We start from the raw sequence: 144,179 nt of genomic DNA on the forward strand, positions 1-144,179 counted from the left end.
GTAAGCTTCTGAGATTAAGCAGTTAGAGCATGCCCAAGCTATCCTGGTCAGGTTCAAAACAGAGCTTACAAACTTGTTAGAAAAGAGCTTGTAAGCACTGCACGTGTTCTGTGCTCTAGCAGAGGTGGTCTGTCTCCTAAGCAACAAATTGTAATCAAAAGAAAAGTGTTCATATCTCAAGAACGGCTGAAAATTTTAACAAGCAGTAAATTGCACATGTGCTTGTATTTAAAAGTACTATCCAACAATACCCATTTATGAAAATGGGAAAAACCCTTTAAGGGATTTATAACCCCCAGAGCTAAAAGTGAATTGCCACCAACATCATGTCATAACTGTGCTAATTATTCCCTTTGCAGTGCTTTATGCACTTAGTAAGTTCCTGGCACATGCGCTAAATTAAACCTTTAAAAATGAGAGGAGAACCCCTTAAAGAGGACCTTTCACTGTTTTTTTGCAATATAAACTGAGTTAATTCTCCAATTGCTGCTGCTCCACCGATTGTGGGACAGTTTTTCTTTTTTTTCTGTGACATTCTGTTCCAAAGTTATGCCACCGGGAACTAATGGTGCAAATCGTTGCTTCAAGCAACTAGGCGTATATGAAAGAACTTCCTGTGGGCGTGGCTATGTTTTGATTGGTTGGAATCAGAGAAGAACGAGCCAATGCCCACAGAGAAGTTCTGTGGTGTACAACTATTTGTTGAAAGGAAAATTTGCACCTTTATAACTTTGGGATGGTGGGGCACAGAAGAAAAAGAAAAACTGTTCCAAAATCTGCGTAACGACTGCAATTAAATGAGGTAATCAGTTTAAATAAAAAAAAAATCTAATGAAAGTTCCCCTTTAAATCTTTCCCAGAATTCTCCTCTCAATATTACTACACCAGACCACGGATACTGCCTCCCCGTATTTTGTGTGTTTTGTGCTCATGCCGCCCCCGAGTTTCTTGGAGTTTTTAATTTAGTGCTTGCTTTTTTTCCTCCCTCCTTTTTTCCCCTGCATTTTCTTTTCTCTTTTAACCCCTCAATCACCCCTTCCCCTGACTTCCCTTCCCCCCCAACTTTTTACCGCCCCTCTCGTCTTTTCTGTGCCCCTCCCCTTCCTTTGTCTCATACAGCAGTCTGAACAGCGTTAACAGTAGTGACTCCAGATCCAGTGGTTCCCACTCACACTCACCCACTTCACACTATCGCTATCGCAGCTCCAATCTGCCCCAGCAGGCCCCGATGAGGCTGTCCAGCGTCTCCTCCCACGATTCGGGATTCATCTCCCAGGATGCTTTTCAGTCAAAGTCTCCATCACCCATGCCGCCTGAGGCTGTCAACCAGGTGAGATGCATAACGTAATGGCGATTTAAGGGTTGTTGTTTTAATTACAGCTTTTAGATAATACAGCTTAATCACCATATACAAATGTTTCCAACTTTCACAAACTGAGCCCGTTCCGTGAAAAGGCGAGTGCCGGTTGTGTTATACAGCCAGCAGCCATCAATAAGAGCAGCAGTAGCATCTGCACCCAACTGGCTCCTTGACAGCAGCGTTCAGATGAAAGAGGAGATTTTTCTTGCCTACAGATGGAATAGCCAGTAAAATTAAGGGGACAAAAGTAAAAAAAAAAAAATTGTACCATTATCGACATTTACAAATCAAGAAATAAAAAAAACAAAAACAAAACATATTTGTGTTGTCACATCTGCATCTATTGGAATCGCCAGTAAAATTAAGGATGGAAAAAGTTTAAAAAAAAAAAAAAAAAAAAAAGTAAAAATGAATTAAAAATAATTTATCATTATCCCTTTTCCGCATTTGCAAATAAAGACATTAAAAATAGAAAAAAACAAACATATTTGTGTTGTCACATCTGCATCTATTGGAATCGCCAGTAAAATTAAGGGAGAAAAAGTTAAAAAAAAAAAAAAGTATAAATGAATTAAAAATAATTTATCATTATCCCTTTTCCGCATTTGCAAATAAAGAAATGAAAAAGAAAAAAAAAACATATTTGAATCGCCAGTAAAATTAAGAAAGGAAAAAAGTAAAAAAAGAAAAAAAAAAAAAGCGTGAATTAAAAAAAATAATTGTATCATTATCCCTATTCCGCATTTACAAATAAAGAAATAAAAAAAAACCAACAATAATATTTGTTTTGTCACATCTGCATCTATTGGAATAGCCAATAAAATTAAGGGGGGGGGAGTTAAAAACAAAAAAAGTAAAAACAAAATAAGAAAAAATTGTATCATTATCCCTATTCCGCATTTACAAATAAAGAAATAAAGAAAAAAAACAACCACCATATTTGTGTTGTGACATTGCATCTATTACCGTATTTTTCGGACTATAAGACGCACCCTGGTTTTAGAGGAGGAAAATAATTTTTTTAAGCAAAAAATGTGGTCATTACACACTATTATGGGGCGAGGATCTGCTGCTGACACTGTTTGGGGGTAATTTAAAAAAACCAAAAAAAAAAGCCGTGCGGTTCCCCCAATTTTGATAATCAGCCAAGATAAAGTCTCACAACTGGGGGCTGGTATTCTCAGGCTGGGGAAACTCACAATATTGGAAGCCCCCCAAGCCTAAAAATATCAGCCAGCAGCCACCCAGAATTGCCGCATCCATTAGATGCGACAGTCCTGGGACTTTTCCCAGTTCATCCCGATTGCCCTGATGCGGTGGCAATCTGGGTAATAAGGAGTTAATGGCAGCAGCCCATAACTGCCACTAAGTCCTAGCTTAGTGATGTCAGCCGTCTATGAGACACCCACTCACCACTAAGTTTTAAGTGAAAGTAATAAACACAAACACATAAAAATCCTTTATTTGAAATAAGACAAAAAAACTCCCTCTTTCACCATTTTATTAACCCCTAACACACCCAGGTCCGATGTTATCCACACAATGTCCCACGACGCATCCAGGTCTGCTACACCTGACAATCACAGAGAGCAGCCATAGAACACGACCGCTCTCTGTGAGGGTCAGGCCGCAAGTGAAGTGAGCCGCCGGGATCAGCGGTGACTTCAGCTGTCACCGCACATCACCTGACTGAAGTCATCGCGGATCTCGCGGTCACTTCAGCCGCGGCCCGACTTGCGGTAACAGCTGGAGGACTCACCTCTCCTCACTCCACGCACCATCGCTCGCTTCCTGTCTGTGTGGCAGCTGACCTGTGTGGAGCCGTGTGTACAGCGATGACGTCATTGATGTCGTCGATGGCTGTGCGCACCGTTCTCTACACAGATCAGATGGCACAGACAGGAGGACAGTATACCGTACTTATTCACTGCCCACCGCGCTGATGATGGTGCACAGGGGGCAGTGAATACAGTCGCACATGATCACTCCAGGCCGTAGTTGCCAGGGGTGATCACGCGGGTCGGCTCTTTAGTATGCGCGCATCCCCCGCCCATCATCCCGCCCACCTGTCAGCGCCGTGGGCGGGATAATGAGCGTGCATATCAAATGAGCAGCCCATGTGGTCAGGGTAGCGATGCTACAGCCTGCTCCTGCCTCTGATGACCCGCTCCACCACCACCGCACCGCAGCCATCGGACTATAAGACGCACCCCCTACTTGACCCCAAAATTTGGGGGGAAAAAGTGCGTCTTATAGTCCGAAAAATATGGGAAAATATGAAATTAACCCTTATAGTGAATGCTGTAAATTCAAAAAAAGTCAATGTAATTTTTCCATAACTTTTCCTCCTTCTAAAAAAAAAAATAAATAAAAAATACAATAGAAAGCAAACAAAATTGTGTATATACCTAAAAACTGTACAGTATAAAAATATCATGCATTTTTTTTTTTTACATATACAAGTTTCATAAAAAAAATTTTAGCCACTAAAATAAAAGAAAAACCAAAAAAAAACTTTACAAGTTTGATATTGCCAGAATCGTAACGACTTGGATTTAGTTATTAAAATATATATATATTTATATTGTGTTGTGTATGTGTGTGTATGTATGTATGTGTGTATATATATATATATATATATATATATATATATATATATATATATATATAATATATCTCTCTAATTATGTTTTGTTTTTGTATCGGCCTCAGATTTTTTTTTTTTTATCTGCCCTTCTTTCCGGTACATTACACCGTTAAATAAATGGTGCCTTTCTAAACTACAATAAACAAACCCTCATATGGCAATGTAGATGGAAAAATAAAAAAAAATAACTCTTGAAAGAAGGGTAGGAAAAAAAAAACAAAAGCCAAAAAAATGAAATATGGCCTTACCAGGAAGGCTTTAAAGGAATTGTTCAGCCACCTAAAAAAAATAAATAAATTAAAAAAATGTTCTAAATTAATAAAATAAGGATTTTACAAATCTTTCAATACTTGACGATATCTATCCTTTTTGTGTGGACAGTGATTGGCTGCAGGGGTCACACCAAACAGGAAGTAAAGGAGCTAATCATGCACTTCCTTCTCATTGGCCATATGACTGCTGTAGCCAATCACCTGCACTGGTCATCCCTGCAGCCATTGATTGGATGCAGCAGTCACATGACCATCTGGGCAGAGAAGGTTGTGCAGAGACCGGCGGGGGTCCTGAGAAGCCTCCAATTGGAACGGCACGGGGTCAATAAAGTCATATTTCCTTAATTTATTTTTTTTTTTTACTTTCATATATTACAAGATCCAGACACCTTGGATATCCTCACTAAACTACTGCAACTTTAGTGGAAATTAGCCGTCCTGCTTGCTGACTGTTTCCACAGATTTGGAGCTTGTTTTTCATCCCTGTGTTTCTTGTATTACTGTCATCTCATCCACCTTTTCCTCTTCTTTCCTTCTTTGCTCTGCAGAATTCGTCCAGTTCCGCTTCATCCGAAGCGTCTGAGACCTGCCAGTCCGTGAGCGAATGCAGCTCCCCCACATCTGTGAGCTCTGGATCCACCATGGGCGCGTGGGCCTCCACTGATAAGGTGATTATTCCGGTGGTATCGCTTTGTATTTCTTGTTTGTTTGTTTTTTTTTCATTAAAACATATACGTAGCAGAGCGGAGTTTGGGTTTTTTAATATGCATTAGGAAAAATTGAACCGCCAGACCGCTGTCGGCTGTGATTGTCTGCAGCGGTCAGGTGACTTGAGTAGTTTCTCATTCAATATTTGTTTGCTTTGTTATGACTGGCTGCTTAAAGTTACCTGACCGCTGCAGCCAATCATAGGCCACACCGGTCTGTTAACCAGTTTAATAGTGACGTTTCCACGTCCTGCACTGGGTCTGGATGAGTGTCGGTAGGTGAGTATTCAAGAGTTTTATACTTTTTACACATCCAGTCCCAGAGGCAAACTTTTACTTTGGTCTTTCCCTTAAAGGGAATCTACCATCACGTTTTTGCTTTTTAAGCTGAAGACAGCATGCTGCAAGGGATAAGACATAGAACTCAGGAATGCCTGTCTTGTCACAGTCCAATCCGTTGTTTATTTGCTATGTTTATTAAAGCAGCAGGACCCATATCATTGCTGGGCTACAGTGTTAAGCACAGGGCAGTCCGACACGCCCCCTGTTCTGATATCTAACTGTCAATATACAATATCTATAGAGAGCTGATGTGGGTGGAGTTTGCGTTTTCAGCTCTGCTGCATGGCTAAATCTAAAAATTCTGATTGTATCAAAACTGAAGCACCTAGTAATCTAAGTGATACATCGTTGGATTCAGTGCCTACATCATACTGCTTTCATATGTGTAGCAAAAACCTGCAGACATATTCCCTTTAAATATGCATAAAAAGTTCCACACTATTCTAATATAATTTAGGCACAATTCAATATTGCCTTTTTTTTGTCTCCTTTTTATTGTTTTTCCCTGTTTTTTTTATTTGCTCCTTATTCTTTTCTTAAAGTCCCTTTTTGTTGTGTTTTTTTTTTTATTTTTTTTTTAGTGTACATCATTAGTGATGGAGTTTTGTGAGTTTCCAGATATTTTCTGCTGATTCATTAATTGCACATTTTTTATTTTTAATCGCCAACTTTTTGCTCAAATGTATTCGAGTGTCCTGAAGTGATTATATATCCTCCTCTATAATATATAGAGAGAGAGAGCTATATATATATATATATATATATATATATATATATATATATATATATATATATATATATATATATAGAGATATATATATATATATATATATATATATAATATAGAGAGAGAGAGAGAGCTATATATATATATATATATATATATATATATATATATACATACATACATACATACATACATACATACATACATATCTATCTATAGCTCTCTCTCTCTCTATATATATATATATATATATATATATATATATATATATATATATAGCTCTCTCTCTATATATATATATATATATATATAATAATATGACTGATCCGCACATCCCACAGGTGTGAACAGGTTCTAGCTGAAAACACATAACTGCAAAACGTATACAGCTGCACTCTACAATGCTAACAATGAATAAGTGAACTCTGGCATTGCATTACTGCTATAGGAAAATTTGAAAAAAACAAAATATTTAGCTTATGTATTGGCCAATGCATGTGAGCCCAGTCACCATGGCAAGGTGATCTCTGTATACCAAGAACCTAACCTGAAATGCCGCTTTCTGGATTAAAAACCTCTATGTCTGGGCAGCTAGACTCCGGCTATAAAGGATATAGCCTGGTTATAGGGCGGAGTGCACTATAAATATATGTTTATTGTTAGCATTTTAGTGTGCAGCTGTATATGATTGTGAGCGGTATTACAGGGCAGCTCCTTTTAAGTAAGACTTGACTTCAATACCGCACACAGCCTGTAAACAAGTGTGGCGCTGATATTGATAGAAACCAGGAAGGTTTATTTAAATCCTGTAGAACCATATTGGAACATGTGAATGTACAGTATGTATGGTTGTATTTTTGCACAGATTTTCCTTGACAAGTCTGCACAGGATTCCACACAGTAGTATGAAAACTGTAATAACAAAAACTGTATTAAGTCCTTTTTCTTATTGTACGTTACTGTTGTCACATTGTACCTTCAAGTTAATAAGTTGAGTCTTGTAAAATTAAAGTACCTAAATTTATTGTTTTAACGATCTACAATGTTTGTATACTGTACATCACTTATCCTGTATTACGCTCCAGAGCTGCACTCACTATTCTGCTGGTTAAGTCACTGTGTACATACATTACTGATCCTGTACTGATCCTGAGCTGAATCCTGTATTATATCCCAGAGCTGCACTCACTATTCTGCTGGTGCAGTCTATGTACATACATTACATTACTGATCCTGAGTTACCTCCTGTATTCTACTCCAGAGCTGCACTCACTATTCTGCTGGTGCAGTCACTGTGTACATACATTACATTACTGATCCTGAGTTACCTCCTGTATTCTACTCCAGAGCTGCACTCACTATTCTGCTGGTGCAGTCTGTGTACATGCATTACATTACTGATCCTGTACTACCTCCTGTATTATACTCCAGAGCTGCGCTCACTATTCTGCTGGTGCAGTCTGTGTACATACATTACATTACTGATCCTGTACTACCTCCTGTATTATACTCCAGAGCTGCGCTCACTATTCTGCTGGTGCAGTCTGTGTACATACATTACATTACTGATCCTGTACTACCTCCTGTATTATACTCCAGAGCTGCGCTCACTATTCTGCTGGTGCAGTCACTGTGTACATACATTACATTACTGATCCTGAGTTACTTCCTGTATTATACTCCAGAGCTGCACTCACTATTCCGCTGGTGCAGTCACTGTATACATATATTACATTACTGATCCTGAGTTACATTTTGTTATTGTTTGATCATTTCATCCATTTCCATGTTGCCTTTGTTGTATTATTTATCTGTGTTAAGTGGATCTGATCACTGTGGAGGCCAGTATGGGCATGAACCGGTATAAATAAGATTATTGGACCTCATGTATGAAAACTTAATAACCATAAAGCTTGGTCATTATCACATCAATGTTCTTGACTTGCCACAATTCATCTGGAATCAGTAACTTTTTAAATGGTGAATAGTCCATTTTGTGCTTGCAGCGGCCGTGTGTCCCCATATTACCAGAACACAGTCCCTGCTGTCCGATTCCCAAGGATCTGCCCCCGTTAGGCGGCATGAACGTTTTTTTTTTAACGCAAAAACGGATCCAGTGCAAATGTGTTTTCATTTCAATGCATTTGCAATGGACTCGCATTAACATGCGTTCACATGCGTTTGCCTGCATTATAGTGAGGATCCAGCGAGTTGCAGTTTTTTACCATTTTTCAAAAACGCTACTTGTAGCGTTTTTGAGCTGCGTCCAAATACTGCAAATTGCTGGATCCTGACTAAACAGCACACAAACGCATGTGAACGCTGGCGTGCTGATAGACAGGATCCTGCTTGCTCTACTGAGCATGCCCAGAAACCAGCCTCGCGTGATCAGTCTCTGTCTCCCTCCCTCTCTCCCCCCCCCCTCCCTCTCTCCCCCCCCCCTCCCTCTCTCCACCCCCCTCCCTCTCTCCCCCCCTCCCTCTCCCCCCTCCCTCTCCCCCCCCCCTAGCTCCCCCCCTCCCTCTCTCCCCCCCCTCCCTCTCTCCCCCCCTCCCTCTCCCCCCCCCTCTCTCCCCCCCTCCCTCTCTCCCCCCCCTCCCTCTCTCCCCCCCCTCCCTCTCTCCCCCCCCTCCCTCTCTCCCCCTCCCTCCCTCTCTCCCCCTCCCTCCCTCTCTCCCCCTCCCTCCCTCTCCCTCCCTCTCTCCCCCTCCCTCCCCCTCCCTCCCTCTCTCCCCCTCCCTCCCTCTCTCCCCCTCCCTCCCTCTCTCCCCCTCCCTCCCTCTCTCCCCCTCCCTCCCTCTCTCCCCCTCCCTCCCTCTCTCCCCCTCCCTCCCTCTCTCCCCCTCCCTCCCTCTCTCCCCCTCCCTCCCTCTCTCCCCCTCCCTCCCTCTCTCCCCCTCCCTCCCTCTCTCCCCCTCCCTCCCTCTCTCCCCCTCCCTCCCTCTCCCCCCCTCCCTCCCTCTCCCCCCCTCCCTCCCTCTCCCCCCCTCCCTCCCTCTCCCCCCTCCCTCCCTCTCCCCCCTCCCTCCCTCTCCCCCCTCCCTCTCTCCCCCCCTCCCTCTCTCCCCCCCTCCCTCCCTCTCCCCCTCCCTCCCTCTCCCCCTCCCTCCCTCTCCCCCCCTCCTTCTCTCCCCCCCTCCCTCTCTCTCCCCCCTCCCTCTCTCTCCCCCCTCCCTCTCTCCCCCCCTCCCTCCCTCTCTCCCCTCCCTCCCTCTCTCCCCTCCCTCCCTCTCTCCCCCCTCTCCCTCTCTCCCCCCCTCTCCCTCTCTCCCACCCTCCCTCTCTCCTCCCTCTCCCTCTCTTCCCCCCCCTCCCTCTCTTCCCCCCCCTCCCTCTCTCCCCCCCCTCCCTCTCTTCCCCCCCTCCCTCTCTTCCCCCCCTCCCTCTCTTCCCCCCCTCCCTCTCTTCCCCCCCTCCCTCTCTTCCCCCCCTCCCTCTCTTCCCCCCCCTCCCTCTCTTCCCCCCCCTCCCTCTCTTCCCCCCCCTCCCTCTCTTCCCCCCCCTCCCTCTCTTCCCCCCCCTCCCTCTCTTCCCCCCCCTCCCTCTCTTCCTCCCCCCCCTGCCTCCCTCCCTCTCCTGCCTGAGAGCTGCGGACACTCACAGCCAAGGTAAATATCGGGTAACCAAGCAAAGCGCTTCTCATAGTTACCTGATGTTTACTTTGGTTACGTGTGCAGGGAGCAGGCAGCCCGCCTCCCAGCGGCTGCAGACGCTCGTAACCAAGGTAAATATCGGGTATCCAAGCAAGTTACCCGATGTTTACCTTGGTTACGAGCCTCCGCAGCTGTCAGAAGCCGGCTCAAAGTCTGTCAAGTTCAGTTCCCCTCACTCCCGATCACATGACTCCAATGCCCGCCCATAAACTTAAAGTGACAGGATCCTGCAAAATAACACATGCGTTTGCATGCGTTTTTTTGCTGTAAAAGCAGGATCCGCTTTTACAGCAAAAAAACGTTCATGACGCATGCTAAAAAAACGTAGTGTGAAAGCCGCCTTACTGATGGAGTACGGCTGCAGGATCAGACTGCGGAGTGTGTGGATAATCCACATATTTACATCGCAGCTTTGCTCACATCACCATTAGATCACAAAATTTGCTTCATTTATCTAATTTTTTTCACTCCAAATTTGACAAAATGAGCTTTTTGTTTTTTTTTGTTTTGTTTTTTTTTTTTTTTACCGGATCCACTAAAATCAAAACTCTGTGCACCCATCTCCCTGACGCCTGCCTGTTCCCCTCCGGTCTCTGTGTCCTGGCCTCCAGCAATGGCGCGGTGACAGACCGCCGCAGCAGCCGCGTGTTGCATTTGGCACAATGTTATTGGTGGAGGTGAGGATACAGCGACCTAAGAGGAGAGAGACCAGGGTCACCGAGAGAACATCAGAGGATGAGGAATTGTTGCAGATTTTGAATTGTCCCCATTGATCCTTTCCCATCAGGAGTTGACGTCTTGCAGATTTAAAAGAATTGGGTCAATGTCCTTACCAAAAACTTCTGCTGAGTTCAGATGAGATTTGGTAAAATATTATCCACATGCTTTTGCCTCTGTGGTTTTTGCTAAAATCCAAACAGAAAATGTGCAGTGTTTCCATCCTCGGGGGTGTAAGCCAATTCTGTACAACCCCATTGGTCAAATCAATAGTACCCGGTCAATTACAACTGGAAAATGGTCTCTGTGTAAGCATTGTCTGTCTCCAGGTCAAAAGTGACCAGCTCTTACTCTTTACTTTATTTCTACTCCTTCCCCGAGTATGCATTTTTATTTTTTTAATTTTTTTTTTTAAGATTCCGCCATACGGTTCCAGAAATATAGGCCTTTTTATTTGGAGCTAGTTTTTATGGCTTTCACTTAAAGGGAAGCGGCTTATGAGCTGCGGCCACCACCAGTGATCCTTTATATACTGCATTCCAGTATCTAATATATAAAGCTGTGTGTGTGTGTGTGTGTGTGTGTGTGTGTGTGTGTGTGTGTGTGTGTGTGTGTATGTATGTCCGGGATTGGCATCTGCACCGTCGCAGCTACAGCCACAAAATTTTACACACTCACACTGCTGGACCCCGAGAGCGTTATAGGCTATGTTTTGAGGGCAAATTTTAACCCCGCGCTTTAGTTATTCACCAAAAAACCGTCCTCCATTAAAGCGAATGCAGTGCAGCCAGAACTTCAGAAGAATGCGCAGCCACGCCCTTATATGGAATGTTGGCGTGTCACAATGTAGCCAGGGAAAGAGACACAGACAGGGAAAGAGGCAGACACAGACAGGGTAAGAAACAGACATAGGGTAAGAGACAGACACAGAAAAAGAGACAGAGACAGACACTGAAACAGACAGACCGGGGAAGAGAGGGGAAGAGACAGACAAATACAGGTAAAGAGACAAAGAGACAGATACAGGGAAAGAGACAGAGGGAAAGAGACAGACAGGGAAATAGGGAAAGAGACAGACACAGGGAAAGAGACAGACACAGGGAAAGAGACAGACACAGGGAAAGAGACAGACACAGGGAAAGAGACAGACACAGGGAAAGAGACAGACACAGGGAAAGAGACAGACACAGGGAAAGAGACAGACACAGGGAAAGAGACAGACACAGGGAAAGAGACAGACACAGGGAAAGAGACAGACACAGGGAAAGAGACAGACACAGGGAAAGAGACAGACACAGGGAAAGAGACAGACACAGGGAAAGAGACAGACACAGGGAAAGAGACAGACACAGGGAAAGAGACAGACACAGGGAAAGAGACAGACACAGGGAAAGAGACAGACACAGGGAAAGAGACAGACACAGGGAAAGAGACAGACACAGGGAAAGAGACAGACACAGGGAAAGAGACAGACACAGGGAAAGAGACAGACACAGGGAAAGAGACAGACACAGGGAAAGAGACAGACTCAGGGAAAGAGACAGACTCAGGGAAAGAGACAAAGAGACAGGGAAAGAGACAAAGAGACAGGGAAAGAGACAAAGAGACAGGGAAAGAGACAAAGAGACAGGGAAAGAGACAAAGAGACAGGGAAAGAGACAAAGAGACAGGGAAAGAGACAAAGAGACAGGGAAAGAGACAAAGAGACAGGGAAAGAGACAAAGAGACAGGGAAAGAGACAAAGAGACAGGGAAAGAGACAAAGAGACAGGGAAAGAGACAAAGAGACAGGGAAAGAGACAAAGAGACAGGGAAAGAGACAAAGAGACAGGGAAAGAGACAAAGAGACAGGGAAAGAGACAAAGAGACAGGGAAAGAGACAAAGAGACAGGGAAAGAGACAAAGAGACAGGGAAAGAGACAAAGAGACAGGGAAAGAGACAAAGAGACAAAGGGAAAGAGACAAAGAGACAAAGGGAAAGAGACAAAGAGACAAAGGGAAAGAGACAAAGAGACAGGGAAAGAGACAACGAGACAGGGAAAGAGACAACGAGACAGGGAAAGAGACAACGAGACAGGGAAAGAGACAACGAGACAGGGAAAGAGACAACGAGACAGGGAAAGAGACAACGAGACAGGGAAAGAGACAACGAGACAGGGAAAGAGACAACGAGACAGGGAAAGAGACAACGAGACAGGGAAAGAGACAACGAGACAGGGAAAGAGACAACGAGACAGGGAAAGAGACAACGAGACAGGGAAAGAGACAGAAACAGGGAAAGAGACAGAGACAGGGAAAGAGACAGAGACAGGGAAAGAGACAGAGACAGGGAAAGAGACAAAGAGACAGGGAAAGAGACAAAGAGACAAAGGGAAAGAGACAAAGAGACAAAGGGAAAGAGACAAAGGGAAAGAGACAACGGGAAAGAGACAAAGGGAAAGAGACAACGAGACAGGGAAAGAGACAAAGGGAAAGAGACAACGAGACAGGGAAAGAGACAACGAGACAGGGAAAGAGACAACGAGACAGGGAAAGAGACAACGAGACAGGGAAAGAGACAACGAGACAGGGAAAGAGACAACGAGACAGGGAAAGAGACAACGAGACAGGGAAAGAGACAACGAGACAGGGAAAGAGACAACGAGACAGGGAAAGAGACAACGAGACAGGGAAAGAGACAGAAACAGGGAAAGAGACAGAGACAGGGAAAGAGACAGAGACAGGGAAAGAGACAGAGACAGGGAAAGAGACAGAGACAGGGAAAGAGACAGAGACAGGGAAAGAGACAACGAGACAGGGAAAGAGACAGAAACAGGGAAAGAGACAGAGACAGGGAAAGAGACAGAGACAGGGAAAGAGACAGAGACAGGGAAAGAGACAAAGAGACAGGGAAAGAGACAAAGAGACAAAGGGAAAGAGACAAAGAGACAAAGGGAAAGAGACAAAGGGAAAGAGACAACGGGAAAGAGACAAAGGGAAAGAGACAACGAGACAGGGAAAGAGACAAAGGGAAAGAGACAACGAGACAGGGAAAGAGACAACGAGACAGGGAAAGAGACAACGAGACAGGGAAAGAGACAACGAGACAGGGAAAGAGACAACGAGACAGGGAAAGAGACAACGAGACAGGGAAAGAGACAACGAGACAGGGAAAGAGACAACGAGACAGGGAAAGAGACAACGAGACAGGGAAAGAGACAACGAGACAGGGAAAGAGACAGAAACAGGGAAAGAGACAGAGACAGGGAAAGAGACAGAGACAGGGAAAGAGACAGAGACAGGGAAAGAGACAGAGACAGGGAAAGAGACAGAGACAGGGAAAGAGACAGAGACAGGGAAAGAGACAGAGACAGGGAAAGAGACAGAGACAGGGAAAGAGACAGAGACAGGGAAAGAGACAAAGAGACAGGGAAAGAGACAAAGAGACAGGGAAAGAGACAAAGAGACAGGGAAAGAGACAAAGAGACAGGGAAAGAGACAACGAGACAGGGAAAGAGACAACGAGACAGGGAAAGAGACAAAGGGAAAGAGACAACGAGACAGGGAAAGAGACAAAGGGAAAGAGACAACGAGACAGGGAAAGAGACAACGAGACAGGGAAAGAGACAACGAGACAGGGAAAGAGACAACGAGACAGGGAAAGAGACAACGAGACAGGGAAAGAGACAACGAGACAGGGAAAGAGACAACGAGACAGGGAAAGAGACAACGAGACAGGGAAAGAGACAACGAGACAGGGAAAGAGACAACGAGACAGGGAAAGAGACAACGAGACAGGGAAAGAGACAGAAACAGGGAAAGAGACAGAAACAGGGAAAGAGACAGAGACAGGGAAAGAGACAGAGACAGGGAAAGAGACAAAGAGACAGGGAAAGAGACAAAGAGACAAAGGGAAAGAGACAAAGGGAAAGAGACAACGAGACAGGGAAAGAGACAAAGGGAAAGAGACAACGAGACAGGGAAAGAGACAACGAGACAGGGAAAGAGACAACGAGACAGGGAAAGAGACAACGAGACAGGGAAAGAGACAACGAGACAGGGAAAGAGACAACGAGACAGGGAAAGAGACAACGAGACAGGGAAAGAGACAACGAGACAGGGAAAGAGACAGAAACAGGGAAAGAGACAGAGACAGGGAAAGAGACAGAGACAGGGAAAGAGACAGAGACAGGGAAAGAGACAAAGAGACAGGGAAAGAGACAAAGAGACAGGGAAAGAGACAAAGAGACAGGGAAAGAGACAAAGAGACAGGGAAAGAGACAAAGAGACAGGGAAAGAGACAAAGAGACAGGGAAAGAGACAAAGAGACAGGGAAAGAGACAAAGAGACAGGGAAAGAGACAAAGAGACAGGGAAAGAGACAGGGAAAGAGACAGGGAAAGAGACAGGGAAAGAGACAGGGAAAGAGACAGGGAAAGAGACAAAGAGACAGGGAAAGAGACAGGGAAAGAGACAGGGAAAGAGACAAAGAGACAGGGAAAGAGACAGGGAAAGAGACAAAGAGACAGGGAAAGAGACAGACAGGGAAAGAGACAGACAGGGAAAGAGACAGACAGGGAAAGAGACAGACAGGGAAAGAGACAGACAGGGAAAGAGACAGACAGGGAAAGAGACAGACAGGGAAAGAGACAGACAGGGAAAGAGACAGACAGGGAAAGAGACAAAGAGACAGGGAAAGAGACAAAGAGACAGGGAAAGAGACAAAGAGACAGGGAAAGAGACAAAGAGACAGGGAGATATATACAGAGGGGGAGACAGACAGAAAATGGGAGAGAAACAGTGATAGTTACTATTCCGGGCGTTAATACATTCTATTTATACATTCTATCCCGGGAATGTAATACATTCTATTTTGTTAACAACAGTTATTAACCTGGGCGAAGCCAGGAAGTACAGTTAGTACTGTATATAAGAGCTCAGGCCACTCTGTAGAATGTAAAAATCACTTTTATTATACTCACCTAGGGGGTGGTCCGGTACGATGGGTGTCGCTGCTCTATGGTCCGGCGCTTTGTCTCTCCGGTCCGGCGCCTCCTCCCTGCGGCAATCTACATCCTCCTTCTGAGGCCCATGTGCGTGACGCGTTCTATGTCATCCACACAAGCCGGCATTGAAGTCCTGCACAGGCGCACTTTAAGATGACCTGCTCAGGGCAGATCAAAGTATTGTAGTGCGCATGTGCGGGTGGCCTTTGACCTTTCCTTGCGCCTGCGCATTACAGTACTTTGATCTGCCCTCAGGCCGGATCAAAGTGCGCCTGCGCAGGACCACAATGCCTGCATGGGCTGGATAGAAGGAGGATGGAGATAGCAGCAGAGAGGAGGCGCCGGACAGGAGAGTAGCGACATACATCAGACCGAAACGCCCCCATAGGTGAGTATAATAAGTGGTTTTTTACGTTCTACACAGCGGCCTGGGCGCTTATATACAGCATTCTAGAATACTGTATATAAGAGCTCATCTGTGTTGGCCGCAGCTTATAGACACCAAATCTTGTAACAAGTTCTCTTTAAAGGGCGTGGCTGACATGTTAACCGTGCAGAGGATCCTGAGACACGCCCCAGAGGATCCTGAGACACGCCCCAGAGGATCCTGAGACACGCCCCAGAGGATCCTGAGACACGCCCCAGAGGATCCCCATCATAAAAAAAACCATAAAAATGATCACTGACTAAAAATGCCCATATGTCTGGAACCGTATGATGGATTTAAAATACAACAAGGGAATACTCGGGAGCAGCAGGTATAAGATAAGATACAAAACTGGATTTTTTTGACCTGGTGACAAGTGTTCTTTAAAGCACTTTGGTGAGCACCAATACGGCCATTATGACTTTCACATGAAGCCATTACTAGATTACTCACTGCCTAGTTTTATGCCAGGAAAATTGACCGTAAAGCCACTTGATAACTCTTGTGTTAATGGCCGACCTATGAGTTGTCGCCCTTCCTGGGTCGAGCGGAGCAGCTGATGGGTGGTACACGCGCTTTATGTTCTGAATTGCTGTTTTTCACATTCCCCTCGTTGGGCCCATATTGATTTTTTTTTTCCCATTTTGTCTTCTTTCCTCTGTGTTGTTTGTCCTCAGTTGTCTAATGGGTATTATCACTATAGTTTGTCCAGTGACCTGTCCACGGCAGGTCATTACACCCATTTCCCACTCCCAGCCTCCCGTCCGTGGAGCCGGTCTAGTTCAGATTGTCACTATTACACCATTGGGCCAGGCATGTTACCATCGTCTAAGATCCCCAGCTGGAAGGTTTGTGTATATGTGATACAGCCTGACTAATTCACATGTTTCGCTCTTCTTCTGTCACAAACTAATATTTTTGGGTGTCTTCTGTTTTGGGATCTTTTGAAAACTTTTTTTCCTCTATTGTTAACCTTAATTTTGCACAACCTCCTCCTCGCCCCTCGCCAAACATTCATCCATTCTTTAAGGAACCCTTTTATTTTGGATTCTCAGGATAAATAACAATCATTACATAATCAGACCAATTTTGCAGGATTAGGTCGTAAACTTATTTATGGACACCAACAAATAACCTGGACTGACTAATCTCCCAGGAAATTATGCTTCTGGTCATTGGTGGTTGTTTCTACTTGACTTTTACATGAGCAACACCAAGGAAGTGAAAGCCAGTGGCTCCCTGGCGGAATGAAGTTTATTTTCTCCCAGTAGCCGCACTCTCCATATGGCCAAAAGCATTTGTAACACCATTAACCTGCTGATTAACCCTATATCTGCAGGTTAATAGTGTTTAGGCTTCCTTTATGGTATGTACACACTCTTAAAAACTTATGGTTTTTTAACTCTTCTTGTTTTTGAAGAGTTTTTGTTCCAAAAAACCTCACCCTTGTGAGGAGGATTTTTTTTGTGTGCTAAATTCTCTTCTACCTATGACTGCCCATTGTCCCGCTCCTCTACAGGTCTCCACTGACCAATTCTAGGGATCTAATCCCATAATATAGGGATGGGGTTGTGCACTGAGGTACTATTCTGCACTTCTTGTAACTCCACGCTGTTCCTTTCTTTCTTTTTTAATTTTTGTGTTTCCATGAAAAAAAGATGAATCTGAGATTAATGCACTGTTAAATATGGGGGATAAAGAATTGGTAATTTTCTATTCAAGAATACTATACAGTGGGTGAAGGCTGAATTTAGGGGTTTATTACACATAGCTGTATATGTACATAGGTAGAGAGCTCCCTCTAGTGGTGGCTGCCATTAACAACGATTTTCTGGAGGGTAAAAATGTGTCGTGTGTCCTAAAATATTTTTTAAAAAATAGCAAACTTCTGCCATTTGGATCCACAATAACATTTCTTAATAAGTTTTTAGCGTGGTAGTCTCCATGCCCCTTAAGAGCCATTAAGAGACATGGACTGCGTAAGTTGGGAGGATAGTGAGAAGTTAAAATTTCTTGAACCAGTAAGTGGGGGATATTAAGTAGTTACTCAATTTGGATCAGTGACACCATTTGTCACTTGTTGTCCACAAAAAGAATATTTCAATATTTAGTTGCAGGGGGTTTTGGAGTATCGTACCTGTAACTTTACGCCCTGACTGGATAAAAGCACAAAAATGTGGACCTAAAAATTAACTGAGGATCAAAATTTGAGCTCTATTCCTATAGTTATTAATCCAGTAGGACCCAATGTAGACTTCAGGGCCAGACATATCATTGGTGCAACTAAGAGGGGCAAGGGGGTCCAACACCACCTCCAAATCTGGTGGAATTGTGCATTATTGGACTGCAAAGGGGCCCCTATACTGTTTTTGCACAGTGGCCCTTTTCTTTTTGTTTCCGCCATTGGTAGACTTTCTTTGGGTTTTACTGCTGAATGATGATTATGGTCTTCAGAACACCCATGCAAATCCTATAGAGGGTCGGTGAATCTGTAGGAGGAATCAGTCATGGCCAGCCACCGGTAGTCTAGTTACATACAGGGGTTAAACCATATTTCGACGAGCGAACAAATCACTTTGAATGTGTGTACATACAGCATATATAACCTTTTATCCAGGACTGGGCTAAGCCAGGTCCATACGACCAACCTACGGTGAACACTCTTCAGAGACGTAAGCGCGAAGCCGATCCTTGCGGAGGAACCTATATCTCGGCTTTTGGACTCAACAGTGAAGCCCGATTGCACAGGAATCCCAGTGTACCTGCAACGACAAGGGTAAAGAGTGATGGTTTGGTCGTCTCCGCTCTTAACCATGCTTTCCTCAAATGTCTTCTTCTGCTTCTAACATGTGGTTGAATTGCTTTTTGCTCTCCTGACCATTGTACAGATCTCTTTTAGAAACCTTCTGCATGTGTAGATCTGGAAAACCAGTGTTTGTTGCACTTTTCTTATGAGATTACTGTGGACTTGAATGAAACTACTTCTGCTGGTGGTGGGTCGTAGAGATATTAGTTACCTTGTGTTAATTTTACTCCTCTCTTCCAATCATCAGCAAGGCGAAGAAGGGGAGAACTGTGATGACCTGGCACTGGCATTGAGCCGGGGACTGCAGCTCGATACGCAGAGGAGTAGCAGAGATTCCTTACAATGCTCCAGTGGATACAGCACACAGACAACAACTCCATGCTGTTCAGAAGATACAATCCCATCACAAGGTACGTGCACCTAGACCTCACCCTACTTAATGCTCCTGGTCACAGCCATAATTTGTAGACCTTTATTACCTAATTCTGATGATCCACCTTGTTAAAAAAATGAGTAGTAAGACCTTAAAATGGGTTTCGATCACGAGGATCTCAAAGGAACTTGACAGTCAAATGTGTCTAACTCTGTAGGGTGTAGGACTCGCAAAATATATTTCTTAAAACCAACCATTTTCAACTTTGCTCTTGTCTTCAGTTTCAGATTATGATTACTTTTCGGTGAGTGGAGACCAAGAACCTGATCAGCAGGATTTTGATAAATCTTCCACCATCCCTCGAAACAGTGATATCAGCCAGTCCTACAGGAGGATGTTCCAAGCTAAGCGCCCGGCCTCCACCGCTGGGCTGCCTGCCGCTTTCGGACCTGTCATAGTCACTCCTGGCGTGGCCACCATTCGCAGGACACCATCTACCAAGCCGTCGGTCAGGCGTGGCACTATTGGCGGAGGTCCCATTCCAATAAAGACACCAGTTATACCCGTTAAGACCCCCACTGTGCCAGACATGCCAGGTGGGCTCCCCATCAGCATGAGCGAAGAAGGCTCCGAGCCAAGTCCTGACTCCCCTTCCCTTATGGACGGATCGGTGCTTACAGGCGAAATGCCACCCTCACTGTGGAGTGGTCAGGCTTCTGTAAACCCCCCAGTTCCGGGACCACAAGGCATGATCATGGAAGAGCAAAGGCAAGGAAGGTCAGAAAATGCAGAAAATGACGATGAAGACGACGATGATGATCAGGATGGTTCCTCCATCCCTGATGCCCCGGTTCAGGTCAATCCTGGAGCTACAGAGTCTGCTCCGACAGAGGCGCTTCATGGAGAAGATATGCTAATTGCAATCCGGCGTGGGGTCAAACTTAAAAGAACCACCACGAATGATCGCTCGGCCCCTCGGCTCTGCTAGAAGAAATGAGATTGAAGCCGGGACTCCGGGACTTCACCCGGGCAGGGGACAACAGGACTTCACCCGGGCAGGAGACTACGGGACTTAACCCACCCGGGCAGCCCTCTTTAACCCATTCCAGTCTGCAATCGGCGGATTGTTTCCGCGCGTACACCGGGTTGACTCTTAAACAAAAAAGATATATAAATATATATTCTCACAGTAAAGCAGAGTTAGAAGAGCAAGAGTACGATCTGTCCGTGTCCTCACACTGTAAATAACGACTGGACTTCTGCACATAGTTATCCCCTTTTGTTTTACTTTTTTTTTTTTTTTTTTTTTTTTTTTTTTCGGGGGGCCCCTTCCCGTTTAGTTTTTTTTATTTTGTTCCCGTTTTATTCCATAAAGTGCCAAACTCTTCTTTTAATTTTTTATCTATTATGTCTTTGTAAATTTTAAAAACCGCCTCAAAACGGGATAGGAGGAAAAAGTGTGCATCGTAACAGATCAAGGACTGTTTTTGTGAACCCCCCTGGACCCTGCACTCCACCCCTTTCCAAAAAAAACAAAAAACTTTGTATAGATCGAGCATGAGCATACTTTTGTGGCATGATGGGAGATGTAGTTCAACAACTGTTGCACAGCCGGAGGATGACGGGGTGTAGAACACCTCAGCTTAGGTTTTCCTATACATTACAAGCTTGGGTGTTTTTGTTTTTTTTGGATTTTTTATTTTAATTATTATTTTTAAATATTTTTTTTTTTTTAACAATGAAGAGCAATAGAAAATAAAAATAAAAAAAAAATAGCATGTAGGGGGAATTAAAGGGTTAAGACCGCCATGATAAAACACACACGCCACCTGTAATTTAGTCATTACTTGTAGCTTCCGACCCCCCCCCCCCCGTCTTATATACACCTCATTTTCAATATACTATATCGGACTCATTGTGTCACTTTTGGTACTTTATTTTATTTTTTATTTTGGTTTCAATTTTAGGACTGGGTAAGGCAAAAATTTTTTTTTTTTTTTTTTAGCTTAACTTACAGTTAAAGGCAATGTTTAGGTTTAGAAAAAACATGGCCTTTTTTTTTTATAAAAAAAAAAATAAATAAATAGCGCCCCCACTTGTCTCCATGGTTGTCCCTGGTATTGCAGCTTGGCTCCATTGAAAAAAAAAAAATGTGATTGAGTTATAATTTTAAACACAACCTCAAGTCTGAGGGGGGGCGCTGTTTAAGAAACTATTATCGAAGAGATGTATATGTACATATGGAATTAGCACATGAATCGGCCGTCTTCTCCATACACTTCTTTTTTCCCCATATATCGTGAACCCCTTCCTTTTTTTTCCGATAAATATGTGCGCTCACATTATTTCACTGAATACTAACATAATAGGGGAGCAAGTGTAACTCTAATTATAATAATTCTTTAAAAAAATAGTAATAAAAAATAAGGCTAAGGCAATTATAAAGATAGATAAACGATACACCGGTAGCTGGTTGTTCACCAATGTAAAATAGGAAAAATAAAGTGTTAAAAAATAATAATTTCCAAAAATTCTCATTTGAGACCCCGCTGGCTGGGGACTAGTCTGTAATGTTCCATCACATCGTCTTAGTGACACTTTACACCCAACACATCGCTGTTAAGTATCGTGGAGGCAAATGGTTTTACACAAAAAAAAAAAAAGTTTGTTTTGTAAAAAAAAATTTAACAAATTTTTGCACAGGATTTACATGGAAAGAAGAGGAAATTCTCTGTGAATGGCTCTCTGGGTTTTATGTTTTATGTACTTTTTGACTGTTTTACGGTGGGAAATAGCAATGTAGCACGTTTTTTTATTTTTATTTTAAGAAACCAAAAAGATTCCAAAACGTATGTATATATTAAAACTGATTTACGTTAGGGTTAGCTGTAATTTCCCCCACTTTTAAGAGGTCAAAAGAAATCTACAGAAGTGTTAGAAAAAAGAATTGGAAGAATTGGAATTTCTCTTATTTTTTTTTTTTTTGGGGGGCGGGTGCCCATCAAAACAAACATTGACTCCCATTTTATCATAAAATGGGAGAAAAAAATACGTGTGACAAAAATGTAATAATTGGGCATGTTGAATTTCAATATGTCTGATCCTTTTATTTATATATATATATATATATATATATATATATATATATATATATATATATATATATATATATATATATATATATATATATATGTATGTGTGTATATATATATATATATAATGTGTGTATATGTATGTATGTATATATATATATGTATATGTGTATGTGTATATATATATATATATATATATATATATATATATATACATATATAATATAGTGGGGGACAAAAACTGTAAAACTGTTTAGTCAGCCCCCAATTGTGCAAGTTCTCCCCCTTAGAAGGATGAGATTTGACTGTAATTGCCATCACAGGTGACCACAACTATGAGAGACAAAATGAGAAAACAAATTCCAAATTCAGAAAATCACCGCGTCTGATTTGGAAGACATTTTTTTTTTTTTGCAAATTATGGTGGGAAATAAGTATTTAGTCAATAACAAAAGTTCATATAATATTTTGTTATATATCCTTTGTTGGCAATGACAGAGGTGAAACGTTTTTTGTAAGTCTTCACAAGGTTGGCACACACTGTTGGTGGTATGTTGGCCCATACCTCCATGCAGATCTCCTCTAGAGCAGTGATGTTTTGGGCCTGTTGCTGGGGAACATGGACTTTCAACTCCTTCCAAAGGTTTTCTATGGGGTTAAGATCTAGAGACTGGCTAGGCCACTCTAGGACCTTCATATGCTTCTTATGAAGCCACTCCTTCGTTGCCCTGGCGGTGTGCTTGGGATCATTATCATGCTGAAAGACCCAGCCACATTTCATCTTAAATGCCCTTGCTGATTGAAGGAGGTCTGCACTCAAAATCTCACAATACATGGCCCCATTCATTCTATCATATAAATGGATCAGTCGTCCTGGTCCCGTTACAGAGAAATAGCCCCAAAGCATGATGTTGCCACCCCCATGCTTCATAGTAGGTATGGTGTTCTTTGGATGTAACTCAGTATTCTGTCTCCTCCATATATGACAAGTTGTGTTTCTACCAAATAGTTCTACTTTGGTTTCATCAGACCATATGACATTCTCCCAATACTCTTCTGCAAAATCCAAATGCTCTCTAGCAAACTTCAGTCAATCCCGGACATGTACTGGCGTAAGCAGGGGAACACGTCTGGCACTGCAAGATCGGAGTTCCTGGCGGCATAGTGTGTTACTGATGGTAGCCTTTGCTACGGTGGTCCCAGCTCTATGCAGGTCATTCACTAGGTCCCCCCGTGTGGTTCTGGGATTTTTGCTCACCGTTGTTATGATCATTTTGACCCCACGGGGTGAGATCTTGCGTGGAGCCCCAGATCGAGGGAGATTATCAGTGGTCTTGTATGTTTTCCATTTTCTTATTATTGCTCCCACAGTTGATTTCATCACACCAAACTGCTTGCCTATTGCAGATTCAGTCTTCCCAGCCTGGTGCAGGGCTACAATTTTGTGTCTGCTGTCCTTCGACAGTTCTTTGGTCTTCACCATAGTGGAGTTTGGAGTGTGACTGTTTGAGGTTGTGAACAGGTGTCTTTTATACTGATAACTAGTTCAAACAGGAACTATTACTACAGGTAATGAGTGGAGGACAGAGGAGCCTCTTAAAGAAGACGTTACAGGTCTGTGAGAGCCAGAAATCTTGCATGTTTTTGGATTACTTATTTTCCACCATAATTTAAATAAAAAATTCTTGCCAAATCAGACGCGGTGATTTTCTGGATTTGTTTTCTCATTTTGTCTCTCGTAGTTTTGGTCTACCTATGATGTCAATTACAGGCAAATCTCCTCTTTTTAAGTTTTAAGTGGGAGAAATTGCACAATTGGTGGCTGACTAAATTCCTTTTTCTTTTTCGCTCCTAATTGGGAGACCCAGACAGTGGGGTGTATAGCTACTGCCTCTGGAGGCCGCACAAAGAACTACACTTAAAAGTGTAAGGCCCCTCCCCTTCTGGCTATACACCCTCCCGTAGGAGTACGGATTCCTCAGTTTTAGCTTTGTGCGAAGGAGGTCAGACACGCACGCATAGCTCCATTGTTTTTAGTCAGCAGCAGCTGCTGACTATGTCGGATGGAAGAAAAGAGGGCCCATACAGGGCTCCCAGCATGCTCCCTTCTCACCCCACTGTATGTCGGAGGTGTTTGTAAGGTTGAGGTACCCATTGCGGGTACGGCGGCTGGAGCCCACATGCTGATTCCTTCCCCATCCCTTTTTACAGGGCTCTGGGTGAAGTGGGATTTACTGGTCTCCAGGCACTGAGACCGTGCTCCATCTACAGCCCCTGGAGAAGATGCTGGATGGAGCGGAGTACATCAGGGACATGGCCCTGCTTCCTCAAGGTACTCTGTGTCCCCGTGCATTTGGCGCTCACACCGCAGCATGCTGGGTGTTGTAGTGCGCCGGGGACATTAGCGCTGCGGCGCTTGTGCCATAGCCTCATTCAGCTTCGCTGAAGCAGGCACACTTTTGGGAAAAGGTCGCGCCGGCCGCTGGGACTGCGGCGCGGCTGGCACTTGTGGTGCGCCGGGGACTTCAGCGCGGGCCGCGCTTGTACGGCGGCCGCGCTGATAACTCGAGTCCCCGGCTTTTGCGGCCTATTTCCGTTCGTTCCCGCCCCCGGACCTGCCAGTCAGGAGAGGGGCGGGACGCTGGTCAGTGCATCAGCGCTGAGGGCTGGAGTCGTTTTTACATACTCCAGCCCTCACAATAGGCACAGAGGGGACACTGTTTCCCGCACTTTTGTTTGGGAACTCCCACGGACCGCCCCTCTCCACAGACGCCGGCAGCCATTCCTGCTGACACGCTGAGCTGCAGAGGGGAGCCGGGGAGACCCAGACAAGGAATTCTGCGCCTCTTACCCGCTATTCAGCGGGCGGTAAGCAGCCCTTTGGGCTCACCCCCTCTTGTGCCAGTAGTAATCTTAGTATTTTGTTCCTGCAAATACTTTGTACTGCATAGTGCTAGTCGCCCTTTGGCTATAGACTCTCTCACATTGCAGAGAGCCAACAGCATGTCGTCCGCAAAACGCAAGGGTGCCAAGGCACAGACATTATATGCTTCCTGTACCGCATGTGGGACTTTTCTACCGGCAGGCGCCACTGACCCCCATTGTGTGCAGTGCTCGGCCCCTGCGGCGCTTGCACAGTCGGGACCTCTGCTGGACGTGACCCAGGGTGTACCACCTGTGAATGCTGTCCAGGTGACAGGAACTGAGTTTACAGCTTTTGCTGACAGAATGTCTCTCACTATGTCACAAATTCTTGACGCATTGCGAGCTAGGCCTGTACTTCAGGCCACGGACACTGTGCAATCATTGCCCCCTGGTCCCCCTCAGCTGAATTACCTCCAAGCTCCGGGACGGGCACATACACCTCAGGGTGAAGACTCTGACTCGGACGATGGCCCCAGGCAACCTAAGCGGGCTCGCTATGAGGGGCCTTCACATTCATCTCAATGGTCAGGATCCCAGCGAGATGAATCTATGGGTGATGAAGCGGACGTCACTGATCAGGATTCTGATCCTGGGACCGCTCTCAATCTAGATACACCAGATGGTGACGCCATAGTTAATGATCTTATAGCGTCCATCAATAAGATGTTAAATATTTCCCCACCAGCTCCTCCGGTAGAGGAGTCAGCTTCGCAGCACGAGAAAATCCATTTCAGATATCCTAAGCGTACATTAAGCACTTTTCTGGACCACGCTGACTTTAGAGACGCAATCCAGAAACCCCACGCTTATCCGGAAAGGCGTTTTTCTAAACGGCTTAAAGATACACGCTATCCTTTTCCCCCTGAGGTGGTCAAGGGTTGGACCCAGTGTCCAAAAGTGGATCCTCCAATTTCCAGGCTTGCAGCTAGATCCTTGGTTGCAGTTGAAGATGGAGCGGCACTTAAAGATGCCACTGACAGGCAGATGGAGCTCTGGCTGAAATCCATCTATGAAGCGATTGGAGCGTCGTTAGCGCCATCTTTTGCTGCCGTATGGGCACTCCAAGCTATCTCAGCCGGGCTTGTGCAAGTCGACTCAGTCACACGTGCATTTGCCCCGCAGGTAGCACCATTGACCTCGCAAATGTCGGCATTCGCGTCGTACGCGATTAATGCTGTTCTTGACGCTACAAGCCGCACGGCAGTGGCGTCAGCCAACTCCGTTGTTTTGCGTAGGGCCCTGTGGTTGAGACATTGGAAAGCAGATTCTCATTCCAAGAAGTGCTTAACCAATTTGCCTTTTTCTCGTGACCGATTGTTTGGAGAGCGTTTGGATGAAATCATCAAACACTCCAAGGGTAAGGACTCATCCTTACCGCAACACAGACAAAACAAACCCCAACAGAGGAAGGGTCAGTCTGGTTATCGGTCCTTTCGAGGACCGGGCAGGTCCCAATTCGCCTCGTCAAAAAAGACTCAAAAAGACCAGAGACGCTCAGATTCTTGGAGGTCTCAGTCACGCCCAAAAAGGACAGCCGGAGGAACCGTTGCCAAGACGGCGTCCTCCTGACTTGCAGTCTCCGATTCCCACACCCTCGGTCGGTGGGAGGCTTTCCCACTTTGGCGACATTTGGCTGTCACGCGTCAAAGACCGTTGGGTGAGGGATATTCTGTCTCACGGGTACAGGATAGAGTTCAGTTCTCGTCCGCCAACTCGTTTCTTCACAACTTCTCCACCACCAGACCGAGCCGATGCTCTGTTGCAGGCGGTGGCCGCTCTAAAGGCGGAAGGAGTGGTGACCTCCGTCCCTCTTCAGGAACAAGGTCACGGTTTTTACTCCAATCTGTTTGTAGTCCCAAAAAAGGACGGATCGTATCGACCCGTCCTGGATCTAAAGTTGCTCAACAGACACGTAAAAGTCAGGAGGTTCCGGATGGAATCCCTACGCTCCGTCATAGCCTCAATGTCTCAAGGAGATTTTCTAGCATCAATAGATATCAAAGATGCGTATCTCCACGTGCCGATTGCGCCAGAGCATCAGCGTTTCCTACGCTTCGTCATACACGACGAACACCTGCAGTTCGTAGCGTTACCTTTCGGTCTGGCAACAGCCCCCCGGGTCTTCACCAAGGTCATGGCAGCAGTAGTAGCTGTTCTGCACTCGCAGGGTCACTCGGTCATCCCGTATCTAGACGACCTGCTTATAAAGGCACCCTCTCAAGAGGCATGCCAACACAGTCTGAAGGTGGCACTAGACACTCTCCAGAGTTTCGGGTGGATTATCAACTTTCCAAAGTCGCATCTCATCCCGACCCAATCTCTGACTTATCTTGGCATGGAGTTTCATACTCTCTCAGCGATAGTGAAGCTTCCACTGGACAAGCAGTGTTCGCTAAGGACAGGAGTGCAATCTCTCCTTCAGAGCCAGTCGCACTCACTGAGGCGCCTCATGCATTTCCTAGGAAAGATGGTAGCAGCAATGGAGGCGGTCCCGTTCGCGCAGTTTCATCTGCGCCCTCTACAATGGGACATTCTCCGCCAATGGGACGGGAAGTCGACGTCCCTCGACAGGACTGTCTCCCTCTCTCAGACTGCCAAGGACTCTCTGCGTTGGTGGCTTCTCCCCACCTCATTGTCACAGGGAAAGTCGTTCCTTCCTCCGTCCTGGGCAGTGGTCACGACGGATGCGAGCCTATCAGGGTGGGGAGCAGTGTTTCTCCACCACAGGGCTCAGGGGACGTGGACTCAGGAAGAGTCCACCCTGCAGATCAATGTTCTGGAAATCAGAGCAATCTACCTTGCTCTGCGAGCCTTCCAACAATGGCTGGAAGGCAAGCAGATTCGGATTCAGTCGGACAATTCCACGGCGGTGGCGTACATCAACCACCAAGGGGGAACACGCAGTCGCCAAGCCTTTCAGGAAGTCCGGCGGATTTTGACGTGGGTGGAAAGCAAAGCGTCCACCATATCCGCAGTTCACATCCCAGGCGTGGAAAACTGGGAAGCAGACTTTCTCAGTCGCCAGGGCATGGACGCAGGAGAATGGTCCCTTCACCCGGACGTGTTTCAGCAGATCTGTTGCCGCTGGGGGACGCCGGACGTCGATCTGATGGCGTCACGGCACAACAACAAGGTCCCAGTTTTCATGGCACGGTCTCACGATCACCGAGCGCTGGCGGCAGACGCCTTGGTTCAGGATTGGTCGCAATTCCGACTCCCCTATGTGTTCCCACCTCTAGCATTGTTACCCCGAGTTCTCCGGAAAATCAGGTCCGACTGCCATCGAGCCATTCTCGTCGCTCCAGACTGGCCAAGAAGGTCGTGGTACCCGGATCTGTGGCATCTCACGGTAGGCCAACCGTGGGCACTACCAGACCGTCCAGATTTGCTGTCTCAAGGGCCGTTTTTCCATCTGAATTCTGCGGCCCTGAACCTGACTGTGTGGCCATTGAGTCCTGGATCCTAGCGGCCTCCGGTTTATCTCATGAAGTTGTTGCCACAATGAGACAGGCTAGAAAACCATCCTCAGCTAAGATCTATCACAGGACGTGGAAGATATTCTTAGCTTGGTGCTTGGCTCAAGGGTTTTCTCCCTGGCCATTTGCATTGCCAATTTTTCTTTCCTTCCTGCAGTCTGGGTTGGAAAAAGGTTTGTCACTTAGCTCTCTTAAGGGTCAAGTCTCCGCGCTATCCGTATTCTTTCAGAAGCGCTTGGCACGACTTTCTAAAGTACGCACGTTTCTCCAAGGAGTTTGTCATATCGTTCCTCCTTACAGACGGCCATTGGAACCCTGGGATCTGAACAAGGTTCTCATTGCTCTCCAGAAGCCGCCTTTCGAGCCTTTGAAAGAGGTTTCCCTTTCTCGGCTTTCACAAAAAGTAGTTTTTCTTGTGGCGGTCACGTCTCTTCGAAGAGTGTCCGAGCTAGCGGCGTTATCTTGCAAATCTCCCTTCCTGGTGTTTCACCAAGACAAGGTAGTACTGCGTCCAATTCCAGAGTTTTCTCCCAAGGTGGTTTCTTCCTTTCATCTCAATCAGGATATCACTTTGCCATCTTTGTGTCCGCATCCAGTTCACCAATTTGAAAAAGGTTTACATCTGTTGGACCTGGTGAGAGCACTCAGGATTTACATTTCTCGCACGGCGTCTCTACGCCGTTCTGATGCGCTCTTTGTCCTAGTCGCTGGTCAGCATAAGGGATCGCAAGCTTCCAAATCCACCCTGGCGCGGTGGATCAAGGAACCAATTCTTCACACATACCGTTCTGCTGGGCTTCCGATTCCATCTGGACTGAAGGCCCATTCTACCAGAGCCGTTGGTGCGTCCTGGGCATTGCGGCATCAGGCTACGGCTCAGCAGGTGTGCCAGGCGGCTACCTGGTCGAGTCTGCACACGTTTACCAAACACTATCAAGTGCATACCTACGCTTCGGCAGATGCCAGCCTAGGTAGACAGGTCCTTCAGGCGGCGGTGGCCCACCTGTAGGAAAGGGCTGTCTGACAGCCCGTTCATGTGGTATCTTTTTACCCACCCAGGGACTGCTTTTGGACGTCCCACTGTCTGGGTCTCCCAATTAGGAGCGAAAAAGAAGAAGGGAATTTTGTTTACTTACCGTAAATTCCTTTTCTTCTAGCTCCAATTGGGAGACCCAGCACCCGCCCTATTTGTTCTTAGGGTTTCGTTTTTCGGGTGCACATGTTGTTCATGTTGTTTCTTAAGTTCTCCGATCTTGTTATCGGATTGAATTTGTTTTTGAAACTGTTATTGGCTTTCCTCCTCCTTGCTTTGGTACTAAAACTGAGGAATCCGTACTCCTACGGGAGGGTGTATAGCCAGAAGGGGAGGGGCCTTACACTTTTAAGTGTAGTTCTTTGTGCGGCCTCCAGAGGCAGTAGCTATACACCCCACTGTCTGGGTCTCCCAATTGGAGCTAGAAGAAAAGGAATTTACGGTAAGTAAACAAAATTCCCTTCTTTTCCCCACTGTAGATAGTTGAATTTGAATATGCGCTATCTTTTGTTTTCTAAATATAAATATAAATATATATATATATATATATATATATATATATATATATATATATATATATATATAGTAAAATAAGTAATTGGGCATGTTGAATTTTAATATGTCCGATCCTTTATTCTCTAAGGAGATGAAAACCTTTTTTTCAGTATTTGAGACTCCGTTGTAGTTTTTCTTCGAATGCTAGAAAACGAATTCTAGAACCCACAATTCAGAATTATTGTAGAGTGATTAAAATTTGTATACGGCGGAACAAAAAGTAGAAAATAAAGAGTGGCCAACCAGAATTTTTCCTTTTCTCAAGTTGGACTCTCCATAGGAGTTGAGCAAAAACATTTGTAGGATTCTTACCCAATGGCCAAGTGGGTAGTCCGTAGCCGATGAACCAAAGCCCTCCCCACATTTTTGGCACCCTCTCTGATTAGTAGGCCCTGTAGTTTAACTTCAAATTAAGACCTACTAATCAGAAGAGGCACCGGGAGGATTCCGGCAAGGGAGGAGGTTTTCTGGGCTACCAGACTACTGACGAGGCCGGCCAACCAAGCCAAATCGTTTTACTTAATTCTACTCTTAACAATATGGTTGCCAAATTTTGCCTTGGCTTTCGAAGTTAGGAGCACAAGGTAGTCGAATATTTACAAAAACCTTTGGTACTAGGTTGAGGGATCAATATTTTGACAATAGGTCCTGATTATGTAAGAAATGATAGCTAAAGGGAAGATTAAAATTCAAATAGTTGATGCTTCAGAATGAGAAACTTACCCGGCTTCGTGTCGTTAGAGCCTCAAGGGTGGGAAAAAAATCCTTGTTCTATGTTTTTGTAATTACAAAAAACTTTTTGTTTTTTCACTTTTATTTTCAGCATTATTTTTCTTTTCCCCCATTTTTAAAAAATACAGAATACCTAAAACCACATCTTCTTATAAAACAGGAATGTTGTAGATTGCGAGCTCCCACGTACATTGCTTAGAGATGACCACCCCCCCCACCCAAGATAGTTTTTACAAAATCCCCCAAAGTCATCTTTTAAATATATATAAATGGCAGAGAAATTTATTTCTAGAGCAAAATCACTTGTAGAAAATGGATTTCAGGAAAAAGGATCGGAAAACAGGATTTTAGTTCTTTCCATTTGAGGGGAAATATACCGTGGGTTACCGGAGCCCATGCCGTCCCCCCCCCCCCCCTTTCCCTCCCTCCCCACCGGCGCACTGGATAATCATTGAATAATGATATTGATGCCAAAATGCAATATTGACAAAGGTGCTAGACCAAAAAAAAACAAAAAAACTCTGCAAATTCCTTGTTGGCTATCACTCAAGATGTAAAGTAACTTGTGAAGTTGTCGTGTTTCGTGTATGAAGACGTACGCTACTGTGTTTCCTTTCAAGATGTTATGTTGCAGTGCGGCGTTATTAAAGGGCATGGTAAAAAAAAATTCTGTTGATTTTTTTTTTTTTTTTTTTTTATATATATATAAAGACCATGAGGTTGACCATGAGACAAATTAAGTTCATAATGAGTACCAAAAAAGCAGCCATTTTGAAGTTTGCTTACAGCTAAAATCATAAAGGACACCCATTTTGTCTCCGCCTAAGACTGTTTACACAGGTCTTGGGTGTATATTAATGTTGGTATCACGGCCACAGTACCCAGGGCCTCCATAGGTTTACCCCTTAATCACAGTTCAGTCACAACAGGCTTCTTAAGGTGAACTAAGTCCACTAAGTCCGTGTAATACTCAAAATTGCTTTCAAAATGGCTGTCCCAAAGCACTAATATAAGAAAGTCACTTATTGTTTGCATCTAGATAAAAGCAACCCTTTAAGTATATAAAGAGCCAATTTAAAATAGAATAGCTGCCATTTTGAACTAGCTTGTAGAAGGCTTCCATTTTGAGCAAGAGGAAGAAGGCTGCCATTTTGAGCTAGATGGAAGAAGGCTGCCATTTTGAGCTAGATGGAAGAAGGCTGCCATTTTGAGCTAGATGGAAGAAGGCTGCCATTTTGAGTTAGATGGAAGAAGGCTGCCATTTTGAGTTAGATGGAAGAAGGCTGTCATTTTGAGTTAGATTGAAGAAGGCTGCCATTTTGAACTAGATGGAAGAAGGCTGCCATTTTGAACTAGATGGAAGAAGGCTGCCATTTTGAACTAGATGGAAGAAGGCTGCCATTTTGAACTAGATGGAAGAAGGCTGCCATTTTGAACTTGATGGAAGAAGGCTGCCATTTTGAACTAGATGGAAGAAGGCTGCCATTTTGAACTAGATGGAAGAAGGCTGAAATTTTGAACTAGATGGAAGAAGGCTGCCATTTTGAACTAGATGGAAGAAGGCTGAAATTTTGAACTAGATGGAAGAAGGCTGCCATTTTGAACTAGATGGAAGAAGGCTGAAATTTTGAACTAGTTGGAAGCAAAGGCTGAAATTTTGAACTAGTTGGAAGTAGAGGCTGCCATTTTGAACTTGATGGAAGAAGGCTGCCATTTTGAACTAGATGGAAGAAGGCTGCCATTTTGAACTAGATGGAAGAAGGCTGAAATTTTGAACTAGATGGAAGAAGGCTGCCATTTTGAACTAGATGGAAGAAGGCTGAAATTTTGAACTAGATAGAAGAAGGCTGCCATTTTGAACTAGATGGAAGAAGGCTGAAATTTTGAACTAGTTGGAAGCAAAGGCTGAAATTTTGAACTAGTTGGAAGTAGAGGCTGACATTTTGAACTAGTTGGAAGTAGAGGCTGACAACTAGTTGGTAGAAGGGTGCCATTTTTAACTAGTTTGAAGTAAAGGCTGACCGTTGGTAGAAGGGTGCCATTTTTAACTAGTTTGAAGTAAAGGCTGACCGTTGGAAGAAGGCTGCCATTTTTAACTAAATGGAAGAAGGCTGCCATTTTGAACTAAATGGAAGAAGGCTGCCATTTTTGACCAGTTTGAAGTAAAGGCTGAAATTTGTTACTAGTTGGAAGTAGAGGCTAACAACTAGTTGGGAGAAGGGTGCCATTTTTAACTAGTTTGAAGTAAAGGCTGACCGTTGGAAGAAGGCTGCCATTTTTAACTAAATGGAAGAAGGCTGCCATTTTGGACTAAATGGAAGAAGGCTGCCATTTTTGACCAGTTTGAAGTAAAGGCTGAAATTTGTTACTAGTTGGAAGTAGAGGCTAACAACTAGTTGGGAGAAGGCTGCCATTTTGAACTAGATGGAAGAAGGCTGTCATCTTTAGTCAGAAGTCAAAGCTGACATTTTGAACTAGTTGGAAGAAGGCGGCCATTTTGAACAAGTTGAAATTATACTACACAGCCAATTTGTCGGAATTATTGTCCCTATCTAAGAATTTCCAATAATGGTTAAAGGGGTTTTCTATTGAAGGCTACTCTGTCAATACGCATGATTTCGCTATATGAACACCTTAAAGTGGGTGCAACTTCTAACTAAAATTAGGGGACTCTAGATGTCCATCTAATCGTGTTAATCGCTACCGTGTGATAATAATTACCCCGTTTTTAGCTTTAACACTGGAAATTCCCGCCCACACCAACTTTCTGTTGGTAACCGAATCCACAGTGGACAGATGATCACTGCAGTGAGTCTGAACAGAAAGGGGTTGTCTATAATGAGTGTATGATCCCACCTTGTGGCTTTTGGCACAACCCACAAAATGGCTGCCTGGAAATGCACGTATCCTACGGGGTCCATCTTTTTTTTTTTTTGTTCAATGTTTTTTCTTACTATAAGGACACAGTTCCACCTATGTCTGAAATGAACTTGGTGGCTAGTATGAAGTACGTGGTTGTTATTCCCCTCTGACCAGTTTAGTGATTAGTACGAGAATACCGCGCCCGCGTTCACTGTTGGATTTCACCCTCTTTTTACCGTTCCGTTTTGTGTTCTTTTTTGCATATTATATGGCCGTGTCCCGGCAGAAGATGATGCGGGTCATTAACGACAATACATTTACGTGACTCTTCTGCTCTTGTGTTTTAGTTGCTAGTTTGTACTGAGAGTTGACCTCTCCCTGTGCAGGTTGTTTTACATTGTTTCAATGACTTTTTGCTGTAACTGTGCCTCCCTGTAAATTGTAAGGATTGCTTCAGCCTACATAAAAAAATATATATGAATAAAGAAAACCAGAAAAAGGCATGTGCACGTGTCCCGTACAAAGTCATTCATTATTCATTGCCCCACACCACATTCACACCTTCAGGATTTTCTGTTTTGGTAAAATATAGTCAAAATACTATTATTCATGTGATTTTTTTATTTTATATTTTTTTTTAATTAACTTCCATGTAGTCTCTTTCTTGCTGCTGCTCTGCTTGTTTACATCCACGGACGGGTCGTGTTTAGGAGGCTGCGCTGGGCTCCGCCCCCTGGACTACTCGTTACTTCCTGGTTCTTTCTGTGGCCTCTTTCACTCTTTTGCCAGCAATGTAGATATAGAGCTATGCCAATCAGACTGTATGTACTGAAGGGTCCGCTACTGCTTGGTCTGAGCATGCGCTTTAGGACGTTTTAATCATAGCTGATTCACAACAGGAGGAGCGCGGATCATGTAACTACAGTCTAGAAGACGAAAAAAAGAGGCACTTAAACGTACAAAGTTAAAGTGGGGGATGGAGCACATTTATTTAATGTTATTTTTAGTGATGAGCGGGCACTACCATGCTCAGGTGCTCAGTACTCGTAACTAGTGATGAGTGAGCACTACCATGCTCGGGTGCTCAGTACTCGTAACTAGTGATGAGCGGGCACTACCATGCTCGGGTGCTCAGTACTCGTAACTAGTGATGAGCGGGCACTACCATGCTCGGGTGCTCAGTACTCGTAACTAGTGAAACGATACGATACACTTTATTGATCCCGTGGGAAATTATGGTATCACAGCAGCACAACTTAAATAATAAAATGAATTACTTAATTGACATGACAGTAGAGTTGACAGAAGAACATTAAACATTAGATTAGGTCCTACACAGCGGGTAAACTGAAAAGTAAAGAAGAAATAAAGAAGGGAACATTCACCTTGATGATTTAACACTAGTGATGAGCGGGCACTACCATGCTCGGGTGCCCAGTACTCGTAACTAGTGATGAGCGGGCACTACCATGCTCGGGTGCTCAGTACTTGTAACTAGTGATGAGCGGGCACTACCATGCTCGGGTGCTCAGTACTTGTAACTAGTGATGAGTGAGCACTACCATGCTTCGGGTGCTCAGTACTCGTAACTAGTAGTTGGATGTTTGTATAGGCGCAACTCAAGCACCCGAGTATAATGGAGGTCAATGAAGAACTCAAGCATTTTTCCCGGAAATATTATGGAAAAATGCTAAAGTTCCCAATTGATTTCCATTATACTCGGGTACTCGAGATTAGCCCTTTCGAGCGTTCAACTGGTTGTTACGAGCACCCGAGCATGGTAGTGCTCTCTCATCACTAGTTACGAGTACCGAGCACCTGAACATGGTAGTGCCCACTCATAACTAGTTACGAATATTGAGCACCCGAGCATGGTAGTGCTCACTCATCAGTAGTTACGAGCACCCATGCATGGTAGCGCCCACTCCTCACTAGATAAGAGTACAGAGCACCTGAGCATGGTAGTGCCTGCTTATCACTAGTTACAAGTATAGAATACCCGAGCATGGTAGTGCCCGCTCATCACTAGTTACAAGCACCCGAGCATGGTAGTGCCCGCTCATCACTAGTTACAAGTATAGAATACCCGAGCATGGTAGTGCCCACTCATCACTAGTTACAAGTATAGAATACCCGAGCATGGTAGTGCCCGCTCATCACTAGTTATTTTTCCATTTCTTTTTTGTTTTTATCCACTGCTGAAAAAAAAAATGTTACAAACTGGAAACCATCAGCTAGCTTTTACTTGCCAACTGGTAGGTTTTTTGTTTTTTTTATTTAAGCTTAGTGACCTTCCACCCTGTCTCTAACTTTTTGCCTTTAGAGTCACTTTCCTTGCTGACCTGTTCAATTCAACAGGCCTGGTGCAGTCACATGGGGGGTGCAGTGGTAGTCTAAACCATTCCCTCCCCTGCATTGTGTGTGCTGAGGAATGAACACAGCGCCGTTGTCATCCTTAAGCACATGAATGGCAGAGGAGGGAATGGTTTAGATTACCACTGTGCCCCCCCTTCCCCATGCAACTGCGCCAGCCATTGACGAAAGCCAGCAGCAGAAAAGAAAGTAGCGGGGGATTAAGGCTGTGTCCACACAATACATTTGTTGATTATTTTTGTCCCGATTTTTGAAAAATGTAAAAAAAGAACGATGTTACTGCATTTTTTACAAATCGTGGGTAAAAAAATAATGCAGTGCAAAGCTAGCTATATGAAGCTCAGAACGGAAAGTGACTGCACCCGAAATGTATTGTCACTTTTCAAGAACAGGGTGGAGGGTTGTTTTTAAAATTATGATTTTACTTGGGTGTAATTGCAGATGCTGCGCTTTTAATGTCTTTGGCTATATAATAATTACAATTGGTGCATAATTGCACATGCATATATGTACACAGCTAGGTTGGGACAGTAACACAGGTTGCACGATCAAAGATTACTCTCTGCCATTGCTACATTGCAGGAGAATGGGGTCACCTTATGACTTGCAAATCGCCAAAAATCCAATTGGTTCCAACTTTTTCTGACTTGCTTGTTGTGGTACCGTAATGGGTGTCAATACCACCCCATGTACCTGTAATGTAGCAGCAGTCATTGGTGACCTATGGCTAGGAGACCCATGTCACCACTAAAGTTGCCTTGTAGCCCTAGACTTACCACTTGTGCAGCTAAAGACACTTAAAATCATTTAATGCAGCAATACCAAACACCAGCATTGGTTACTTGTGTGTCCATCAGAATAACAGATGCAATTTTTTTTGAAATGCTGTGAGAACCTTCGGCTTTACCTGCAGAAGTCATGACGCTTGTCTGCACTGGAGAGGAAGAATCTGTTGTACCTCCTTCTTCAGCTCCTCTCACTTCTGCATTTGGAGGTTAATGGCACAGATGACTGATACCTGCATGATTATTATTAGTTAGGACATGTGCACCATACCTGCCACTGGTGGAAATCCTGGCAGTACCTATTGTTGGGGTAGTGATCAGAAGCAGACTAATCCTTTTAAATTTTGGAAATCCTCCAGACCTAATCTAAGAATTCAGTCTCCATGAGATGGCCCAAGAGGATCATAGTATCATCATAGTATCATGGTTTTTAAGGTTGAAGGGAGACTCTAAGTCCATCTAGTTCAACCCGTAGCCTAACATGTTGATCCAGAGGAAGGCAAAAAAAACCCCAATGTGTCAAACAAGCTCCAATAGGGAAAAAACTTCCTTCCTGACTCCACATCCGGCAATCAGACTAATTCCCTGGATCAACACCCTGTCATAAAATCTAATATACATAACTAGTAATATTAGGGCGTCCAGGCTCTGCTTAAATGTGAGTAGTGAATCACTCATTACAACATCATGCGGCAGAGAGTTCCACAGTCTCACTGCTCGTACAGTAAAGAATCCTCGTCTGTGATTATGATTAAACCTTCTTTACTCAAGACGTAGCGGATGCCCCCGTGTTCCAGTCGCAGGCCTAGGTGTAAAAAGATCTTTGGAAAGGTCTCTGTACTGTCCCCTCATATAGTTATACATTGTGATTAGATCCCCCCTAAGCCTTCGTTTTTCCAAACTAAATAACCCCAAGTTTAATAACCTGTCTTGGTATTGCAGCCCCCCATTCCTCTAATAATCTTGGTGGCTCTTCTCTGCACCCTCTCCAGTTCAGCTATGTCCTTCTTATATATCGGGGACCAGAATTGTACACAGTATTCTAAGTACGGTCGCACTAGTAACTTGTACAGAGGTAGAACTATATTTTTTTCATGAGCTCTTATACCTCTTTTAAAACATCCCATTATTTTATTAGCCCTGGCAGCAGCTGCCTGACACTGTCCACTAAAGTGAAGTTTACCATCCACCCATACACCCAAGTCTTGAGGATGTGCTCAAATACGTTGGATAACATAATATAGTACCAGGACCAATGTATGGACAACCACAATGTGGGCCTTGTGCTCCCCCTGAAAAGAAAACACCAAAGGCCCATTTCCGAGCTGGTGAGTAACATCAGGAAATCAGCACAGACCACTTGTAATGCAAACCTATGCAGGTGAGACATTAGTGTTCTCTCATTGTCTTTGAAACTGATCCACAGTGCCCCTCCAGACCTTGACCACTTGAGTTTTTCATTTTTGACAATCCCTACTTATTAGAAGCTTCCCATGAGAAAAAAAAAATACATAATAAACTGACCTCCCAATAAGGTCACCCCCAATAAGATAGGATTTGTGGAGAAATCTGATAAGATGGCCATGTTCCCATGATCAGCAATACTCGTGTTTTTGTCACTGTGTCCAAACCACAGGGTTCATTTTTTTTCTCATAGTACAAGCGAACTGGATAGGATTAATAGAAATCTCATCAAATTCTGCAGCGTCAAACACTCGACTGATGCTTCTCATGGGAACGTAGCCTAAGTCTCCTATTTCCCAGATGTGTATTACAAGGGGTGGGGGGGGGGGAGAACATTCATATCAATGGGTTGTCTTTGTAATGTCAGGTCTTCCAGAGCTAAAGATGTCGTCTACGCTCTTCCCACAGACTTGGGATCCCAGAATAGGGTGTATGAAAATGGTTTGTTGAAACTGGACAATCCCTCTTAGGCAAGTTCCCGCTAGTCCAGGTACCAGTAGCACGCCAGTGTTCTGTGTATTCCTACGGCTGTACAATCACCAGACGCCTCGTCACAAATGCATGTCTTAGATTTGGTGGTGATTTACTGACTGTACATGGAGCCAATAAGTATATAGAAAACTTTTGAGAAATGTACGTTCTTCTTGAAGAATTTAATTCCTGGTTGAGCCGAAGTCCAATGGAATTTAAAAAGGAAAGATACCTGTTGTATACAGTGGGTACGGAAAGTATTTACATTTTTCACTGTTTCATTGCAGCCATTTGGTAAATTCAAGAGTTCATATTTTTTTTCTCACTAATGTACACTCTGCACTCCTTCCACCATCTTGACAGAAAAAAAAACAAATGTAGAAATTTTTGCAAATTTTTTAAACAAGAAAACCTGAAATCACATGGTCATAAGTATTCAGACCCTTTGCTCAGTATTGAGTAGAAGCACTATGAGCTAGTACAGCCATGAGTCTTCTTGGGAATGATGCAACACAAGTTTTCACCCCTGGATTTGGGGATCCTCTGCCATTCTTTCTTGAAGATCATCTCCAGTTCTGTCAGGTTGGATGGTGAACATTGGTGGACGCCATTTTCAGGTCTCTCCAGAGATGCTCAATTGGGTTTAGGTCAGGGCTCTGGCTGGGCCGGTCAAGAATGATTACAGAGTTGTTCTGAAGCCACTCCTTTGTTATTTTAGCTGTGTGCATTGTCATTGCAAGGGTCATTGTCTTGTTGGAAGATGAACCTTCGGCCAAAATCACTCTTTGAGAGGTTTTCTTCCAGGATAGCTCTGCATTGGGCCACATTCATCTTTCCTTCAATTGCAACCGTTTGTCCTGTCCCAGCAGCTGAAAACCACTCCCATAGCATGCTGCCACCACCATGTTTCACTGCTGGGATTGTATTGGTCAGGTGATGAGCAGAGCCTGGTTTTCTCCACACATACCGCTGAGAATTATCACCAAAAAGTTCTATCTTCGTCTCATCAGACCAGAGAATCTTATTTCTCATAGTCTGGAAGACCTTCGTGTGGTTTTTTTTTTTGTGCAAACTCTATGTGGGCTTCCATCTGGCCACTCTTCCATACAGGCCCAACTGGTGGAGGGCTGCAGTGATAGTTGACTTTGTGCAACCTTCTCCCATCTCCCTACTGCATCTCTGAAGCTCAGGCACAGTGATCTCGGGGTGGTTCTTCACCTCTCTCACCAAGGCTCTTCTCCCACGATTGCTCAGTTTGGCCGTCCAGGTCTAGGAAGACATCTGGTGGTCCCAAACTTCTTCCATTTAAGGATTATGGAGGCCACTGTGCTCTTAGGAACCTTGAGTATTACAGAAATTCTTTTGTAACCTTGGCCAGATCTGTGCCTTGCCACAATTCTGTCTCTGAGCTCCTTGGGCAGTTCCTTTGACCTCATGATTCTCATTTGGTGTGACATGCAGTGTGAGCTGTGAGGTCTTATATAGACAGGTGTGTGCCTTTCCAAATAAAGTCCTATCAGTTTAATTACACACAGCTGGACTCCAATGAAGGAGTAGAACCATCTCAAGGAGGATCACAAGGAAATGGACAGCAAGTGACTTAAATATGAGTGTCCGAGCAAAGGGTCTGAATACTTATGACCATGTGATATTTCAGTTTTTCTTGTTTAATAAATTTGCAAAATTTTCTAGTTTTTTTTTTTTCTGTCAAGATGGGGGATGGGGTGCAGAGTACATTAATGAGGAAAAAAAAATGAACTTCCTTGAATTTACCAAATGGCTGCAATGAAACAGTCAAAAATGTAAAGGGGTCTGAATACTTTCCGTAGCCACTGTAAATCAGGTTTTTAATGGTAAATGTTTTTTTTCCCATTTTAATATTTACTCACACTCCTCAACCGACCAATGATGTTCCAGATGTGCTCGATGGGAGACAAGTCTGGAGATGCTGCAGCCATAGTAGCACATTGAGGCCATGCAGGCTCCTCACAGTACTACAAGCAACAGGCGACCTGGTGTTTATTGAAAAATGGCTCCTGGGACCCTCTGGGGAAATGTCCTAACCACTGGTTCCACCACCAAATCTGTGTAAAGCAGAGCTGTTAGTGCTCCTGGAAAGAAGACTAGGGGTCCGGCTACCATACATTGTGCCACCACACATGTTCTCCTGTGAAGGCCTCTTTATGGCAACGTCCACATGGTTTTTGGACCACTCTCACTGCATCAAAGACAAATGCGAGACTCATCACATAAGAGAAACCTCCATTCCAGCCTCCTGTCCTGTTCTGTACCATAATAGTGTATCAAAGCGGTGGTGTGAGGTCAATGGACGCCTGTAGACTGACGTCTGTGTTGTAGCTCAATGTCTTGCAATGGCCTATTCTGTGTGTCTGGTTTCACTGGCCATCCATAATGGATCAGTACGTGCTGTTCTTGTAATCTGATGATCTGTCCGTGCGACGGTTCACCTCTGTGCTCGTCTGGTGATTACAGTTTGTCGTCGTTCTCCAAACCACTGGGACTTGCAATGTTGAACAAATACACAAACGAAATGCAGAGGCTACAAACGTACACCGGATCCACCAGTCACAATAGATGTCACAGCTCACCTCCTCCTGTACAATGACTCATAACACCTGTATATACAGTAGATAATACAGGATCCACTATAAACCCCTTCATGACCTATGATGTACATTATGGAAAATATGTACTTGATCCTCTGCCGATTTTGCACATCTTCCCACCTACACACAATGGAGATGGCTGTAATTTTTCTCGTAAGTAACTTCAACTGTGACAGACGGATTAAAAAAAATCTAGAAAATCCCATTCTATGATTGTTAAATAATTAATTTGCATTTTATTACATGAAATAAGTATTTGATACAATAGAAAAACGGAACTTAATATTTGGTAGAAACCTTTGTTTGCAGTTACAGAGGTCGGACGTTTCCAGTAGATCTTGACCAGGTTTGCACACACTGCAGCAGGGGTTTTAGCGACTCCTCTATACAAATCTTCTCCAGATCCTTCAGGTTCCAGGGCTGTCACTGGGCAATATTGAGTTTCAGCTCCTCCAAAGATTTTCTATTGGGGTCAGGTCTGGAGACTCTAGACCACTCCAGGACCTTGAGATGCTTCTTATGGAGCAACTCCTTAGTTGCCCGGGCTGTTTTCGGTCACTGTCATGTTGGAAGACCCAACCACGACCCCATATTCAATGCTCTTCCTGAGGGAAGGAGGTTGTTGGCCAAAATCTCGCAATACATAATCCCATCCATCCTTGCTTCAGTTGTCCTGTCCCCTTTGCAGAAAAGTACCCCCAAAGTATGATGTTTCCACCCCCCATGCTTCACTTTTGGGACAGTATCCTTGGGGTTGTACTCTTCATTCTTCCTCCAAACACGGCAAATGGAGTTGATACCAAAAAGTTCTATTTTGGTCTCATCCGACCACATGACCTTCTCCCATGCCTCCTCTGGATCATCCAGATGGTCATTGACTAATTTTAAATGGGCATGGGCATGTGATGGCGTGAGAACGGGAACCTTGTGTGCCTTGCAGGATTTTAATCTATGACGGCATAGTCATCTTATGTTTCTTCCATTTTCTAATAATTGTGCAAACAATTGTTGTTTTCTCACCAAGCTGCTTGCCTATTTTCCTGTAGCCCCTCCCAGCTTTGTGCAGGTCTACAATTTTATCTCTGGTGTCCTTAGACTGCTCTTTGGTCTTGGCCATGGTGGAGAAGTTGGAGAGTGATTGTGTGGACAGGTGTCTTTTATACAGGTAATGAGGTCAAACAGGTGCAGTTAATACAGGTAATGAGTGCAGAGTAGGAGGGCAGGTGTGTGAGGCAGAATTCTCGCTGATTGGTCGGTAATCAAATACTTATTTCATGTATAAAAATGCAAATTGGACAGTTTGGGCTTATTTTGATAATGTCTTAACTTTGGTTATTATCTTAGACATACATATTGTATTTTGAAACCTAATAAGTTTAAAAAAAACCCCTAAATTCTTCAATTAAAAATCATATGTTTTTTTGGGGATTTTTTTTCTGTATGTCACCGTTGAAGTGTATAGTACCTACTATAAAACTTACACACCTCTCCCTATTGGCAGACAGACAGAAAAGGGCCCCTGCCATAACAATATAAAGGCCCTTTGCAGCCCAAATGCACAACTCCTGATGCTTTGGTGGAAATGGGACCCCTCACCTCTCTAGCTCCTGTTCGGGGGCACAGGTTCCTCCAATGATATGTCCACCTCTGCCTCTCCTTTCTTTGTGAGAGAACTTGCAAAATCGGCAGTACATCAAATATTTATTTTCCCCACTGTATATTTACGTCATTAATCATTTCCCTGCCTTTGAGGCGGGTTCCATTGAACCCTCATCTTTCCCCACATGACAGGTGACCTGCCTCGTGCCTCTAACAGCAGTGAGCAGATTGTAGTTCCACCTGTGGCGGTTAACCAGTTAATTTCCACTGTCACTCATTGAACATGGGATTTATTACGTGATGGTGAGAAATGCGTTGTTCCCCCGCTCCTGGTGGTGGCCCCGTGACATGATCACAGGACACCGATGGGTTGTGATGATAGCCGGGAATCAACTGAATGACCCCTGTGTCTGTCCTGACAATGCTCCTGTAAATTCGGCTGCAAGGCACCATTCATAGATCTTGATTTCGGCAGTACAGAGCGGGGCTGATACTCCTTGTGCCTGTCCTGACGAGTTTTCTTCAATGCCAGCTGAGTGCCGCCCTTCATAGGAGATCAGCGTTTCTGCTGTACAGAGCGGTGCGGATTTTGATGTCGCTCTGTACACCATAAGCAATCGGATGATCACAGTTTCAAGTCCTTAAGGGGACCGGTGAATATAACAAGAAAAAAAAAAAAAAATTTAATATGAAAGAAATGAAAAAAACAGTTAACATCACTCCTTTGTTGCCCCATTGAAAATAAAACAATTTAGGCTAGGCTCACACTTCCGTTAAATTGTATCAGTCACAATCCGCGGCTCTGGTACACAACGGAATCCGTTTAGCGGATTCAGTTGTCCCCATAGACTTGTATGAGCGGCGGATTGTGACTGATGACGCTGCGTTGCATCCTCCGCCCGACTGATCAGTCGTGGAACGACTGACCGCCGGGCGGAAGGAACACAGCCTGTAACGTTTCTTGAGCAGCGCAATCCGTGGGATTTCGCTGCGCATGCTTTCTCTGGCTCCCTGCACACGTACCCAGGATACACATCGGGTTACTAAGCAATGCGCTTTGCCTAGTTACCCGATATTTACTCTGGTTACATGTGCAGGGAGCCAGCGCTAAGCGGTGTACGCTGGTAATCAAGGTAAATATCGGGTAAACAAGCAAAAAGTGCTTTGCTTACCTGATATTTACCCTGGCTACGTGTGCGTACACACACACACACACACACACACACACACACACACACACACACACACACACACACACACACACATCCCCAGCCATGCAGACCGCGGCACTGACGTCCTCAGCGCCACGGCCCTGCTCGGCTCCACCCACCTCGCACTCCGCCCCCCGCACAAAACGGAGTCCGACAATGAATTCTGTTCTACGCATCAGTCACATGTGTCAAGCAACGCATGTGACTGATGCAAAACAACGGAAATGTGAACCTAGCCTAAAAAAAGCAAATGGTTTTGGTATGCCCGATCTGTCACAATAGAAAATAGATTAATCAGTTCAGAAAATGGTGCAAAAAAAAATTAAAGTCAGAATTAAGGATTGTTGGCTGCTGCAACATTGCAATAAAATACAGAGATGCAATAAAAACCATTGTATCTACTCCAAAAATGGTACCAGTAAAAACGCCAGCTCAGGGGGAGTAAAAAAAAGCCATCACTGAGCGCCAAATCTCAAAAAATAAAAGTGTTACAGGTCTCGAACAATGGTGCAAAAACAACCTTTTTTTTTTCTACAAACTACTTTTTTTTTTCCACTAAAGTGACAGAATCCTATTCATGTTTGGTATCTACAAACTTGTACCGACCTGAGGAATCACACTGACCTTCAGTTTTACCATATGGTGAAAATGTAAATAATAAAAACCCAAAATACAATCGTTGAATTGCACTTTTTTTTGCAGTATCACTATACTTGGAACTTTTTTTTTTTCTGTTTCCCAGTACAATATGGTAAAATGAATGGTGCGCTTCAAAAGTAAAACCAGTGCCGCAAAAGAAGGGAATTTTGTTTACTTACCGTAAATTCCGTTTCTTCTAGCTCCTATTGGGAGACCCAGACAATTGGGTGTATAGCTTCTGCCTCCGGAGGCCACACAAAGTATTACACTTAAAAGTGCAACCCCTCCCCTCTGCCTATACACCCTCCCGTGCATCACGGGCTCCTCAGTTTTGGTGCAAAAGCAGGAAGGAGGAAACTTATAAATTGGTCTAAGGTAAATTCAATCCGAAGGATGTTTGGAGAACTGAAACCATGAACCAAAAGAACAATTCAACATGAACAACATGTGTACACAAAAGAACAACCAGCCCGAAGGGAACAGGGGCGGGTGCTGGGTCTCCCAATAGGAGCTAGAAGAAAAGGAATTTACGGTAAGTAAACAAAATTCCCTTCTTCTTTGTCGCTCCATTGGGAGACCCAGACAATTGGGACGTCCAAAAGCAGTCCCTGGGTGGGTAAAAGAATACCTTGATAAAAAGAGCCGAAACGACCCCCTCTTACAGGTGGGCAACCGCCGCCTGAAGGACTAGCCTACCTAGACTGGCATCTGCCGAAGCATAGGTATGCACCTGATAGTGTTTCATGAAAGTGTGCAGACTAGACTAGGTAGCTGCCTGACACACCTGCTGAGCCATAGCCCGGTGCCGCAATGCCCAGGACGCGCCCACGGCTCTGGTAGAATGGGCTTTCAGCCCCGAAGGAAGCGGAAGCCCAGAAGAACGGTAGGCTTCAAGAATCGGTTCCTTGATCCACCGAGCCAAGGTTGACTTGGAAGCCTGCGAACCCCTACGCTGGCCAGCGACAAGGACAAAGAGCGCATCTGAACGGCGCAGGGGCGCCGTGCGAGACACGTAGAACCGGAGTGCTCTCACTAGATCTAATGTGTGCAAATCCTTTTCACATGGGTGAATTGGATTAGGGCAAAATGAAGGCAAGGAGATATCCTGATTGAGATGAAAAGGAGATACCACCTTGGGGAGAAATTCCGGAACAGGACGCAGAACCACCTTATCCTGGTGAAAAACCAGGAAGGGGGCTTTGCATGACAGCGCTGCAAGCTCAGACACTCTTCGGAGTGATGTAACTGCCACTAGAAATGCCACCTTCTGCGAAAGACGTGATAAAGAGACATCCCGCAGCGGCTCGAAAGGTGGTTTCTGAAGAGCCGTTAGCACCCTGTTAAGGTCCCAGGGTTCCAGCGGACGCTTGTAAGGTGGGACTATGTGGCAAACTCCCTGCAGGAACGTGCGGACCTGCGGAAGCCTGGCCAGACGCTTTTGAAAAAATACGGATAGCGCCAATACTTGTCCCTTGAGAGAGCCGAGTGACAAACCCTTGTCCATTCCGGATTGAAGGAATGAAAGAAAAGTGGGTAAGGCAAAAGGCCAGGGAGTAAAACCATTATCAGAGCACCAGAATAAGAAGATCCTCCAAGACCTGTAATAGATCTTGGCGGACGTTGGTTTCCTGGCCTGTCTCATGGTGGCAATGACATCCTGAGATAACCCTGAAGACGCTAGGAGCCAGGACTCAATGGCCACACAGTCAGGTTGAGGGCCGCAGAATTCAGATGGAAAACCGGCCCTTGTGACAGCAAGTCTGGGCGGTCTGGAAGCGCCCACGGCTGACCCACCGTGAGATGCCACAGATCCGGGTACCACGACCGCCTCGGCCAATCTGGAGCGACGAGAATGGCGCGACGACAGTCGGACCTGATCTTGCGCAACACTCTGGGCAGCATCGCCAGAGGAGGAAATACATAAGGCAGTCGAAACTGCGACCAATCCTGAACTAATGCGTCCGCCACCAGAGCTCTGTGATCTTGAGACCGGGCCATGAATGCCGGGACTTTGTTGTTGTGCCGTGACGCCATGAGATCGACGTCCGGCGTTCCCCAGCGGCGACAGATCTCTCGAAACACGTCTGGGTGAAGAGACCATTCCCCCGCGTCCATGCCCTGACGACTGAGAAAATCTGCTTCCCAGTTTTCTACGCCCGGGATGTGAACTGCGGAGATGGTGGAGGCTGTGGCTTCCACCCACTGCAGAATCCGTCGGACTTCCTGGAAGGCTTGACGACTGCGAGTGCCGCCTTGGTGGTTGATGTATGCGACGGCAGTGGCGTTGTCCGACTGGATACGGATCTGCCTGCCCTCCAGCCACCGATGAAAAGCCAATAGGGCTAGATACACTGCCCTTATCTCCAGAATATTGATCTGAAGGGATGACTCTACCGGAGTCCAGGTTCCCTGAGCCCTGTGGTGGAGGAAAACCGCTCCCCACCCTGACAGGCTCGCGTCCGTGGTGACCACAGCCCAGGTTGGGGGTAGGAAGGATTTTCCTTGCAATAGAGAATTGGGAAGGAGTCACCACTGAAGAGACGTCTTGGTTGCAAGGGAAAGAGACGTTCCTGTCGAGGGAAGTCGACCTCCTGTCCCATTTGCGGAGAATGTCCCACTGGAGTGGCCACAGATGGAATTGCGCGAAGGGCACTGCCTCCATCGCTGCCACCATCTTCCCCAGGAAGTGCATGAGGCGCCTTAAGGGGTGTGACTGACCCCGAAGAGATTGCACCCCTGCCTGCAGAGAAAGCTGTTTGTCCAGCGGTAGCTTGACTACCGCTGACTGTGTATGAAACTCCATCCCGAGGTAAGTCAGTGATTGGGTCGGTGTCAACTTGGATTTTGGGAAGTTGATGATCCACCCGAACTGCTGGAGAGTCGCCAGAGCGACGGTAAGGCTGTTTTGACACACCACCTGAGAAGGTGCCCTGACTAGGAGATCGTCTAAGTAGGGAATCACCGAGTGGCCCTGAGAATGTAGGACCGCCACAACGGATGCCATGACCTTGGTGAACACCCGTGGGGCTGTCGCCAGGCCGAAAGGCAATGCCACGAACTGAAGGTGTTCGTCCCCGATGGCGAAACGCAAGAAGCGTTGATGTTCGGGTGCGATCGGCACATGGAGATAAGCATCCTTGATGTCGATCGATGCTAGGAAGTCTCCTTGTGACATCGATGCGATGACCGAGCGGAGAGATTCCATCCGAAACCGTCTGGTGCTCACATGTCTGTTGAGTAGTTTGAGGTCCAGAACGGGACGGAATGAACCGTCCTTCTTTGGCACCACGAACAAGTTGGAGTAAAAGCCGCGACCATGTTCCTGAGGGGGAACGGGGATCACAACTCCTTCTGTCTTCAGAGCGTCCACTGCCTGAAAAAGTGCGTCGGCCCGAGCGGGGGGCGGAGAGGTTCTGAAGAAACGAGTCGGGGGACGAGAGCTGAACTCTATCCTGTAACCGTGAGACAGAATGTCTCTCACCCATCGGTCTTGAACATGTGGCCACCAGGCGTCGCAAAAGCGGGAGAGCCTGCCACCGACCAAGGATGCGGTTCGGGGATGCCGAGAGTCATGAAGAGGCCGCCTTGGAGGCAGTGCCTCCTGCGGCCTTTTGGGGGCGTGACTTGGACCGCCACGCATAGGAGTTCCTCTGGCCTTTCTCCGGCCTGCTGGACGAAGAGGATTGGGGCTTGGCGGAGGGACGAAAGGACCGAAACCTCGATTGTATTTTCCGTTGCTGAGGTCTCTTCGGTTTGGACTGGGGTAAGGAGGAGTCCTTTCCCTTGGATTCCTTAATAATCTCATCCAATCGTTCGCCAAACAATCCGTCGCCAGAAAACGGCAAACCGGTTAAGAACCTCTTGGAAGCCGAGTCTGCCTTCCATTCGCGCAGCCACATGGCCCTGCGAACTGCCACAGAATTAGCGGATGCCACCTAGGACTGCGTTCATGGCGTAGGAAGAAAAAGCTGACGCCTGAGAAGTCAAAGACGCAACCTGCGGAGCAGAATTACGTGTGACCGCATTAATCTCAGCCAGACAAGCTGAGATAGCTTGGAGTGCCCACACGGCTGCAAAAGCCGGGGCAAAAGACGCACCCGTGGCTTCATAGATGGATTTCACCAGGAGCTCTATCTGCCTGTCAGTGGCATCTTTTAGCGATGAGCCATCTGCAACCGATACCACAGATCTAGCCGCCAATCTAGAGACTGGAGGATCCACCTTGGGACATTGAGCCCAACCCTTAACTACGTCAGAGGGGAAGGGGTAACGTGTGTCAGTAAGGCGCTTAGTAAAGCGTTTCTCCGGAACCGCTCTGGGCTTCTGGACAGCATCTCTGAAGTTAGAGTGATCAAAAAACGCACTCCGTGTACGTTTAGGGAACCGAAACTGGTGTTTCTCCTGCTGAGAAGTCGACTCCTCTACAGGTGGCGGCGGGGGAGATAGATCTAACACCTGGTTGATGGACGAGATAAGGTCATTTACTAAGGAGTCCCCTTCAGGTGTATCAAGATTGAGAGCAACGTCAGGGTCAGAGCCCTGAGCTGCAACGTCCGCCTCGTCCTCCAGAGAGTCCTCAAGCTGGGAACCCGAGCAGCGTGAGGAAGTCGGGGAAGATTCCCAGCGAGCCCGCTTAGCCGGTCTGGGACGGTGGTCCGGGCAGGAGTCCTCCACGTGAGACCTAGGGCCCCCCCTGGGAGCGCGCTGCGGCGCGGACCGAGAGGGGCCTGGAGGCGACGATCCAACAGGGCCCGGGGCCTGTGTAAGGACCGGTCTGGACTGCAAAGCTTCTAGCAGCTTGGCAGACCATTTGTCCATAGACTGAGCCATGGATTGTGAAAGTGACTCAGAGAGTTTCTCAGCAAAAACGGCAAACTCTGTCCCTGCCGCCTGGACAGGGGGAGCAGGGGGGTCTACCTGAGCCGAGGGGCCCACTAGTGACCGAGGCTCCGGCTGAGCAAGCAAAACAGGGGTCGAGCATTGCTCACAGTGAGGGTAGGTGGAACCCGCAGGTAACATAGCCGCACAAGAGGTACAGGTCGCAAAATAACCCTGTGCCTTAGCACCCTTGCTCCTTGTGGACGACATGCTGTTGTCTCCTAGGAGAGTGATCACTGAGGGTATATGGGAAAGGGTATACAGCCCGACCGAACAGAAATATATATATAGAATACGTATCTATTCCGGCACCCTAAGGGGACCAGCACTGGGTGACCGGTGTGGCTTACCGACCGCTAAAAAGCGGAGTGTGTGTCCTCCAGATTCCCTGCCTTAGGTCTCCCAGAGTTGCAGAGCTCTTTCTGGTAATCCTCCACCGGCAGAATGCCAAAAAATGGCTGCCGGAGCTCTCTGGGGAGGAGTGGAGCCGTGGGCGGCGCTAGAAAAGTGCGGGAATCTGGGGTCCCCACAGTGATCAGTGAGGGGGGAGGAAACATACAGGATGCTCCGGCCCTCACATCCGACGTCAGGTCGGCAGTCCCGCCCTTACCCCTGACAGGCAGGCCCGGGGCGGGAGTTTTGCTACTAGGCCGCAATGAAGTCGGGGACTAAATTTAAGACCGCGGCCGACAAGCAGGCGCGGTCGGCGCGGAAGTCCGCCGGTCTTCACAAATCAGCAGCTGCTGCAGCGTCCGGGAAGAAGGCGCTCCATGCACAGCCCCCATGGGGACACAGAGTACCTTAGAGATGCAGGGCCCGGTCCCTGAGGATGAATAGACTCCTGTCCGGCAGATTCCCACAGGGGCTGCGGAGGGAGCACGGTCCCAGTAAATGGATGACCGGTCAGGATCCCACTTCTCCCAGAGCCGCTAAGGGATGGTGAAGGAAAACGGCATGAGGCTCCGGCCTTTGTACCCGCAATGGGTACCTCAACCTTAACAGCACCGCCGACGTAGTGGGGTGAGAAGGGAACATGCCGGGGGCCCCGTGGGGGCCCACTTTTCTTCCAACCGATATAACTAATATGAGAATGCATGAGTGGATGTGTGCCTCCTTCCACACAAAGCATAAAACTGAGGAGCCCGTGATGCACGGGAGGGTGTATAGGCAGAGGGGAGGGGTTACACTTTTCAGTGTAATACTTTGTGTGGCCTCCGGAGGCAGAAGCTATACACCCAATTGTCTGGGTCTCCCAATGGAGCGACAAAGAAAAATAACTCATGGCTATATTGATTGAAAAATAAAGTTATGGCTCTTGGAAGAAGGGGAGGAAAAAATGAAAATAAAAACTCACAAGAAGTTGAAGGGTTTAACAATAGTGATGTCACAGCTCACCTCTTCCCCGCTCTCTTCACAGTGAGCTATACTTAGATAACACTTCTGTACAAGCAAACAAGAGGGTCTGAGTCAGTCTATTGCTGGTAATGTGCATGTGAAGAACAGGAGGAGGCGTGAGACAAATATTAGGCACAGTTTTGAAAAGTTGCACAATTTTTTTTTTTTTTAGTAGCAGGGGTGGAGGGGGGGTGCAAAAAAACTTGCGACTTTTGGCATCTTCATGCCAGTTTCAATCCGCTGGAACCTCCTGCTGACTCATTCATAGGCCGGTTTCAGACAGGTACAAACCACACACATGGCTATGGTCATACGTGTTACATGCGTGTGATATGTGTTTGCATGTGTGTGACACTTTCCAGAGAAAACACGTGTCTTTGCAATAAAATGATTTTCTATATTCACCTGTCTCCAGCGCTGCTTTCTTTGGCTCTGCTGTCTCCTGCTTCTGACCTCCGCTAATTATTGAATATTGACTGCACCTCGGACCTGGAAGCAGGAGCATCACCAGGGACAGCATCGCCGAGGACAGGCGAGTATCCATCAAGCAGTATTTATGCGGTGGCATCCAGGAGGTCATCAGAGTTCCCAATGAACTCTGATGACCTCCTGATGAAACCCGCGCTACAGCGAGTGTCACGGTGGTGACTTCATGGGTTCATCAGAGTTCATTGGGAACTCTGATGACCTCCTGGATGTCACCAGACACATACTGCTTGCTGGATACTCGCCTGTCCCCGGCGATGCCATTCAATGAGCATAATTAGCAGGGATTGGAAGCAAGTGACAGCAGAGCAGGTGAATATATAAAATCTTTTATTTCAAAGACCCGTGTTTTCTCCGGTATGTGACATCAGTGAAGCTGGGAAAAAAAACAAAAACGGACATGTCTCCGTGTGTATGTGCGGGGTCATATGGTTCGTGACAACACAGACGTGTGTGTAACTCCAGAGAATAAGATGGGTATGTGCGGCATCAGTGTTAAAAACGGATGTCACGTACCTGAAACACGGACGTCTGAAACCGGCCATAATTTGTGGTGAAGCGCACACTACCTGCAAGATGTCCTGGGAAAGGCTTTGGCCAAACAAACAACCAAGGCTCGGCAACATTCCCAACCTCCAGATTTGCTGTTTTGGTCCCTAATGGGGTTTGCGCTGTTAGAGGTTAGTGAGGACCCCTGTGTCAGATCCTTACTATACAGGTAGTGAGGCCATAAACATGTGGTGGGATAGCCATTATGTGACTCTTTATAAGCCTTATAGAAAGTGTCCCTCATCTGTAACATCCAGGGGCACTTTGTAAAGCTTCATTTCCACAGTGGCAGCGTTGTAGGGACTCTCACCGATGTCTCCACTGCCGATCGCAGGCGGGACCCCAACAGAGACACCCCTAGGGATCAGCTTATATTCAGGAGATACCGCTAACTAAAAATGATTATCTCTAACAAAAGGCCCAACACCCGGGAGCGGCATTGTCCGGAGACATTTAATATATACTGATCAGGTCACACACACAGACTACAGCTCTCAGGTGCACTACTGTTCCTATGTGGGCCTTTCACGAGGTCTTGTCACATAATCCCACCACAGCGGGGGCATGTCGCCCTCTCTGCGGGCGGGGGGCAATGCTTCAGTCTGTACACCTTCGGGTGGGGTCTCCTCCATAATTTGCTGGACCTGTGAAAAACAAGAACAAAAGCATCAGCTGCAGAGAACAAGTCTGGCACCGATGCAGACCCCCCTAGTGATGCGGCTTGTAATGCCAGGCTGGCTCTGGACTGAGTATTTTTAACCATTACATAGCCAAAAATCACTAGATGGGTCATCAATATGAGATGGGTGGGATTTTGACACTCGTCATTCCCACAAGTCGCCTATTTTGGCGGCAGCCAGATGCAGACACTTTGGATGGATCTGTCCTCTGCTGCTCCATCCTCCGTGTAGCAGACCCCGTGGAGTATTGCAGAACAGCTCCGAAAAATAAGAGGCGCAAACAGCTGATCGATGGGTGACAGCGTCCAATCCCACCCATGTTATATTGATGACCTATCTGGTGGATCAGACATCAATATGCAATGGAGAAGGGAAAAAAAAAAAACGGAAAACAATTTCAAATGGACTGAAATGGTAAAAAAAAATATACAATTTGGCCATTTATTTAGTGCAGTAACAACGACCTGAAATCTGATTCTTCAGGTCAATAGCTGTGTGACGGATTGCTTTTGTGCGGCGAGCTGTCATTTTTAAATCGTCATTTTAATTGACATATTTTGATTGTTTTCTTTGTGTTTCATTGTTTGGGGGGAGGGGGTGTAGTAACCACAAGAAAAATGGCAACTCTGAAGATTAAAAACATATTAAAAATACAGTTTAGCTCATGGATTAATTTTAAAACGTTGATCCAACAGACTTTATTTTCAGATTGGGAAAAGGGGGAAGAGCAAGGGGCGATTCATTTTTTCTTCTAATTATTATTAAATGATGAATCAAACCTGCAATCGGTTAATCACTGTACAATGTATGGGATGACCTCGGTGTTACACAATGTACTGTATTTTCAGATTAGAAGATGCACCCCAAATTTAAAGATTTAAAAAAAAAAAAAAAAAAAAAAAAAAAAAGTGTGGGGGGTCCGTCTTAGGCTATGTGCGCACGCTGCACTTTTTTTGTGTTTTTGGCCTCAAAACTGCATGCACTTCCCTAGCAAAGTCTACGAGATGTTATTTTTGCTGTCCGCACAGTGCAGTTTTGTTTAGCTACGTTTTTGTGGTGACCAAAAAAAAAAAAAGCAACATGTCAATTATTTCTGTTTTTTGCATTTTTTTTGGATGCGTTTTTACCATGGGTGCGGTTGTGCGTTTTTTTGCAACCAAAAATGCACAAACGCTGCATCTTTGTGGTCACAAAAAAAGGCAGTGTGCGCACATAGCCTCATAATCTGGTGATGTCTTATAGGAGGGAGGGGCGGCAGCGGTGGTGGAGCAGGGATGTGAGGGCTGCGGAGGCTGTGCGGAGTGCGGTGGGTGTCACAGATGCTCTGCTGGTGGTGCGGGCTTCAAAGAAATGGCATGCAGAGTCGGAACATAAGCAGACTGAGTTCTCGCCTCGATAACAAGCCGAGATCTCATCTGCGCACGCTCCACCTCCGGGCGCCATTTTCCTTAAGTCCTCTGCTGAGAGATCAGTGGGCCGGAGGAGGAGTGTGCACAGATGAGATCTTGAGCAGAGAGCTCCATCTGCACATGCGCCGATTCCAAGCGCCATTATTTGGAGCCAACACCATCGACAGAGCATCTCACCCTCCGCACCACCCTGCGCCACCCAGCCCCCACCGACCCTATTTTCCACATCCCAGTAAGCTACATTCACATTATAAGACGCACCCCTCATTTTCCTTCCAAATTTTGGGGAGAAAAAAAATGAGCCTTATAATCTGAAAAATAAAAAGGTATATGACACCTATAGAGCTGGAGTATAAAGATTCACAGCGTCATTTACATAGTTAAACCGCAGTGATCGGGCGCTGGCTCCAGATGCTTCTGTTAGAAACAGACGCCGGTTGTAGAACGCAGCCTGCACCTGCCCTGTATACAGCGGGCTCAGCTTCTGAGCCTGCCTCCAACCTGTTACTCATATATACAAGGCACAGGTCACTAAGAGGTTAAAAACAACCGCATGAGGGTTCAATAGTATAGATAAGAGCCAGCAGAACGTAACCCTTCCCTGCAGCATGGCGGGGGTATGCACTACTCCAGCACACCATCGCAGCGCACCCACCTCACGGTCCCAGCTTGCTTCTCGAAGCTTCTTCCACTCCTCTCTCTTAGTAAAGTAGTCGGGGTACACGGCCCTCTCAGAGGGATGCCAGTGATCCAGACACCACTCGGGCACCTGAGGACAGTCAGAAAACATAAATAATGAGCCCCTGACAGAGAATCCTGTACATTCTCTGTAAATCTTGTTTGAGAAACATCAGCCGAGGCAAGAAGGGAAGGGGGGGGGGGGGCAAGAAATGGAGGGGGGAAGCAGAGCCTGCAGAGAAAAGAGGGGGGGGTTGGGGGAGTCAAGCAGAGCCGGCCAGAGAAGGGGGGGGGGAAATGAAGGGGGGGGGAGCAGAGATGGCAGAGGCAAGAAATGAAGGGGGGGGGGGGAGCAAGAAATGGAGGGGTGAAGCAATGGAGGGGGGGAAGCAGAGCTGGCAGAGGCAAGAAATGGAGGGGGGGGAAGCAGAGCCGGCAGAGGCAAGAAATGAGGGGGGGAAGCAGAGGCAAGAAATGAGGGGGGGGGGAAGCAGAGCCGGCAGAGGCAAGAAATGAAGGGGGGGGGAAGCAGAGGCAAGAAATGAAGGGGGGAAAGCAAAGCCGGCAGAGGCAAGAAGGGGGGGGGGTTCAAGCAAAGCCAAGAAATGGAGGAGGGGAGGAAGCAGAGAGCCGCCAGAGGCAAGAAATTGGGGGGGGGGAAGCAGAGCCGACAGAGGCAAGAAATGAAGGGGGGAAGCAATGAAGGGGGGGGAAGCAGAGCCGGCAGAGGCAAGAAATGGAGGGGGGGGGGGAAGCAGAGCCGGCAGAGGCAAGAAATGGAGGGGGGGGGGGGGGAAGCAGAGCCGGCAGAGGCAAGAAATGGAGGGGGGGGGGGGAAGCAGAGCCGGCAGAGGCAAGAAATGGAGGGGGGGGGGGAAGCAGAGCCGGCAGAGGCAAGAAATGGAGGGGGGGGGGGGGAAGCAGAGCCGGCAGAGGCAAGAAATGGAGGGGGGGGGGAAGCAGAGCCGGCAGAGGCAAGAAATGGAGGGGGGGGGGGGAAGCAGAGCCGGCAGAGGCAAGAAATGGAGGGGGGGGGGGGGGAAGCAGAGCCGGCAGAGGCAAGAAGGGGCAAAAGGAAGCAGAGCTGGCAGAGGCAAGGAGGAGGGAGGAGAGCAGGGCCAGCAGTTCTCTTGGTTTCCTGTCTGAAGTGTCCAGCCCCTGGTAACACAGGTAATAGTAAGTCTGAAGGGCTGATTGTACAGACCTTGTAGCAGTCGTATCTCTCGTAGGAGGTTCCTCCTGGGGAGTCTACAAAGATGTACGGCTGGGGGTGTTGGAGCCGGTAGAATTCCTCTTCTCCGGCCTTCAGTAGTAAGGTCGCTTTAATAAGATCCTTCTCATTTCTATTGTCATCGAAGCGCGCCCTCAGCATGCAGGCCTCATAGCGGAACTGGTCTCTGCGGAGGGGAGCAACACAAGGGATTAACACCAGGTAGAGCCGTCGTGTACTACAGATACCAGCAGCATCATCCAATGTACCATTTAATTACAGGACACCAAAGTTGCTGTAAAAACAAGCCTAGGCTTCTAAGGATCAAACCCTCAACCAGTGACACATTGCTGGAGCTGGGAGTGTGAAAGGGGCCGGTAACGGGATCATTTTATTATCTATGTCAACCCAACCCCCCTCTGTCTTTACATCGGTAATGACGGGGACAGGCTTAGCTATTTAAATGGCCAGTCAGCCCCCTTCACATCTGGTGCTGATGACGTGCCAATAACAAAAACTCTCTCTTGGGTTGTACAGAGCTCATGAATATGCTGGACTACCTGCAGCGCGCCAAGTAGTCCTCTAATGATAAAATCAATATTTAAATCAGAAGGAGATTATCAAAATTACACTAAGCAGCCCAGTAAGTGACACATTGCTAGAATCTGGTTCTCTGTCTCTACATTACGCTGCCCTCAGATTAGGCGACAAAAATTTGGTGACAGATTCCCTTTAAGTTTGTGTGTTTAATTTCTTTTACGTCGCACTCGCCACAACCTCGAAGCCGGCATTTTTATCACATCTTGTGCTAATGTTAAGCTCCAGTCAAGTTCCAAATATTGTTCCCATCTTATAAGGTAAAGCCGGAGGATCTCACATCTGTGATCTGTGATCCCAGCAGCCAGAAGGGCACAAAACAGCAGCCGATCTGTAACTCCAATTACATTGTGTGGGAAATGGGGAAGGCAGACTCGACTGTTCCCAGCGCTCCAGCTCCTGAGGTCGGAGCCTGGATGGAGGGCGGAGATGGCGGTGACCCTCAAGTGCTGCGCATCCTCCGACCCCAGACCTGACCCGTTCCATGTTGCCTACATTGTGCCGCGGCTCCTTCGGTCGGATGCCAACAATCAGATCGGCTGTACCGGCTTCCCAGGTAAGAAGCGTCCTCTGTGTCCTGTTTTTTTCTCCTTAGTTCCCGTCTGTGCTTTTTACAAGTCTATATTTTGGTGAAACCCACGTAAGGCCCAGTGCTGCGGCTTCACAAACTTCTGAGTCCTTTTTCTGATTTGTCCTCATTGATTTCTCCTTTCATATCCAAACTTTCTATCAAAATCTACTGGGTGCAATTGGGTCCAGCGTGATGTTTCCAGCTTCATCAGACACATTCTTTAAAGGGGTGTTCCAGCTCTGCTTCACTCCGCATCAGGGTCGCTGACGCCACATCTATGGACGCCAAACACAATCAGCTGGGACTGTGCGCCTGGCAGCAGATGTAACATCACCGGGCAGAAGTAAACAGAGGGGTATTGCCCCCATATACACAGCCTCTAACATGTGCCCCCAGGACTCCTGCAGACCCTGACAAAAAGGGCCCAGTGCCACGGAGCGCTGCTCTGCAGGACAACAGTGAACGAGACACAGCGCTGAGCCAGTGCGCTCCCCTTTATTTTCCAGTGATTATAGTGATGATGCACCCTGCTAATAGGCTTTACCCCAGCACAAGGGATCAGAATCCTGCAGCTGTGATAAAAACTACAACTCCTGACTTGCTGGAATTTGTAGTTTCTCCAAATGAAGCGTCAGATTTCTGATCCCGGCTCTAGAAATGGAACAATCTCGCTAACAGTTGAGTGACCTGACGGCGGATCCCCCTCGTTCAGCGACCTGACGGCGGATCCCCCTCGTTCAGCGACATGAGCGTGGATCCCCCTCGTTCAGCGACATGAGCGCGGATCCCCCTCGTTCAGCGACATGAGCGCGGATCCCCCTCGTTCAGCGACATGAGCGCGGATCCCCCTCGATCAGCGACATGAGCGCGGATCCCCCTCGTTCAGCGACATGAGCGCGGATCCCCCTCGATCAGCGACATGAGCGCGGATCCCCCTCGATCAGCGACATGAGCGCGGATCCCCCTCGATCAGCGACATGAGCGCGGATCCCCCTCGATCAGCGACATGAGCGCGGATCCCCCTCGATCAGCGACCTGACGGCGGATCCCCCTCGATCAGCGACCTGACGGCGGATCCCCCTCGATCAGCGACCTGACGGCGGATCCCCCTCGATCAGCGACCTGACGGCGGATCCCCCTCGTTCAGCGGCATGAGCGCGGATCCCCCTCGTTCAGCGGCATGAGCGCGGATCCCCCTCGTTCAGCGGCATGAGCGCGGATCCCCCTCGTTCAGCGGCATGAGCGCGGATCCCCCTCGTTCAGCGGCATGAGCGCGGATCCCCCTCGTTCAGCGGCATGAGCGCGGATCCCCCTCGTTCAGCGGCATGAGCGCGGATCCCCCTCGTTCAGCGGCATGAGCGCGGATCCCCCTCGTTCAGCGGCATGAGCGCGGATCCCCCTCGTTCAGCGACATGAGCGCGGATCCCCCTCGTTCAGCGACATGAGCGCGGATCCCCCTCGTTCAGCGACATGAGCGCGGATCCCCCTCGTTCAGCGACATGAGCGCGGATCCCCCTCGTTCAGCGACATGAGCGCGGATCCACCCTCGTTCAGCGACTGACGGCAGAGCTGCTGAAAACTGATACATTGTTGCAAAAAGTAACTTCTAAAATTTCTGGAGGCGTCAAACGCTCTCATATAAATAATGCATCGTGCCATCATCTGCTGCCGCGACTTTCTGTACGGCGCGGCCATAACGTCACGTGACTAGAGCGGCCAATCAGGATGCACCGCGGTCAGGTGACACTCAGTCGCCAGCTATAGAACCTGCGCGTTTTACGTCCTGGCGTTAGAATATAAATATAATATGTGACGATGCTGCGTTGTCATAGAGATTTGTTGTTTTATTTTTCTAAGAAGATGACAGCAGCGAATAAAAAGGCAAATCCGACACCGGTCGTAACAAATGTCCCCAAAAGTAATGCAATCTAATGCGTTTCCATGGAAACGACTTTTGCGCGAAGGTCAGAGGTGAAATCCTACATCCAGAGGAGCGTACAGGGGTGAAAAGGCCTGAAATAAGTGAGTACACCCCTGCTGTCATTGAGTGTCCTCTCCAGGGGCAGCAGCCGCCGCTCCGGGTGGGGGCTCTCCCTCCTCACTGCAGGCGGCCCCGGCTGCTCCCCCTCCTCGCACACGTCTTCCTATTACCTGAAGACGCACCACGACTCCAGGTGGCGCAGGGACTTCTTGTACAGCCGCAGCACCTTCTGCTGGTGGTTGAGCAGCCCCGCCATCTTGCCACCCCCTCCTCATCCCCCAACCTAATCCTGGAGCCTAAACTTCTGGGCGTCTCACCGTTCTCTCCAGCGATTGGTCATCCAGGTACCACGTGACAAACTGACGCACGTTACGTACAAGCGTTCCGCTGCTAGAGAAAGAGCTGTGACTCACGGACGCCATATTTTCGAAGACCAAATATTAAACATATTTGAATAGACAAAAAAAAAACCTCTCTAATGAAGTTAGATGAACTGACAGTGGCTGATTAGACTAAGACAGTAAAATGTTTAGAATTGTGTATGGCAATGTTGGCAATTTGAGAAAACTGGAGGGTGTAGCAAGATGGAGGGATGAAGGGTGTACGAAGATGGCTTGAAGTGCATGCTGGGAAAAGGAGAGAAAGAGAGGCAGAGCCACGCTGGATTCAATATGTCACTGCTCAGATTCATTGGTGAGAGGATCACAACTCCCATCGTCCTTACATGGGTCTGTCTTGTATCTTGTCTATAGATTGTTAGCCTGTGATCAGCTGCCTGAATCCATAATGCATTGATATGACTACAACTCCCAGCATGCCGTGAAAGCCTTAGGCTGGGGATATAAGTCTCATGGCTAAAGATCACATACTTTTTTTTTCTTAAAGGGGTTGTTCACTTTTGGGGACATCATTTTTTTTACTTCAATTATTTTTAGTCCAAAATACAAGCATTTCTCAGTTGGGTTTCATTAGACACTTTGCAGCATTTACCTTTTACTGGTTCTTTGTGTCTTTGCATTAACTTTGATGATAAATCAGCTGAGATGAGCTCAAGAAAACACGGATAAAAGTTACAAGTGCTCCTTCAGACTGTAGAATGGGCTTACTGACAGGTTGACACTGACACTGCAGCTTAGCTCTCATTAAAGTGAATAGGAGCTGAGCAGCAGTACCAGGTCCATCTAATAGCTGACCAATGGGGGTGTCGGGTCTCGGGCCCCCACCAATCTGATATTGATGACCTATTCTAAGGTCTGGACACCCCCTTAAAGCCCCAATTATACTAATGGGATGTAATTAAAGGGGTTGTACAGTTGTCATCTGCTAAAGGGTTAGCTGCAGCGCTCATGCGATACGTGTTCTGTAGTTGTAATGTCACCGTTGTGAACATGCCCAGCTTTTGGAGTTTTGGGAGCAAAAACTCAACTAAATCCTCACAATTTCAAAACTAAGTTTTGAGGATTTTTGTTTTAATATGCAACACATTATGGATTGCTACCTGACCAGAAGCACCATCAGTACAGAAATACATCAGGAAGATCACAGGCAGTACAGAAATACAGCATCAGAACCACTGACAGTACAGGAATAGATCACCTGAGCCACTTTTAGTACAGGAATACAGCACCAGAACCACCATCAGTACAGGAATGCAGCACTAGAACCACCATCAGTACAGGAATACAGCACTAGAACCACCACCAGTACAGGAATACAGCACCAGAACAACAGTCAGTACAGGAATACAGTGCTAAAGCCACCTTTAGTATAGGTATACAGCGCCATAACCACCATCAGTATAGGAATACAGCATCAGAATCGCCACCATACAGGAATACAACTTTAGACCCACTATCAGTACATGACTACAGCAGCAGAGCCACCTTTAGTACAGGAATACAGCGGCAGAACCACTGTCAGTACAGGAATACAGTGCCAGAACCACCGTCAGTACAGGAATACAGTGCAAGAGCCACCTTTAGTACAGGAATAAAGCACCAGAACCACCATCAGTATAGTAATACAGCATGAGAACCACCACCATACAGGAATACAGCACCAAAACCACCATCAGCACAGGGATACAGCTCCAGAATCATTGTCAGTACAGGAATACATCATCAAACTTATTACAGCGATGAATTGCAGTTACTGGTCAGCCCCATACACAATTGCATCAGATGATCCTGCAACTCCCATTATGTCCATATCAATGGTAAAGAAATACTGGGAGTTATCACTCATCAGACTGTGAACCCTACACCCAGCACCGCTCCATAATGTCCTCCACAACCTGTGCCGCTCCATAATGTCCTCCTCACCCTGCGCCACTCCATAATGTCCTCCACACCCTGCGCCGCTCCATAATGTCCTCCACTCCCTGCAACTCTCCACAATGTCCTCCACACCCTGCGCCGCTCCATAATGTCTTCCACACCCTGCAACTCTCCACAATGTCCTCCACACCCTGCACCTCTCCATAATCTTCATGTGTCCAGGCCTGACCTAGAAGAAGCACAGAGGCATAAAAACCCTTAGGCTCTGTGCGCACTAGACCATTTTACTCGCGGATTTACCCGCGGATTTGCCGCGGAAATTTCTTGAGAAATGTCTGCAATCTTTGTGCAGACATTTCCCAGCAAATTCTATGAGAAAAAAAAATAGCTGTGCGCACTTGTGCGGATTTTTCTCAAGAAATTTCCTTGAGAAGAATTTCTCGAGAAAATTTCTTGAGAAAATGAGCATGTCCATTATTTCCGCAGGTACCCTGCGGATTTCGGCAGTACAGCCTGCAAAATCCGCAGGGAACCACCCGCGGGAAAATGGCGGCAAAATCGCGGCAAATCCGCATGCGGATTTGGTGCGGATTTTTTCCGGAGGTCCGGAAATCTTTCACTCCCAGAAGTTTCTCAAGAAATTTTCTTGAGAAACTTCACATTTCTAGTGCGCACATAGCCTAATACATGGAAGTACAATTATAGAATCTGTCATTTTACCTTTTCTGCTGTTTGTTCCTAGATATTGGAATAAATCTGACCGATCCTATGTTCAGGGGATTATACCGAGGCACGAGGAAGCACCAGGGTGAGTTTTGCTCACAGATGACCATTGCTGATGTTACTCCACCTTAGAAGTCTGTGGTTTCTTTCTGGTTAGCGGCCGGTGAGAACAGAAAAATACAAAGGATTGTAAATTTCGACGGTCTCCAAAGAATTCTGGAGGGTCCGTATATTTATACCCTGCATATATATAGTCGTTTTGTAGATAAATGTAGGTGTTTCTTAGATAATGGCAAAATGCAGAATAAAACTACCACACAGGGCACATAAATAGCACCGCCATACTGCACAGAAATACTATAACACACCACTAGGGGGTGGTTACTATAAACAGATTGGGTTTAGCTCCTTTTGAAGAGAGATCAGACGGCCACTCATTCTTCCTCTTGGGCTGCTAATTAGGCTCATACATATTCACTGCTTCCCCCGCCCTTCGGCATCTGTGATTGGTTGCAATCAGACGAGCCCCCACACTGAGTGACAGCGTGACTGAGGCTTCTAATTATAGACATCGATGGGCAGGTCTATATTGTACAGTAAAATAAATTAAAAAATTGGCGTAGGATCCCCTCTTATTATGATACCAGCACAAATAAAGCCTGACAGCTGGGGGCTGGTATTCTCAGGCTGGGGATACCCATGGTTATTGGGCGCACCTCAGCCTAAAAATATTAGCTAGCAGCTGCCCGGAATTGCCACATTAGATGTGACAGTCCCGGCACTTTACCTGGCTCTTTCCGATTGCCCTGGTGCCGTGGCAATCGAGGTAATGAGGGAGTTAATGGCAGCCCACAGCAGCCACTAAGCCCTGGATTAGTGATGGGTAGGCTTTTATGAGACCTCCATCACTAATCTGTAAGGGAAAGTAAATAAGCACAAACACCGAAAAAATCCTTTATTTGAAATAAAAGACAAAAAAACCCCTCTTTCACCACTTTATTAACCCCAAAAACACGCCTGCAGGTCCAACGTGATCCACACGAGGTCCCACGACGCTTCCAGCACTGCTACATCTGAAGCTCACAGCGAGCGCCCTAGAACATGACTGCCTTCTGTGAGCTCCACGCAGCGACTGAACTGAGCTGCTCGATCACCGGTGACGTCATTCAGGTTAGTCGCGGCCACAGTTGGAGTCCTCCAACTGTGACCGCAAATCACCTGAGTGATGTCACCACTGATTGCGCGGCTCAGTTCAGTCGCTGCGTGGAGCTCACAGCGGGCAGTCATGTTCTGTGTCGCTTCAGATGACTGTGAGCTTCAGATGTAGCATTTTGTGCCGCTGGTGCGTTTTTTTTGGGGACAAAAACGTGCATCTTTGTGGTCACCACAAAGATGCAATGTGCGCATATAGCCTAACCAGTCGCTCGACTGCACAGCGGTAATGGTTTATGTTCCCTTTACAGATGACTTTGCAGATATCATTGACCGTGCTGTGAAGATCGGTGTGGAGAAGGTAAGAGCCGCGGCCGGCACCTGCTGCTGGAGAGTTATCACCTACATATTCCATGGGATTGTAAACTTTTTGGGGGAGGGGGCGCTTGTTTTGTCCCATTAAGAAGCTTTTTATTGTTGACCATGTACAACGCAATAAGTCAGGTGTCATCCGAAACTAACCAGACCCCCATTTACTCTGCAGTTTATGATCACAGGAGGAAACCTGCGTGAGAGCACAGAGGCGATCGAGATGGCCCGAACCAATGGTATCCACCCATGACTCTGTTTAGGGGGACGTATATATATATATCTCTATGTTAATAAGGGATGAAGCCAGTGGTGGAAAATGAAGCTTGGGGTCCCAATCTCAAACATGGCCCCCAACTGTCACAGGTCTTCAGTAATTTTGGTCATCTCATACTGATGAATGGGACCTTTAGGTCTCCCCTAGGCTCCAGGGCCTGGGTGTTACTGCAGCCCCCGCACCCACGGTGGTAACAACCTCATTACTGATCCTGTACTGATCTGGAGTTACTCCTGTATTATACTCCAGAGCTGCACTCATTATTCTGCTGGTGCAGTCACTGTGTACATACATTACATTCCTGATCCTGAGTTACATCCTGTATTATACTCCAGAGCTGCACTCACTATTCTGCTGGTGCAGTCACTGTGTACATACATTACATTCCTGATCCTGAGTTACATCCTGTATTATACTCCAGAGCTGCACTCACTATTCTGCTGGTGCAGTCACTGTGTACATACATTACATTCCTGATCCTGAGTTACCTCCTGTATTATACTCCAGAGCTGCCCTCACTATTCTGCTGGTGCAGTCACTGTGTACATATATTACATTACTTATCCTGTACTGATCCTGAGTTACCTCCTGTATTATACTCCAGAGCTGCACTCACTATTCTGCTGGTGCAGTCACTGTCTACATACATTACATTACTTATACTGTACAGTTCCATGTTACCTCCTGTATTATACTCCAGAGCTGCCCTCACTATTCTGCTGGTGCAGTCACTGTGTACATACATTACATTACTGATCCTGCATTGATCCTGAGTTACATCCTGTGTTATACTCCAGAGCTGCACTCACTATTCTGCTGCTGCAGTCACTGTGTACATACATTACTGATCCTGTACTGATCCTGAGTTTCCTCCTGTATTATTCTCCAGAGCTGCACTCACTATTCTGCTGGTGCAGTCACTGTGTACATACATTACATTACTTATCCTGTACTGATCCTGAGTTACCTCCTGTATTATTCTCCAGAGCTGCACTCACTATTCTGCTGGTGCAGTCACTGTGTACATACATTACATTACTTATCCTGTACTGATCCTGAGTTACCTCCTGTATTATTCTCCAGAGCTGCACTCACTATTCTGCTGGTACAGTCACTGTGTACATACATTACATTACTTATCCTGTACTGATCCTGAGTTACCTCCTGTATTATTCTCCAGAGCTGCACTCACTATTCTGCTGGTGCAGTCACTGTGTGCACACATTACATTACTGATCCTGAGTTACCTCCTGTATTATACTCCAGAGCTGCACTCACTATTCTGCAGGTGCAGTCACTGTGTACATACATTACATTACAGATCCTGTACTGATTTTGCATTACACTCCAGAGCTGCACTCAATACTCTGCTACCTATAGACTACATATGGTATATATGATTGTGTTTTCTAAGTATTCTAATCCCATGAGTTTGGCAGCTCGGTTCTTCGGCACGGTCGGCTGCCATCCCACCAGGTGTGGAGAGTTCGAGGCTGGAGATCCCGACCAGTATTTATCAGATCTACAGAAGCTGATAGAGGACAATAAAGGGCGGGTTGTGGCTGTCGGAGAGTGCGGGCTGGGTAAGTGTAAAGCTGGTGTTCGCTTTTATTGTACACAAACTGTAAATTCTAAAATGTAAAGGGCTTGTCCCAACTGCAAAACCTCTTCTGAACATAACGCTGCGCAGACCAAATGAGCAATCAGCAGGAAGTGAGTGGCAGCCGCAGAGATCACTTCCTGTTGATTAACTCATTTGGTCCGAAGGCGGAGAGAAGGAAGCCGGCGCTGATTGGACGTGGAGCTCACATGACGTCGCAACCCCACGTGAGTCCCGACACTGCGAGCCTGGACACCACAGGAACAGTGCCGCTACGGGAGGTGATTGTAGACTTTATTATTTTACCTGGGGGTAAATGTGGAATCAGAAGGGGTTGTCCTAGTAGGGGACAACCCCTCTATTCATATTTTGATAGATCCCCTTCCCATTAGGTAGTAATGCCCCCCTTCCTGGGCCCATCCTGGTATATATGTCCCCATCCTGGTATATATATGACCACAATTCTGGGCCCATCCTGATATATCCTCATGTACAGCACCATGTAATTAATGGTGCTCTATAAGTAAATTATATGTCCCCATTCTGGCATATATGTCCCCCATTCTAGTATATATGTCCTCATCCTGGGCCAATACTAGTATATATGTGACAAATCCTGGTATATAGGGCCCCCATCGTGGTATATATGTCTCTATCTCTTGGAATATGTGTCCCTCATTCTGTTATATATGATCCTCATCCTGGTATATATGTCTTCATCCTTGCATATTTGGCCCCCATCCTGCTATATATGCCCCTCTTCTTGGTATATATGTCTCCATCCTAGTAAATATGTCACCCATTCTGCTATATATGTTCCCCACCCTGGTAAATACGTCCCCATTCTGGTATTTAAGTGCCCCATTCTGGTATATATGTTCCCATACTGGTATATGTGTTCCCCCATCCTGTTATATATGTCCCAAATCCTGGAATATATGTCCGCCATTCTGGTATATATGTCACACATCCTGGTATATGTGTGCCAAATCCTGGACTATATGTCCCCCATCCTGGTATATATGTCTCCATCGTGGTATATATGTCTTCATCCTTGCATATATATCCCCCATCCTGGTAAATATGTCGCCATCCTGGTATATATGTCCCCCATTCTGGTATATATGTCCCTATACAGGTATATGTGTTCCCCATCCTGGTATATATGTCTCTATCCTGGTCCCCACCCTGGTAAATATGTCTCCGTCTTGGTATATATCCCCCCCATACTGGTATGTATGTCCCCCATCCTGCTATAAATGTCCCCCATTCTGGTATATATATGTTCCCCATCCTGGTATATATATCTCTATCCTGGTATATATGTTCCCCACCCTGTTATATAATGGGTCCCTTATATAGTCCCCGCTCTGCGTCTTTAGAACAAAAACTAAACACTCTACTCCCCTTCCTCAGCTCTCCTGCAGCGCGGGGGTCACAGGCCTTTGTACCCCTGGGCCCCATCACGACCTCTGATTGCAGGTAACCGTACAGTGTGCGAGTTATTTTCTCTTACCTTTACAGACTTTGACAGACTGGAGTTCTGCCCAAAGGAAACGCAACTCAAGTGAGACACATTTCTCTGTTTTTCTGTTATTGAGTGCAACACATTTTTGCAAAAATTATTTCTCTTTTGTCCCTCAAATGTCATTCTCATGGCTGCTCCGTGCAATATTCTGCATTGTTCAGACTATAAGAGGCAGCCCTGGCTTATACAGCAGGACACAGGAAAACAGATTTACTACTAATAAAACCTTCCCTGGCTGTGCGAAGAATTAGAGGGGTCAATGTCACGAATGTTAATGCACTAGGGTATAATATGTTAGTGTATCTCCGCACCGTATGTTTTATTCCTATATAGCTTCCCAGCGCACTCTGTGACTGCAGACTTATGAATATTCACAGTGTGTGCTCCGATACATAGCTCTGCTACATAAGCACACATACACACACAGCTCTGCTACATAAGCACACATACATACACACAGCTCTGCTACATAAGCACACATACATACACAGCTCTGCTACATAAGCACACATACATACACACAGCTCTGCTACATAAGCACACATACACACAGCTCTGCTACATAAGCACACATACACACACAGCTCTGCTACATAAGCACACATACACACACAGCTCTGCTACATAAGCACACATACATACACACAGCTCTGCTACATAAGCACACATACATACACAGCTCTGCTACATAAGCCCACATACATACACACAGCTCTGCTACATAAGCACACATACATACACAGCTCTGCTACATAAGCCCACATACATACACACAGCTCTGCTACATAAGCACACATACATACACAGCTCTGCTACATAAGCACACATACATACACACAGCTCTGCTACATAAGCACACATACACACAGCTCTGCTACATAAGCACACATACACACACAGCTCTGCTACATAAGCACACATACACACAGCTCTGCTACATAAGCACACATACATACACACAGCTCTGCTACATAAGCACACATACATACACAGCTCTGCTACATAAGCACACATACATACACAGCTCTGCTACATAAGCACACATACATACACACAGCTCTGCTACATAAGCACACATACACACACAGCTTTGCTACATAAGCATACATACATACACAGCTCTGCTACATAAGCCCACATACATACACAGCTCTGCTACATAAGCACACATACATACACACAGCTCTGCTACATAAGCACACATACACACACAGCTTTGCTACATAAGCATACATACATACACAGCTCTGCTACATAAGCCCACATACATACACAGCTCTGCTAGATAAGCCCACATACATACACACAGCTCTGCTACATAAGCCCACATACAAACACACAGCTCTGCTACATAAGCACACATACACACACAGCTCTGCTACATAAGCACACATACATACACAGCTCTGCTACATAAGCACACATACATACACAGCTCTGCTACATAAGCACACATACATACACACAGCTCTGCTACATAAGCCCACATACATACACACAGCTCTGCTACATAAGCACACATACATACACAGCTCTGCTACATAAGCACACATACATACACACAGCTCTGCTACATAAGCACACATACACACAGCTCTGCTACATAAGCACACATACACACACAGCTCTGCTACATAAGCACACATACACACAGCTCTGCTACATAAGCACACATACATACACAGCTCTGCTACATAAGCACACATACATACACACAGCTCTGCTACATAAGCACACATACACACACAGCTCTGCTACATAAGCATACATACATACACAGCTCTGCTACATAAGCCCACATACATACACAGCTCTGCTAGATAAGCCCACATACATACACACAGCTCTGCTACATAAGCCCACATACAAACACACAGCTCTGCTACATAAGCACACATACACACACAGCTCTGCTACATAAGCACACATACATACACAGCTCTGCTACATAAGCACACATACATACACAGCTCTGCTACATAAGCACACATACATACACACAGCTCTGCTACATAAGCCCACATACATACACACAGCTCTGCTACATAAGCACACATACATACACAGCTCTGCTACATAAGCACACATACATACACAGCTCTGCTACATAAGCACACATACATACACACAGCTCTGCTGCATAAGCACACATACACACACAGCTCTGCTACATAAGCATACATACATACACAGCTCTGCTACATAAGCCCACATACATACAGCTCTGCTAGATAAGCCCACATACATACACACAGCTCTGCTACATAAGCCCACATACATACACACAGCTCTGCTACATAAGCCCACATACATACACACAGCTCTGCTACATAAGCACACACACATATACACAGCTCTGCTACAAAAGCACACACACATATACACAGCTCTGCTACAAAAGCACACACATATACACAGCTCTGCTACATAAGCACACATACATACACACAGCTCTGCTACAAAAGCACACACACATATACACAGCTCTGCTACATAAGCACACATACATACACACAGCTCTGCTACAAAAGCACACACACATATACACAGCTCTGCTACATAAGCACACATACATACACACAGCTCTGCTACATAAGCACACATACATACACACAGCTCTGCTACATACAGTTGGAATAAGAACTTTCCTTCCGCTCTCTATAAAGACACATCTGCAGGTGTTTCCCTCCGCTCTCTATACAGACACATCTGTAGGTGTTTCCCTCCGCTCTCTATACAGACACATCTGCAGGTGTTTCCCTCAGCTCTCTATACAGACACATCTGCAGGTTTTCCCCTCCGCTCTCTATAAAGACACATCTGCAGGTTTTCCCCTCCGCTCTCTATAAAGACACATCTGCAGGTTTTTCCCTCCGCTCTCTATAAAGACACATCTGTAGGTTTTTCCCTCCGCTCTCTATAAAGACACATATGCAAGTTTTTCCCTCTGCTCTATATAAAGACACATCTGCAGGTTTTTCTCACTATCTGACATGAAATCAGAATAAACCTTTCCCATTTTAGGTCAATTAGGAACCAAAATTATTTCTATTTGCCAAATGCCAGAATAATGAGAGAGAGAATGTTTTAAGACATTTTTTTTACTTTCTGCAAAGTCAAAACTTTCCCTCCATTTCATTAGTATTTGGTGCCATTGCCCTTACAGTGTGTGACTTCGGTTTTGGATCTCCTTCCACAAGCTTCTCACAATAGTTGGTAGAAATTTGGTCCGATTCCTCCCGACAGAACTGGTGTAACTGAGCCATGTTTGGAGGTCGCCGCTCGCATCGGCCTTTTCAGCTTTGCCCATAAATTTTCAATAGGATTGAGATCAGGGTTTTGTGATGGCCACTCCAAAACATTGACTTTGTTATCCATAAGCCACTTTGTAACCAGTTTGGCAGTAACTTCGGGTCATTGTCCATTTGGAAGACCCATTGCCGCCCAAGCTTTAAGTTCCTGGCTGATGTCTTGAGATGTTGCCTCAGTATTGCCACATAATCTTCTTTCCTCATGATGCCATCTATTTTGTGAAGTGCACCAGTCCCTCCTGCAGCAAAACAACCCCGCAACATGATGCTGCCATCCCCGTGTGTCACAGTTGGGATGGTGTTCTTAGGCTTCAAAGCATCTCCCTTTTTCCTCCAAACGTATCGATGGTCATTATGGCCAAACAGTTCAGTATTAGTTCATCAGACCACAGGACATGTCTCCAAAAATTAAGGTCTTTGTTCCTGTGCATTTGAGAACATTAATCTGGATTTTTATGTTTCTTTTGGAGTAATGGCTTCTTCCTGGCAGAGTGGCTTTTCAGCCCATGCTGATACAGTACTCATTTCACTGTTGATAATGACACAATCTTACCAGCTTCCGCCAGCATCTTCACAAGGTCTTTTGCTTTTGTTCTTGGGTATATATGCACATTTTTGACCATAGCACATTCATCTTTGGTACACAGAGCCCGTCTCCTTCCTGAGCGGTATGATGGCTGGACATTCCCATCTTGTTTGTACTTGCGTATAATTGTTTGTACAGATGAATGAGGCACCTTCAGGTATCTGGAAATTCCTCCCAAGGATGAACTAGGCTTGTGCAAGTCCACAATTCTCTTCCTGAGATCTTGGCTGATTTATTTTGACTTTCCCATGATGCTACATAAAGAAGCAGTGTGTTTCAGGTGTGCATTAAAATACATCCACAGCTGTGTGTCTCTAATTAACTCAGATGTTGCCAATAAACCTATCAGAAGCTTCCAAAGACATGACATCATCATATGGGCTGTCCCATATTATTTAAAGGCATAGTACTCTTAGTGTATGTAAACTTTTGACTTTGCAGACAGTAATAAAAATGCCATAAAACATTCTCTCTCTCCATTGTTCCAACCTTGATGCATTGTTTAGCCCATGCATTTTATGTATACCAACACACACAAGCGCACACTGAGTTGAAAAATTATTCATACTTTATGAACTTTATCACATTTTTTCATGTTACACCTACAAATACATGTATTTTGTTGCCCAGAATTTTACATTTCACCTTTAATTTCATTTTCTTGCTATTCAGGTATTTTGAGAAGCAATTTACTTTGGCAGAGAAGTGTAAACTTCCCATGTTCCTGCACTGTAGAAACGCACACAAGGAGTTTTTAGGTGAGTATTAGAGTCTTAAAGGAGACAGAGCACACAATTTCATTTTAAATTGAAGACTGTATGACAATTTATTAATACTGCAATAATAAAATAAAAGTTTAATGTTCTTGATCTGAAGACTAAACTAAAGGTCTGGCTGCTTGCAGTCACCACTAGGGGGAGCTCACTGAGAAAGACGTATAGATCTCCCATTGGGCTTGTAAAAAAACAAACAGTGTGCAGTGAGCTCCCCCTAGTGGTGGCCTTATAAATCAATATATTCACATATATGTGAACGTGTCATGGTGTAATTCGTTGTTCCCGATGTCCAGATCATTTTAAAATTCCCTTATTAATTTTATTGTTTTCCAATCAACTTTTATTTTTGTTCCTTTGTTCTATTTCAGATATAATGCAAAGAAATCGGGAGCGCTGCGTCGGAGGAGTGGTGAGTGTGTGATCGTCTGAGAAGATTACATAGATTTATTACATCCTGGTTCCACAGATTTTGAATATACAGTATAATCATATTTTCAAAAACGTTCCTTGGTTTTAGTGAAACAATTTATTTTTTTTAAAGTTTGACTGATAACACCTCTATATACAGTAGATAACACAGGATTCACCATTCACAGTAAGTGATATCCCAGCTCCCCTCCTCCTCCCTTACAGTGACTGATAACACCTCTATATACAGTAGATAACACAGCGTCCACCATTCACAGTAGGTGATATCACAGCTCACCTCCTGCTCCTCCTGTACAGTGACTGATACATCTATATACAGTAGATAACACAGGATCCACCATGCGCAATATATGTTGTCACAGCTCACCCATCCCCCTCCTGTACAATGATTGATTACACCTCAATATACAATATATAACTCAAGATACACCATTCCCAAAAGGTGATGTCACAGCTCACCTCCTCCTCCTGTACAGTGACTGATAACACCTCTATATACAGTAAATAACACAGGATCCACCATTCACAATAGGTGGTATCACAGCTCATCTCCTCCTCCTGTACAATGACTGATAACACCTCAATATACGGTATATAACTCGATACACCATTCTCAATGGGTGATGTCACAGCTCACCTCCTCCTCCTGTACAATGACTGATAACACCTCTATATTCAGTAGATAACCTACTGTGAATGGTGGATCTTGTGTTATCTACTGAATATAGAGGTGTTATCAGTCATTGTACAGGAGGAGGAGGTGAGCTGTGACATCACCCATTGAGAATGGTGTATCGAGTTATATACCGTATATTGAGGTGTTATCAGTCATTGTACAGGAGGAGGAGATGAGCTGTGACATCACCCATTGAGAATGGTGTATCGAGTTATATACCGTATATTGAGGTGTTATCAGTCATTGTACAGGAGGAGGAGATGAGCTGTGATACCACCTATTGTGAATGGTGGATCCTGTGTTATTTACTGTATATAGAGGTGTTATCAGTCACTGTACAGGAGGAGGAGGTGAGCTGTGACATAACCTACTGTGAATGGTGGATCTTCTGTTATGTCACAGCTCACCTCCTGCTCCTCCTGTACAGTGACTGATAGCACCTCTATATTCAGTAGATAACACAAGATCCACCATTCACAGTAGGTTATGTCACAGCTCACCTCCTGCTCCTCCTGTACAGTGACTGATAACACCTCTATATTCAGTAGATAACACAAGATCCACCATTCACAGTAGGTTATGTCACAGCTCACCTCCTGCTCCTCCTGTACAGTGACTGATAACACCTCTATTTACACGAAATAACACCGGATCCACCATTCACAATAGGTGATATCACAGCTCACCTCCTCCCTCTCCTGTACAATAACTGATAACACGTTTAGAATAAAGCAACCTCGGATCCTATAAGTGATGCTGATTCTATTATGCGTTGGGTCGTTAGCAGCCGGTCACACGATGTTTCCTCATTTAGGTTCATTCATTTGATGGCACAAAAGAAGACGCAGAAGCAATCGTTGCCTTAGATCTGTATATTGGCATTAATGGCTGGTAAGCAGAAACTTGGAATTAGAGGGTCGAGTCCGGGATTAAAGGGGGTTTTCAGAAGTAGGTAATGTTGGATTTCCGCAGATCGGCGGACTGAAGGTGCTGCAGTGACTCCTCATTCTTTACTGAGGGTCGCTTGTACGGGACGCATCATCTATATGTGCAGCTAGACCCCACTCACTGATCAGATATGGACGGACGATCCTTGGTGCTTTAACACTTGAATCAAAACGGATAGGATTGTCTAGGATTAGAAAACCATGATTGCTTCTGTCACTAACAGCGCCACCTCTGGTTGTATGCGTAACTGCAGCTCAGCCTTATTCAGATTAACCACTTGGAGACTCATCTAATTTATGTTTTTTAACATGCTGAGGCCTTTAGGGTCTGAGCTTTACCTCTTTGTTTTCTTTTTTTTTTTAGCATAATGAGCACTACACAATGTAACCTTGGGGTGAATTTGCTGGGATGTCCGCTTCTGGGCAGAAAGTCTTCTAACACATACTATATTTATGGATAGCAACAATCTGTAAAAAATCATTGCTGACATCTTTCCTCTTTGCATTGTGTGAACGCAAGGGTGAATGCTGCAGACCAGCAAACTGCCAAAACTTCTGCTTTTATAGAGGCGGTCAAAGTTCCTTATGAACAATTAATCATTTGGCAATTGATCTGGCTGCTACTTCACCCTCTTAATTCCTATGGAAGCAGTACTGGTGTACTTAGTGTTTGTCTGGGACTTTTATATTGATGGTCTTTCTCTAGGAAAGTCCTTGAATATCTGATCAGTGGGGAAAAAGATGCCGCGCCTGAGTGCTGCACATCCTCCCCATAGTCGAATAAATAGGGGGCCGATATGCAGTACCGGCTACAGCCACTATTCCATTTACAAAGCTGTGTTCTTCGTTTTTTATGACTTTATATAGTTATAATCTCACTGCTTGTACTGTAAAGAATCCATAGTCTCACTGCTTGTACAGTAAAGAATCCATAGTCTCACTGCTTGTACAGTAAAGAATCCATTAGTCTCACTGCTTGTACAGTAAAGAATCCATAGTCTCACTGCTTGTACAGTAAAGAATCCATAGTCTCACTGCTTGTACAGTAAGGAATGCATAGTCTCACTCTTTGTAGAGTCCATAGTCTCACTGCTTATACAGTAAAGAATCTATAGTTTCACTGCTTATACAGTAAATAATCCATAATCTCACTGCTTATACAGTAAGGAATGCATAGTCTCACTGCTTGTACACTAAAGAATCCATAGTCTCACTTCTTGTATAATAAAAGAATCCATAGACTCACTGCTTGTACAGTAAAGAATCCATAGACTCACTGCTTATACAGTAAAGAATCCATAGTCTCACTGCTTGTATAATAAAGAATCCATAGTCTCACTGCTTGTATAATAAAGAATCCATGGTCTCACTGCTTATACAGTAAAGAATCCATAGTCTCACTGCTTGTATAATAAAGAATCCATAGTCTCACTGCTTGTATAATAAAGAATCCATGGTCTCACTGCTTATACAGTAAAGAATCCATAGTCTCACTGCTTTGTATAATAAAGAATCCATAGTCTCACTGCTTATACAGTAAAGAATCCATAGTCTCACTGCTTGTATAATAAAAAATCCATGGTCTCACTGCTTATACAGTAAAGAATCCATAGTCTCACTGCTTTGTATAATAAAGAATCCATAGTCTCACTGCTTATACAGTAAAGAATCCATAGTCTCACTGCTTGTATAATAAAGAATCCATGGTCTCACTGCTTATCCAGTAAAGAATCCGTAGTTTCACTGCTGCCTATACAGTAAAGAATCCATAGTCACTACTTGTACTGTAAAGAATCTATAGATTCACTGCTTATACAGTCTATTATATAATTGCCAATATAGCAGACAATGTAATACACATTTTTAATTTTCTTCTACCAGTTCATTAAAAACAGAGTCCAACCTGGAAGTGCTGAAGTCCATCCCGAGCGAGAGGCTGATGATAGAGACAGGTAGGTGCTGAAAGGAGATGTGCACATTTTACTGGGAAAATGCTCGTTTTTATGCCACAGGTAGTTGCACATCCGGTGTTTTCTGGTGGAAAATTCTCATTAAATCACCTTTGTTGGGGTTGGACTTGTGTATGTCGTACAGATGTGTGATGCTGGAGTTCTGCTCTGATGATAGATGCCCCATGGTGCGGGGTGAAGAATACCCATGCCGGCTCAAAGCACGTGAGAACCACATTCCCGACTAAGAAGAAGTGGGAGGCAGGACATTGCCTGAAGGACCGGAATGAGCCGTGCCACATTGTGTGAGTATCGGACCCCACCATGTCTCCTCCAAGGGCTGAGACCCCCAACACTCATTCTCTGGTGTAACCGAGCTGTATGTCATAACAGGAGTGGGAGTGACATAGACATTAAATCATGTTTTTAGGTTAGATGTATCTTTAAAAAAAATATTTTCATATAAAAAAAAACTTGCAATTTTCACATTGGCCACTAGGGCTAAAATTAGACTCCTATTTCCTGTTTTTCACATGGACAATCGTGAGGTTAGAGTCAGTATACAATCTCATTGTATAGAAACAGTTCATGGTTTTTAAGGTGGAAAGAAGACACCAGTCCATCGAGTTCAACCTATAGCCAACCATGATGATCCAGAAGGAGGCAAAAACCCCATGAGGCAGATGCTAATTGCCCAGTATTAAAGGAAAAAAAAATCAGACGAGTCCCTGAATTATATTTATCAAGACATAAAGGCCTATCTTGAACTGTTTGGTCAATTGAACAAGAGTGCCATAAGCCTGCTTTACACGTTGCAATTTCGCATACGATTTCGTATGCGATTTGCAACGCCCCCATCGTATGTGCGGCACGTTCAATTTGTTGAATGTGCCGCACATACGATTAACCCCCGTCACACATACTTACCTTCCATACGACCTCGATGTGGGAGGCGAACGTCCTCTTCCTGGAGTGGGAGGAACGTTCGGCGTCACATCGACGTCACTCGGCAGCTGGCCAATAGAAGCGGAGGGGCGGAGATGAGCGGGACGTAAACATCCCGCCCACCTCCTTCCTTCCGCATTGTGGGCCGGGAGCCGCAGGACGCAGGTAAGATCTGTTCATCGTTCCCGGGGTGTCACACACTGCGATGTGTGCTACCCCGGGTACGATGAATAATCTGACGTACAATTCATGAGGAATAAACGACGTGCGTGCGATGAACGTTTTACCGTTCAATCGCAATCGCACGTAGCTGTTACATACTGCAATGTACCTTACGATTCCGGATGTGCGTCACTTACGACGTGACCCCGCCAACACATCGTAAGATACATTGCAGCGTGTAAAGTGGGCTTTAGTCTTATGAATTCATAGTCTTGCTGCTTTGCAAGTAAAGAACCCATAGTCTCATTACTTGTACAGTAAAGAATCCATAGTTTCACTGCTTATACAGTAAAGAATCCATAGTCTCACTATTTGTACAGTAAAGAATCCAGTCTCTTGTGAATACTGGATCCTGTGTTATCTACTGTATAAAGAGGTATTATCAGTCATTGTACAGGAGGAGGAGGAGGTGAGCTGTGATATCACCTATTGTGAATGGTGGCTCCTCTGTTGTGTATAGCGGCGTTATCTTTTGTCGTAATCTTTTCTGTGGTTATAACAAGACTAGAAATATTAGGTCAAGTGCCCAGTGCTCTTTGTATACAGTGATATGAAAATTGAAGGAGCCAACCATCCTCTGCACAAGAATTTGTTGGCAAATGTGTTTTATTACTTTCTAGTCTTTTGTACGTGTGTGAGTAGTCGCTCGCTCTGCAGTCTCCATTTATATGGGCACCAGACATCACTAGACTATCCTGTAGGGTATCTCTGTAGATCCCGGGTAGTTCGGGGTGTTATTATCCTCCTAGCAGTGATGATGCGGCCACTACAGTAGGAAATGATCAGACAATGGAGATTCTGTCTATGGAAGAAGCCAAAATAACAATTCCATTGTCTTGTTTTTGTTTTGCAGACAAGTCCTGGAGATAATGGCAGCAATCAGAGAAGAGGAGCCCGAGGAGCTGGCCAAGACCCTGTACAACAACACCACCAAAGTGTTTTTCCCAGACGTGTAGCTTGGAAAATACAGTGTGTCCACCAATATCCTGTCCATCGCCATTAACTTGAGAACGGCGGCAGCTATAGGCATAGAAGTGGTGTCTAGGTATAGTAAAGTAGCCATGCACTATGCAATGAAACCACCTATAGCGCCACCTGGTGGAAAACAACGGAGTTAACATTTTTATCTCGAAAACGGAACGAGATAGAGAAAAAAAGTGAATTAAAAAATTAAAGGGCATCATCAATTCAATACGAATCGACACCTTGCATACAGAAATGCTATGGTATGAAACCCATGACCCCCCAAAACATTGAATGCTGGTCACACATATGGCGCTCATGTAACTTTGATGCTCAAAGTGGCCCCCGTCAGCTGCAATGCACATCTGGCCTCTGCACAGCATACTGTATCTTGCTGCACGTTGTGCAATATGGTAGGGGACACGTTTGCACAAGCCTCTGTGATACGTCGTCGTAGGTCCTGCAATGTTGGTGGAGGGGTCGCATACACCTGCTGTTTGATGTGACCTCACAGAAAGAAGTCCAATGGGGTCGGGTCAGGTGAGCGGAGGCCACTCCACACAGCCACCATACCCAATGACTTGAAGGAAGGTCTCCATGAGGTGTCGCTTCACGTCCGCAGCCTTGTGAGTTTTACATGTTCTAATCATAGCATTTCTGTATGCAAGGTGTCGATTCCTATTGAATTGATGATGCCCTACAACTTTGTAATTCACATTTTTCTCTATATTGTTCAGTTTGAGATAAAAATGCTAACTCCGTTGTTTTCCACCAGGTGGCGCTATAGGTGGTTTCATTGCGTAGCGCATGGCTACTTTACTATACCTAGACACCACTTCTGTTCCTATAGCTGCTGCCGTTCTCAAGTTAATGGCGGTGGACAGGATATGGGTGGACACACTATATACTAATATACGAGACAGGACCATGTACTGCAACGCCGTGAGCATCCGCCATAGATCCGGATAAGTATAATGGAGGACAGTAAATTCTTCAGTTCATTAATGGTTCAGGTGTCCTGAGCCGACATCATAAAAAGTGATCCGTGTAGCAACAATGGTTCACACTCATCTGTGCGTCATCATCAAGTGCAAATATTATCATCACCGATATTAAAGCGTGAGCTGTTATCACTCCTTTCGCATGGGCAGGATTCATCCAGGGCATTGGCTAATATCCGGACCCACAACAGAGCCAGAGGGGGCAGACACTACTCCCAAATCACTACACCCTATAGGTGCCACATTAGGCCCCAGAAGGACACCATTGTCTATAAGACACCGTGTGCACCTTCCTGGAGTTTTGCTATAAGGCTACTTTTACACATCAGTTTTATTCCATCAGTCACAATGCGTTTTGTGACTGATGCGACAGATCCCTGTAAAAAAAAAAACAACTGACCCGGCATACCAGCTTTGGAGCCTTGCAATGTCAGTGTGTACATGCTGGGCATGCTCAGTAGAAAATGACGGAATCCTGCACCATAGACAGCCATTATACTTCTTGTCGGATTGCCACGGAATCCTGCACAGTTCTTCGTTTCGACGCTCGGAAAAAAACTTTACATTGTCAGTTGCTTCCGCCCGGTCAGTCATTCCATGACTGATTTTTCGCATGACGGATGCAACGCAGGGCCATCAGTTGCAATCCGTCATTAATACAAGTCTATGGGGAAAAATTATTTTGCATGATTGAGTTTTTTCTCAAAGCGATGGATTGTGACTGAGGGAAAATGACGGAAATGTGAAAGTAGCCTAAGACCGTGCTAGCACTGCTTTCCCTAAAGCACCCATTGTTCTTACTCCATTTTTTTCCACCTGTAAATGAAATAAAGGCAGCATGGTAGTGCCCGCTCATCACTAGTTACGAGTACTGAGCACCCGAGCATGGTAGTGCCCGCTCATCACTAGTTACGAGAACTGAGCACCTGAGCATGGTAGTGCCCGCTCATCACTAGTTACGAGTACAGAGCACCTGAGCATGGTAGTGCCCGCTCATCACTAGTTACGAGTACTGAGCACCCGAGCATGGTAGTACTCACTCATCACTAGTTACGAGAACTGAGCACCCGAGCATGGTAGTGCCCGCTCATCACTAGTTACGAGTACAGAGCACCCAAGCATGGTAGTGCCCACTCATCACTAGTTACAAGTACAGAGCACCCAAGCATGGTAGTGCCCACTCATCACTAGTTACGAGTACCGAGCACCCGAGCATGGTAGTGCCCACTCATCACTAGTTACGAGAACTGAGCACCCGAGCATGGTAGTGCCGGCTCATCACTAGTTACGAGTACCGAGCACCCGAGCATGGTAGTCCCCACTCATCACTAGTTACGAGTACCGAGCACCCGAGCATGGTAGTGCCCACTCATCACTAGTTACGAGAACTGAGCACCCGAGCATGGTAGTGCCCACTCATCACTAGTTACAAGTACAGAGCACCCAAGCATGGTAGTGCCCGCTCATCACTAGTTACAAGTACCGAGCATGGTAGTGTCCGCTCATCACTAGGTACGAGTACTGAGCATGGTAGTGCCCGCTCATCACTAGTTACGAGTACTGAGCACCCGAGCATGGTAGTGCCCACTCATCACTAGTTACGAGTACTGAGCACCAGAGCATGATAGTGCCCGCTCATCACAAGTTACGAATACTGAGCACCCAAGCATGGTAGTGCTCGCTCATCACTAGTTACGAATACTGAGCACCCGAGCATGGTAGTGCCCACTCATCACTAGTTACGAGTACTGAGCACCCGAGCATGGTAGTGCCCGCTCATCACAAGTTACGAATACTGAGCACCCAAGCATGGTAGTGCTCGCTCATCACTACTGCTGATTACTCAGGGGTCTGCTCCTACCGTAAAGCCACAGAAAAGCACTGCATGCCTATAAAACCTTATCTGGCAGCATGTGTGTGCCATTAATGTGGTCCTTCCGGATTCATACTGAGAAATAGTTTGGACCTTCCCAGTTCCCGATAGACCTGGTGTTCTGTGCTAATCCAAGTTTAGTTCAGCAGATCCTCAGGTTGTCCTGGTGTACATTATTTACTATTTTCCAACGATTGCTGTGAATGGAGGCATCATACGATGGGCACAGTTGTGTAATGCCATCCACTGTATTCCTGCTTGGTGTCCGGCTTATAGACCAAAATACATATCAGCCTTCGGAGCTATTTTCCCCATCAATTACAACTAAACCTGCACCAGAGACACTTGTAGCAGCTATAGATGTGAGCAGAGTCTGATCTCGTGCTGAGTTTGATGTTTTCGCCATTCGTGTATAGAACTAATGTCAGGATTGTGCTGTTTTGCTGTCGGCAGAGTAATGCGAAAGGTTGGATGATAAATGCCCACTGGTGACATGTCTGACACTGGTGGGGATCCTGCGCTTTTTACTTACCTGGGTTGTATTTGCAAAATCATCTGTGATCACATATGTGACATAAACGTCAATTTAACAAGATTATTTCAAGATGCAAAATTCTGCTTCAATGCATTTGATAATATATGGATAAATCATCAAAAACTCCAATTTTCTCTGATCCACTGCAACCTCGTCGCCTCTAAGGACACAGACGTGATTTCTTCATGCGCTTTTCTTATTTCTCCTTCCCAAAGTCATAACTTTTTTTTCACATTTTCCATCCATATAGCGGTTAATACATTTATTTATTTTTTTTGCGGCATGAATTGTAGATTTGTATGACACCATTTAGTTTACCGTACAATGTACTGGAAAAGAAGGTGGGGGGGAGGAAATTTCACATGGGTCTTTTAATGTTGTTATTCACTGGGCAGGAAAAAGATCTGATAATATGTCCAAGCTCGATACAAAAAAGTTTGACTTTTTTTAGATTTATCAAAAAAAATGTTTAGTATTACTGTTTTCTAGGGCTAGGTTCACATTTCCGTCAATTTGTATCAGTCACAAACCGCGGCTCTGGTAAACAACGGAATCCGTTTGGCGGATTCCGTTGTTTCCCATAGACTTGTATGAGCGGCGGATTGTGACTGATGCCCTTGCGTTGCATCCACCGCCCGACTGATCAGTCTTGGAACGACTGACCGTCGGGCAGCAGGAACGCACCATGTAGCGTTTTTTGAGCAGCGGAATCCTTTTAATTCTGCTGCGTATGCGCTCTCGGTCGACCAGAGCGACCGGCGGCCGGAGCGATCGGCTGATCACCCGGCGGCCGGCTGACTGTAGCGATAAGCTGATCGTTCTCTGTCTCGTTTTAAAACGGAATCCGCTTTCACTTCCAAAACGTGTCATCCATTGTACAACGCATCAGTCACAAGCGTCAAGCAAAACCTGTGACAGATGCAAAACGGAAATGTGAACCTAGCCTAAGACGTTAACTTTTTATTTTGCCACACAGAGCCGGTGTGAAAAGGTGTTTGCCCCCTTCCTGATTTCTTATTCTTTTGCATGTTTGTCACACCTTTGTTTCTAATCACCAAATTAATTAAAATATTGAACATAACACAAGGAAACACAAAATGCAATTTATAAATGAAGGTCTTCATTGTTATAGGAAAAAGAAATCCAAACCTACAGGTTCCTGTGTGAAGTCATTGCCCCCTCCTCCTTAAAACAAACATTTCATTTATCACATATTTGGGAAGCGGAGTTTAATTTCCCTAGCTACACCGAGGCCTGATTATTGCCACACGTCTTCGCAAATCAACAAATCACTTAAATAGGACCTGCCTGACAAAGCGAAGTAGACCAAAAGATCTTAAAGCTAGACATCGTGCCGTTATCCAAAGAAATTCAGGAACATATGAGAAACCAAGTAATTGAGATCTAGCAGTCTGGAAAAGGTTACAAAGATATTTCTAAAGCTTTGGGACTCCAAATCATTATCCACAAATGGTGATAAAATGGAACAGTGGTGAACCTACACAGGAGTGGCTGGCCGACCAAAATTATCCTAAGAGCGCAGTGACGACTCAAAGGGGTCAGAAAAGACCCCACAACATCCAAAGAACTGCAGGCCTCACTTGCCTCAGTTAAGGTCAATGATCAGGACTCCATAAGAAAGAGACTGGGGGAAAAATGGCCGGCATGGCAGAGTTCCAAGATGAAAATCACCGCTGAGCAAACAGAACATAAATGGTGATCCCGAAGACTTTTGGGAAAATATTCTGTAGACTGAAGAGTCAAAAGTTGAACTTTTTGGAAGGTGTATGTGCCATTACATCTGGTGTAGAAGTAACAGCATTTCAGAAAAGGAACATCATACCCGCAGTAAAGTATGGTGGTCAACAGTGTGATGGTCTGGGGCTATTCTGCTGCTTCAGGACCTAGAAGACTTGTAAATGGAACCACGAATTCTGCTGTCTACCAAAAAATCCTGAAAGAGAATGTCCGGCCATCTGTTCCTGACCTCAAGTAAAAGTACACTTGGGTTATGCAGCAGGACAATGATCCAAAACACAGGAGCAAGTCCACCTCTGAATGGCTTAAGAAATAGAAAATTAAGACTTTGGAGTGGCCTAGTCAAAGTCCTGACCTTAATCCAAGTGAGACGCTGTTCCAGGACCTTAAAAAGGGGGTTCATGCTCAGAAATACTCCAATGTGGCTGAATTACAATTCTGCAAAGAGTGGGCCAAAATTCCTCAAGAGTGTTGTAAAAGGCTTATTGCCAGTTATAGCAAACGCTTGATTGCAGTTGTTGCTGCTAAAGGCGGCCCAACCAAATATTAGATTTAGGGGGCAATCACTTTTTCACATATGGCCCTGTAGGTTTGGATTTCTTTTTTCCTTAATAATAAAGACCTTCATTTATAAACTGCATTTTGTGATTACTTGTGTTGTCTTTTTCTAATATTTACATTTGTTTGGTGAGCTGAAACATTTAAGTGCAAAAACCATGCAAAAGAATAAGAAATCAGGGAATAGGCAAACACTTTCACTCCACTGTACTTTATGCTTGATCAGCTGTTTTAAAGGGAATCTGTCATCAGGTTTTGCGCTACCTCATCTCAGAGCAGCATGATATAGGCAATGCGACCATGAATCCAATGATGTATCACTTAGAATACTGGCTGCAGCCGTTCTGACAGAACCAGAAATTTTAGATTCAGCAATGCAGCAGAGCTGAGAGCTGCCCCCGCCCACACCACGCTCTCTGTGTACAATGTCTATAGACCATGAGATGCTAATCACAGCTGTGTGTGTGTGTGTGTGTGTGTGTAGGACTACCTGCCTGTGATAAACACATCACTGAAATTGGTGTGTTAACCCCTACAGTATGCCATCTTCAGATTACATGGAAAAAACCTGCCGAGATTCCCTTTAATTGGTACAAATGTGCGATATATGCACGGTTTTGATTACTTTTTAGCTAATAGATGCAGTAACTGGAAAAACGGCAATTTTTTTTTTCTTTACACCATTTACCACATCTTATTTTTATACTTTAACACAGCAATACCATTTATATCTACTTTTAATTTCCCCGTTGGTGATTTGTGCAAGGGGGGGCAATGCAAACTTTTATATTTCATTTCACCATTTCTTTTAGTCCCTCTAGGGAACTTGAATCAATGATTAGTTGATCACTAACTATATCCTGTGGTCAATGGGTGCTGAAGGTTTCATGCCAGTTAAATGTCCCTGCTAGTGGCAGGTGCTGGCTGTATAACACATCTGGCACCCGCGACTGTAGGGTTGCTTCAGATGAATGGGACAGTTGCTGAACTTTCTGCAACAAGATTCCACAGAGTGTAAATTTACAGTGAAACGATAAAGAAATGGTTATTTAACAGATTTCTAAAAATGCATGGTCTTACCAGGGAGGGGTATCAGCGGTGGTGGAGCGGGGTCAAAGCAGGCGGGGGGGGGGGGGGTTGAGTAGGGCAACGTGGCAGGCGCTGTGAGGCAGGAACATCCAGCAACTGTCAGCGGTGCAGGCTTCAAAGAAATGGCGCTCGGAGTCGGCATGTGCGCAGATGGAGCTCTCGGCTCAATGACAAACAGATCTCATCTGCGCACACGCCATTTTCCTTAAGGCCGCAGCTGGGAGATCAACGGGCCGGAGGCAGTACTTTTGCGCAGATGAGATCTTGAGCCAAGCGCTCCATCTTGGCTCGCGCCGAATCCAGGCGCCATTATTTGAACCCCGCATCGCCGCCATTTTCAAGATGGCCCCTGCCAGTGCCTCAACGCCCGCAGCCCCAGCAGCAAAGCACACCACCTGCAGCACAGCGCCCGCAGCCCCAGCAGCAAAGCACACCACCTGCAGCACAGCGCCCGCAGCCCCAGCAGCAAAGCACACCACCTGCAGCACAGCGCCCGCAGCCCCAGCAGCAAAGCACACCACCTGCAGCACAGCGCCCGCAGCAAAGCACACCACCTGCAGCGCAGCCCCAGCAGCAAAGCACACCACCTGCAGCACAGCGCCCGCAGCCCCAGCAGCAAAGCACACCACCTGCATCACAGCGCCCGCAGCCCCACAAGCAAAGCACACCACCTGCAGCACAGCGCCCGCAGCCCCAGCAGCAAAGCACACCACCTGCATCACAGCGCCCACAGCCCCAGCAGCAAAGCACACCGCCCGCCCGCAGCCCCAGCAGCAAAGCACAACACCTGCATCACAGCGCCCACAGCCCCAGCAGCAAAGCTCACCACCTGCATCACAGCGCCCACAGCCCCAGCAGCAAAGCTCACCACCTGCATCACAGCGCCCACAGCCCCAGCAGCAAAGCTCACCACCTGCATCACAGCGCCCACAGCCCCAGCAGCAAAGCACACCGCCCGCAACCCCAGCAGCAAAGCACACCACCTGCAGCACAGCGCCCACAGCCCCAGCAGCAAAGCTCACCACCTGCATCACAGCGCCCACAGCCCCAGCAGCAAAGCACACCGCCCGCAACCCCAGCAGCAAAGCACACCACCTGCAGCACAGCGCCCGCAGCCCCAGCAGCAAACCACACCACCTGCAGCACAGCGCCCGCATTACCAGCAGCAAAGCACACCACCTGCAGCACAGCGCCCGCAGCCCCTGCAGCAAAGCACACCACCTGCAGCACAGCGCCCGCAGCCCCTGCAGCAAAGCACACCACCTGCAGCACAGCGCCCGCAGCCCCTGCAGCAAAGCACACCACCTGCAGCACAGCGCCCGCAGCCCCTGCAGCAAAGCACACCACCCGCAGCACAGCGCCCGCAACCCCTGCAGCAAAGCACACCACCCGCAGCACAGCGCCCGCAGCATAGCCGCTGCCTCCTGGTAAGCTACATCTGGATTATTTTCCTCTCCAATTTTTGGGAGGAAAAGTGAGTTTTATAATATGAAAAATACGGTAGACAATGAGGTAATGTAAAATACCCAAGTAAATAGAGTGCAGGTCGGTCAGTGATTCCACGTCGCTTGTCTGACTTGTGCATTTTCTGTACTGTTATTTAGGAAGCTCCTATATACAGTGTGTCCACCCATATCCTGTCCACCGCCATTAACTTGAGAATGGCGGCAGCTATATGCATAGAAGTGGTGTCTAGGTATAGTAAAGTATCCATGCGCTACGCAATGAAGCCACCTATAGCGCCACCTGGTGGAAAACAACGATGTTAGCATTTTTATCTCGAAAACGGAACGAGAGAGAGAAAAAAAGTGAATTACAAAGTTGTAGGGCATCATCCATTCAAAACGAATCGACACCTTGCATACAGAAATGCTATGATATGAAACCCCTGACCCCCCCCCCCACACCCCCCAAAACATTGAATGCTGGTCACGCATATGGCGCTCATGTAACTTTGATGCTCAAAGTGGCCCCCGTCAGCTGCAATGCACATCTGCGCTCTGCACAGCATACTGTATCTTGCTGCACGTTGTGCAATATGGTAGGTGACACGTTTGCACAAGCATCTGTGATACGTCGTCGTAGGTCCTGCAATGTTGGTGGAGGGGTCGCATACACCTGCTGTTTGATGTGACCTCACAGAAAGAAGTCCAATGGGGTCAGGTGAGCGTGGAGGCCACGCCACCATACCTAATGACTTGTAGGAAGGTCTCCATGAGGTATCGCTTCACGTCCGCCGCCTTGTGAGTTTTACACATTCTAATCATAGCATTTCTGTATGCAAGGTGTCGATTCGTATTGAATTGATGATGCCCTACAACTTTGTAATTCACTTTTTTTCTCTATCTCTTTCCGTTTGAGATAAAAATGCTAACTCCGTTGTTTTCCACCAGGTGGCGCTATAGGTGGTTTCATTGCGTAGCGCATGGCTACTTTACTATACCTAGACACCACTTCTATGCCTATAGCTGCCGCCGTTCTCAAGTTAATGGCGGTGGACAGGATATGGGTGGACACACTGTATATTCACAGTGTTACAATCTCTTCATGTGCGACACCATAAAAACTCCTTCAACGTTGCTGTCAAAGAAGCAATGGATGCAAAACCCATTTTATTTTTAATTTCATGTACAAGAATGTACACATTTTAATTAGGTCACAAAAGAGACCCAGAGATATTTACAGTAGCACTTATGAGACACTTATCCGTTCAGACCTTGTTTCAGGACTCTGATTGTGCTTTCAGAACACAAAAAAAAAAAAAAAAAAAAAAAAAGGTTTTCCGATCTTATTCCACCTTTCAATGTCTTATTAGTAGAGACACACAACAGCAGAAGAGAGAAAAATAAAATAAAACAATAAATAACGCTTATTCCCTCAGACTGTCCGGATCGGGAGTGAACTCTTCGGCGGGGATGGGATTGTGCCGATCGGCCGCCAGCTCCTCCTCGTCCTCTGTGCTTTCGACCTCGCTTAGATCGGGTCCGTCCAGCTCCCGTTCTGGTTCTCCGTCGGCGAGATCTTGTACCGCTTCTTCGTTTGGCACGACCTGTCCGTTGTTGTTGGAGGAGGCAGATTCTTTTGAGTCGTCGTCGATGTAGACTTTTTGATGGCACATTGGACACGTATCTTGGATGTACAACCACTTCCGAAGGCAGAGTGCGTGAAAGTAATGGTGGCAGGGCGTCACACGGGCCGACGTGCGGAACTCCTGGTAGCAGATTGCGCAGACGTCGTCGATCTCGCTGCTCTCGGACACTTGGACTTCTGGAAGAGAGTTGATCTTCTTGACGGCTGTCCTACGGTTGATGAACGTCTTCCAGCCGTTCTTGGCTTGTAAGTAGATGTTGAAATACGCGTGAAGACACATCATGCACGCCCGGATCTTGCTCCCTGACTCAAACATCATCGTGTAGGCTCCATTGCCAAACATGATGACGCCGAATATGAACTCTATGATGCTGCCGGTGGAGCGGACATAGTACACGTAGTCGTCCAGCTTCTCCCACACTACACTGTAGTGGCCGTCGATCATGAATAACGTGTACACGGTCAGGGAAACAATGACTTTGAGACAAAGTTCAATGCAGAAAGCCGTGACGGCAAATAACCAGGTGTTTAGGGCGTAGTAGTGCCACAAGACGCAGCTAAGGAGGATTGGAAGCACGAAGAGGAATGCCGAAACCAAGAGCACTGGGAAATGCCTGCGAAATGAGGACACGTGGGAGGCACTGAGTGACATTAACACTGGGTCAGTCATTCCGTGGATAAAATGTAAAATTGCGGTCAACAGAAGGCACATATTCCGACAAAGGCGAATAAGTCTCTCTTCGGGCTTTAATCCACTCAAGCCAGTCTGTAGGGCTAAAATAAAGAACAGGACGGGAGCGACAAAGCCAAGACGTTTGTCTTCCTCTTCGGTGGAGCCGATGAAGGAAAGTATCCCAAGTCCGAGGTAATGTGCTATGGAAGAGATCACCGCGCTCATCCCCAAGACAGTTATGGTGGAGTCGCAGCCGCTGATGATAAGGTGGCAGACCAGTTCCCAGAAGTCGTCCCACTGCATGAAGTAGGAGGCTTCCCCTGCTTCGGCATCCATCAGTCTTAACATGTAGACCATGAATACTGCCCGGGTGGCCAGTCTAGTCAACCAAAACACTCTCATCACGTCGGGGAAGTGGATTTTTTTCCAGGCGTCCTCCAACATGACCTGCAACCCGTAAACCTGATACATGTGCTTCAGCAGGAGGAAGGTGTATTTTGTGGAGTAGTAGAACCATTTGAAGCGGAGGGATAGGCAGACTGTAGTGTAGATGGTGAGCACGAGGCCAGAAAGGATGACGAGTCCTTCCTGCGTCTCGGATGGAAGTTCAATGATGGAACCGATGGCGGGGACGAGCATGTTCACAATGATGAGATGGGAGCACGTACACTGGATCTCAAGCAAATTGATAAATCCAATGCCGAAAATGAGCTGGGAGCCAATCAGTGGCATCCAGAGGGAAGATCCACTGGAGACAAAGTCGACCAGTCCGTAAGGTGAATTGAAGTTCATAGTGGCGTAGTAGTTGATCAACACTGAAGTTGCAGCAAATAGAAGGGCTATGCTGATGGTGTAAAACTTGAAGAGAGCTCTCCGGGACAAAACTAGCACCACGGCAGATGCCAGGATACCTGGAGAAAAACAAAAACAGGGAGGTCAGTAGAGAACTTGGGTGCATATTCTAGTACAAAAACTCAATTTTAAGACAATGGTTTGTCCTTCTAGATGCAGATCTGAACTAATCCATATTTAACAAAATAGCACGGCAGAATGACAATGGGAATGGAGGAAAGTAAAATTACTCTAAAAGCTTACCGATGCTCAATTTTTCCACGTATGACAAAAATCGACTGATTGTTTTGATCAGACTCTGATCAGTGCGGTACAAGTGTCATCAACTTTCCTGTGGCGCCGGGTCGGGCCGGCCCCCTGTGGCGCCGGGTCGGGCCGGCCCCCTGTGGCGCCGGGTCGGGCCGGCCCCCTGTGGCGCCGGGTCGGGCCGGCCCCCTGTGGCGCCGGGTCGGGCCGGCCCCCTGTGGCGCCGGGTCGGGCCGGCCCCCTGTGGCGCCGGGTCGGGCCGGCCCCCTGTGGCGCCGGGTCGGGCCGCCCCCCCCCCCCCCCCCGTGGCGCCGGGTCGGGCCGCCCCCCCCCCCCGTGGCGCCGGGTCGGGCCGCCCCCCCCCCCCCCCGTGGCGCCGGGTCGGGCCGCCCCCCCCCTGTGGCGCCGGGTCGGGCCGGCCCCCCCCCCCTGTGGCGCCGGGTCGGGCCGGCCCCCCCCTCCTGTGGCGCCGGGTCGGGCCGCCCCCCCCCCTGTGGCGCCGGGTCGGGCCGGCCCCCCCCCCTGTGGCGCCGGGTCGGGCCGGCCCCCCTCCTGTGGCTTTCAGCTAACAACAAAAAATCACAGCAATGTGGCAGACTGATCTGCAGGGTTGGATCAAAATCTGCAGGGCAAGTCTATGGGGGTCTGTGAAAACCTTGATCTGCACTTAATGCCCCAGAGGCGCCGGCGAGTGGGGTCGGCCCCACAGCCAACAGACAGCACTCGTACAAGACGTCTCAATGCCGTAGGTCGGGCTTTAATCACTGTCGCGTTGCAATTTGTTGATGCAGTTTCTAGAGCCAAATCCAGAAGTGGATCTGGAATAAAGAAGTCTAAAGGTGGTGTCACACATAGCGACGCAGCAGCGATCTGACCTTATCAGGATCGCTGCTGCGTCGTTACATGGTCGCTGGTGAGCTGTCAAACAGGCAGATCTCACCAGCGACCAGCCCCCAGCGACGCGTGGAAGCTTAACTAAGGTAAATATCGGGTAACCAAGGAAAGCACTTCTCTTGGTTACCCGATATTTTCCTTGCTGCCAGTGCCGGCTCCCTGCTCTCCTAGCCAGAGTACACATCGGGTTAATTACCCGATGTGTACTCCAGCTACGTATGCAGGGAGCCGGCACTGACCGCGCGAGAGCGGCGGATGCTAGTAACTAAGGTAAATATCGGGTAACCAAGGAAAGGGCTTCTTGGTTACCCGATGTTTACCGTGGTTACAGCTTACCGCAGCTTCCAGACGCCGGCTCCCTGCTCGCTTCAGTTCGTCGCTCTCTCGCTGTCACTTCACAGCGGGAGAGCGACGAGCAAAAAATGAAGCAGGACATTCAGCAACGACTGACGACCTCACAGCAGGGGCCAGGTCGTTGCTGGATGTCACACACCGCGACAGCGATGGGACGTCGCTGCAACGTCACAGAAAATGGTGACTTATCAGCGACGTCGTTGTCGCCATGTGTGACACCACCTTAAGGGTATGTGCTCATGTGGTTTTTTTTCCCCGAGGAGTTTTTTGAAGCAGTCTCACTCCAAAAATTGCCTGGAAAATAAAAACACTTGAAAGAATATTGATTTTTAGGCCTAAGCTACACGGCATGAAAATCGGTGCGAGTGGACTGCGATAAAACATCTCATTCCACTCGGACCAATATTAGCCTGTGTGTCAGCGCACATGAGCGATTTATTTTCTCAGCCCTAATCGGACCGAGAAAACAATCACAGCATGCTGTGACTGTAATGCGAGACTCTCTCGCACCCATTCAAGTGTATGGGGGCGAGAGAAAAATCGCACTGCACTTGGAGTACACCGGTGTACCACGAGTGCAGTGCGAGAATGGCAATAGCCGGCAACGGAGGAGAGAGGGAGATAAATTCGGCCTGCCCCTCCTCAGTGCCGGCCCCCACAGACCCCCCTCAGTGCCGGCCCCCACAGACCCCCCTCAGTGCCGGCCCCCACAGACCCCCCCCCTCAGTGCCGGCCCCCACAGACCCCCCCCCTCAGTGCCGGCCCCCACAGACCCCCCCCCCCTCAGTGCCGGCCCCCACAGACCCCCCCCTCAGTGCCGGCCCCCACAGACCCCCCCCCTCAGTGCCGGCCCCCACAGACCCCCCCCTCAGTGCCGGCCCCCACAGACCCCCCCCCCTCAGTGCCGGCCCCCACAGACCCCCCCCCTCAGTGCCGGCCCCCACAGACCCCCCCCCTCAGTGCCGGCCCCCACAGACCCCCCCCCCTCAGTGCCGGCCCCCACAGACCCCCCCCTCAGTGCCGGCCCCCACAGACCCCCCCCCTCAGTGCCGGCCCCCACAGACCCCCCCCTCAGTGCCGGCCCCACAGACCCCCCCCTCAGTGCCGGCCCCCAGACCCCCCTCAGTGCCGCCTCCCCTCTCAGTGCCGGCCCTCCCCTCCTCAGAGCCAGCCCGCCCCCCGCAGCTGAGGTCCGCTCGCACAGTTGGACGTCAGTCGCAGGGACACTCGCATGACACTCGGTTCTGCTGTACTGCCAGCGTGAGCCGAGTGTCATGCCAGGGGATCGCAGTAATCCCCGTGTGGCCCCAGCCTTATTGTAAAATGACTAGCTGATCACCTTCAGTTTTTTTCAGCATTTTTCTGACACTTCAAGTTTTGTAAAACACCTAGGGCCTGAAATATCATTTGAGATTTGCTTTTGTCTTGTGATATTTGCTTAGATTTTTTTTATATAGGGTTAATGAATTTCGTGCAACATAAAAAAAAAATGCATTTTCATGTTGGCTTCCCACGTTCTTTTGTGCAGAAAACTACATGTTCTGCTAAAATGGTAGAAAATTTGCACCAACAACGCACACCAAGTCACTCACGGGGAGGGACTGGAGAACGTTTGCACCAGATTGTGACATTTTTGCAATTGATGAATCAACCAAAAACATTTGGAAACCCTAACACGTGGCACAATAGAAAAAAAAAAAAAAAAACAAACCATGAATATATAAAATAGACCTTAAAAAAGGAGCAAAAACAGGTGAAAAACACCAAAAATTAGAGAAAAAGAAAGGTATAAATGCAATAATCAATCAGGCCACTGGTCTGAGAAAGGAAAGTGGATGTCACTATTGTGATGCGGCTCCTGAAGAAAAACGATTCCAAACTAGATACTGCCAAGTGACACTAGGTCTCACCAGCCACAGGGGTAATTACAGAAACACTAGAAAGCCACTCTCCGCGGTGCGGATCCGTATCTGGTTACTTGGCAGGAAAGGCGTCTTAATTATTGATCTTACCATGTTATTGGCATAATAAAGTGGGAAGAACGGGGTCACAAAACACAAAAAGCAGCGTGCAGATCATTTACAAAAAGAGAGGGCGCTGATAACTGATCGACAGGGATTTCGTTAGATGACCACTGCTGGTTCCATTTTTGTGCGCAGAGTCCAAATTTGCAATCAGATGTTTCCTATCAAGCACCAATTTTCCATATTTTTTGTTTTTTTGGGGGGGGTTCCAAGGATGAGTCCCTGCCTTTGATGCTGGCCCCCACACTGAGCCCGCATGTTTCGGCGGATCTGATCAGGTGCCTCTACCATTTCTGCTTGCTGCCGTTAACCAAGTAAATCCCACTGTGAATCTCCCCGATGGCGAGCGCGTCATTCTCCGCTCTCATCGGCGGCCCTGTGATGTGATCGCGGGACGCCGATGGCTTGTTATGACACCCCGGGGTTCAGCTGATGACCCCTGTGTCTGCCATGACATAGTTCCAGTGAACGCCAATATTCACAGGAGATCGGCATTTCTGCGGAGCTGTTCTGAACAGCAGAAGTGATCGGACTAGATCAGCTTCAAGTCTCCTAAGGGAACTCGTAAAAACAAAAAAAAAAAACAAGAGAAAAAAAAATAAAAATATATACTGTATTTTTCATTTTATAAGACGCACTGGATTATAAGACGCACCCCAAATTTAGAGCTAAAAAAAGTTAAATTAAAAATCTGGGGTCCGTTTTATAATCCGGTGGTGTATTAGTGGAGGGGACAGCAGCAGTAGTGGAGCGGGGTCACAGGAGGCAGCGGCGGTGGAGCAGGTCCATGCTATGGGCGGGCGGTGCAGAGGAGGGCCCAGATGCTCACTGCAGAGCTGTGCTGGGGTGGCCGGCGCTACTGCGTGCTAGTGGTCGCTGCGGGCACTGGCCATTCTGAAGATGTCGGTGGTGTGCCCATCTCCGGGCCCGGATGGCATACACCCCAGAGTACTACAGGAATTGAGTTCTGTGATAGATAGACCATTATTTTTAATCTTCTCAGATTCCTTAATAACAGGGTCGGTACCGCAGGACTGGCGCATAGCAAATGTGGTGCCAATATTCAAAAAGGGGACAAAAACTGAGCCGGGAAATTATAGGCCGGTAAGTTTAACCTCTACGGTTGGTAAAATCCTTGAGGGTTTCTTGAGAGATGCTATATTGGAGTATCTCAAGAAAAATAACCTTATGACAGAGTATCAACATGGGTTTATGAGGGATCGATCCTGTCAAACTAATTTGATCAGCTTCTATGAAGAGGTAAGTTCAAGTCTGGACCAGGGAAATGCAGTGGATGTTGTGTATATGGACTTTTCAAAAGCTTTTGATACGGTGCCACACAAAAGGTTGGTACATAAAATGAGAATAATGGGGATAGGGGAAAATATGTGTAACTGGGTTAAAAACTGGCTAAGTGATAGGAAACAAAGGGTGGTTATTAATGGTACGTACTCGGACTGGGTCTCAGTTCATAGTGGGGTACCACAGGGGTCAGTATTGGGCCCACTTCTTTTCAACATATTTATAAATGACCTTGTTGGGGGCATGCGGAGTAGAATTTCAATATTTGCAGATGATACTAAACTCTGCAGGGTAATCAATACAGAGGAGGATAATTTTATATTACAGGGAGATTTATGTAAATTGGAGGATTGGGCTGAGAAGTGGCAATTGAAGTTTAATGTAGATAAATGTAAGGTCATGCACTTGGGTAGAGGAAATAACATTTATGATTATGTGCTTAATTGTAGAACACTGGGTAAAACAGACACAGAAAAAGACTTGGGTGTATGGGTGGATGGTAAACTTCACTTTAGTGGACAGTGTCAGGCAGCTTCTGCCAGGGCTAATAAAATAATGGGATGTATTAAAAGAGGTATAAGTGTTCATGAAAAAAATATAGTTCTACCTCTGTACAAGTCACTAGTGCGACCACACTTAGAATACTGTGTACAATTCTGGTCACCGATATATAAGAAGGACATAGCTGAACTGGAGAGGGTGCAGAGAAGAGCCACCAAGATTATTAGAGGAATGGGTGGGCTGCAATACCAAGACAGGTTATTAAACTTGGGGTTATTTAGTTTGGAAAAACGAAGGCTTAGGGGGGATCTAATCACAATGTATAAATATATGAGGGGACAGTACAGAGACCTTTCCAAAGATCTTTTTACACCTAGGCCTGCGACTGGAACACGGGGGCATCCACTACGTCTTGAGGAAAGAAGGTTTAATCATAATCACAGACGAGGATTCTTTACTGTACGAGCAGTGAGACTATGGAACTCTCTGCCGCATGATGTTGTAATGAGGGATTCACTACTAACATTTAAGCAGAGCCTGGATGCCTTTCTTGAAAAATGTAATATTACCAGTTATGTATATTAGATTTTATGACAGGGTATTGATCCAGGGAACTAGTCTGATTGCCGGATGTGGAGTCAGGAAGGAAATTTTTTCCCCATTGGAACTTGTTTGCCACATTGGGGTTTTTTTTGCCTTCCTCTGGATCAACATGTTAGGCTACAGGTTGAACTAGATGGACTTAGAGTCTCCCTTCAACCTTAAAAACTATGATACTATGATACTATGTGGGCTTCAAAGAAATGGCGGCCACAGTCGGCGCTTGCGCAGATGGGAGCTTGAACTAAGTGCTCAATCTGCGCATGCGCTGACTCTGGGCGCCATTATTTGAAGAACGTACCTATGATATCTTGAGAACCAGCACACAGCAGCGCAGGCCGCCGCACAGAGCCTTTCCGGGCGGCACCGAGCGGCCGCTCAGAGCCTAGCCGGGCAGCACCAGTCGCCGCACAGAACCTCGCCGGGCAGCGCCAGCCACCCCACAGATCTGCGCTGGCCGCTGCACAGAGCAGTGTCAGCCACCGCACAGAACCTCGCCGGGCCGCGCCAGCCACCGTACAGAGCCGCGCCAGCCACCGCACAGAGCCGCGCCAGCCACCGCACAGAGCCGCGCCAGCCACCGCACAGAAACGCCGGGCAGCGCTGGCTGCCGCACAGAACAGCACATTATTGTCCTTGCTCCAGTGACTCCTCTCCACTTCCACCCCGGTAAGCTACATTCGGATTTTAAGACGCATCTCTCATTTTCCTATCTAATTTTTGGGAGGAAAAGTGCGTCTTATAATCCGAAAAATACGGTATATAAAAAAAAAAAGTGAAAACCATTTCCCTTTAGGCTATGTGCGCACTAGGTCGTTTTTGCACTTTTCAAAAACGCTGCGTTTTTGGCCACAGAAAACGCACAAAAATGCACCAGCGGCAAAAACGCAGCAGTAAGAACGCATGCATTTTTACTGCGTTTTGGTGCGTTTTTGATCACTGTGTTTTGCTGCGTTTTTCCAATGCATTACATGGGTGAAAAAAACAGTAAAACACAGGAAAGAATTGACGTTTTTTTTTTTTTAAGCTCAAAAACGCAGCTTAAAAAAAAAAAAAAAAAAAAAAAGTTGTGAGCGAACAACAAAAATGAGAAGTCAGACTTTGCTGGGGAAGGAAAGTCTTGCAGCTTGCAGCCCAAAAATGCACCCGAAAACCGCGCAAAAACGCAGCGAACAACGCTCAGTGCGCACATAGCCTTAACCCCACAAAAAAAAAAAGTTAAAGGAAACGCACAATTGGTGTCACTGCAATCAAAAATGTCCGATCAAATTATAAAATAAATTAATCTGACCTGTAAAGGGTATAATGAGAAGGGAAAAAAAAAAAAAACACACCAGAATTACGGTTTTGCTTTTGATTTTTTGTCACTACAACATTGGAATAAACTGCAATAACAGACAGTCAAAATATCGTATCTACCCAAAAATGTAACTAAAAACGTACAGCTGCGGCACAAAAAATAAGGAGTCACAGCGCCCCACATCCTGAAAAACGAGAACGTTACGGGTCTCGGAAAATGGCCACAAAGATTACTTTTTTGACAATTTTTAAATTCATTTACCACTTAAATAAAAAATAAACTATACATTGTTTAGTGTCTAAAAACTCTCACTGACCTGTGGAATCATAATGCCAGGTCAGTTTTAATCTGGAAGGTACTGGAGAAGGAATGGATGTATTGCCGCGCTACCACCAATGCGAAGAAGTGTTGAGTAATATTAGTAATTTATTTTACAGGTCGACGCGTTTCTGGGATCAAGTCCCCTTCCTCAGGACCATAAAAATCAACAACAGTCTGTCGATTGGTGTTGATTTCTACGGTCCTGAGGAAGGGAACTTTATCCCAGAAACGTGTCGACCTAAAATAAATAATTTAATTAATTAAAATAAATTACTAATATGTATCAACACTTCTTCGCATTGGTGGTAGCGCGGCAATATACCCATTCCTTCTCCAGTACCTTCCAGATTATTCACGTGGAGCTGCAGCAACCGCCATTAAAATTATACCTTACATAGGAGTTGTGCCTGCCACAACGCTGCCAGGTGACTGGATTCAATTTTACCTAACTCACCATTTATCTGGTAAAGCCCTATTTTGCGCTCTCCTTTGTTTTCCGCCAGGTCAGTTTTAAGACACAGTGAACATGGTAAATAAAAACAACAAAAAACTATTGTGCAATTGCCTTTTTTTTTTTTTTTTTTTCATTTTCACTGCACTTGGAATTTTTTTTTCCTGTTTTCTTAGTTTAACACTAGAAGTCCCAGAGGGGGGTCATTTGACATTTCTCTATTGAAACCCTATGGAGTTCGAAATTCCTGGGACTTCTAGTGTTAATATGGGGCAAAATGAATGATGTCATTCAAAAGTACAACTCGTACTGCAGAAAAAAAAAAAACCAAAAAAAAAAAAAACCTCATAATGCTATATGAACAGGGAAAAAATAAATAATGACTCTTGGAATTTTGGAAAAAGGGGAAAGAAAAATGAAAAATTTAAAGACAGAAAAAATAAAATTAAAAAAAAAAAATTGCTGGGTAGTGAAGAGATTAAACTGATTATAATAAATGTAATTTTTAGTCTTGTTCTTGTGCCGTAGGACATTGTTGTCCGTGTCGTGCAGTTGTATAAACCGCCCCAACAACTTTTGCTATATTTGTGGACTTTAAGGCTATGTGTCCACGGTAGAATGTACCTGCGGATTTTTCTGCATGAAAATCCGCGACTTTCGCGGCAAATCCGCACCTTATTTTTGCCGCGGATTTGCCGCGAATTACCGCAAATTTTGCTGCGGATTTGTTTTTTTTTTTTCCCCATTCTATACCCAAAATCCGCACCAAAATCCGCAACAATAATTGACATGCTGCAGATTTTTCCAGATCAAAATCCGCGGCAAATCCGCCGCGGAAAAATCCGCAGCATGGACACAGCATTTCCAAAATGCCATTGAAATGGCTTGGAAGTGCCGCTGCTGCAGATTTTCGGAAAATCCGCGGCAAAATCCGCGGTAAATCCGCAGCGTGGGCACATAGCCTAACAATCACAGAGAAGCAGCAGAACGTCGTTGAAGAAAAGTTGCATTTTCAGTGCAAAACTGGAGATTAGGACACACTTTGGACCCTCCATATGAGTGGCTCATCTTGTGTTACACGGCTCACAAGTCGGCTCCATGGTAAACCAAGGCACGTGGCATTTGTGGTTCCAATGGTATGTACAGAGCCGTGAGACCGCACTGCAGATTGCTATTTCTGTATGACAAAGATTGATGGGAACAAGTAAAACGAGAAATTCAGTGAAATCTCTAAACATTCCTTCAGAGATCCGGCCTCTCACAGCTCAGAGCCGCCAGTCTCCACTCCACCAACATCTTGGACCTTGGATCCTGAAGAAGATTTAGGGTACCGTCTCACTAAACGACGCTCCAGCGATTCAGACCACGATATGACCTGGTCAGGATCGCTGCTGCGTCGTTACATAGTCACTGGTGAGCTGTCAATCAGGCAGATCTCACCTGTGACCAGCCCCCAGCGACGCGTGGAAGCGATGCTGCGCTTGGTAACTAAGGTAAATATCGGGTAACTAAGCAAAATGTTTTGCTTGGTTACCTGATATTTACCCTGGTTACCAGCGCACACCGCTTAGTGCTGGCTCCCTGCACTCGTAGCCAGGGTACACATCGGGTTACTAAGCAAACCGCTTTGCTTATTTACCCGATGTGTACGCTGTCTACGCGTGCAGGGAGCCGGCACTGGCAGCCTGAGAGCGGAGGACGCTAGTAACCAAGGTAAATATCGGGTAACCAAGCAAAGCGCTTCGCTTAGTTACCCGATGTTTACCATGGTTACTAGCGTCTGCAGCTTCCAGACGCCGGCTCCTGCTCCCTGCACATTCAGATCGTTGCTCTCTCTCTGTCAAACATAGCGATGTGTGCTTCACAGCAAGAGCGCAACGTCCAAAAAATGAACCAGAGCTGTGTGTAACGAGCAGCAAGATCGCTAATGAGGTCACTGGTGCATCACAAAAACCGTGACTCAGCAGTGATCTCGGTATGTGAGAAGTACCCCTTGGACTCCTTTTTGGTTTAAGCTGCTGATTGAGGAGATCCCGATTTTCTTGGCGGTGAGTCTGGGGAGCCTCACAAGCTAAAACCAGGTTGATCTAAATGATTTAAACCTGAACCTGTCAAGAAGTCAGGAGGAGCTTTTGGCTTCGAGCCTCAAAGACCGGCACTTGCTGGAGCAGGGGACCACAATATAATAATTTTTAGCCAACATATTCCGCAGCACTTTGGAATTAAAAAGGCAATATACACAGACAATACAGAATAACAAAACTGAGATACCAAGAGGAGTCAGGTTCCTGCTCAGAAGAGAAGAGAGGGAGGTTCATATTATTGAGGATGTCAGTCTTAGGTCATTAGCAGAGCGGAGGGCACAGGTGGGGTGATAGAGATGAGGGAGGAGATGTAGGACGGTGTGGAACTGTGGAGAGCTTTGTGAGTGAGTGTAAGTTTATATTGGACTCTAGCGGATAGGCAACCAGTGCAATGACTGGCACAGAGCAGAGGCATCAGTGAAGCTGTTGGAGAGGAAAACAATCGTGGCTGTTACATTCAGGATGGATCACAGAGGGGAGAGTTTAGTTATAGGGAGTCCACTTAGTAGAGAATTACAGTAACACATGTTCTTTCTACCATAGGCAGTAGGAGATTGGATGCTGCTTTTCAATGGTGGAGACCTAGTATACTGCAACAATGCAAACTATCTACTAGATGCAATGGGACAAGAGGACAGACCTCAAGAATGGATTTTTATAAACTCCGTTTAAAAGCAAATCATCGATGGAAGAAAAATCCAGCAACCAAATCCTGATGTATTTCTTAAAACTTATCCATTTATTAGATGTGCATTAAAATCCATTTCCGAATTCAATATAGGCGCACACAACGATATGTGACGCGTTTCGGACTCAGAGTCCTTTCTAAGGACTCTATACGTCCGAAACGCGTCACATACTGTTAAGTGTGCGCCTATATTGAATTAGGAAATGGATTTTAATACACATCTAATAAATGGATAAGTTTTAAGAAATGCATCGGGATTTGGGTGCTGGATTTTTCTTCTATCGATGATTTGTGACTGCAGCCTGGCTGACCTGTGAACTGGTCCGTGCACCATCCTGTGTCTTGTGGTTGTCCTTTGGATTGAGTGAGCTGGTTAATCTTTCTTTTATTCACAACTCCGTTTAAAAGCGGTACTTCTGCATAATGGCAACGGAAATCCACCTGCTCCTCTTGCTTATGCAGCAAGTCTGGAAAAAATATGCGCCTTCTGCTGTCAAAAATCCGTTAAGAAAACGACGAGTGGAAATTTGGTTTCGATCTGAAGGCAATAGTGCTTGGTTAGCCGCTCGACTATACAAAGTTTTGTTTTCTCTGCAAATGAGACAGCAGAGATTGCAAAAAAAAAAAAACCTCACAAAAAAAAAAAATAAAACAATGGCCATCAAGAAACAGTTTGACTCCTGGAAGAAAATGTCCTGCTTCAGCCTCTGGTAGCTCTAGAAAAAGATCTCCTTCCACCACTCCGCATAAATCTTGGGCTGAGTGGTGGAGAAGGGTTCGAGTTTCCACAAAGCGGTGACGGCAAGATCAAGGAAGGAACTTTTGTAGGGCCACAAATAATGGAAATTAAGAAAGACACTGGTTGTGACAATACTGAGGCTAGGTTCACATTTCCGTTGTTTGCATCAGTCACATGCGTTGCTTGACGCTTGTTTCTGATGCGTTGTACAACGGATGACAAAGAATAGAATTCATTGTCGGTCTCCGTTGTGTGCGGGGGGCGGAGCCGAACGGGACGTGGCGCTAAGGACGTCAGTGCCAAGGTCTGCATAGCTGGGGACAGGTGTGTGTGTATACAGTGTGTATACATGTGGAGTGCGGGAGGGGGCGGAGCCGAGCAGGGAAGTGTTGGGCTCCCTGCACACGTAGCCAGGGTAAATATCTGGTAACCAAGCAAAGCACTTTGCTTGGTTACCCGATATTTACCTTGGTTACCAGCGTACATCGCTTAGCGCTGGCTCCTTGCACACGTAACCAGGGTAAATATCGGGTAACTAGGCAAAGCGCATTGCTTCGTAACCCGATGTGTATCCTGGTTACATGTGCAGGGAGCCAGAGAGAGCATGCGCAGCGAAATCCTACGGATTGTGCTGCTCAAAAAACGTTACAAGCTGCGTTCCTTCCGCCCGGTGGTCAGTCGTTCCACGACTGATCAGTCGGGCGGAGGATGCAACGCAGCATCATCAGTCACAATCCGCCGCTCATACAAGTCTATGGGAACAACGGAATCCGCCAAACGGATTCCGTTGTTTACCAGAGCCGCGGATTGTGACTGATACAATTTAACGGAAGTGTGAACTTAGCCTAAGCGAAAGCGAGTTATCGACAGGGGAGTCATTAAAAGGGAAACGGTCACCAGATATGTCCCCTATAAGCTGCTGCCACCACCAGTGAGCTCGTATATAGAGCATTCTAGAATATTGTATCTACAGTATGACCCCAATCCGCGCTATATAATGTAAAAAAAAATTGTTTTCTTATAGTCACCTGCGGGGTGGCCAGGTCTGATGGGCATCGCTGGTCTTGTGACTGACATAAAGCTACAAAGAATTGGGATGTAATATGTCTCCCATTTAGAATTTTTCCTTAATTACCTTGGAGAGGTCAGTAACGAGGACTGTGAGTGGGCTCATCAGGACAACTTGAAGTCCATTATAAAGGGAAATGGACTCATGGACTCCAAAAATGCTCGCGGACTACTGTTGGGGACTAAAAAGAGACGCGCCTGAAGCTAAATATTCATGAAAATAAAAAAAATATATAAAAAAATATTAAATTGTTCAAATACTTAAAAAAATGAAATTTGCATTAGGTAATTTCTGTTAAAGATTAAACATTTTCTGAATTGTAAACACGTGGTAGCAAAATATCTGAAAGCAAGATTCGGAATCAGGAAGAAACCGCCTATATCATGCATTTAATGCAAAAAAAAATAATACATCTTTGTAGGCAGGTGTAATGGGACAATTCCACATAGAGGCAGAGAAGAGGCCATAAAAGAGGCCTCCATTGTGTCAATGGCCTCCGTCAGAAATATGGACGAGGCAGAGGGGATGAAAGCTCCTCACTATCACATTATATAAAGATATCGGAGATCATCGGACAAGTTACTTATACACAAGCTCAGGTTCACTGTCGTTTACAAAAGGTGATAACATCTTATCGGGAAGGTGAAAGATGTAATGTGTCCTAGGTCAAAGTGCAAAGGTCGAAGAGATACAGAAACAGATGAACTGGCAGGATAGAGAGAAGGTGCTTATCTGGCTACAGGAGCAATGTCCGGCAGGCTGCAGGGAACAGTTAAAGGGAACTAAACATCAGGATTTTCGTGTATAAGGTGCAGCCAGTGCAGTACTGGCACATTGTGTACATACCATCAGGGGGCAGCTCGGGTGTGTAGGCAGCGAAATCCAACTTTATAAAGTTTGAAAAATCATGCACTTTTTGATTGACATGTGCACCTCTGCAGATAATGTCCGGGCGGGTTATGCACGTGTATCCCCGCCCCCCCGCCGCCTGTTCCTCCCTCTCTCCTAATGTCCGGGCGGGTTATGCACGTGTATCCCCGCCCCCCCGCCGCCTGTTCCTCCCTCTCTCCTAATGTCCGGGCGGGTTATGCACGTGTATCCCCGCCCCCCACTGCCTGTTCCTCCCTCTCTCCTAATGTCCGGGCGGGTTATGCACGTGTATCCCCGCCCCCCGCTGCCTGTTCCTCCCTCTCTCCTAATGTTCGGGCGGGTTATGCACGTGTATCCCCGCCCCCCGCCACCTGTTCCTCCCTCTTTCCTAATGTTCGGGCGGGTTATGCACGTGTATCCCCGCCCCCGCTGCCTGTTCCTCCCTCTCTCCTAATGTCCGGGCGGGTTATGCACGTGTATCCCCGCCCCCCGCTGCCTGTTCCTCCCTCTCTCCTAATGTCCGGGCGGGTTATGCACGTGTATCCCCGCCCCCCCGCTGCCTGTTCCTCCCTCTCTCCTAATGTCCGGGCGGGTTATGCACGTGTATCCCCGCCCCCCACTGCCTGTTCCTCCCTCTCTCCTAATGTCCTGGCGGGTTATGCACATGTATCCCCGCCCCCCCGCTGCCTGTTCCTCCCTCTTTCCTAATGTTCGGGCGGGTTATGCACGTGTATCCCCGCCCCCGCTGCCTGTTCCTCCCTCTCTCCTAATGTCCGGGCGGGTTATGCACGTGTATCCCCGCCCCCCCCCCGCTGCCTGTTCCTCCCTCTCTCCTAATGTTCGGACGGGTTATGCACGTGTATCCCCGCCGCCTGTTCCTCCCTCTCTCCTAATGTTCGGGCGGGTTATGCACGTGTATCCCCGACCCCCACCGCCTGTTCCTCCCTCTCTCCTAATGTTTGGGCGGGTTATGCACGTGTATCCCCGCCCCCCCGCTGCCTGTTCCTCCCTCTCTCCTAATGTCCAGGCGGGTTATGCACGTGTATCCCCGCCCCCCCGCTGCCTGTTCCTCCCTCTCTCCTAATGTTCGGACGGGTTATGCACGTGTATCCCCGCCGCCTGTTCCTCCCTCTCTCCTAATGTTCGGGCAGGTTATGCACGTGTATCCCCGCCCCCCACCGCCTGTTCCTCCCTCTCTCCTAATGTTCGGGCGGGTTATGCACGTGTATCCCCGCCGCCTGTTCCTCCCTCTCTCCTAATGTCCGGGCGTGTTATGCAAGTGTATCCCCGCCCCCCGTTGCCTGTTCCTCCCTCTCTCCTAATGTCCAGGCAGGTTATGCACGTGTATCCCCGCCTCCCCCCCCCCCGCTGCCTGTTCCTCCCTCTCTCCTAATGTTCGGGCGGGTTATGCACGTGTATCCCCGCCGCCTGTTCCTCCCTCTCTCCTAATGTTCGGGCGGGTTATGCACGTGTATCCCCACCCCCCCGCCGCCTGTTCCTCCCTCTCTCCTAATGTTCGGGAGGGTTATGCACGTGTATCCCCGCCCCCCCGCTGCCTGCTCCTCCCTCTCTCCTAATGTTCAGGCGGGTTATGCACGTGTATCCCCGCCCCCCCCGCCGCCTGTTCCTCCCTCTCTCCTAATGTTCGGGCGGGTTATGCACGTGTATCCCCGCCCCCCCACCGCCTGTTCCTCCCTCTCTCCTAATGTTCAGGCGGGTTATGCACGTGTATCCCCGCCCCCCGCTTGTTCCTCCCTCTCTCCTAATGTTCGGGCAGATTATGCACGTGTATCCCCGCCCCCCGCTTGTTCCTCCCTCTCTCCTAATGTCCGGGCGGTTTATGCACGTGTATCCCCGCCCCCCCGCCACCTGTTCCTCCCTCTCTCCTAATGTTCGGGCGGGTTATGCACGTGTATCCCCCGCCCCCCCGCCGCCTGTTCCTCCCTCTCTCCTAATGTCCGGGCGGGTTATGCACGTGGATCCCCGCCCCCCTGTTCCTCCCTCTCCTAATGTCCGGGCGGGATATGCATGTGTATCCCCGCCCCCCCGCTGCCTGTTCCTCCCTCTCTCCTAATGTCCGGGCGGTTTATGCACGTGTATTCCCGCCCCCCCCCCCCCCTTGCCGCCTGTTCCTCCCTCTCTCTTAATGTCCGGGCGGGTTATGCACGTGTATCCCCGCCCCCCCCCCGCCGCCTGTTCCTCCCTCTCTCCTAATGTCCGGGCGGGTTATGCACGTGTATCCCCGCCCCCCCCGCCGCCTGTTCCTCCCTCTCTCCTAATGTCCGGGCGGTTTATGCACGTGTATTCCCGCCCCCCCACCGCCTGTGCCTCCCTCTCTCCTAATGTCCGGGCGGGTTATGCACGTGTATCCCCGCCCCCCGCTGTCTGTTCCTCCCTCTCTCCTAATGTTAGGGCGGGTTATGCACATGTATCCCCACCCCCCCGCCGCTCTCTCCTAATGTCCGGGCTTGTTATGCACATGGATTCCCGTCCCCGCCGCCTGTTCCTCACTCTCTCCTAATGTTTGGGCGGGTTATGCACATGTATCCCCGCCCCCCGCTGCCTGTTCCTCCCTCTCTCCTAATGTCCAGGCTGGTTATGCACATGGATTCCCGTCCCCGCCGCCTGTTCCTCACTCTCTCCTAATGTTTGGGCGGGTTATGCACATGTATCCCCGCCCCCCGCTGCCTGTTCCTCCCTCTCTCCTAATGTCCAGGCTGGTTATGCACATGGATTCCCGTCCCCGCCGCCTGTTCCTCCCTCCTTCTGGCCGTATGTAAATTTCTAATCTTCAGTTACACTGCGTCGGAGTTTGCGCCTGTGCATAGCGCTCATCTCCGGCGCCATGTTTCTGAAGCCCGCAGTATTATGGTGTATGAGAGGGCGGCGCACAAGCCCCCGCTTCTTCAGATCTGTTGTGACTGCGGGAGCGCGTGCGGTCACAACAGGACTGGAGCACAGCTGATCTTACCCTGATTAGCTGCAGCAGACGTCTGTTACGATATCGTCTGCTGCAGCTCATTGGTAAGATCAGCTGTTTTCCAGTCCTGTTGTGACCGCGCGCGCTCCCGCAGTCACAACAGATCTGAAGAAGCGAGGGCGCATGCGCCGCCCTCTCATGCACCATAATACTGTGGGCTTCAGAATCAGAAACATGGCGCCGGAGATGAGCGCCATGTGCAGGCGCTAAATCCGACGCCGTGTAACTCAAGATTAGAAATTTACATACGGCCAGAGGGAGGGAGGAACAGGGGGGCAGGGACACACGTGCATAACCCGCCCGGACATTAGGAGAAAGGTGCACATGTCAATCAAAAAGTGCTTTATTTTTCAAACTTTATAAAGTTGTATTTCACTGCCTAAACACCCGAGCTGCCCCCTGATGGTATGTACACACTGTGCCTGATAGTGCCAGTACTGCACTGGCTGCACCTTATATAGGAAAATCCTGATGTTTGGTTCCCTTTAATATACAAAGCAGGGCTGTGGAGTCGGTAAGCCAAACCTTCGACTCCGACTCCGACTCCTCAAATTCTCTTGCACCGACTCCGACTCCGACTCCGACTCCTCAAATTCTCTTGCACCGACTCCGACTCCGACTCCGACTCCGACTCCGACTCCGACTCCGACTCCGACTCCGACTCCGACTCCGACTCCGACTCCGACTCCGACTCCGACTCCGACTCCGACTCCGACTCCGACTCCGACTCCGACTCCGACTCCGACTCCGACTCCGACTCCGACTCCGACTCCGACTCCGACTCCGACTCCGACTCCGACTCCGACTCCGACTCCGACTCCGACTCCGACTCCGACTCCGACTCCGACTCCGACTCCGACTCCGACTCCGACTCCGACTCCGACTCCGACTCCGACTCCGACTCCGACTCCGACTCCGACTCCGACTCCGACTCCGACTCCTACATATATTGCTTATAGTTAGGTGAAAAATTTATTGTAGTACATGAATGTGTGTATGTGAACATCAGACATTTAATAATTTTTATGATACAATAATCAAGATATTTGGATAGAACATAAAATATATTTATTGGAATACAACTTTAGAACACAAAAAACTGTAATAAATTGTAAATATGTAATACACTATGTAATATACAGTAGATTACATATATATCTTGTGTGTGTATATACACTATATATATATAACATATTTACAATTTATTAGTTTTTTGTGTTCTAAAGTTGTATTCCAATAAATATTTTATGTTCTATCCAATTATCTTGATTATTGTATCATAAAAACAATTAAATGTCTGATGTTCACATTGTACTACAATAAATTTATCACTTAAATATAAGCATTATACTAAATGTTATTATTTAGTAAAATATTCAGCACATTCTGCATTGCACGACTGTCTCCAATTTATTATATATTTTAGGAGTCGGTGCATTTTATACCGACTCCGACTCCGACTCCACCAAAATGAGCTCCGACTCCGACTCCGACTCCACGACTCCGACTCCGACTCCACAGCCCTGATACAAAGGCCAGGGCAAAAGAAACAGCTGTATTATTGGCCATATGCCTGGGAAATATTGCCTGAGCCAGTCCAAAAATTGGTGCAATGGCTTCATATGACAACTTTTTTTTTAGGAAACTGACAATAAGGCAATAATAGTCATGGGGCATTGGCCGTGGCTTTAAAGTGCACTTTTAGCAGGACGACGCGCCCCTGCTTCACTTTACATATAATCTGCGATGTCACAGGGAAGACATGCAGCAAGGTCACAGCAAAGATCCTAATAATAACGCCTGGGCTGACTGATCGGGAACATGGCGTCTGTCCAACTGCATCTGGGGGAGACACGAGATGGGAGGATTAGTGATCTGCTGGGTCACAAGACTCTGCCCGGGGTGATGCTCGCAGCATGTGTCAGCATCTGCAGGGAGGACAGACACCGGGGGACTCCAAAACACGACCTGCAGTTCTACAAGAGGGTGCAACATGGCTGCAGCTCCCAGTAACACCGCCACGGAAAACGTAGAAAATTACCGCTATATTACAGCCGGAGACATGAGCTACTGCCGGACTGCACCAGGTCCTGTAAGGAAAGAGCCATAGTGACTGCTCTCTCTGATCTCATCGTCTGCTCTCCATGCACCCTACAGACCCCCAATATGTATGGCCCTACAGACAGGAGCTCTTAATGTGAACGGTCACCACATATTACAGATTATTCCTGCACCCGTGTCATTTTGGGTCCTAAATCCTGCAACTGCTGATATTAAAAGTAATCAGAGTCACAGAAAGGCCCAGAAGTGGAGGTTCTTTCCCCACACTGATGATAGCTCCAATGTGAACAATGCCCTTCACAATCGGAGGATGAATCCAAGACCACTCCAGGCACATTTAATGGAGGTGAGAGGCCCCAAAGTGTCACATGAGGACATTCAAAACCATTTATATCAGCATGGTCTGCGTGCTAGACAACCTGCAAGGTCCCTGACCACAGCACCAGGCACAGGCGTCATGTATGCTGGACGAGGGACCAGTAGCCTCAGTGCTGGTCACTGATAAAAGTCAATTCACGCTGAGCAGATATGATGTCCGCCAACGATGGCGGAGATGCCAAAGAGAGCGATGTGCATCAGACACTGCTGTCACCTGACGAGCCTTTGGTGGTGGTGGTGGTGTTACAGTGTGGGCCGGTGTGTCTAGTCACCACAGAATGGCCCTACACTGTGTGACTGGTGCAGTAACAGCCCCTACTACTGGAACAACAACATTAATCCAGTCATTGTGCCTCTGCATGAGCAACACCGGCCTAACATCATCTTCATGGAGGACAATGCTCCAGATCAACGAGGTCACATCATTAGGGACCGGCAGCTGGAGACTGGGGAACCTGAAATGGAGCAGCTGTACTTTCTCCAGACCTGAATCCCATAGAAAACCTGTGGAATCAGCTAAGTCGCCGTGTAGAGGCTCATAACTCTGTATCCCAGAACCTCAATGACCTGAGGGCCGCCATTCATGAAGAGCAGGATGACGCCTCCACAGACAATAACTCCACTTGTGACCAGTAGGAGGTGTCATTGTCAGCTGTAATTTATGCTCAAGGCCACATGACAAGTTATTGAGAAACTGACATTTTGGGGTAGGGGAGTACCCACCACTGATGTTGGCTTTTGTTTCTAAAAATTGTATGAGATGAGGAAATCACCATTGCTGCTTCTACATAACTGGCCCACTGTCATGATAAAACATCACTGTAGCGGGAACGTTTTTACATAAATGTCAACCAAAAGTGAGGTGTGTGTGTGTGTGTGTGTGTGTGTGTGTGTGTGTGTGTGTGTGTGTGTGTGTGTGTGTGTGTGTGTGTGTGTGTGTGTGTATGTATGTATGTATGTATATGTATGTATGTATGTATGTATGTATGTATGTATGTATAATATATATATATATATATATATATATATATATATATATATATATATATATATACGCAATAGGGCCGTTATTGCAGGGAGGTCAGGTCCCAGGTGAAACATCTATCGCTTGGTATTGCAGTTCTCGTACTGATGCTTCCAGGTCTCCTCGGCTGCTGCCCACTTGGTGTAAGTGTGAATGGCTCTAGGTGCTGAGAGGGACTTTCCATTTCACAACATTAAAGCAACACTACAGAGGTTTTTGTTTTTTTTACCCATCACTGTGGTGTTTTAACTGTAACCCCCCCACTTTATACTCGCCTTCCGGCATCTTCATACTTTACCGACACCGCTCCTGCGGCGCCATCTTGTGCCCGTAACTTCTGCCTGGCCAGAAGTCAGAAGCTACATCACAGGCCATCAGTGCATCTCTATGAGAGCCAGAACAAGGCTCTCATAGAGATGCACTGAACACTGACCTCCAGCTCCATGACACACTGAAGCTGTCGGCAGGTCACTTTTCAGTGCAGACAGACTGGAGCGTCACTGGAAAAGGACGAAGGCGGCAGAAGGTGAGTATAAGATGGGAGGCAAGGACTTAGCATCACTCCAGGGGGAAATGGAGTTTTGCTTTAAGGGGAATCTGTCACTGGGATCCAGCCTCTTAAGCCGTCTGTCCGGGCACACAGGTCATAGGAAGCTGAATAAAAATGCACCTCGATATTTGCGATCTGACGTTTTATTCCAGAGAAATTCACGTTTCTCTTAATATCTGTTGAGATCTATGGGCCGGACACAGATCTACCCAGAATGTGCCTCATGGGCTTCATTTAAATGAAAGGCGGCATCTGATTGCAGATATAAAAGGCATCGTTTATTCAGCTTCCTATGGCGGCTCAGGAGGGCTGATCCACAGAGTCACTTTACATTCAATGCAATCAGTTACTGTGTGATCAGAGATAGCCGCCATGATACCAGAGCCCCCAGTACCTCCTGCAGAGCTCCTGTGTGGGACCCTCACTCCACAGCAGGCATCTCATCTCCAGGCGTCCTTCACTGGACATAACCTGCCACAGCCCCCAAAACCTCACATCCGCGTTTGCTCATTCTGCGGCTTCGAGCACATCAACCTTCTGCGTGATTTGTGCCCGGCTAAGAGGGGACATCACACGATATGATGGTACGGACTGATCACCGGAGGGCGCCTCATCCAGAGAATACACAAACAGCTGAATGACAACCGGATTTTGGCAGAGTGACAACAGGTGGTTTCACCTTACCGATTGTCACTATTCTCAAAGACTTCTACAAGAATGACCATGATGGCAGCACGCCCACATATCAGACTTTGTGACCGCTGCCGTCCTCCCACGTGTTTGCCCCAGTCACCGCTGACATCCCCCTACGTGTAAGCTCCAATCTCCGCAGTCGTGTCCCCCCGCAAAAAAAGACGTGTCAGCCCCGACCGCCGCTGTAGTCACCTCCAATGCGTCAGCCCTGACCGCCGCTGCCGTCACCTCCAATGCGTCAGCCCTGACCGCCGCTGCCGTCACCTCCAATGCGTCAGCCCTGACCGCCGCTGCCGTCACCTCCAATGCGTCAGCCCTGACCGCCGCTGCCGTCACCTCCAATGCGTCAGCCCTGACCGCCGCTGCCGTCACCTCCAATGCGTCAGCCCTGACCGCCGCTGCCGTCACCTCCAATGCGTCAGCCCTGACCGCCGCTGCCGTCACCTCCAATGCGTCAGCCCTGACCGCCGCTGCCGTCACCTCCAATGCGTCAGCCCTGACCGCCGCTGCCGTCACCTCCAATGCGTCAGCCCTGACCGCCGCTGCCGTCACCTCCAATGCGTCAGCCCTGACCGCCGCTGCCGTCACCTCCAATGCGTCAGCCCTGACCGCCGCTGCCGTCACCTCCAATGCGTCAGCCCTGACCGCCGCTGCCGTCACCTCCAATGCGTCAGCCCTGACCGCCGCTGCCGTCACCTCCAATGCGTCAGCCCTGACCGCCGCTGCCGTCACCTCCAATGCGTCAGCCCTGACCGCCGCTGCCGTCACCTCCAATGCGTCAGCCCTGACCGCCGCTGCCGTCACCTCCAATGCGTCAGCCCTGACCGCCGCTGCCGTCACCTCCAATGCGTCAGCCCTGACCGCCGCTGCCGTCACCTCCAATGCGTCAGCCCTGACCGCCGCTGCCATTCCCCCTATTTGTCAGCCCTGACCGCCGCTGCCATTCCCCCTATTTGTCAGCCCTGACCGCCGCTGCCATTCCCCCTATTTGTCAGCCCTGACCGCCGCTGCCATTCCCCCTATTTGTAAGCCCTGACCGCCGCTGCCATTCCCCCTATGTCAGCCCTGACCGCCACTGCCATTCCCCCTATGTCAGCCCTGACCGCCGCTGCCATTCCCCCTATGTCAGCCCTGACCGCCGCTGCCATTCCCCCTATGTCAGCCCTGACCGCCGCTGCCATTCCCCCTATGTCAGCCCTGACCGCCGCTGCCATTCCCCCTATGTCAGCCCTGACCGCCGCTGCCATTCCCCCTATGTCAGCCCTGACCGCCGCTGCCATTCCCCCTATGTCAGCCCTGACCGCCGCTGCCATTCCCCCTATATGTCAGCCCTGACCGCCGCTGCCATTCCCCCTATATGTCAGCCCTGACCGCCGCTGCCATTCCCCCTATATGTCAGCCCTGACCGCCGCTGCCATTCCCCCTATATGTCAGCCCTGACCGCCCCTGCCATTCCCCCTATATGTCAGCCCTGACCGCCGCTGCCATTCCCCCTATATGTCAGCCCTGACCGCCCCTGCCATTCCCCCTATATGTCAGCCCTGACCGCCGCTGCCATTCCCCCTATATGTCAGCCCTGACCGCCCCTGCCATTCCCCCTATATGTCAGCCCTGACCGCCGCTGCCATTGCCCCTATATGTCAGCCCTGACCGCCGCTGCCATTCCCCCTATATGTCAGCCCTGACCGCCGCTGCCATTCCCTCTATATGTCAGCCCTGACCGCCGCTGCCATTCCCCCTATATGTCAGCCCTGACCTCCGCTGCCATTCCCCCTATATGTCAGCCCTGACCTCCGCTGCCATTCCCCCTATATGTCAGCCCTGACCTCCGCTGCCATTCCCCCTATATGTCAGCCCTGACCTCCGCTGCCATTCCCCCTATATGTCAGCCCTGACCTCCGCTGCCATTCCCCCTATATGTCAGCCCTGACCTCCGCTGCCATTCCCCCTATGTCAGCCCTGACCTCCGCTGCCATTCCCCCTATATGTCAGCCCTGACCTCCGCTGCCATTCCCCCTATATGTCAGCCCTGACCGCCGCTGCCATTCCCCCTATATGTCAGCCCTGACTGCCGCTGCCATTCCCCCTATATGTCAGCCCTGACCACCGCTGCCATTCCCCCTATGTCAGCCCTGACCACCGCTGCCATTCCCCCTATGTCATCCCTGACCACCGCTGCCATTCCCCCTATACGTCAGCCCTGACCACCGCTGCCATCCCCGTATGTCAGCCCCGATCTCCGCTGCCATCCCCCCTTAATGTCAGCCTCTATAACTGCTGCCATCCCCCCATGTGTCAGCCCTGACCACCGCTGCCATCCCCCCTATATGTCAGCCCTGACCACCGCTGCCATCCCCCCTATATGTCAGCCCTGACCACCGCTGCCATCCCCCCTATATGTCAGCCCTGACCACCGCTGCCATTCCCGCATGTGTCACCATATTGGCTCTTACCCAGCAGCCTGAGCAGGACCTGCACCAGGAAGAACACGAATCCGGCCGAGGTGTCATAAGAACAGTTCAGGATGGCGTCAATGATGAAAACGGGCGGAACCCGCAGGGCCACATCCAGCACGGCCCTGACCCGCTGCCCCACCACCAGTAACTGAGGTGCCGCCATGGCTTCTCCGTCCGTCGCCCCCTGCAGGAGGTTGCCGGGGGCTGCGGGGTCTCCTCGGTGGGTGAAGCACCCCCCGATTCCCCGGGGCTACTTGCCGCCGTTGCCGGTGTATTCCAACACCAAGCCCATGCTCCCTGCACCTGCCAAACGGCAGCTGCTGCGTCACAGCCCGCCCGCGACGCGCCCTGACGTAACAGACGGTGAGAAAGGGGCTACGTACGGCGTCATAATCACGCATGCGCAGAACGCCCGGCGTTAGAATCCCGCGCTTGCGCACAAAGTACCACATCAGAGCTGAGCATGCGCACAGCACATCGTACGGCATGAAAGCCGCGCATGCGTACAGCACATCGTACGGCATCAGGGAAGTCTTTCATTCACCTTTTTTTTTTTTCACTGAACTTTATTAACACACACACAAAGAAGTCAAACCTTTACCTGCAAAACTTTATCAGCATAAGCATTCATACAAGAGGCAAACAAGAGGACATTTTAGCACTTTTTTTGTCCTTCTCTTTCTTCCAAGAGCCATAACTCTTTCTCCACACTGCAGATATAAGCGGTCTTATTCCTTTTTTTTTGTGGGTGCTGAGTTGTAGTGTGGAATTAATTTGAGGGAGAAAGTATGCAGTGCGCTCAGTGCGCTGTGGAAAAATTGACCACGCCCCTAGCCACACCCATTTGGCAATGAAGACCATTCAGCAGACGCCCCGGACTGTTCATTCCTCGTTGTATCAGCCAGAACGTTCCCATATTTATATAATCTTCGCTATGTTGCTTTTTTGTGCCTGTAAGGTCGTGTTCACACGTTGCATAAATCCTGTGGTTTTTTGCAGGTGTCCGCACCATGCTACGCAATAACAATCTTCTCTGATTATTACAATTTTGCTTCATTTTTATGTCTTTTCTCCATTATTTCATGTGTTTTTGGGGCAAATGTGAAACCGCCTTTTTAAAGGGATCCTGTCACCAGATTTGGGGCCTATAAGCTGCAGCCACCACCAGTGGGCTCTTATATACATGCTAACATGCTGTATATAAGAGCCCAGGCCGCTGTGAAGAATGTAAAAATCACTTTATAATCACCTAAACGGTCGCGGCGGAGGAGTTGGGTCATATGGGTGTCTCCGTTCTCTGGTGTCGGCGCATCCTCTTTTGGCCATCTTTGTTGTCCTTCTGACGCATCCTACGTCATACACACGCGCTGGTCCCACGCAGGCACACTACAATACGTTCATTTGCCCTTGTCAGGGCAGATCAAAGTGCGCCTGCGCAGGACCTCAATGCCGGTGAGTGTGGATGATGTAGGACACGTCATGCACGCCAGCTTCAAAAGAAGGACGGCAAAGATGGCCGAAAGAGGAGGCAACGGAGACACCCATATGACCTAACTCCACCGCAGCAACCATTTTAGGTGAGTATTATAAAGTAATTTTTATGTTCTACACAGCGGCCTGGGCTCTTATATACAGTATGTTAGAATGCCGTATATAAGAGCCCACTGGTGGTGGCCACAGGTTATAGTCACCAAATCTGGTGACAGGTTCCCTTTCAGTGTTTTTTATAGTGCAGAAAACTTTGTTTCTGCTCCAAATTGAAGCCTCTGGAAAAAAAAAAAAGCACCAAAACCGCAGAGTTCAGCGGCGTCCTTACATGGAATCACATCCACTTTGCTTGGACAGTTAAAGGGAACCTGTCACTAGTATTTTCACTATTAAACTAAAAGTGTCACCTTCTGCAGCTCCTGGGCTGCATTCTATGAATGTGCACCTTGTTCCCTGACTCCCCTTACGCAGGGGCTGAATATTTCAGCAAGACAATGATCCAAAACACCGCTCCAAATCTACTCAGGCATTCATGCAGAGGAACAATTACAATGTTCTGGAATGGCCATCCCAGTCCCCAGACCTGAATATCATTGAACATCTGTGGGATGATGTGAAGCGGCTGTCCATGCTCGGTGACCATCAAACTTAACTGAACTGGAATTGTTTTGTAAACAGGAATGGTCAAATATACGTTCATCCAGGATCCAGGAACTCATTAAAAGCTACAGGAAGCGACTAGAGGCTGTGATTTTTGCAAAAGGAGGATCTACAAAATATTAATGTCACTTTTATGTTGAGGTGCCCATACTTTTGCACCTGTCAAATTTTGTTTAAATGCGGATTGCACATTTTCTGTTAGTACAATAAACCTCATTTCAATCCAGAAATATTACTCAGTCCATCAGTTATTAGATATATGAAACTGGAATAGCTGCTGCAAAAACCCAAATTGTTATAAAGAAAAAATTAATTAACATTAATAGGGGTGCCCAAACTTTTTCATATGACTGTATATACATATTATATATTATTTGCACCCCTTAATTTTTTTCCATAGATTGTATGATGGAAATGTACCAAAGTTATATTCTCTGTATTTTTTAATTAGTGGTCCAAAGTAATACAACAATAAAACATTGTCAATTTCAAAGAAGAAACAGAATGAAAAGCACGTGCAGCAATAAAGGCACCCCCCCTAATTAATACTTGGCTGCTCACCCTTTCGTATTGGTGACAGCCTCTACACGTTTCTTGCGGCCATCTATAGGCGTCTTGCACTTCTCCGCTGGTATTTTCTCCCACTCTTCCTTTGCAGTTTGTTCAGGCTCCTGAATGTTTGCCGGGTTCTTTTTCCCAATGGTAGATTTCAGCTCATCCCAAAGATTGTCAATGGGATTGAGGTCAATTCCTCATTGCTGGCCATTGTAAAACAGTCCATTTTTTCTTTTTCTTCCATTCCTGTGTACTTTTGGGTCAATGTCTTGATGGAGGACCCATGATCTTCTACTCAGCCAAGTTTTCTTACACTGGGTTGGACATTTCGCACTAAAATTTCTTAATAATTCTCTGATTTCATAATTCCTGTGATACAGACAAGTCCTTCAGTACCAGACACAGCAAAGAAACCCCACAGCATTATGAATCCTCCACCATGCTTAACTGTTGGTAGGGTGTTATTTTCCTTATAAGCTTCATCACGCCATCTGTAAAGAAACTGTTGCTTTGCATTACCAAAAAGGTCTATTTTTGTTTAATCTGTCCACAGAACATTTTCTCAGAAGGATTGTGGTTTGTAAAGATACTCTTTGGCCAAGATCAGTGGTTTTCTTTTTATGTCTTTTCTTCAGCAATGGTTTCTTCGTTGGCCTTTGCCCATAAAGCTCTAGTTGGTTTACTATGCGGCGTATGCTACTTATTGAAACCATGAGCCCAGACTGTTTTAGGTTGGCCTACAGATTTTTGGATGTTTGAGGTGGTGTTTTCTCCACCACTCGCACCCTTCGAGGAGAATTTTTCTCTATCTCCCACGACCAGAGAGATTCTTGATGGTTCCATGCTTGGCAAACTTCTTAATAACTGCGCATTGTTAAACCTGGGATACCAAGGTCTTTGGAGATGGCCTTATACCCTTTGGAAGTCTTGAGTTTTTTAATAATAGCAGTTCCAATGTCCTAAGAGAGCTCCTTTGTCTTCACCATTGTGACAAAGGAACAGGGCCGACCTACCATGTGGCTTTTTATAACTCTGAAGTCATCATTCATTGGCTAATTTATGTCACATGGGCACCAACAATTTATCACAAGTGATTCTCATTTGCGCTTTGGTAATTAACACGAGCGCTTGATACAAAAAAAAAGCTGATATTTCACATTATGTACTTAAACTTTTTGGGTGCCGATAACGATGAGCAGGACTGCATCTATACACATTTGGCGCTATATTTTTTGCCTCTTCTCATAGTGGCCTCTATCTTATCACCCGTCGGCTGTTGTGAATCTCCATCATGACATTCTGGAAGTTGTAGTTTTGCAACAGATTGAGAGTCGCAGGCCAGAGTTCTTATAGGATACAGCATATACCTTTGAAAGTTTGTTGACCAACCAATTTGGTGAATTATTGATCAAGCAAATTTTTAAGTTTTTCCTTTTTCATCATCCCTAACTAAATCCCGTTACACATTATAAAGCTTCCAACCAAACAACTGTTATCTCCCCACCTCATACATACACAAGAACACTTCTCTGTCCTCCTCCTCCAGAACCCTATTGTGATACTTGGCGTGAGAACAACCGCGGGCATTGAATGAGTTGAACTGATGAGTTTATTGCTGCGGGCTCTTGTGATACTTGGCGTGAGAGCCGCGAGCACTAACCTGCGGTGAATTCATGCTGTCACTTCTCATCCCTGCCCATGGCCGCTCACACGTTGCTGTGTGACCCCCTGCAGTGACCTGGGGTGACCTCATGAGGTTATCTCAGTTCACTGCAGTGATTCTCACACAGCAGTGTGTGATCCTGCAGTGACTGCTCTTCCTGCCAGTGAATAACAATCTGTGTTTCATTGGCTGATCCAGCGAGTATGGGAATGCTGTGGGACCCCCTTTTGGATTATGTTGGACCGTGGGTTAGGGTTTTTGTAGGGAAATAAACTGGTGAATAATAATTTTGTCTTTATTTCTTTAATCAGTTTCTATTTTTATGTCTTTCAGATTCATTTTCGGGGAATGTCATGGGACATCGCTATGGATTATGGTAGAGGTTTTTTTTTAAATAACTTTTAAAAACTTGGTGATCAAGGGCTGTAGTAGGAGTGTGTTTGTTCAAATATTTTTTTTTTCTATATTTATACTGGATTAGAGGTTAGGGTGTCTGATAGATGCCCACCCATTACTAATACCAGAGGTTAATGACAGCTGGCAATTCATAGCTGGCATCAACCCCATATATTACCCCATTTGCCGCTGCATAAGGACAACAGGAAGAGCCGAGTACAGCACCAGATTTGGTGCATCTAATAGATGCGCCACCTCTCTCTGGGGTGACTGCTAACTGCTATTTTTTGGCTGGGAAGGACCAAATAGCCATGGCCCTTCCCACCCTAAAAATATCAAGCCGCAGTTGTCTGCTGTCCCTTGGCTGGTTTTGTAAAAGTGGGAAGGAACCTACACTTTTTTTTTTAAATTATTTGTTCAAATAATTAAAAACTCTGCTTGGGATCCCCTCTATTTTTCAAAATCAGCCAAGGTACAGCAGACATCTGAGGGTTGCAGCCTGCAGCTGCTGCTGTACTTGTACTGGTTATGAAAATAAGGGGGAACCCCTCAGTTTTTGTTTTTTTGTCATAACATATATTTATTAATTCTGTTAAATAGCTGTACAAGCTATCTATTATCTATCTCTCTACCCCTCTATAAATCATCTATTATCTAGCTATCATCTATCTATCCATTTATCTATCTATCCCTCTTTATATCTATTATCTATCTATCTATCTATCTATCTATCCCTCTATCTATCTATCTATCTATCTATCTATCCATCTATCTATCTATCCCTCTATCTATTATCTACAGTTAGGTCCAGAAATATTTGGACAGTGACACAAGTTTTGTTATTTTAGCTGTTTACAAAAACATGTTCAGAAATACAATTATATATATAATATGGGCTGAAAGTGCACACTCCCAGCTGCAATATGAGAGTTTTCACATCCAAATTGGAGAAAGGGTTTAGGAATCATAGCTCTGTAATGCATAGCCTCCTCTTTTTCAAGGGACCAAAAGTAATTGGACAAGGGACTCTAAGGGCTGCAATTAACTCTGAAGGCGTCTCCCTCGTTAACCTGTAATCAATGAAGTAGTTAAAAGGTCTGGGGTTGATTACAGGTGTGTGGTTTTGCATTTGGAAGCTGTTGCTGTGACCAGACAACATGCGGTCTAAGGAACTCTCAATTGAGGTGAAGCAGAACATCCTGAGGCTGAACAAAAAGAAAAAATCCATCAGAGAGATAGCAGACATGCTTGGAGTAGCAAAATCAACAGTTGGGTACATTCTGAGAAAAAAGGAATTGACTGGTGAGCTTGGGAACTCAAAAAGGCCTGGGCGTCCACGGATGACAACAGTGGTGGATGATCGCCGCATACTTTCTTTGGTGAAGAAGAATCCGTTCACAACATCAACTGAAGTCCAGAACACTCTCAGTGAAGTAGGTGTATCTGTCTCTAAGTCAACAGTAAAGAGAAGACTCCATGAAAGTAAATACAAAGAGTTCACATCTAGATGCAAACCATTCATCAATTCCAAAAATAGACAGGCCAGAGTTAAATTTGCTGAAAAACACCTCATGAAGCCAGCTCAGTTCTGGAAAAATATTCTATGGACAGATGAGGCAAAGATCAACCTGTACCAGAATGATGGGAAGAAAAAAGTTTGGAGAAGAAAGGGAACGGCACATGATCCAAGGCACACCACATCCTCTGTAAAACATGGTGGAGGCAATGTGATGGCATGGGAATGCATGGCTTTCAATGGCACTGGGTCACTTGTGTTTATTGATGACATAACAGCAGACAAGAGTAGCCGGATAAATTCTGAAGTGTACCGGGATATACTTTCAGCCCAGATTCAGCCAAATGCCGCAAAGTTGATCGGACGGCGCTTCATAGTATAGATGGACAATGACCCCAAACATACAGCCAAAGCTACCCAGGAGTTCATGAGTGCAAAAAAGTGGAACATTCTGCAATGGCCAAGTCAATCACCAGATCTTAACCCAATTGAGCATGCATTTCACGTGCTCAAATCCAGACTTAAGACGGAAAGACCCACAAACAAGCAAGACCTGAAGGCTGCGGCTGTAAAGGCCTGGCAAAGCATTAAGAAGGAGGAAACCCAGCGTTTGGTGATGTCCATGGGTTCCAGACTTAAGGCAGTGATTGCCTCCAAAGGATTCGCAACAAAATATTGAAAATAAAAATATTTTGTTTGGGTTTGGTTTATTTGTCCAATTACTTTTGACCTCCTAAAATGTGGAGTGTTTGTAAAGAAATGTGTACAATTCCTACAATTTCTATCAGATATTTTTGTTCAAACCTTCAAATTAAACGTTACAATCTGCACTTGAATTCTGTTGTAGAGATTTCATTTCAAATCCAATGTGGTGGCATGCAGAGCCCAACTCGCGAAAATTGTGTCACTGTCCAAAGATTTCTGGACCTAACTGTATCTACTATATCTATCTATTTATCTATCCTTCTATCTATCTATCTATTTATCTATCCTTCTATCTATCTATCTATCTATCTATCTACACCGTGTGCAGAATTATTGAGCAAGTTGTATTTTAGAGGATTTTTTTTATTATTGATCAACAACTATGTTTTCAATCAACCCAAAAGACTCATAAATATCAAAGATTAATATTTTTGGCAGTTGGAGTGGGGTTTTTAGATTTGGCTATCTTAGGAGGATATCTGTTTGTGCAGGTGACTATTACTGTGCAGAATTATTAGGCAAATTAATAAAAACCAAATATATTCCTATCTCACTTGTTTATTTTCACCAGGTAAACCAATATTACTGCACAAAATTTAGAAATAAACATTTCTGACATGCAAAAACAAAACCCAAAAAAATGAGTAACTAATATAGCCCCCTTTCTTTATGATGACACTCAGCAGCCGACCATCCATAGATTCTGTCATTGCTTGATCTGTTTACGATCAACATTGTGTGCAGCAGCCACCACAGCCTCCAGACGCTGTTCCCAGAGGTGGACTGTTTTCCCTCCCTGTAGATCTTACACATTTTATGAGGGACCACAGGTTCTCTATGGGGTTCAGATCAGGTGAACAAGGGGGCCATGTCATTATTTTTTCATCTTTTAGACCTTTACTGGCCAGCCACGCTGTGGAGTAGTTGGATGCATGTGATGGAGCATTGTCCTGCATGAAAATCATGTTTTTCTTGAACGATACCGACTTCTTCCTGTACCACTGTTTAAAGAAGTTGTCTTCCAGAAACTGGCAGTAGGTCTGGGAGTTGAGCTTCACTCCATCCTCAACCCGAAAAGGTCCCACAAGTTGATCTTTGATGATACCAGCCCATACCAGTGCCCACCTCCACCTTGCTGGCATCTGAGTTGGAGTGGAGCTCTCTGCCCTTTACTGATCCAGCCTCTGGCCCATCAAGAGTCACTCTCATTTCATCAGTCCATAAAACCTTTGAAAAATTAGTCTCAAGATATTTCTTGGCCCAGTCTTGACGTTTTATCTTATGTTTCTTGTTCAGAGGTGGTGGTTTTTCAGCCTTCCTTACCTTGGCCATGTCCCTGAGTATGGCACACCTTGTGCTTTTTGATACTCCAGTAACGTTGTAGCTCTGAAATATGGCCAAACTGGTGGCAAATGGCATCTTGGCAGCTTCACGCTTGATTTTCCTCAATTCATGGGCAGTTATTTTGCGCCTTTTTTGCCCAACACACTTCTTGCGACCCTGTTAGCTATTTGCCATGAAACGCTTGATTGTTCGGGGATCACGCTTCAAAGGTTTGTCAATTTCAAGACTGCTGCATCCCTCTGCAAGACTCTTACAATTGTGGACTTTTCAGAGCCCGTCAAATCTCTCTTCTGACCCATTTTGCCAAAGGAAAGCAAGTTGCCTAATAATTAAGCACAGCTTATATAGGGTGTTGATGTCATTACACCGCACCCCTCCTCATTACAGAGATGCACATCACCGGATTTACTTAATTGGTAGTTGGCTCTCAGCCTAAACAGCTTGGAGTAGGACGACATGTATAAAAAGTATCATGTGATCAAAATACTCATTTGCCTAATAATTCTGCACACAGTGTATCTATCTATCTATCTATCTATCTACCCCTATATCTATCATCTATCTATTCCTCTATATATTATCTATCTATCTGTCTATCTAGGTAAAATATATCTTTGTACCGTGTTATCCAGTATAGATAAAAAAAGTTTTTTAAAAGAACTGAGAGTCCTCAGTGGTTGATACCTTTTAATGGCTAACTGAAAAGATGGTAATAATAGCAAGCTTTTGAGACTACTCAGGTCTCTTCATCAGGCATGGTACCATGCCTGATGAAGAGACCTGAGTAGTCTCAAAAGCTTGCTATTATTACCATCTTTTCAGTTAGCCATTAAAAGGTATCAACCACTGAGGACTCTCAGTTCTTTTAAAAAAACATTTATCTGTCTAGCATTTATCTATCACCTTGGCTTATTGCATCTTTTACACATATAAAAACCATTCATTTCAGTATCCTGTTTTTTTTCCTGTACTGGTCACATGGACGACACATGGATGTCACACACGGATACACGGATGTCCACATCGGACTGTGAAAAACTCAGATAACTCTCTCTTTGTCCTTTTACAATCCAGTTTCTGCTCCTTACTCTCTACTGAAACTGCTGTTACTAAAGTCTCTAATGATCTACTAATAGCTATATCTTATGGTCACTGCTCTCTGCTGATTCTTTTGGATCTCTCTGCTGCATTTGATACTGTGGATCACCGGCTCCTCCTCACTGTGCTCCACTCTATCTGGCTCAAAGACATCACTCTCTCCCGGTTCTCCTCCTACCTCTCTGACCACTCATTCACTGTATCCTTTGCCGGCTCCTCTTCACCTTACGGTCGGGGTTCCTCAGGGCTCAGTTCTAGGCCCTTTCTTCTTCTCTCTATACACTGCCCCTATTGGACAAACCATCAGTACATTCGATTTTCAGTACCATCTCTATGCTGATGACACCCAATTATACACATCACCCCTGCAATACTGCAAAACACCAGTGATTAGATGGTAGAAAATGTATATATTTTATTGATGAAAAATAGCTAAAAAGCAGACAGACAATCTTGGATTAAAATTAGCAGAGACAAAAAATGGTGAGTACCAATAGATGGCGCCCTCACCCCACAGTAGGTATATGGTAGCACATGTTAGAAATAAACGCACAGCACATGAAGGGCTAAAAAGCCAAGATTACATACAGCTAAAATGTGCTGCTGACTATTAGATGCCTGTTACTTATACATCACAATACATAGTGTCAAAAAGTCTTGTAACAAAGCACTGAATATACATTGCAGCCAAACATACCTAAATGGTGGATGAGAGCCCAAATCCCCGACCCATAGGTTTCGGTGTAACTCCTTCTTCCGGGGAACCCCCCCGGACCCCCGGAAGGAGTTACACCGAAACCTATGGGTCGGGGATTTGGGCTCTCATCCACCATTTAGGTATGTTTGGCTGCAATGTATATTCAGTGCTTTGTTACAAGACTTTTTGACACTATGTATTGTGATGTATAAGTAACAGGCATCTAATAGTCAGCAGCACATTTTAGCTGTATGTAATCTTGGCTTTTTAGCCCTTCATGTGCTGTGCGTTTATTTCTAACATGTGCTACCATATACCTACTGTGGGGTGAGGGCGCCATCTATTGGTACTCACCATTTTTTGTCTCTGCTAATTTTAATCCAAGATTGTCTGTCTGCTTTTTAGCTATTTTTCATCAATAAAATATATACATTTTCTACCATCTAGTCGTTGTACAGAATTTTCCTTTTTTCCGTCTATATCAATCTGTATATGGCTTTATCCATATTGTGAATATGGCATGGGATTGTCCGTGTTTTTTGGTATTGTTTGTTTAAAACACCAGTGATTGTCTGTCTGGTTTATCTAACATCATGTCCTCCCTCTATCTAAAACTTAATGTCAAAAAACTGAAATTCTCATGTTTCCTCCCTCTACTATCTTGTCAAAACCTGACACTACCAATTCTATTTGTGCAGCCTCCATTACTCCACAGCAGCACGCCCGCTGTCTTTTGGTTATATTTGACTCCGATCTCTCCTTCACTCCCTACATGCGATCACTCGCTCGCTCATATCACCTCCACCTCAAAAACATCTTTAGAATTCAATCTATTGACTCTGCAAAAATGCATACTGTTCCTCTGATTCATTCTCACCTGGACTATTGCAACTCAATCCCCCTCTTACTAAATTCTCCCCTCTCCAATCTATCATGAATGCAGCATCCAGGATCATATTTCTTTCCAGCTGCTACACTGATGCCTCCACCCTGTGCCAGTCATTGCACCGGTTACCATCCGCTACAGAGTACAAAATTTCTCCACAGTTCTGCACTGTTCTACATCTGCTCCGTCATCTCTGTCTATTCTCTACCCATCCTCTTGATAATGATTAGTACTAACACCCTCAATAATCTGAGCATCCTACTCCAGTCTTCAGTTCTTGTATTGGTGCTCCAGTTTTCTGCAATCCTTCTCCCACCCATTTCCTCATAGATTGTAAGCTTGCGAGCAGGAACCTCACTCCTCTTGATAAATGTTATGCGGGCGTCACACGGTACGATCTATCGTGCGATCGCACGAGCGATCGTACCCGCCCCTGTTGTTTGTGCGTCACGAGCAAATCGCTGCCCGTGTCGCACAAAGTCGTTAACCCCCGTCACACGCACTTACCTGCTGAACGACGTCGCTGTGGGCGGTGAACGTCCTCTTCCTGAAGGGGGAGGGACGTTCAGCGTCACAGCGACATCACACAGCCGCCGGCCAATTGAAGCGGAGGGGCGGAGATGAGCGGGACGTAACATCCCGCCCACCTCCTTCCTTCCGCATAGCCGACGGGTGCCGCGGGACGCAGGTAAGCTGTGTTCTTCGTTCCCGGGGTGTCACACGGAGCGATGTGTGCTGCCCCGGGTACAATGAACAACTGGCGCAAAGAAAAATAAACGATTTTTTAAAAATAAGCGTCACTCGGAGGTGTCACACGAAACGACGTCGCAAACAATGCCGGATGTGCGTCACGAAAACCGTGACGCCGACGACATATCGCACGATAGATCGTCTTGTGTGACGCCCGCATTACTCTATAATGTCTTATATTGTTTGCACAAGTTCCCTCTGAATTGTACAGTGCCGCAGAATATGTTGGCGCTATAGAAATAAAAAATATGAATGAAACCAAAATATGCATGTAATATTATAAAAAGAACACTAGATGGCGACATTACTCTAGTTATTACACGCTGATGGCAACCACAAGCCATTGATTGATGTCAGCCAGTGAGGGCAGCGGATATAGCAGTGTAACATAGGGATAACTGCAGAGTATACAGCTGCACTATTGATCAGGAGCTAAATAATGTATTAAGGTGCCAAGGGACCGTGTAAGTAAGGAGATTGCACTGAACGGAATTTGATTTGATCTCTTCTTTTTTTTTTTTTAATTTACAGAAATTAAATGAAAAATTATTGACGTAAAAGGAAGATAAAGTCTCCACATATGGGGAAACGCCAAGTTTATATATTCCTAAATTTCCAGGAGAAATAATAGAAGGACGACACAAAACATGGGTCTAAGTAAAGATCTTGAATTGTTACTTCATGTATAATATAAGCAGAGAAGAGTATATAGTTACATAGGTTGAAAAAAGACCTAGGTCCATCTAGTTCCCCCTTCCTCCACCAATTATATATTTTGTCACTAAATCATTTATAACCGACAATGTTGTGTACTGAGGAAATCGTCCAGCCCTGATATAAAAGCTGTTATAGTGTCTGCCATTACTACCTCTTGTGGTCGGCATTCCACAGTCTGACCGCTCTAACTGTAAAGAACCCTTTCCTATTTAGCTGCCGGAATCGCTTTTCTTCCACTCGCAGTGAGTGCCCCCTGGTCCTTAGTACTGTCTTTGGAAGGAATAAGTCATGTGCCAGTCCTTTATATTGAGCACACATGTATTTATACATATAAATGAGATCTCCTCTGAGACGTCTTTTTTCTAAGCTAAACATATCTAACTTTCCCAACCTCTCATCATACGGGCGGCCTCCATTCCTCATCATACGGGCGGCCTCCATTCCTCATCATACGGGCGGCCTCCATTCCTCATCATACGGGCGGCCTCCATTCCTCATCATACGGGCGGCCTCCATTCCTCATCATACGGGCGGCCTCCATTCCTCATCATACGGGCGGCCTCCATTCCTCATCATACGGGTGGCCTCCATTCCTTCTAATAATCTAGTTGCCGCCTTTGAGCTGACTTTAATTTCTTAATATCCTTTTAACAATGTGGAGCCCAAAACAGAATCCCATATTCCAGATGTGGCCTTACAAGTGATTTATAGAGGGGTAACAATACGTTGGGATCCCGGGATCTAATCTCTCTTTATACACCCTAGAATCTTGTTTGCTTTAGCAGCTGCTGTCTGACATTGAGTGCTGCTGCTCAGCTTATTAGTAATGAGAATACCCAAGTCCTTCTCCTGTTCTGTAGTCCCGAGTTTACTTCCATTTAATGTATACGCAGTTATAGGATTACTCCGTCCTAGGTGCATTACTTTACATTTATCATCATTAAATCTCATTTGCCAAGTGTCTGCCCATTCTGACATCTTATCCAGATCGTTTTGTAATATTGCACTATCAAGGTCAGTTTTTAATATCCTACATAGTTTGGTGTCATCAGCAAAGACTGACACTTTATTAATGACCATGTGGATGGGATTTAGAGTAAAGAGATTAAAAATAATTGTTCCTAGCACAGATCTCTGCGGTCCCCACTGCTCCCAGTATAGATCCCTGCGGTCCTCATTGCTCCTAGCACAGATCCCTGCGGCACCCCACTGCTGACTATAGCACAATTAGAGACTATACCACTTCTGACTACTTTGTTTCCTATCTTTTAGCCAATTCCTTACCCAGTTGCATATAGTTTCCCCTAGTCCTTGCTTCTGGAGCTTTACTATAAGGCTATTATGTGGTACAGTATCAAATGCCTTTACAAAGTGCAAATAAATCACACCAGCTGCATTACCAATATCCAGATTTGTACTTACCTAATCATAAAATCCAACATGTTGGTTAAGGCCGCTTGAAACGCGTCGATTTATCGTGCGATCGCATGTGCGACGTGACACGCCCAGATCGTATTTACGATTTGCCAGTATCGCTTATAGGTCGTTTATTTGCTATAACACGTAACAATCTCAAAATCGACGCAACAGCGATCAACGATATCTTGTTGGACCCAGGCGGTCATTTGAATGTTGTTCGAAGTTGGCAGGGTGTCAAACAATATGTCGTCTGCTTCCCCAAAACGAACAATTTTTTAAAAATGAACGCCGTGTCAACAATCCATGATTTTCATCCTATTTGCGATCATTCAGAGTCGATCGTAGGTGTCACACGCAACGACGTCGCAAACGATGCCTGATGTGCGTCACGGAATCCGTGACCCCAACGACATATCGCCAGATAAATCGACGCGTGTAATGGGGCCTTTAGACACGACTTATCTTTCATGAATCCATGCTGGTTACCGGACGGTAGATGCCTGGATCCACCCTCTTATCTTTCTTAAATATCGGCACCATGTCAGCCATTCTCCAATCCTGAAGTACTAACCCTGTTACAAGAGAGTCTAAAAAGATAAGATACAGCGGTCTGTCAATTAATCAGCTCAATTCCCTCAATATCCGAGGATGAATGCCATCTGGCACCGTCTATTTGTCATTGTTTAATTCACTCAGACGCAGGTGTACTTCTTTTTGTGTTAAATTAGTTAAATCGGGGTGACTTTGATTTTTGCTGGTTGAATGATCCCTGGAGCATTCAGTTCCTTGGTGAACACGGATGATAAGTGCCTGTTTAATATCTCAGCATTTTCTTTGTCCTCTATAATAATCCTGTTATACTGTTATAACCTTTTTTTTCCTTTTGGCATTGATGAATTTAAAAAAAATTGGTATTTATTTTAATGTATTTTCTGATTTTTGTTTCAGTAGCTAATTTTGCCTGCTTGATTTCTTTTTTGCATTTCCTATTGAGAATTTTATACTCCTGAAATACTGTTTCTGTATTCTCAGCCTTCAAGATTTTGAATGTCCTTTGTTTTTGTTTTATTATACTTTGTACTCTCTTATTTATCCATAGTGGGATTTTTTTTATTCCTGGACGGACATTTTATTACCAGAGGGTAAAAGTTTTTACAGGACTCTAGTAGTATATCCTTAAACTTGCTGCGTATATGTTCGGTATTCACAGTTACCATGAGATCGTCCCAATCTACAGGATTAAGCTCTTCTCTTAATTTGTTGAAATCAGCTTTCCCAAAATATAATAAAACAGTTTACAATCCCAAATCAGAATATATGTCTTCAGAGTTGCTGACGTGTATGACAAATGTATTTGTAGGGTCCTTTTCACCTGAATTCTGCCAAAATGCAGTTTGGGCTGATGCAGGTCTGTGCGCCTTTTTTCAACTTTATTGAATAGCAGAAATGACTGCACTATTCCAATCAGTGAATGCGGTAAAAATGCTCATTTTTTCTTTCCATTGAAGCTTATGGGTGACATAATCCACTGTATGCCTATGCAGAGTGTGGAAGATTAGCTGTGTAGCAACAGGCAAAAGGGGAACAATGAAGCCATTGATCTGAAGTTCTGCTCTGACGAGGCCTGCCTCTCCTGTTCTTCACTGTGGTATACAAAATAAATGTAAATCTTTTACATCCAGGCATAAATCAAATTGAATCTGTCACCAGACTTTTGCAGCGTTATGTATTAGCAGAGACCTGATTTTCACCTATGTACAACTTACTGGGCTGCTAGCTGTAGTTTTGATAATCCCTTCACAGTTATCTCCTATTTTGTGTCATTTAGGTTTGGAAGAGATTCCACGTATTCTGTTAAGCTAAGTTCACATTTCCATTGTTTTGCATCAGTCACAATCCGTCGCCTTGAGGAATTACAGTATCCTGCAAAATATTTTGCAGGAACCCGTTTTTCCCCCATAGGCTTCTATTAGCGACGGACTGTGACTGACGGCCTTACGCTGCATCCGCCGCGTGACGGATCAGTCATTTGCTGACTAACCATCAGGTGGGAGCAACGCTGAATGTAACGTTTTTTGAGCAGCAAAAAAACGCACTCCGCAGGATTCCTTCGCAATCCGTCAAGAGCTATAATGGATGTCTATGGTGCTGGATTCCGCCGTAATCCGTCACACGACGGAAACCAGTGCTGGATTCCGTCATGCTCTACTGAGCATGCCCAGCATGTTTGGCACACCCATTGGGCTGTCCCAAACAGAAACGGATCACGACGGATCCGTCAAAAAACGGACGCACAACGGATGTAACGGACGCGACGGATCAGTTTTTTCACAGGATTCCGGTGAACGGAATCCTGTGAAATAACACTTCCGTTGCATCAGTTCACATTTAAAAAACAACGGACCTGACGGATTTAAAACAACAGAAGTGTGAACTTAGCCTTATTCTTTTTGGTTTCTTGTATTCCATCATTCCTGTATGACTGTGTTTGCACATTCCTAGTTCTGTGTCTTTGGGCACTTCATTTATGTTTATTGTTGTTTTTGTATTATACTTGGCTTATAGCTTAGGGTGGAGATAAGGGTCATCCATCGACAAGTGAGGCCACCATTACATGATCTTAGGGTGCCAACCTCAGCTGTCAGGCAGGGACAAATCAGGGTGAGGTCTAAGGCAAGTACTAGCCTGTTTTGGGACCTGTGGATTTCTGGTTTTACATCACTCCTGGTTTGTCCATCCCCGTTAGAGTATATGCACAAATGAAGAGTGGTCGTGCACCACTGCCTGTCACCTGCGGTACCGCATATGCCCGGGGTATTTACTTGCCGGTGATTCAATCCAGAGCGGGGTGCGTGTCACAAAACAAGATCCAAGGATGATGATAAGGTAAGAAAGAGGACCACACTCCTTCGCTGTGCTGGAAACTTTATTCAAACAGGTGCAAGGTAAAAAGCTGGAGGCAACCTGTATGCCAGCTCCTGCTATGGACGACGGCCGTTTCGCCTATTAATTAGCCTTCTACGGGTCCACCAACGGGTGGACCCGTGGAAGCCTATTTAATAGGCGAAACGGCCATCGTCCATAGCAGGAGCTGGCATACAGGTTGCCTCCAGCTTTTTACCTTGCACCTGTTTGAATAAAGTTTCTTACCTTATCATCATCCCCGTTAGAGTGTTAACTGCTTACCACATTATTAAAATCTTCCATGATACAAACCACAGGCTCCAGTGTCCAATATTATGTTCATGCTGCACCACTTCTCTGGAATGCGCTACCTTGGATAATCAGATTATCTTCAAACATTAGTTTTGAGCCTACCTTAATATACATCTTTTTGAGCAGGCTATTCACACTCCTTTATTTTTCCCCTCTTCTGCATGCTATGCAATATGTTGGCACTTTATAGGTGCTGTGTAATAGTTTGGCACGATGTAGGTAAAGATTATTACTATTTTGCATGTGTCTTGACATTTCCTGCTGATACCATGTCCTGCTTCCATCAAATTGCAGATAAGGAAAGTATAGGGTGGGGATGCGTTACACACCGTTATTTTTATTTAGGACACAGTTACACCTACTCAGAATTAAAATACATATTGTATTTTTATTGTACAGGTGTATCGTCACAACAAGTTCCCCATCCTATTTTATCAGCTAAATCCACATTGCACTAAATTAAAAATGTAAAATGTAAATATAGTATTACAAGGCAGGCATTCAGGAAAATGGCTGTTCATGTAAATATATATATGTGGCGCCCCTGCGGCTCCAGTCACCACAGGGTACTGCACCTCATTTAAGGTACAGTAATCACCTCGGGTAAAGAGGGGGTTAATCACCTGTATTCCACATTCACACTTTACATAGAGCTTAGGAGCCTTCTCACTGGGGAGCTGGACTAGGGCAGGCAGGGGGTTGGCCATCACATAGCATAGGAATTTCCAGTCACTAGGACACAACCACCTGGGTTCCACTTGGGGTAGAAGTAGAAGCAAACTCACACAATCAGTAGTCAGTCTACCCGGGACTTCAGTTCTGGCGACATGACACCACCAACATCTTCTTCCTTTTTCGTCTTTCATGGGGCATGAGGCTTGGAGCGGAACGCTCAGCCCGGGTTCCTCACTACTGGAGGGGCAACTCTTAGAAAGGACACTTTCCAAACACCGGTGGCTTCTTCCAACTTATCCGAGATCGACGGGACCCATCACAGCAGTGACCGGTACTTCCTGGGCGAGCGGCATAAAAATGAGAAAAGACACCTGGAACCGCAGCAGTCGACTCGGACTCTTATTACCATCGCCACTACTACTCCCCTCATCATCCTCCCCGGGGCCCACTCCACCTGTGGGGAGCGATACCATCTTTGCTGCTACTATCATCTGCCCCGGAGGATAGCAACAGCAGCGGTGGCTAATCCCTGGCAGCATACCGCAGGTAGCGTCACAAATTTATCATCCCCTTCCATCCCCCCTTTCCGTGGACACCTCGGGGTCACGAAACCGGGCAGGCCACCCCTGACATCCCTATGGGGAGATAAGGTATGCACACCAGTGACTATGGAAGGGGAATACATGGAATAGCAGAAACTGCTGTGTGAATACTGACATGAAAAATTCAATAGCATTTGTAAGAATGAAATGTGAAAAATGGAACCTGCATTACTGCCATGAATATATGAATAAAGAGAAATTTAGCTACTGAATTGATCAATGCAGAAGAGCCCCAACACTACGCCAAAGTATTTCTCTACGTTGGGGTCCCTAGCTTGTGTGTGTCCTCTCATGCAGTTAAAAAACTTACCGTGTATGGGACGCTGAGACCCAGGCTATATATGCGTATAATGTGGATTGGCAATAGGTGTGTATGGGGAGGGTTCACAAACGAAAAACTACTAACATTAAGGAATAACGTTTGGAACTCCATTCTATGTCTGAACTGGGTGCAAAAAACCTAAAAAACATCACTATGGGGAGATAAGGTATGCACACCAGTGACTATGGAAGGGGAATACATGGAATAGCAGAAACTGCTGTGTGAATACTGACATGAAAAATTCAATAGCATTTGTAAGAATGAAATGTGAAAAATGGAACCTGCATTACTGCCATGAATATATGAATAAAGAGAAATTTAGCTACTGAATTGATCAATGCAGAAGAGCCCCAACACTACGCCAAAGTATTTCTCTACGTTGGGGTCCCTAGCTTGTGTGTGTCCTCTCATGCAGTTAAAAAACTTACCGTGTATGGGACGCTGAGACCCAGGCTATATATGCGTATAATGTGGATTGGCAATAGGTGTGTATGGGGAGGGTTCACAAACGAAAAACTACTAACATTAAGGAATAACGTTTGGAACTCCATTCTATGTCTGAACTGGGTGCAAAAAACCTAAAAAACATCACTATGGGGAGATAAGGTATGCACACCAGTGACTATGGAAGGGGAATACATGGAATAGCAGAAACTGCTGTGTGAATACTGACATGAAAAATTCAATAGCATTTGTAAGAATGAAATGTGAAAAATGGAACCTGCATTACTGCCATGAATATATGAATAAAGAGAAATTTAGCTACTGAATTGATCAATGCAGAAGAGCCCCAACACTACGCCAAAGTATTTCTCTACGTTGGGGTCCCTAGCTTGTGTGTGTCCTCTCATGCAGTTAAAAAACTTACCGTGTATGGGACGCTGAGACCCAGGCTATATATGCGTATAATGTGGATTGGCAATAGGTGTGTATGGGGAGGGTTCACAAACGAAAAACTACTAACATTAAGGAATAACGTTTGGAACTCCATTCTATGTCTGAACTGGGTGCAAAAAACCTAAAAAACATCACTATGGGGAGATAAGGTATGCACACCAGTGACTATGGAAGGGGAATACATGGAATAGCAGAAACTGCTGTGTGAATACTGACATGAAAAATTCAATAGCATTTGTAAGAATGAAATGTGAAAAATGGAACCTGCATTACTGCCATGAATATATGAATAAAGAGAAATTTAGCTACTGAATTGATCAATGCAGAAGAGCCCCAACACTACGCCAAAGTATTTCTCTACGTTGGGGTCCCTAGCTTGTGTGTGTCCTCTCATGCAGTTAAAAAACTTACCGTGTATGGGACGCTGAGACCCAGGCTATATATGCGTATAATGTGGATTGGCAATAGGTGTGTATGGGGAGGGTTCACAAACGAAAAACTACTAACATTAAGGAATAACGTTTGGAACTCCATTCTATGTCTGAACTGGGTGCAAAAAACCTAAAAAACATCACTATGGGGAGATAAGGTATGCACACCAGTGACTATGGAAGGGGAATACATGGAATAGCAGAAACTGCTGTGTGAATACTGACATGAAAAATTCAATAGCATTTGTAAGAATGAAATGTGAAAAATGGAACCTGCATTACTGCCATGAATATATGAATAAAGAGAAATTTAGCTACTGAATTGATCAATGCAGAAGAGCCCCAACACTACGCCAAAGTATTTCTCTACGTTGGGGTCCCTAGCTTGTGTGTGTCCTCTCATGCAGTTAAAAAACTTACCGTGTATGGGACGCTGAGACCCAGGCTATATATGCGTATAATGTGGATTGGCAATAGGTGTGTATGGGGAGGGTTCACAAACGAAAAACTACTAACATTAAGGAATAACGTTTGGAACTCCATTCTATGTCTGAACTGGGTGCAAAAAACCTAAAAAACATCACTATGGGGAGATAAGGTATGCACACCAGTGACTATGGAAGGGGAATACATGGAATAGCAGAAACTGCTGTGTGAATACTGACATGAAAAATTCAATAGCATTTGTAAGAATGAAATGTGAAAAATGGAACCTGCATTACTGCCATGAATATATGAATAAAGAGAAATTTAGCTACTGAATTGATCAATGCAGAAGAGCCCCAACACTACGCCAAAGTATTTCTCTACGTTGGGGTCCCTAGCTTGTGTGTGTCCTCTCATGCAGTTAAAAAACTTACCGTGTATGGGACGCTGAGACCCAGGCTATATATGCGTATAATGTGGATTGGCAATAGGTGTGTATGGGGAGGGTTCACAAACGAAAAACTACTAACATTAAGGAATAACGTTTGGAACTCCATTCTATGTCTGAACTGGGTGCAAAAAACCTAAAAAACATCACTATGGGGAGATAAGGTATGCACACCAGTGACTATGGAAGGGGAATACATGGAATAGCAGAAACTGCTGTGTGAATACTGACATGAAAAATTCAATAGCATTTGTAAGAATGAAATGTGAAAAATGGAACCTGCATTACTGCCATGAATATATGAATAAAGAGAAATTTAGCTACTGAATTGATCAATGCAGAAGAGCCCCAACACTACGCCAAAGTATTTCTCTACGTTGGGGTCCCTAGCTTGTGTGTGTCCTCTCATGCAGTTAAAAAACTTACCGTGTATGGGACGCTGAGACCCAGGCTATATATGCGTATAATGTGGATTGGCAATAGGTGTGTATGGGGAGGGTTCACAAACGAAAAACTACTAACATTAAGGAATAACGTTTGGAACTCCATTCTATGTCTGAACTGGGTGCAAAAAACCTAAAAAACATCACTATGGGGAGATAAGGTATGCACACCAGTGACTATGGAAATTTAGTAGCTAAATTTCTCTTTATTCATATATTCATGGCAGTAATGCAGGTTCCATTTTTCACATTTCATTCTTACAAATGCTATTGAATTTTTCATGTCAGTATTCACACAGCAGTTTCTGCTATTCCATGTATTCCCCTTCCATAGTCACTGGTGTGCATACCTTATCTCCCCATAGTGATGTTTTTTAGGTTTTTTGCACCCAGTTCAGACATAGAATGGAGTTCCAAACGTTATTCCTTAATGTTAGTAGTTTTTCGTTTGTGAACCCTCCCCATACACACCTATTGCCAATCCACATTATACGCATATATAGCCTGGGTCTCAGCGTCCCATACACGGTAAGTTTTTTAACTGCATGAGAGGACACACACAAGCTAGGGACCCCAACGTAGAGAAATACTTTGGCGTAGTGTTGGGGCTCTTCTGCATTGATCAATTCAGTAGCTAAATTTCTCTTTATTCATATATTCATGGCAGTAATGCAGGTTCCATTTTTCACATTTCATTCTTACAAATGCTATTGAATTTTTCATGTCAGTATTCACACAGCAGTTTCTGCTATTCCATGTATTCCCCTTCCATAGTCACTGGTGTGCATACCTTATCTCCCCATAGTGATGTTTTTTAGGTTTTTTGCACCCAGTTCAGACATAGAATGGAGTTCCAAACGTTATTCCTTAATGTTAGTAGTTTTTCGTTTGTGAACCCTCCCCATACACACCTATTGCCAATCCACATTATACGCATATATAGCCTGGGTCTCAGCGTCCCATACACGGTAAGTTTTTTAACTGCATGAGAGGACACACACAAGCTAGGGACCCCAACGTAGAGAAATACTTTGGCGTAGTGTTGGGGCTCTTCTGCATTGATCAATTCAGTAGCTAAATTTCTCTTTATTCATATATTCATGGCAGTAATGCAGGTTCCATTTTTCACATTTCATTCTTACAAATGCTATTGAATTTTTCATGTCAGTATTCACACAGCAGTTTCTGCTATTCCATGTATTCCCCTTCCATAGTCACTGGTGTGCATACCTTATCTCCCCATAGTGATGTTTTTTAGGTTTTTTGCACCCAGTTCAGACATAGAATGGAGTTCCAAACGTTATTCCTTAATGTTAGTAGTTTTTCGTTTGTGAACCCTCCCCATACACACCTATTGCCAATCCACATTATACGCATATATAGCCTGGGTCTCAGCGTCCCATACACGGTAAGTTTTTTAACTGCATGAGAGGACACACACAAGCTAGGGACCCCAACGTAGAGAAATACTTTGGCGTAGTGTTGGGGCTCTTCTGCATTGATCAATTCAGTAGCTAAATTTCTCTTTATTCATATATTCATGGCAGTAATGCAGGTTCCATTTTTCACATTTCATTCTTACAAATGCTATTGAATTTTTCATGTCAGTATTCACACAGCAGTTTCTGCTATTCCATGTATTCCCCTTCCATAGTCACTGGTGTGCATACCTTATCTCCCCATAGTGATGTTTTTTAGGTTTTTTGCACCCAGTTCAGACATAGAATGGAGTTCCAAACGTTATTCCTTAATGTTAGTAGTTTTTCGTTTGTGAACCCTCCCCATACACACCTATTGCCAATCCACATTATACGCATATATAGCCTGGGTCTCAGCGTCCCATACACGGTAAGTTTTTTAACTGCATGAGAGGACACACAAGCTAGGGACCCCAACGTAGAGAAATACTTTGGCGTAGTGTTGGGGCTCTTCTGCATTGATCAATTCAGTAGCTAAATTTCTCTTTATTCATATATTCATGGCAGTAATGCAGGTTCCATTTTTCACATTTCATTCTTACAAATGCTATTGAATTTTTCATGTCAGTATTCACACAGCAGTTTCTGCTATTCCATGTATTCCCCTTCCATAGTCACTGGTGTGCATACCTTATCTCCCCATAGTGATGTTTTTTAGGTTTTTTGCACCCAGTTCAGACATAGAATGGAGTTCCAAACGTTATTCCTTAATGTTAGTAGTTTTTCGTTTGTGAACCCTCCTCATACACACCTATTGCCAATCCACATTATACGCATATATAGCCTGGGTCTCAGCGTCCCATACACGGTAAGTTTTTTAACTGCATGAGAGGACACACACAAGCTAGGGACCCCAACGTAGAGAAATACTTTGGCGTAGTGTTGGGGCTCTTCTGCATTGATCAATTCAGTAGCTAAATTTCTCTTTATTCATATATTCATGGCAGTAATGCAGGTTCCATTTTTCACATTTCATTCTTACAAATGCTATTGAATTTTTCATGTCAGTATTCACACAGCAGTTTCTGCTATTCCATGTATTCCCCTTCCATAGTCACTGGTGTGCATACCTTATCTCCCCATAGTGATGTTTTTTAGGTTTTTTGCACCCAGTTCAGACATAGAATGGAGTTCCAAACGTTATTCCTTAATGTTAACCCCTGACATCCCATCCGCCTGATCCTACACTGGCCCGGCGACGAGTAACCCCCCAGGCCCCGTGGGGTGCTCCACTTGCCTTCACGAACAGGATAATGTGCCCAGGCAAAATCCGGGCACTGTGCACCTTACTGGACTAGGTTAAAACCGGATTTATTGAAAGGACAGTCGCCATTGCTTGTGCAGCGTGGGAAAAGAAGGGGCGTGCCTTCGTGGGCGGGACCCAAAAACGCGAAAGCGTGGGTGAGGCCCAGAAAGAGAGCGAAAAGCGTGGGTGAGGCCCAGAAAGAGCGTGAGTGAGAACTTCCGCTGCCGGAAACCCTGACTGACTTTAAAGACAGACTGTACTGCTTGTGTCATGTGTATCCTTTGGCCGAACGCCAGAAAAACAGCATCTTAACCAGCCGGTGAACAGACTCTGGATAAAGACTCCATCTATGAACTGTTGCTCCAGGTCCTGGAAGTGACCAGAGGTATGGCTGCTCTGATCAAAGCGATGCAACCCAAGCAGGGGACTCAGCAACTTGCAAGCATTGAACTGGCTGCTGATGACCTCCCCTGGCGGCGACATGGGAGGAACCTGCTGCTAGAAGTCCCTGACCGGTACGATGCCGAGGGGCAGCTGATCTGCTGGCGCTGTGACAATGTTGGACACTTTGCCCGGGGATGTCCCTTGAGTGCCCAGAGCCAGGGGTCTGGGACCAGCCCTCCGGCACCACCAGCAGCCAAGCAAGAATAACTTTTCATATGCAAATGTTGATGTTTTATTGCATGATGATACTACTGACCGGTAGTACTAACCCCCATGCCCTGTGGGGTGCTCCATATACAGTATATATAGTTTATATTATATTTTACGATTTTTAAAAATAAAAAAAACCTATTGTAGAGATATATAACATTTTTTGGGCAGGGCGTGGGGGTTGGTGAGTTCATTTTGAAAGCCTTAAAACACTGGTAAGAATGACGTTAACTTAATTATGCAGATTAAAATGGTTAAAGTGATACTAAATTTATATAGTTTTTATAACCTTTTATAACTTTTACAAACTATGGTGCTGAGTGAGGGCGTGCTGTTTTTAACTGGACAAGTTGAAGTTTTTAATTTGCACCATGTTAGGTTCCTTCGCTATTTATTTCCCCATATTTTTGGCAAGGGGAGGAGATCAACACAACTCAATACTGTTTTTTTATTTACTTCGTATGGATATGCAATTTTTATTTTTATAATATTCCAGTAGACCTGAGTTTTCATATCTCAGCTGCTGAGATGGATCCTTGAGCCCATAGTTGGATGAGCAGTTATAATCACTTGTACAATAGATTGCAATACTTTAACCCCTTCACGACCTTGGACGTACCTGTACGAGAAATCTGAGAAAAAAAAAAGAAAAACAACAGCTCACCCACCTGGAGATCCAATAATAGCCAGAAATGGTGCACGGATGGTATTCAGCAGGACCCCGCTGTAATCATATTTGATAGATTGTAAGAAAATCCAGCAACCAGTTCCAACAGAATTCAATACAAATTTTCTTTATTTCCAAAAAAGTTTAAAAATATGGTCACATCCTTCCATTAAAGTAAAACCGCATTATGGCAGAGTGATCATTTCGGGACGTGTTTCGGAGGAATACCTCCTTACTCTGAGACTCTGACAGAAAACTAAAGAAGTTATGGCTTTTGGAAGAAGGGGAGGAAGAAAAACGAAAAATGGAAAATTGCCAGGTATCCTAACGATAGCCTATGATACCAATATGGCAGACACAGGGGTTTTCAATAGGTCCTTAGTTACCATAACTACAATATCAGTACCCCAATTTAAATGGGTGAAAGAAGGATCCCCTTATCTCCAACCACATAGATGCCACTATCATGGCTTAATGGCGGCATATAAGGGGTTAACCAGCAGCTTGTTACAGTCATTGCAGTCAAAGGCAGGTGTTGGCTGTATAACACAGCCAGCACCTGCCATGTATGGGGAGCGTACAACTTCAGATTCGGCTCCGTACCCCCAAATCTGACAGCTGATGTATACAGTTAGGTCCAGAAATATTTGGACAGTGACACAAGTTTTGTTATTTAACTGTTTACAAAAACATGTTCAGAAATACAATTATATATATAATATGGGCTGAAAGTGCACACTCCCAGCTGCAATATGAGAGTTTTCACATCCAAATCGGAGAAAGGGTTTAGGAATCATAGCTCTGTAATGCATAGCCTCCCCTTTTTCAAGGGACCAAAAGTAATTGGACAAGGGACTCTAAGGGCTGCAATTAACTCTGAAGGCGTCTCCCTCGTTAACCTGTAATCAATGAAGTAGTTAAAAGGTCTGGGGTTGATTACAGGTGTGTGGTTTTGCATTTAGAAGCTGTTGCTGTGACCAGACAACATGCGGTCTAAGGAACTCTCAATTGAGGTGAAGCAGAACATCCTGAGGCTGAAAAAAAAGAAAAAATCCATCAGAGAGATAGCAGACATGCTTGGAGTAGCAAAATCAACAGTCGGGTACATTCTGAGAAAAAAGGAATTGACTGGTGAGCTTGGGAACTCAAAAAGGCCTGGGCGTCCACGGATGACAACAGTGGTGGATGATCGCCGCATACTTTCTTTGGTGAAGAAGAACCCGTTCACAACATCAACTGAAGTCCAGAACACTCTCAGTGAAGTAGGTGTATCTGTCTCTAAGTCAACAGTAAAGAGAAGACTCCATGAAAGTAAATACAAAGGGTTCACATCTAGATGCAAACCATTCATCAATTCCAAAAATAGACAGGCCAGAGTTACATTTGCTGAAAAACACCTCATGAAGCCAGCTCAGTTCTGGAAAAGTATTCTATGGACAGATGAGACCAAGATCAACCTGTACCAGAATGATGGGAAGAAAAAAGTTTGGAGAAGAAAGGGAACGGCACATGATCCAAGGCACACCATATCCTCTGTAAAAAATGGTGGAGGCAACGTGATGGCATGGGCATGCATGGCTTTCAATGGCACTGGGTCACTTTTGTTTATTGATGATATAAGAGCAGACAAGAGTAGCCGGATGAATTCTGAAGTGTACCGGGATATACTTTCAGCCCAGATTCAGCCAAATGCCGCAAAGTTGATCGGACGGCGCTTCATAGTACAGATGGACAATGACCCCAAGCATACAGCCAAAGCTACCCAGGAGTTCATGAGTGCAAAAAAGTGGAACATTCTGCAATGGCCAAGTCAATCACCAGATCTTAACCCAATTGAGCATGCATTTCACTTGCTCAAATCCAGACTTAAGACGGAAAGACCCACAAACAAGCAAGACCTGAAGGCTGCGGCTGTAAAGGCCTGGCAAAGCATTAAGAAGGAGGAAACCCAGCGTTTGGTGATGTCCATGGGTTCCAGACTTAAGGCAGTGATTGCCTCCAAAGGATTCGCAACAAAATATTGAAAATAAAAATATTTTGTTTGGGTTTGGTTTATTTGTCCAATTACTTTTGACCTCCTAAAATGTGGAGTGTTTGTAAAGAAATGTGACAATTCCTACAATTTCTATCAGATATTTTTGTTCAAACCTTCAAATTAAACGTTACAATCTGCACTTGAATTCTGTTGTAGAGGTTTCATTTCAAATCCAATGTGGTGGCATGCAGAGCCCAACTCGCGAAAATTGTGTCACTGTCCAAAGATTTCTGGACCTAACTGTATGTATGACACATGCTGGGAAGAGTTTAAATAGTTAAAGCTATGGGATTAATTAAAACCACTAAAAGGGAAAAGTGTCAATGTTGCCCATAGCAACCAAATTCTGGCCTTCAGTTTACAGAGGAAGTTGAAGAAGACAGTATAGATGAGATATTTAAAGGGGTTGTCACTTCAAAGATAAACTTTGTAATCCCTTTATACACGTCTTTTGATTTTTTCCATCTTTTCATTCCAGACCTAATAACTTTAGTTTATATTTGTTCATTTACACAATTGAAAAAATATATCCGAACTGTCTTAATAGTAAACCCGTCCTTGTTGCCTATAGCAACCAATCACAGGGCAGCTTTCATTTTTTATTGTGCCCTTGAAAAATGAAAGGTGCTCTGTGATTGGTTACTAGCTGCAACAGGGACTCCTTATGGTCACATGCATTCATGGCTGCCGTAAAATAGGCTTATAAGTAATTTAAAAAAAAAATAAAAAAACTGGAATTTTTTATATTAGATTGTTTTCAATAAATCAATTAAATAAAGGGTAAATACATTTTATGAGGTGACTCTGGTGGAGTATTGGATGCCATCGCCTTATGTGACCCGGGTTGCAGCCATGGTGGTGGCAGCATTGGCTCGACCCCTATATCTTAAGGTGAAACGACCCAGGTCCTTGTTTTGTCACCACAAGGTCTCAGGAGGAATAATGGCTGCTCAGAATAGTAGAAGTGTAATCTTAGCAGTACGACGCGAGACAGACAAGAAGAGGAGACAGGAATTGCTGGAGAATGGGGCGTCATAGACAGAGGCACGTCCTCTACTATCGATACACTGCGAGACGGCTGACCTTTCCGTAACTAATAATAAACAGCTCCCCCCCCCCCCCCCGCCAGGTACCAGGGAGTAGGTCAGAATCCTTCACAGGGGACATTAATGGGTGAGGGAATCGGAGAAAACAAAGAGCAGGTGGCTTATAGGACACCGGTCATGTAAAACCTATAGAAAAATCAGATCTTGTTGGCAGCTTCCACCATATCATGGTAAAACAGCTTTTGGTCCAAAAAAAATACTAAGAAGTTTGGTAACTGTCCCTATTCTCATGCTCTGTAACATTTCATCCACTCTTTTTAAATAGGTGGTTCATTTTCATCCGCATTCTCACAGCATTTTAGGTGCTGGAACTTCCTTTCATATTGCTCCTTAAATTTTCCAGTGGCTTGACTGCACATAACAGAAACCAACCTCTTGTCATGCGATGTTCACACACCTGCTGGCACGGCATCCTCAGACTCTGTTCACACTGCAGAGTCTGACAAGCAACCTGAGGCTTCTGGACTGTTTAGACAGAACCGGATGTCAGCTAGTTCAGATTCACTTGTCTTCAGCTCTGCAGGAGTTAATCCCTGCAGACTGGTGAGCAGGACCTAAATGCTCAGGTTGCTGATTGTGCAGCTGTCTCCTCCCTATATTAAGCACGACTTTCTTCCTGTATGTACCGATGATAGATTCAGCGATACCGGTCTTGTTGTTTCTCCTGTTCATGGTGATTCGTGCTGCCCTTCTGAGTGGTGTGAGCTTTCCCCTGTTGTTTGTTACTTCTTCCCCTTTTTGCGTTGTCCTCCAGTACACATATTGTCTCTCCTGTGTGTTTTGAGTGCTCTGTGTACGACTTTCCGTTCTCCCTTGTCCGTGTCATTTTGTGAGGTTTTGTCTTCGTGTTTTCCATCCCGTCCACAGGTTCTGGGAGCGGGTGAGTAAGATCAGGGCTTAGACAGGAGTTAGGGTCATGCTGGGGGCTCGGATCTAGTTACCATCAAACCTACGTCCGAGATAAGGGACAGCGCAGGGTCACAAGTCTTAGGGCCAGCCTAGGGGCCCTCGTCCTGTCTCCATATACCCAGTGACACCTCTCTATTATGCAAGTATACATTTTGACAGAAGAGCACATGAAGAAAGACAAAGACCTAACCCCCTCCCTATAGAGTGACATAGTCTTGCTCTCACTTCCTGTATATCGTAACTAAAATCGTGCGTCATTGGTGTAGCCAATCACTGAGCTCAGCTGCTCATGCCATCTAAATCGGAAGAGTCATTGAGCTCAGCGTAGCGGTGGTATGGGCTGTAGTCATAATTGTACCACTGCAGCTAATACAGAGAGACCAGAGTCGCCCGAGATGATGGCACAAGCCACCCAGAGTTGCTAAAGAAGTGGAGAAGCAAATTTGTAGAACTGGGCTTTCTAAATGCTCGAGTCGCGACAATTCTAAACAATGATGACCATTATTGTTTGCAAATTTAATATTCATTGTGTTCGTTACATCTAAATAAGCCTGATGATGCCTCTAAGAAAGGTCCTCACAACAAGTAAATCGTCTATAAAACGCAACAGCATCTATCTCCTTATCTTGTTGCTTGTCTCCATCTATGCCTTTGGCCGGAGACAATTCATAACGTCCCATGATATCCTATACCACTTATACGCTAATGACACTCAGATCTACCTCTGTGGCCCATACGTCACTTTCCTGCTGCCCAGGTCTACCAACCTTATCCTCCATATTCTCATCACATTGCCTAAAGCTCGATGTTGACAACACTGAACTCATCATCTTTACTCCATCACCCTTTACCTCCATATCTGATCTATCACTATATATAACATATATATGACACTTTCCTATCTTCTTAAAGGGGAATCGCGCAGACTCCTATGGCTGGGAGGCACTGGCTTTTTAAGGCACCCGCCCCAGTAGTGAGGTGCCTGAGCAACTTTAGTTCTAGTAAGTCCTGTACCTTCTAGATGTGTATGTGTTGTCATTTCCCTGTTCCTGAACCCTTCTTGCAACCTTTTTTCTAATCCGGTCCAGCATACCTGAACCCGTCCTGTGTAAGAGTACCTGTCCTGTGACCTGGAACCCACCCTGTATACCTGTATCTACAGTGCCTACAAGTAGTATTCAACCCCCTGCAGATTTAGCAGGTTTACACATTCGGAATTAACTTGGCATTGTGACATTTGGACTGTAGATCAGCCTAGAAGTGTGAAATGCAGCAAAAAAGAATGTTATTTCTTTTTTTTTTTTTTAAATTGTGAAACGTTTATTCAGAGGGTCATTTATTATTCAACCCCTCAAACCACAAGAATTCTGTTTGGTTCCCCTAAAGTATTAAGAAGTATTTCAGGCACAAAGAACAATGAGCTTCACATGTTTGGATTAATTATCTCTTTTTTCCAGCCTTTTCTGACTAATTAAGACCCTCCCCAAACTTGTGAACAGCACTCATACTTGGTCAACATGGGAAAGACAAAGGAGCATTCCAAGGCCATCAGAGACAAGATCGTGGAGGGTCACAAGGCTGGCAAGGGGTACAAAACCCTTTCCAAGGAGTTGGGCCTACCTGTCTCCACTGTTGGGAGCATCATCCGGAAGTGGAAGGCTTATGGAACTACTGTTAGCCTTCCACGGTCTGGAC

General features: G+C 46.0%; 4 protein-coding genes across 6 annotated transcripts in view; 2 read left to right on the forward strand and 2 right to left on the reverse strand.

Annotated features, from left to right (window-relative positions):
- MTSS1 (MTSS I-BAR domain containing 1) overlaps positions 1-22,086 on the forward strand; it is a 218,656-nt gene extending 196,570 nt beyond the window's left edge. The window contains exons 10-15 of one of the 3 annotated variants that reach the window (XM_075352885.1): positions 1,120-1,330; positions 4,828-4,947; positions 16,513-16,683; positions 18,453-18,611; positions 18,889-19,051; positions 19,296-22,086. In XM_075352885.1, coding sequence (XP_075209000.1) covers positions 1,120-1,330; positions 4,828-4,947; positions 16,513-16,683; positions 18,453-18,611; positions 18,889-19,051; positions 19,296-20,002 — 1,531 coding nt within the window. In that variant the 3' untranslated portion in view covers positions 20,003-22,086. The remainder of the gene's footprint in view (positions 1-1,119; positions 1,331-4,827; positions 4,948-16,512; positions 16,684-18,452; positions 18,612-18,888; positions 19,052-19,295) is intronic. The other 2 variants (XM_075352886.1, XM_075352887.1) reach the window with 2 other exon arrangements.
- A 30,514-nt stretch (positions 22,087-52,600) lies between these two features.
- Positions 52,601-59,594, reverse strand: NDUFB9 (NADH:ubiquinone oxidoreductase subunit B9). Its single transcript, XM_075316194.1, has 4 exons — positions 59,463-59,594; positions 56,138-56,330; positions 54,911-55,024; positions 52,601-52,810 (listed from the first exon to the last, which is right to left on the reverse strand). Exons 1-4 carry the CDS (start codon positions 59,546-59,548, stop codon positions 52,679-52,681), a joined length of 525 nt encoding a protein of 174 aa, XP_075172309.1. The 5' UTR covers positions 59,549-59,594; the 3' UTR covers positions 52,601-52,678.
- Positions 59,595-59,948: 354 nt separating this feature from the next.
- On the forward strand, positions 59,949-78,070 carry TATDN1 (TatD DNase domain containing 1). Its single transcript, XM_075316195.1, has 12 exons — positions 59,949-59,985; positions 62,311-62,376; positions 63,755-63,804; positions 63,988-64,051; positions 65,529-65,672; positions 67,214-67,256; positions 71,787-71,872; positions 72,259-72,299; positions 73,810-73,886; positions 75,824-75,894; positions 76,070-76,196; positions 77,912-78,070. The coding sequence occupies exons 1-12, from the start codon at positions 59,964-59,966 to the stop codon at positions 78,012-78,014; spliced, it is 894 nt and encodes a 297-aa protein (XP_075172310.1). The 5' UTR covers positions 59,949-59,963; the 3' UTR covers positions 78,015-78,070.
- A 9,342-nt stretch (positions 78,071-87,412) lies between these two features.
- On the reverse strand, positions 87,413-113,409 carry RNF139 (ring finger protein 139). The gene is made up of 2 exons (XM_075316196.1): positions 113,033-113,409; positions 87,413-89,509 (listed from the first exon to the last, which is right to left on the reverse strand). Exons 1-2 carry the CDS (start codon positions 113,196-113,198, stop codon positions 87,705-87,707), a joined length of 1,971 nt encoding a protein of 656 aa, XP_075172311.1. The 5' UTR covers positions 113,199-113,409; the 3' UTR covers positions 87,413-87,704.
- Positions 113,410-144,179: the final 30,770 nt, after the last annotated feature.

The sequence above is a fragment of the Anomaloglossus baeobatrachus genome, chromosome 6, assembly GCF_048569485.1.
Source record: "Anomaloglossus baeobatrachus isolate aAnoBae1 chromosome 6, aAnoBae1.hap1, whole genome shotgun sequence".
In the NCBI taxonomy this organism is placed as follows: domain Eukaryota; kingdom Metazoa; phylum Chordata; class Amphibia; order Anura; family Aromobatidae; genus Anomaloglossus; species Anomaloglossus baeobatrachus.

Bases quoted from the DNA above. Each gene is read 5' to 3' on its own strand.
- NDUFB9 (XM_075316194.1), bottom strand. From the start codon at position 59,548: ATGGCGGGGCTGCTCAACCACCAGCAGAAGGTGCTGCGGCTGTACAAG. The intron at 56,331-59,462 runs GTAATAGGAAGA...TCCCCTCCGCAG, and splicing joins GAGTCGTGGTGCGTCTTCAG to AGACCAGTTCCGCTATGAGG. The intron at 52,811-54,910 runs GTGGGTGCGCTG...TGTTTTTCACAG, and splicing joins AAGCAAGCTGGGACCGTGAG to GTCCAGCAAATTATGGAGGA.
- TATDN1 (XM_075316195.1), top strand. From the start codon at position 59,964: ATGTCACTGCTCAGATTCATTG. The intron at 71,873-72,258 runs GTGAGTATTAGA...GTTCTATTTCAG, and splicing joins CGCACACAAGGAGTTTTTAG to ATATAATGCAAAGAAATCGG. The intron at 72,300-73,809 runs GTGAGTGTGTGA...TTCCTCATTTAG, and splicing joins AGCGCTGCGTCGGAGGAGTG to GTTCATTCATTTGATGGCAC.
- RNF139 (XM_075316196.1), bottom strand. From the start codon at position 113,198: ATGGCGGCACCTCAGTTACTGGTGGTGGGGCAGCGGGTCAGGGCCGTG. The intron at 89,510-113,032 runs GTAAGAGCCAAT...GTTTTTCTCCAG, and splicing joins GGTCCTGCTCAGGCTGCTGG to GTATCCTGGCATCTGCCGTG.